This window comes from Ranitomeya imitator, chromosome 4, assembly GCF_032444005.1.
Source record: "Ranitomeya imitator isolate aRanImi1 chromosome 4, aRanImi1.pri, whole genome shotgun sequence".
NCBI lineage: Eukaryota > Metazoa > Chordata > Amphibia > Anura > Dendrobatidae > Ranitomeya > Ranitomeya imitator.
The window spans coordinates 34,459,137-34,603,315 of NC_091285.1; the positions used below are offsets into that span (position 1 = coordinate 34,459,137).

The 144,179-nt window shown below is 45.9% G+C and overlaps 2 protein-coding genes across 7 annotated transcripts; one reads left to right on the forward strand and one right to left on the reverse strand.

Annotated features, from left to right (window-relative positions):
• Nucleotides 1-204: 204 nt before the first annotated feature.
• Nucleotides 205-68,545, forward strand: FAXDC2 (fatty acid hydroxylase domain containing 2). The gene is made up of 9 exons (XM_069763512.1): nucleotides 205-316; nucleotides 26,649-26,693; nucleotides 26,787-26,878; nucleotides 28,658-28,761; nucleotides 62,332-62,453; nucleotides 64,708-64,913; nucleotides 65,291-65,396; nucleotides 66,539-66,705; nucleotides 67,778-68,545. The coding sequence occupies exons 2-9, from the start codon at nucleotides 26,649-26,651 to the stop codon at nucleotides 67,932-67,934; spliced, it is 999 nt and encodes a 332-aa protein (XP_069619613.1). The 5' UTR covers nucleotides 205-316; the 3' UTR covers nucleotides 67,935-68,545.
• Nucleotides 68,546-79,913: 11,368 nt separating this feature from the next.
• On the reverse strand, nucleotides 79,914-122,603 carry LARP1 (La ribonucleoprotein 1, translational regulator). Of its 6 annotated transcripts, none has more exons than XM_069763513.1 (19): nucleotides 122,210-122,603; nucleotides 96,452-96,513; nucleotides 94,935-95,000; nucleotides 91,688-91,847; nucleotides 91,316-91,444; nucleotides 89,580-89,732; nucleotides 89,265-89,427; nucleotides 88,601-88,745; nucleotides 87,710-87,884; nucleotides 87,307-87,479; nucleotides 86,378-86,767; nucleotides 84,559-84,682; nucleotides 84,094-84,299; nucleotides 83,245-83,351; nucleotides 82,990-83,147; nucleotides 82,192-82,336; nucleotides 81,998-82,107; nucleotides 81,781-81,908; nucleotides 79,914-80,722 (listed from the first exon to the last, which is right to left on the reverse strand). In XM_069763513.1, the coding sequence occupies exons 1-19, from the start codon at nucleotides 122,418-122,420 to the stop codon at nucleotides 80,525-80,527; spliced, it is 3,003 nt and encodes a 1,000-aa protein (XP_069619614.1). In that variant the 5' UTR covers nucleotides 122,421-122,603; the 3' UTR covers nucleotides 79,914-80,524. The 6 variants fall into 6 exon arrangements, with proteins under 6 accessions (XP_069619614.1, XP_069619618.1, XP_069619617.1 ...); XM_069763517.1 differs by lacking the exon at nucleotides 122,210-122,603 and adding an exon at nucleotides 108,892-108,963 and having other exon boundaries at nucleotides 80,337-80,722; XM_069763516.1 differs by having other exon boundaries at nucleotides 80,375-80,722; nucleotides 87,421-87,479; nucleotides 122,210-122,559.
• Between the last annotated feature and the right edge of the window lie 21,576 nt (nucleotides 122,604-144,179).

The following is a 144,179-nucleotide window of genomic DNA, read 5'->3' on the forward strand; positions in this document are numbered from 1 at the left end:
ATTTTCAAGAGGAGATTGGTGCGCGGAGACCCGATTTCTATCGTAGCACGGTCAGAACGATTGATGATCAATTACGACACCGGTGACTATCATGGACGAATGAGTCATGGCGCAATTAAACACTGTCCCTTTAAGAGGTGTTCTCCAGTTCTATGCTAAGTCAATGCACTTTGGCTCAGCATGGCGGGTAGGTGGGACTAGGACGAGGCTTGGGAGGCTGTCAAAAGAAATAACAATAAAGATCTGCAGAGAACACAGGCTGCTCAGTCCCAGAAAGCATTGAGCCATCGAGGAAGAGCGGCCAGAGAAAGCAGGGGTAAGGAAAAGAGAAGGGGAACGTGTTTATGGAACTTTAAAAAGGAAAAATCACAACTTGTGACTTAAAATGCAGGAAATGTATCTGGCAAAATACAAAGGGTTATTTTTCTTACTGCCGGAGTGATCTGTATCTTGCCACGATCGATGGATTGGTTGTAAGCAGGGGATCGGGATTGTCTGGGGCTTCATAGCAATTCATGTAGAGTCTAATATCTCTAGGGGATTGTATTGTAATGAAATGACGCGATGTTTTATTATATCGTTTAACCGCCTTGTGGTTGACGTCTTTGGTGCCTAAGGTTACGTTCCCACAAAGAGTTGTTTTTATTTTGCGCTGCGTATTTTCAAATAAAAAAATGCAAGTAATCTATTTTACGGTGCAGAACATGTCTAACATCATGGGAACCCAGCCTGAGCGTCCACATCAAAATTTCCTACTTTAAAAATAATAAATTCTAAGGATAAGTTCACTTAAATGGCTTACCTCTGCACAGGGGCCCACCGGGGGATTCATCTGCTCACCTGTGGGCCAGTCCGAACCTGTATATATATATATATATATATATATATATATATATACATGTAGAAAAGCCGCGGAGACACCATCACGTGTTTCTCAACGCAAGCAATAAATAGCCAGGTCTTTCACTGGGAAGGAACAACCACGGGAAGGGCAGCATCCAAAAAGGAAAACCACCTATGCCAAAATATGGTATCCATCCACAGACAGCTGTTTCGGGGTCATTCATCCTTATGTTTATAGTCCTTTTACTAGGCACTGCTCCTAATAGCCAGTTTCCTACTCCACACTGATGAGGTGCAAATACCCCAAAACAGCTGTCTGTGGATGGATACCATGTTTTGGCATAGGTGGTTTTCCTTTTGGATGCTGCCCTTCCCGTGGTTGTTCCTTCCCGGTGAAAGACCTGGCTATTTATTGCTTGCGTTGAGAAACACGTGATGGTGTCTCCGCGGTGTTGGATGTTTTGATCTCCCCGAAGTCATTCATCCTTATGTGTGTATATATATATATATATATATATATATATATACAGCTCTGGCAAAAATTAAGAGACCACTGCAAAATGTTCAGTTTGTCTGATTTTTCTTTTATAGGTATATTTTTGAGTAAAATGTAAATTGTTCTTTTATTCTACAACCCCTGGCAAAAATTATGGAATCACCGGCCTTGGAGGATGTTCATTCAGTTGTTTAATTTTGTAGAAAAAAAGCAGATCAACAGACATGGCACAAAACTAAAGTCATTTCAAATGGCAACTTTCTGGCTTTAAGAAACACTAAAAGAAATCAAGAACAAAATATGTGTAATAGTCAGTAATGGTTACTTTTTTTTTTTTTTTTCAAATATTTTTATTAACATTTTAAAACTTTTACATTGCAGTTTCAGTAGCTTATAGTATGTTTCACGTTTGAGGGAAGTAGGGAAAGGAAGAGGAGGGGTGGGGAATGGAAAGGGTACGGGGAGAGGTAAGGTAAGTTAGATAGGTATGTATGTAGTCGTTTTAACAAATTTAGACAGGTGTCGGTTGCTCAATGTCCATACCTAAAAGAAAAGGCAGATAAACATATATGCACATAACTAAACATAGGGGAAATATTATGGAATCACTCAATTCTGAGGAAAAAATGATGGAATCATGAAAAATCAACAAACAAAAAACCACTCCAACACATCACTAGTATTTTGTTGCGCCACCTCTGGCTTTTATAACAGCTTGCAGTCTCTGAGGCCTGGACTTAATGAGGGTCACACAGGACTCTTCATCAATCTGACTCCAACTTTCTCTGATTGCTGTTGCCAGATCAGATTTGCAGGTTGGATTCTTGTCATGGACCATTTTCTTCAACTTCCTCCAAAGATTTTCAATTGGATTGAGATCCAGACTATTTGCAGGCCATGACATTGACCTTATGTGTCTTTTTTCGAGGAATGTTTGCACAGTTTTTGCTCTATGGCAGGATGTATTATCATCTTGAAAAATGATTTCATCATCCCCAAACATCCTTTCAATTGATGGAATAAGAAAAGTGTCCAAAATATCAACATAAACTTGTGCATTTATTGAAGATGTAATGACAGCCATCTCCCCAGTGCCTTTACCTGACATGCAGCCCCATATCATCAATGACTGTGGAAATTTGCATGTTCTCTTCAGGCAGTCATCTTTATAAATCTAATTGGAATGGCACCAAACAAAAGTTCAAGCATCATCACCTTGCCCAATGCAGATTCATGATTCATCCTTTGGCGGTTTTTTACAGTTCGGTCACAGACGTTGACTCCAGTTTCCTCCCATTCGTTCCTCATTTGTTTTGTTGTGCATTTCCTGTTTTGGAGACATATTGCTTGAAGTTTCCGGTCTTGATGCTTTGATGTCTTCCTTGGTCTACCAGTATGTTTGCCTTTAACAACCTTCCCATGTTGTTTGTATTTGGTCCAGATATTAGACACAGCTGACTGTGAACAACCAACATCTTTTGCAACATTGCGTGATGATTTACCCTCTTTTAAGAGTTTGATAATCCTCTCCTTTGTTTCAATTGGCATCTCTCGTGTTGTAGCCATGATTCATGTCAGTCCACTTGGTGCACAGCTCTCCAAGGTGTGATCACTCCTTTTTAGATGCAGACTAACGAGCAGATCTAATTTGATGCAGGTGTTATGTTTGGGTATGAAAATTTGCAGGGTGATTCCATAATTGTTTCCTCAGAATTGAGTGATTCCATAATTTTTCCCCTATGCTTGGTTAAAAAAAGTAACCATTACTGACTACCAACATTTTTTGTTCTTGATTTCTTTCAGTGTTTCTTAAAGCCAGAAAGTTGCCATTTGAAATGACTTTAGTTTTGTGCCATGTCTGTGATCTGCTTTTTTTCTACAAAATTAAACAACTGAATGAACATCCTCTAAGGCCGGTTATTCCATAATTTTTGCCAGGGGTTGTATAAGCTACTGACAACATGTCTCCGAATTTCCAAGCACTAAATTTTGTATTTTTTTCCAGAAAATAAGAAATGGTCAAAATAACAAAAAAAAACATTGCTTGCAGACCTCAAATAATGCTAAGAAAACAAGTTCATAATCATTTAGAAACAACAATACTAATAATGTTCTAACTCAGGAAGAGTTCAGAAATCAATATTTTGTGGAATAACCATGATTTTTAATCACAGCTTTCATGTGTCTTGGAATGCTTTCCACCAGTCTTTCACACTGCTTTTGGGTGACTTTATGCCACTCCTGGTACAAAAATGTAAGCAGTTCTTCTTTGTTTGATGACTTGTGACCATCCATCATCCTCTTGATTACATTCCAGAGATTTTCAATGGGGTTCAGGTCTGGAGATTGGGTTGCCCGTGACAGGGTTTGATGTGGTGGTCCTTCATTCAAACCTTGATTGACCTAGCTGTGTAGCATTGTCCTGCTGGAAAAACCAGTCCTCAGAGTTGGGGAACATTGCCTGAGCAGAAGGAATCATCTGTTTTTGCAGGATAATCTTGTATGCGGCTTGATTCATACGTCCTTCGCTAAGATTAACCTGCCCAATTCCAACCTTGCTGAAGCATCCCCAGATCATCACCGATACTCCACCAAATTTCACAGTGGGTACAAGACAATTCCACGGCCCTTTAAAAACTTTGTCCCCATTGGGGCTCAAAATCTAAATTCCCTATCAGTATGTTTTCGGAAAGTGGGAGAAAACCGAAGAATCCAGAAGAGCCCCCCCCGACCCCAAACACGGGATAAGCAGAAAGCTGCCAATCAGTGGTGAGGACAGGACAGGGTTATACAAAGCTCATGAATGTATAGGACTACATGGAGGCAGGTTTACTAGTAATCTAGTGAAAATCTTGTTTTTATCAAAACTACAGCAAGTACTTCATCTAAGGATTCGTGTTGCTTTGGGACAGTCTGCAGTGTGCGTCTTATTTGCAGACTGTAGACTGCCTCAGATCTCAGTCTGCATCCTCTGATGAATGTTCCTGGAAACTGCAGAAAATTAGATTTTCATATTCTCAATTTTGATCTACCATTTACTCAATAGCATTCTTTTTTCTTGCCGGTCCGGCGTTTACAGTCTTGTGTCCATACTGTGCTCGAAGGAACTGATCAATGTAATCAATCATTGGCTTCTCTTTTCTTCCATCTGTCTCTTGAATCTTGCAAATAGAAAATATGTGCCCCCTCCACATTACATCTACAGGAGAATCGTCATCCTAAGAGCGTTAGGCTGCTATCACACTATCAGTATTTGGTCAGTATTTTACATCAGTATTTGTAAGCTAAAACCAGGAGCGGGTGATAAATGCAGAAGTGGTGCGTATGTTTTATTAACCCCTTCCCGACCCATGACGCCACGTAGGCGTCATGAAAGTCGGTGCCATTCCGACCCATGACGCCTATGTGGCGTCATGGCGGGAATGCTTCCCTGCGGGTCCGGTGACCGGGGTCATTCAAATGTCACCGTACCCGCAGGTGCAGGGGGACCTGTACTTCACCCCAGGGGGGGTGGCTTTGCCCCCCCGGGTCTACGATCACCGCTGCTGACCTTTTTTTAACCCCCTCCAGCTCTGATTGGAGCTAGCGTCCATGTGACGTTAGCACTCCAATCAGAGCTGGAGGGGCGGAGAAAAACAGCGTCTGCCTCGCTCCTCAGCTTCATCCCATCCGTGGAAGCTGAGGAGCGAGGTGCCCGACTGCTCACCTGCCCCCCCAGACTCCGCGATCGCCGCCGCAGCCGCCGCACACATCTTCAGAGCGCCGCCGCCGTATCCCCCACTGCCACCGCCGCCTCCCCCACTGCTACCGCCAGTACCACCGCTGCTGCTGAGGACAGGTACCTCCCCTCTCCTGTCCTCCACTCCCCCCAACCTCCGCTCCCTCCCCCCTGCCCCCCCCGATCATCCCCCAGCCCCCCTTTATCACCAGCTCCTGCTCTATTTTCTTTTCTCCTATCGCCCCCTGCATCTGTTAGCCCCTCCTCCCCTGGTGATCATCCTCCTCAGTGATCACCACTAATCACCCCCTGCCCCCCCCCTGATCACCCCCTACCCCCCCGATCACCCCCTGCCCCCCCCCCTGTCCACCTGATCACCCCCTGCCCCCCTTTATCACCTGCTGCTGCTCTACTTTCTTTTCTCCTATCGCCCCCTGCATCTGTTAGCCCCTCCTCCCCTGGTGATCACCCTCCTCAGTGATCACCACTAATCACCCCCTGCCCCCCCTGATCACCCCCTACCCCCCCGATCACCCCCTGCCCCCCCCCTGTCCACCTGATCACCCCCTGCCCCCCTTTATCACCTGCTGCTGCTGCTGTGTTTTCTCTCCTACTGCCCCCTGCGTCTGTCAGCCCCTCCTCCCCTGGTGATCACCCTCTTCAGTGATCTTCAGCTAATCACCCCCTGCCCCCCCTGATCACCCCCTACCCCCCCTGATCACCCCCTGCCCCCCCACTGTCCACCTGATCACCCCTCTGCCCCCCTTCATCACCCGCTGCTGCTGCTGTGTTTTCTTCTCTCCTACCGCGTTTGCGTCTGTCAGCCCCTCCCCTGGTGATCACCCTCTTCAGTGATCACCGCTAATCACCCCCTGCCCCCCCTGATCACCCCCTGCCCCCCCCGTCCACCTGATCACCCCTCTGCCCCCCTTTATCACCTGCTGCTGCTGCTGCGTTTTCTTCTCTGCTACCGCCCCTGTGTCTGTCAGCCCCTCCTGCCCTGGTGATCACCCTCTTCAGTGATCACCGCTAATCACCCCCTGGCCCCCCTGATCACCCACTGATCACCCCCTGCCCCCCTGATCACCCCCTGCCCCCCTGATCACCTGCTGCTGCCAGCTTCATCTCCATCTGACGCTGCATCTCCTCAGCCCCCTCCTGTCCCCCCGCGCCTGACAGCCCCCCGCGCCTGACAGCCCCCCGCGCCTGACAGCCCCCACGCGCCTGACAGCCCCCACACGCGTCTGACAGCTCCCCGCACCTGATAGCCTCCTCCTGCAGAAGAGTTGCACCAAACACTCGCACATACACACGCACACGCAACACTATAATAAAGTTTAGATTTTTTTTTACACACGCACACGCACCACACACACAATGTCCCGCTCATCCCAGTCATCCCAGTCACAAAGGCTGTACTCAGTTGAGGAGGCATATTCCTTTCTTGCCTCCGAAGCTGATAGTGAGGGAGAGGACCCCACTTTTCTGTATTCCTCCCACTCTTCCTCCCCTAGTGACACCGACTCGCCACCCCCAAGATGTCGCAGGCCGAGAAATCGTCCGGAGCCCAGGGGAGGGGAGCCGGAGCCCAGGGGAGGAGAGTCGGAGCCAAGTGTAAGTGACCCCCAACCTAGTGCTAGTGACGCCCAACCTAGCACTAGTGCCCCCGTCTGGACCCCCGTCCCTGAAAACTTTGCTCCACGGATTCCTGATTTCATTCCCCAATCAGGAATCCAATTTGAGACTGCCAACCTCCGGGAGATAGACTTTTTCAAAGTCTTTTTCTCGGAGTCAATCGTCAGTCTCATGGTGGAGCAAACAAATTTGTACGCCCTGCAATTTTTTGCCCAAAACCCAGTTTCATCATTTACTACTTGGAAGCCCGTTGACTCCGTAGAAATGATGAAATATTGGGGACTGGTCCTTCACATGGGAATTGTGAAGAAACCAGAACTTCGCCAATACTGGAGTACTGATATTTTATATCAAACTCCAGTATTTGGCATGGTTATGAATCGCAAACGTTTTGAGGCGATTCATAAATTTCTCCACTTTAGGGACAATACGGACATCCTTCCTCGCGATGACCCGAATTTTGATAGATTGTTCAAAATTCGGCCGGTCATCGAACACTTCAGCAACAAGTTTGCTGAAGTGTACATTCCCCAAAGGGAAATTTGTGTGGATGAATCCCTCATCCACTTCAAAGGGAGGCTTCAGTTCCGTCAGTACCTGCCAAGCAAAAGGGCGAGGTACGGGATAAAACTCTACAAGATCTGTGAGAGTACCTCAGGGTACACTCTCAGCTTTAGAGTTTATCAAGGAAAGGACAGCAGTATCCAGCCCCCAGATTGTCCACCTGCTCTGGGGGTGAGTGGGAAAATAGTGTGGGATTTGGTTCACCCACTGCTTGATAAAGGTTACCATCTGTACGTTGATAACTTTTATACAAGCATCCCACTCTTTCAGTCCCTCTCTGCCAGAGCTACCGTTGCTTGCGGTACTGTGCGCAGAAACAAGAGGGGTCTCCCTTTGTCACTAATTGAGCAGGTTCTCCCAAAGGGTGAGAGCCGGGCCCAATGTAGTGGCAACATGCTTGCGGTCAAGTTCAAAGACAAAAGGGACGTCTTTTTCTTGACAACAATCCATGGTCCCGGCACCACGGCCAGCACTGTTCGAGGTACCCCAGCACAGGTCCACAAACCGGACTGTGCCCTGGGGTACAACAAACACATGGGGGGAGTTGATCTTTCTGATCAAGTCCTCCAGCCCTATAGTGCCATGCGGAAAACGAAGGTGTGGTATAAAAAACTGGCTGTGCACATCGTACAAATGGCACTGTATAACGCATACGTGCTATCACGATGTGCAGGCCAGACCAACAACACCTTCCTTCAGTTCCAGGAGGCGGTGATAAAGGCCCTGATGTTTGGAGACGAGGAAGGAGCGGGCCCCAGCACTGCTGGAACTCAAGTCTCCCGTATGGTACCGGTGCAACATTTTCCCTGTGAGGGGAGAGCAAAAAAAAGGTGCCGGGTGTGCTATAAAAGGGGGATAAGAAGGGAAACTCGTTTCCAATGTGAAACGTGTCCCGACAAACCTGCACTGTGTTTGAATGAATGCTTCAGAATTCATCACACGTCCGTGGACTAGCCACATCCTGATATTCCACTACAGAACTCACCCACACCAGGCTGATATACACAACACCACACACACACACTAACCTGACGTACACTACACCACACCCCAACCTGACGTAGTGTGTCAGATTGGTGTGTGTGGTGTGGTATAGTGTACGTCAGGTTGGTGTGTGTGTGTGGTGTACAGTACACCACACACACCTACCTGACGTACACTACACCACACCCCAACCTGACATACACTACACCACACACACCAACCTGACGTAGTGTGTCAGATTGGTGTGTGTGGCGTAGTGTACATCAGGTTGGTGTGTGGTGTGGTATAGTGTACGTCAGGTTGGTGTGTGTGTGTGGTGTACAGTACACCACACACACCTACCTGACGTACACTACACCACACCCCAACCTGACATACACTACACCACACACACCAACCTGACGTAGTGTGTCAGATTGGTGTGTGTGGCGTAGTGTACATCAGGTTGGTGTGTAGTGTGGTATAGTGTACGTCAGGTTGGTGTGTGTGTGTGGTGTACAGTACACCACACACACCTACCTGACGTACACTACACCACACCCCAACCTGACATACACTACACCACACACACCAACCTGACGTAGTGTGTCAGATTGGTGTGTGTGGCGTAGTGTACATCAGGTTGGTGTGTGGTGTGGTATAGTGTACGTCAGGTTGGTGTGTGTGTGTGGTGTACAGTACACCACACACACCTACCTGACGTACACTACACCACACCCCAACCTGACATACACTACACCACACACACCAACTTGACGTAGTGTGTCAGATTGGTGTGTGTGGCGTAGTGTACATCAGGTTGGTGTGTGGTGTGGTATAGTGTACGTCAGGTTGGTGTGTGTGTGTGTGTGGTGTACACTACACCACACACACCTACCTGACGTACACTACACCACACCCCAACCTAACACTACACAACCCAACCTGACGTAGTGTCAGGGTGTGTATGGCGTAGTGTACGTCAGTTTGGTGTGGTGTGGTATAGTGTACGTCAGGTGTGTGTGTGTGTGTGTGTGGTGAATACTACACCACACACACACCAACCTGACATACACTACATACCTTCCATACACAACATAGTGTCCGCTAACGATTGGAGCTAATTTTTCATTCAAAAAGTGAAATGGCGCTCCTTCCCTTCCGAGCCTTGCCGTGCGCCTAAACAGTGGTTTACGCCTACATGTGAGGTATCGGTGTACTCAGGAGATATTGCCCAACAAATTTTAGCATCCATTTTATCCTGATGCCCATGTGAAAATGAAAAAAATTGAGGCTAAAATAAAATTTTTGTGAAAAAAAAGTACTTTTTCATTTTTATGGATCAATTTATGAAGCACCTGGGGGTTCAAAGTGCTCAATATGCATCTAGATAAGTTCCTTGGGTGGTCTAGTTTCCAAAATGGGGTCATATGTGGGGGAGCTTCAATGTTTAGGCACACGGCGGCTCTCCAAACGTGACATGGTGTCCGCTAAAGATTGGAGCTATTTTTTCATTCAAAAAGTCAAATGGCGCTCCTTCCCTTCTGAGCCTTGCCGTGCGCCTAAACAGTGGTTTACGCCTACATGTGAGGTATCGGTGTACTCAGGAGATATTGCCCAACAAATTTTAGCATCCATTTTACCCTGATGCCCATGTGAAAATGAAAAAAATTGAGGCTAAAATAAAATTTTTGTGAAAAAAAAGTACTTTTTCATTTTTATGGATCAATTTGTGAAGCACCTGGGGGTTCAAAGTGCTCAATATGCATCTAGATAAGTTCCTTGGGTAGTCTAGTTTCCAAAATGGGGTCATATGTGGGGGAGCTCCAATGTTTAGGCACACGGCGGCTCTCCAAACGTGACATGGTGTCCGCTAAAGATTGGAGCTATTTTTTCATTCAAAAAGTCAAATGGCGCTCCTTCCCTTCCGAGCCTTGCCGTGCGCCTAAACAGTGGTTTACGCCTACATGTGAGGTATCGGTGTACTCAGGAGATATTGCCCAACAAATGTTAGCATCCATTTTATCCTGATGCCCATGTGAAAATGAAAAAAATTGAGGCTAAAATAAAATTTTTGTGAAAAAAAAGTACTTTTTCATTTTTATGGATCAATTTGTGAAGCACCTGGGGGTTCAAAGTGCTCAATATGCATCTAGATAAGTTCCTTGGGTGGTCTAGTTTCCAAAATGGGGTCACTTGTGGGGGAGCTCCAATGTTTAGGCACACGGCGGCTCTCCAAACGTGACATGGTGTCCGCTAACGATTGGAGCTATTTTTTCATTCAAAAAGTCAAATGGCGCTCCTTCCCTTCCGAGCCTTGCCGTGCGCCTAAACAGTGGTTTACGCCTACATGTGAGGTATCGGTGTACTCAGGAGATATTGCCCAACAAATTTTAGCATCCATTTTACCCTGATGCCCATGTGAAAATGAAAAAAATTGAGGCTAAAATAAAATTTTTGTGAAAAAAAAGTACTTTTTCATTTTTATGGATCAATTTGTGAAGCACCTGGGGGTTCAAAGTGCTCAATATGCATCTAGATAAGTTCCTTGGGTGGTCTAGTTTCCAAAATGGGGTCACTTGTGGGGGAGCTCCAATGTTTAGGCACACGGCGGCTCTCCAAACGTGACATGGTGTCCGCTAACGATTGGAGCTATTTTTTCATTCAAAAAGTCAAATGGCGCTCCTTCCCTTCCGAGCCTTGCCGTGCGCCTAAACAGTGGTTTACGCCTACATGTGAGGTATCGGTGTACTCAGGAGATATTGCCCAACAAATTTTAGCATCCATTTTACCCTGATGCCCATGTGAAAATGAAAAAAATTGAGGCTAAAATAAAATTTTTGTGAAAAAAAAGTACTTTTTCATTTTTATGGATCAATTTGTGAAGCACCTGGGGGTTCAAAGTGCTCAATATGCATCTAGATAAGTTCCTTGGGTGGTCTAGTTTCCAAAATGGGGTCACTTGTGGGGGAGCTCCAATGTTTAGGCACACGGCGGCTCTCCAAACGTGACATGGTGTCCGCTAACGATGGAGATAATTTTTCATTCAAAAAGTCAAATGGCGCTCCTTCCCTTCCGAGCCTTAGCATGTGCCCAAACAGTGGTTTACCCCCACATATGAGGTATCGGTGTACTCAGGAGAAATTGCCCAACAAATTTTAGGATCCATTTTATCCTGTTGCCCATGTGAAAATGAAAAAATTGAGGCTAAAATAATTGTTTTGTGAAAAAAAAGTACTTTTTCATTTTTATGGATCAATTTGTGAAGCACCTGGGGGTTCAAAGTGCTCACTATGCATCTAGATAAGTTCCTTGGGGCGTCTAGTTTCCAAAATGGGGTCACTTGTGGGGGAGCTCAAATTTTTAGGCACACGGGGGCTCTCCAAATGTGACATGGTGTCCGCTAAAGAGTGCAGCCAATTTTTCATTCAAAAAGTCAAATGGCGCTCCTTCCCTTTCAAGCCCTGCCGTGCGCCCAAACAGTGGTTTACCCCCACATATGAGGTATCAGCGTACTCAGGACAAATTGGACAACAACTTTCGTGGTTCAGTTTCTCCTTTTACCATTGGGAAAATAAAAAAATTGTTGCTGAAAGATCATTTTTGTGACTAAAAAGTTAAATGTTCATTTTTTCCTTCCATGTTGCTTCTGCTGCTGTGAAGCACCTGAAGGGTTAATAAACTTCTTGCATGTGGTTTTGAGTACCTTGAGGGGTGCAGTTTTTAGAATGGTGTCACTTTTGGGTATTTTCAGCCATATAGACCCCTCAAACTGAGTTCAAATGTGAGGTGGTCCCTAAAAAAAATGGTTTTGTAAATTTCGTTGTAAAAATGAGAAATCGCTGGTCAAATTTTAACCCTTATAACTTCCTAGCAAAAAAAAAAATTGTTTCCAAAATTGTGCTGATGTAAAGTAGACATGTGGGAAATGTTATTTATTAACTATTTTGTGTCACATATCTCTCTGGTTTAACAGAATAAAAATTCAAAATTTGAAAATTGCGAAATTTTCTAAATTTTCACCAAATTTCCAATTTTTTCACACATAAACGCAAAAATTATCGACCTAAATTTACCACTAACATGAAGCCCAATATGTCACGAGAAAACAATCTCAGAATCGCTAGGATCCGTTGAAGCGTTCCCGAGTTATTACCTCATAAAGGGACACTGGTCAGAATTGCAAAAAATGGCAAGGTCTTTAAGGTCAAAATAGGCTGGGTCATGAAGGGGTTAATATTATACTTTTCCTCTAATTGTTCCACGCCTGGATTTGGCTTACAAATACTGATGTAGAATACTGACCAAATACTGATAGTGTGACGGCAGCCTTAGACAGGGTAATTATTAGTTGGTACCTTTTACTGAAGTTCTGCAAACAGTTCCAGAAGTTTTCATACAATTCACACCCAGGGTTTTGGTCAGGCCTGCATGGTGAGAATTCAGTTTATCTGCTGTGACGTAGTGTAGCCTTCCTGCTGCTAATTATACCTCTAGTGCACAATTCCTTGGGCCCTCAGGGGTCCAAGGTAAACAGTTGCTGGATCCTCTCCTCTGCCTGTGGACCTCCATGTTCCTACCTCTTCCTGCATCTTCTCTGCACATTGCAACCTCTCAGAAGCACCTCCTCCCCCCTGAGGGATCCTACATAGTTACTTCCTGGTTCAGGCAAAAGTAGTGCACAATATTCCAGTAAGGGATCTGGTAAAATGTGTGGATGCAGTTTTTCCCAGCAGAGAAACCAGCCCTCACCATAGCTGGCAATACATATATAAATATATCACACACACACAGGCATTTTGTGGCGCTACAAACACGGGCGCCACACATGCAGCGGCTCAGCCATGAAGCTCTCGACAGGAGCGCTGTGTCTTTGCTGATGTTAATATGAGAGGAGGTTTGGACTCTGCAGTTATGGAGTCAGCAGAGTGTTGGTGACTTTTCTGCTCTCTGCTCCTCAGCTCTTGGTGACCCCGCTCTGTAACTTTTCGTGGCTGGGTTGCTGCGGCTCCTTCCACTTCTCAATAATATCACTCACAGGTGATGGAGGAAGATTTTAGAGGGAAGAAATGTCATAAACAGATTTGTTACACAGGTGGCTCCTATTACAGGAAGGTGCTGATATCAGTGAGCTCTGCACCACCAACCGTTCTGTCACATGTTAGTAAAGGCAGACAATATGGTGAGGGGCCAGATGTTGTACACCGGTGTTGAAGAGCCAGATGTTATACGTCAGGGGCAAAGGGCGAGATGTTATGCACTGGTGGTGAGGGACTGGATCTTATGCACCAGGGAGAAAGGAGTCGGATGTTATACACCAAGGGGGGTGAGGGGTCCGATGTTATACACTGGGGGATGAGGGGTCGGATGTTATACACCGAGAGGCGAGGGGTCAGATGTTATACACCGAGAGGCGAGGGGTCGGATGTTATACACCAAGGGGGATGAGGGGTTGGATGTTATACACTGGGGGATGAGGGGTCGGATGTTATACACTGGGGGATGAGGGGTCAGATGTTATACACCGAGAGGCGAGGGGTCGGATGTTATACACCAAGGGGGGATGAGGGGTCGGATGTTATACACTGGGGGATGAGGGGTCGGATGTTATACACCGAGGGGCGAGGGGTCAGATGTTATACACCGAGAGGCGAGGGGTCGGATCTTATACACCAAGGGGGATGAGGGGTTGGATGTTATACACTGGGGGATGAGGGGTTGGATGTTATACACTGGGGGATGAGGGGTCGGATATTATACACTGGGGGATGAGGGGTCAGATGTTATACACTGGGGGATGAGGGGTCAGATGTTATACACCGAGAGGCGAGGGGTCGGATGTTATACACTGGGGGATGAGGGGTCGGATGTTATACTACACTAAGGGGGGATGAGGGGTCGGATGTTATACACTGGGGGGGGCAGATGTTGTACACCAGGGCCAAGGAGCCCAATGTTATACACCAAGGGGGGATGAGGGGCCGGATGTTATCCATTGTGGTGAGGGGCTAGATGTCATACATTTTGAAAATGGGACTAAATGAAAATTCGGAATTCAATAAAATGTGTGTCCCAATATTTCCTTACATATCGTGTATTTGCATTAGAACACCAAAATGTGCAAGACACGCAAATGAAAATGAATCATTTTTGTTTCATCATTATCATAATAATAAAACCCTATACGTATTCTGGATGGAATATATATTGTGAAAACCATAATTGTGGATAGCAAGGAGAAGACTACCTGGGCCCAAGCAGGAAGTGAAAAGGGAAAAATACCAAAACTACATGAACATCAAGGCCGATAGGATATAAGCAAGAGGGGTTGAAAATAAAATAATAAAGCTCAATGTATGTAATGGCAAAGAGTCAACTTAAAAGAAGATCCAGCTTCATGGAGTGTAATTCTTCTTTATTAGATTCACTAATAAGGAAAAAAATTATTTTGTGAAGCTAGATCTTCCTTTAAGCTACTTCTATTGTCTCCAGGCAAAGATGTCTGTCCGTGCTCCAGAACACACGGGACTCAGATGACGGTGAGCTGGTTTTTTCTCAATTTCATTTTGGCAAAAAATACAATAAAAAAATATATGTCAGCTAACAAAATGTTAGCCAAAGCAGACCAAATAATAACTGAAGCAAAAACACCAAAAAGAGACCCAGGTAGCCATCTACATCTGACGGGTGTTTGGCTTGACGCTTCATCAGGGTATACACTTATTAGCAGGACGTATCAAGCAGATGGCAGGGAGTATGACTGTGGCATGAAACTAGATTTGTTTGTAGACTGTAACCATGGAGACACATAGGTCTGTGTAAGAACTGTAAACTCAAAATACGGTAGTAGATTTTTTTTAAATCAAGTCTTTTAGCCAAATTTCAGGGGCTTAGGACAGATTGGGCTTTAATGCTGAAAATGTTAAAAATGCGGAGATCAGCTATTATAACTTTGGGCATCCACAGGTGGCTACATGTTTGTGGCTTATATGAAGGACGTTTATGGGGTCTATAGAGTGAGGGGTGGACCCTTTGCTATGATGTCTGTGTGCCCTAATTGGGACATCCCCTGTAGACCCCTATACACAAAGCTCGGGACTCTGGCTTTCTAGGTAACTTAGGCTTAGTTTACATCCGGACACTGGTTGTAGACTTTCCACTTTCGCTTTATTTACCCCTCAGGGCTTTATCACAGACATGTTCTGTTCCTGCTGTGAACATTGACCCTGTTTGTATTGAAGCATATTGATAAGATAAAAAATTCTCCGTGGATGACGTGTACAGTGAAAAGATTATTTATAACCTTCTATATTAATACGTATGGGCACTTTATAGTCTATCCCATATACTAGGCCACATGTGTGTGTGTTCACTATTGTAGCCAATCAAATGTCAGCTTTCGTTTCATCAGTGTAGGTTTAAACATGTAAACTGCCATCTGATTGGTTACTACAGACAGCCTCTCCTGTGTCATCTGACGCGTTGGTTGCTTCTGTGCTGGTTATACGTGTGAATATACTGTATACATGAGCACTGTACTTTCTTCAAAAGGCCCAACATTTAGAGATAGAAAATGAATTAAACATACTAAGTAATTTCACTAGCCAAGTCCACAGCTAAATATATCCACACCTGAATGTGTATGTTGTTCAGAGACCTAGTAAAGCCCATTAGTGCTGCTACATACTATGGTACCCCCTCCGATATAGTATGATGCCCCCGAAACACAGTATATTTCCCCCACTTTGTCCACATTCAGTATGATGTCCCCACAGTACATTATCCCACAGCCCCTCACACACACACAGCATAATGCCCTCACGACCCATCCCAAACTATATGATGTCTCCACGGCCCACCACACATACGGCCTATCCCAAACTATATGATGTCTCCACGGCCCACCACACATACGGCCCATCCAAAACTATATGATGTCTCCACGGCCCACCACACATAGAAAGCTAACCCAACAGCCCAGCCCAAACTACATGATCCCCCTACAGGCTTCTGAACACAGTATGAAGCCCCAAAGCTACCTACACACAGTATGATGCCCCCCCAACCATCACCCACAATGTACAATGCCACTACACCTCTTCACACAATATGCTGCCTCTACAACTCTCCTCACACAGTATTATGCCCCACAGCCCCCACACACAATATGATTCCACCCACACACAGTATGATTCCCACACAGCCACTGAAACACAGTACGATGCCCCCCCCCCACCATCACCCACAATGTATAATGCCACTACACTTCTCCACACACAATATGGTGCCTCTACAACTACCCACACACAGTATGGTGCCTCTACAACTGCCCACACACAGTATCATGCCCTACAGCCCCTACACACAATATGATGCCATCCACACACAGTATGATCCCCCCTCAGCCACTGAAACACAGTACGATGCCCCCCCCACCATCACCCACAATGTATAATGCCACTAGACACCTTCATACACAATATAGTGCCTCTACAACTATCCACACACAGTATCATGCCCGACAGCCCCCACACACAATATGATGCCATCCACACACAGCCACGAAACACAGTATGATGCCCCCACAGCCACTCACACTGTATAATGCCACTACACGTCTCCACACACAGTATAGTGCCTCTACAACCATCCACACACAGTATCATGCCCCACAGCCCCTACACACAATATGATGCCACCCACATACAGTATGATTCCCCCACAGCCACCAAAACACAGTATGATGCCCCCCACAGCCACTCACACTGTATAATACCACTGCACGTCTCCACATACAGTATGGTGCCTCTACAACCATTCCCACACTGTATTATGTCCCACAGCCCCCCCCCCCCACACACACACAGAATAATGCCCCCACTGCCCCCCACATACAGTAGGCCTTACACAGCCATCTACACACAGTATGATGCCCCAACAGACATTCACATGCAGTGTGATGCCCTTTACAGTACATTGCACCATAACCCACACAGACACCAACACACAGTGTGATGGCCCCTCACACAGTAGAATAACCCCCCACACAATATGACTTTTTCTGATATAGAACTTGGAAACCTTAAAAGGATTATATTAAGACAATCCTTTCATGTGTGCCCTACAATGACATATGGACATCATTGAAGACCCCCTTTGTTAGCCAAAATGAGGAGCCATTTTATACAACTAGCTTCTATTGTGGCATATCTGAGCCATCCATGTGTTAAATAGAAGCCCACTCATGTGATTGACTACCTTGTAAGCGGCAGCTATAGTGGAAATGCTTTTCGGGGCCCTGACAGCTGTTTTCTGTGATTGCGGGGAATAAAATCAGGGGCAATCAGCTGATCTACTCAACAAATGCATTTTAAATAGACTTGTCTTCTTTTTACAGTCTCTCTTTGTTAGAAGGTCCTCTGACAATAAGTTGATCCAAAGTTGTAGGGACCCCCAGAGATCAGGTGTATAGCCAGCTTGTACTGAATTGATATGTAGGAAATTAAAATATATTTATCATCAAATATCACAATAAAAAACTACATACACTAGTACTTTTGTCGCTCTCAGATATATCATACTTCGGTGCTTCTTGATTGTGCTATTAATACACTAGTAACTAGATCTATTAGACCTGATGAACCTGGTGTACTTAGTTTCAAAACACCTGTGAGAATTGTAGCACAATCCTGATAGTAGGAAGAGCTGGATTCATAAAATGCTCATTTCAATATCAGACTCGAGAACATTCAAAAATATAGTATACTGCCATTCAAAGTAAACCCACCAGCCTCATCAGGTCTGAGATCTAGTTAATAATGTATGCAGTTTGTATTGTGAAATCTGGTGAGAGAACCATTTTGTCAATACATTATGCCCCTTGAAATCAGTTTCGCTGTCTATGTAATTCATGGACTTTCTGGGTCTTTTGCTATTTTCAAAACGGTTATAGCAGTGAATGGAGATGCGCATGCGTTGCCACCTCTGTTGGGACCCGTGACTATTAGACATTTGTAGCGTATCCTGAACATATGCCATAAATGTCTCAAATGTATCTCACCACTGATTTCAATCTTTAAACTTTAAAAGGGTGAAATGTTGAACGAACGATCATGTGGCTGACAGAAATGTTCTACTCGGCACAGAGTTTCCTACAGAATTAGTAGGCCCCCATACATATTAGATGATCCACCAATCCCACCAACACTGGCATGTCCAAAGTAGGTACAGAGCCTTGAAAATGTATTCATGCCCATCTATTTTTTCACTTTTTTCATGTTACCCCCACAAACCTAAATGTATTTTATTGGGATTTCCTGTGATATACCAACACAAACGAGCAAGTATTTGTGGAGTGTAAAGGAAATGATACATGGTTTTCTGATTATTTTAATAATGTAAACCTGAAAATTGTGATGTGTATTTGTATTAAAACCCTTGTAGTTTGATACCCCTAAATAAAATCCAAAATCCTGAGTGACCATTTGCCTTCAGAAGTCATGTAATTAATAAATTGAGTCCACCTGCATATAATTTATTCGCAGTATAATAACTACAGCTGTTCTGTGAAGGCATCATAGGTTTGTATGAGAATATTTGGGAACAAACAGAATCATGAAAACCAAGGAGCACACCAGACAGGTCAGGGATAAAGTTGTGGAGAGTAGTAAAGCAGGGTTAGGTTATAAACAAAAACCAGCCCAACCTCTGAACATCTCACAGAACAATCCATCATGCAAAAATGGAAGGAGTATGGCACAACTGCAAACCTACTAAGACATGGCCGTCCAACAACAGACATCGCAAGCAAGGAGAGCACTAATTAGAGAAGCAGCCAAGAGGCCCATGGTCGCTCTGGAGGAGATGCAGAGATCCACAGCTCAGGTAGGAGAATCTGTCCACAGGATAACCATTAGTCGTATACTCTACAAATCTCGCCTATAGGGAAGAAGATATTTTTGAAAGTAATCTATAAGAAATCCCAATTGCTGTTTGCAAAAAGCCAAGTACTGGATCCAGCTAGCATGTGGAAGAGGGTGCTCTGGTCAGATGAGACCAAAGTTACAGTTTTTGGGCTAAATGCAAAGCGTTATGTGTGGAGGAAAATGAGCACTGCACAATACGCTAAAAACACCATCCTCACCGTCAAAAATGGTGGTGGCAGTATCATTTTGTGGGCATGCTCTTCAGCAGGGACATGGGCAGGTTAGAGTTGATGGGAAGATGGATGAAGCTAAATACAGGGCAATCCTTCAGGAAAACCTACTAGAAGCTGCAAAAGTCTTGAGACCAGGGCGTAGGTTCCCCTTCCAGCAGGACAACGACCCAAAACATATTTCCAAACTTACAATACAATTGTTTAGCTCTTGGCATATTCATGTGTGTGAATGGCCCTGTCATAGTCCAGACCTAAATCCTATTGAGAACCTGTGACAAGACTTGGAAATCGCTGATCACAGTCCCCTCCATCCAATCTCACTAAGCTAGAGAGAATGCGCAAAGAAGAAGGGGCAAAAATGTCACCTCTAGATGTGCAAAGATGGTAGAGACAGACCGCAAAAGACTTGCAGAAGTAGTTGCAGCGAAAGGTGGTCCTACATAGTATTGACTTAGGGGGGCTGAATACAAATGCACGTCACAATTTTCAGATTTATATTTCACTAGCTGAAGAGCCCGGCGTTGCCTGGACATAGTAAATATCTGTGGTTAGTTATAGCACCTCACGTCTCTTATTTTCCCATCATGCCTCTCATTTTCTCCCTTACAACTCTCATTTTCCCCCTCACTCCTCTTATTTTCCCCCTCACTCCTCTCATTCCCCCCTAACACTTGTCATTTCGACCTCACATCTGTCATTTTCTGATCACTCCACTATTTTCCCTCACTCCTCTCATTTTGCACTCACACCTTTTCATTTTCACCTCACACCCCTCATTTTCACCTTAGTATATACATATTTGTCATCTCCCTTATATATAGTATACACCTGTATGTCTTCTCTTGTATATAGTATATACCTGTATGTCATCTCCCCTTTAAATAGTATATACCTGCTGTATGTCATCTCCTCCTGTATATTGTATATACCCATGTCTCATCTCCTCCTGTATAAAGTATATACCTGTATGTCATCTCTTCTGTATATACTACAGGGATGTCAAACTGCATTCCTCAGGGGCTGCAAACAGGTCATGTTTTCAGGATTTCCTTGTACTGCACAGGTGATAATTTAATCACCTACACACATCATGATTACAGCACCTTGTGCAATGCTAAGGAAATCTTGAAAACACGCATGGTTTGTGGCCCTCGAGGAATACAGTTTGACACCCCTGATATACTATATACCTGTATGTCCTCTCCTCCTATATACAGTATATACCTGTATGTCATCTCCTGTATATAGTATATACCTGTATGTCATCTCCCCTGTATATATATATACTTGCTGTATGTTATCTCCTCCTCTATATACCTATGTGTCATCTCCTCTTTTATATAGTGTATTTACCTGTATGTCATCTCCTCCTGTATATAGTATATACGTGTGTCATCCCCTCCTGTATATAGTATGGACCTGTAAGTCATCTCCTCCTGTATATAGAATATACCTGTGTATCATCTGCTCCTGTATATAGTATATACCTGTGTGTCATCTCCTGTATATAGTATATACCTGTATGTCCTCTCCTCCTGTATATAGTATATACCTGTGTGTCATCTCCACTGTATATAGTATATACCTGTGTGTCATCAACCCTGTATATAGTATGTACCTGTATGTCATCTCCCCTGTATATAGTATATACCTGTATGTCATCTCCTCCTGTATATAGTATATACCAGGTTGTCATCTCCTCCTGTATATAGTATATACCTGTGTGTCATCTCCCCTGTATATAGTATATATGTGTGTGTCATCTCCTCCTGTATATAGTATATACCTGTGTGTCATCTCCTCCTGTGTATAGTATATACCTGTGTGTCATCTCCTCCTGTATATAGTATATACCTGCAAGTCATCTCCTCCTGTATATAGTATATACCTGTGTCATCTCTCCTGTATATAGTATATACCTGTGTGTCATCTCCTGTATATAGTATATATCTGTGTGTCATCTCCTCCTGTATTAGACCGCATTCACACGTTATTTGGTCAGTATTTGTACCTCAGTATTTGTAAGCTAAATTGGCAGCCTGATAAATCCCCAGCCAACAGGAAGTCCTCCCCCCTGGCAGTATATATTAGCTCACACATACACATAATAGACAGGTTATGTGACTGACAGCTGCCGTATTTCCTATATGGTACATTTGTTGCTCTTGTAGTTTGTCTGCTTATTAATCAGATTTTTATTTTTGAAGGATAATACCAGACTTGTGTGTGTTTTAGGGCGAGTTTCATGTGTCAAGTTGTGTGTGTTGAGTTGCATGTGGCGACATGCATGTAGCAACTTTTGTGAGATGAGTTTTGTGTGGCGACATGCGTGTAGCAACTTTTTGTGTGTCGAGTTGCATGTGACAGGTTAGTGTAGCAAGTTGTGTGCAGCAAGTTTTGTGCATGGCGAGTTTTGCGCGTGGCAAGTTTTATGTGTGGTGCGTTTTGAGTATGTGCAAGTTTTGTGTGAGGCAACTTTTGCATGTGTTGCAACTTTTGTGCGTGTGGCAATTTTTCCGCGTGTGCAAGTTTTGCGTGTGGCGAGTTTTCCATGAGGTGAGTTTTGCACGTGTGGCGAGTTTTGCGTGAGCCTAGTTTTGCATGTGGCGAGTTTTGCGCGTGGCGAGTTTTGAGCGGCGACTTTTGTGTTTCGACTTTTATGTGGCGAGGTTGGTGTATGTGTGGTGAAATGTGTGCTGAGGGTGGTTTATGTGTTCAAGCACGTGGTAGTGTGTGGCGCATTTTGTGTGTGTGTGTTCATATCCCCGTGTGTGGTGAGTATCCCATGTCGGGGTCCACCTTAGCAACTATATGGTATATACTCTTTGGCGCCATCGCTCTCACTCTTTAAGTCCCCCTTGTTCACATCTGGTAGCTGTCAATTTGCCTCCAACACTTTTCCTTTCACTTTTTCCCCCATTATGTAGATAGGGGCAAAATTGTTTGGTGAATTGGAAAGCGCGGGGTTAAAATTTCACCTCACAACATAGCCTATGACGCTCTCAGGGTCCAGACGTGTGACTGTGCAAAATTTTGTGGCTGTAGCTGCGACGGTGCAGATGCCAATCCCGGACATACACACACACACACACATACACACACACACATACACACATTCAGCTTTATATATTAGATAAATATTATTAAAATAATATTATTTTTATAACTATATATTATATTAATATATATTATTGGTACCATTTCCTTTATATTTCACAAATACTGAAAATAATAATATTGCAATAGAATCCATTTAAGTTTGTCCGTGTAACGAGGAAAAATATAGAAAAAGTCAAGGGGTATGAATACTTTCTCAAGGCACTGTATGACATAACAGCCTAGATTAGTGATAAATGTTGTTTGTGGGACTACCCTTTAAAGGGATGACATGCGCAATTGCATCGCCCCCGTGTAGGGCAAGGGGTACTCGGTACCGGGTCCTTCGGTTCTCAAGGGGGATGTCACGGTGGCTGACCCGGTCCGTGGCCCTCGGGAGGTCCGTTGTAAAAGTGGGAAAGGTCTTTAAAGGGATAATACTCGTGACGCCACCTGTGGTATTCGGTCAGGATGACCGACGCTGCTTTAAGGGGCTCGCTGGGGTGATGTTATGGCAGCTAGATGGTATAACTTCCCACAGGTGAAGTATATCCCCAGGGCTTCCCAGTGTGTAGATGGTGGATGGTGTAAGGCGCAGTGAAGAACGAGGGCACCAGGTTGCAGTCTCTTTACCTTTTTACTGAAGACTCCAGCATCCACAGTCCACAGCACCAGATCACAGGGCAGGCAGAGTCCGGCCGGTTTGGAGGCAAATCCAGAGTCCCCTTATCCAGGTGGAAATCAGTAGCCTTCCTCTAGCGCCTGAGTGTTGTAGTACCTTACTGCTGAGCTTCTCATAAGGTCCTCACAACTATTGTAGATGTTCTAGATGTTATCTCTCTCTCTCTCTGTCCCCCAGATGGATAGGACAAACCCGTATGAACGGTGGCCTGAGGCTTTTTACAGGGACTCTAGCACGCCCCGGCCTCTCGTGGGTGCCACCTTGCCTCCTGTGTATGGGGCGGATCAGTAACGTGCAATTAGCTGTCCTGCCAGTCTCTGGAGCAAGGCATAAAGGACTGTTGCTCCCTCGGTGTTCCGGCTACCAGGATCCTGCGCCTCAGAAGAAGGCAGCCTGTGCAGGGCAGAACTCCTTCTGGTTTCCACTCCTTTTGCTATGACTTCTTTCTCACTCTCTACAAGTGAGGGACCAACTACCTGAGCTGAAGCTCAGCCAGCAACTGCCTGAGCAAAGCTCAGATAGCTTCTGCCTCACTTCCTATCCAGGCCACCAGTTTTACCTAAATGTGAAGAGTGCCCTAATAAATAGGAGCATAGCTCCCCCTGGTGGACTGGAGTATGAAATGTGTTGTATGTTTGTGTTACCTGGTAAAGAGATCTCCTTTATTGCCTCCAAACGTAACATCACTCCCCCCTAGAGGAGAATGATATTACTGCAATGACCAGGATCCTGGGGCGCTGCACTGTCACTTCTTTGCTGGGGTCAGAGAATGGCACCTCCATTGTCTGGGTCGATGAGGAGCATGTGCTTGGTTGCCAACATTCATGGTATAGTCATGTTGTAATTCACTTAGATGTTAGGTGTAATTATCGTTATTAGTTGCACTAGATTAGAAAAGTGTAAATTATACACTTTCATCTCAAGGTCATATGACACTATTATCATAAGATGATAAGAAATCCACTGACATCCTATCTGTTCTTGTTTATTGGTGTTTTTTTTGCTTTTTTCTCCACAATTAGATAAGTGGCTTAGGTAAAAGTGTGATAAAACTAGGATTATTCCAGGATATGGCCATGATCATTCTGGGGCTGGGCACGTACCCTTTTTTTTAAGTACATAAGTATACTAAAAGCTTAGCTGGGTCAATTTTGTAAATTTTCAGCTTTAGATGGGTCAATTTCTCGTTAACGAGAGGTAGTCAACTTATATGAGATGATCGGCGCTTGTTTACACATGCTGATAAAAACTGTATGGGGAAAAACGATCATTAACCCTTTTGCACACTACGGGATGAAAACACCAAATAATATCCCTATTACGGTCATGAAGAAGACCAAACACAATACCGAAAACAAGAACCTTCACAAAGAGACCAAAAGATAAATAAAAAATGTATATAAACTTTATTAAGACTAGCATTAAAAACATGTAAGTACTGGGACAGAGACCACTGGTACAGCAAAACACAGTGGGTCCCATATAAGAACCACCCTCACAAAAATGCAGTATGTCAAACAAAATGACAAGTTAGATGTAGCCGTGAAATATATTATCAATGCCCATGGTATACATAAAAACATACAATTAAACTCAGTATCTAAAGAAAAGTAAATACAGGTACGACAAACGGCACCTAAAACATAGTGCCCAGAAATACAGAACATGAGCACACAATAACCTGAACGTGGATGGACAAAATACTGCATACGATGTTAAATAAATGTATAGTTACCAGGAGGAGGAACTGGGGACCCACCACACCCGACGCGCGTTTCGCACTGAAATGCTTCGTCCAAGGGGTGGTTGGGTACTGGCCAGATGGACTATTTAAGGAGGTCATGACCAATAAACAGAAAGAACCAATAAGTAAAAAGTAACAGCACCTGTGATAATGTGATGAAGGAACCGGACGTGACTGCGTATGTCAGTGAGACACAGTGAAACCGGAAGTGAAAATGTACGGCATTACGTGGTTTGCGCATGGCTATTGATGCCTAGCGGTGGTTGCCATAGTAACAGTTTAATAAACGCTAAAAGTGCTAGATGGAAGAAAACAGTGCAGCCGTCCGGATACGTAGTGAGGAAACACCTACGGAAAAAGAAAAAGTCGGAACATACTGAAAACCAAATGTAAAGAACGCGCTTGTGCATGAAAATCTGACACGCCCAAAAATAATGGGACGCCAACCAAACATATGAAAAAAAGGGAGGCATAGATGTAGCACTATAATAAGTCTAGAATGCCGGAAGGGGTAATAGGAGGGAAGTGCAGGTACCAATGCAAAGAAATTAATAACGAATATAAAAACAACGCCTACCATACCGGAGTGACGAACATCAAAAAGAGCGCGTGCGCATAAGAGCATAGCAACAAGGAAAGCTATTATAGTGGTAACAACAGGAAGCGTGCTGGCGCATGATGGCCTATTAGGTAAGTAACGCCTACCAAGCCAAAAAGATAGCGGATGGAGTGCATGCGCAAAAACGTGAAATGCCCAAACACTACGGGATGAATTAACGTCCTGAGAAGGGGTCCATATTTGTGGATAGGGCTCCAGATGGCATCTACCGTATCTCCAATAGCTGTGGCTGCAGATAAGCTACATTCGCTGCTGTTAACCATTTAGATGCTGCTGTTCACCATTTAATTGGACAACCTTGGCCTTGGTGCCCACGTGCATTGGCTCTCATCGGCCCTCCGCAATCATAAGCGACCAATAGGTTCTGAAGGCCCCCTTAACTTCCATCTTGGTACTCCTATAAAGTTCAGTCACAGGCTGAGGTCCACAGGAAACTATGATTTCCACTACAAGCTGCAAAACTGTGATTTTCCACTATACAGTTTAAGTAATCAAACCATCGCAGGATCAAATCCCCTAAGGGAACTGAGAAATTAGGGTAAAAAATAAAAAGTTTATCAATTTATCACTCAGCTTCATCAATAGAAAAACAAAAATATTGTAGGTAGTGGACAACCACTATATCATGGCCATTCTGTTCCAATAAAGAATGTTCTTGTCGGCAGCAGATCCCGTATTTCCATGGGGTAATATGCTGCCTACACACAATTATTTTTATGTCAGCATAAACGATCCAATCACTTGACAAATGAGCTTTTGGCTAGTTTATATGGTGATCGACAGTCAACAGTATGTTTGCACATCGGAGATTATTGACCTGTCTAAATGGGGTTTTAGTCCAAGTAAATCAGACTTTTAGGACAGATGCCCTTAAGTTGCTGTAAAGAAGACAAAACATAGTGGGTGCAGAAGCGTTAAAGAGTGGACCAAGAGTCAGGAGGCGGCGTAGAACGTAGAGGTAGTAGCTGCACCCGGGACGTGGTGGCCGAGAAGACACCGCTATCATAAATGGAACTTGGTTGATGGAGGACATGTTATGGATCCTACATTGGCCAAGGGGTTTTCAAGTTGAGTGATCCGTTAAACACAGTTCTGCACTTTTAATTTTGTGGGGTTTCGTTTCTTTACAGATGGGTAAAAATGAAACTTCTGCCCTCCCAGAACGTAGGGCCCAGGTAAGATGCATACTACATCTATAATATTGATAAAATGGTGCACATATAGTGTCCAATTACCCGCTAATGAATATTTTCTGTCTCGCTCCATAGGATGGTCAGGTTTGGGACTCGGTGAAGAAAACAGCCTTCGTGTTGGGTACTGGGCTTCTTACCTTTGCTGCTTTCAGGAACACAGTCACATGGTGAGGAGCAAAGCTATATTCTCTATATATAGTGGTTAGCACCGCCAGCTCGCAGCGCTGGGGTCCTGGGTTCAAATCCAACCAAGGACAACATCTGCAAGGAGCTTGTATGTTCTCCCCGTGTTTCCGTGGGTTTCCTCCAGGTTCTCCAGTTTCCTCCCGCACTCCAAAGACATATCGATAGGGAATTTACATTCTGAGCCCCAATGGGGACAGCGATGATAATGTCTCTGATGCTGATCTCCTCCTCCTTCAGACTAGGTGCCAGGAAACTTCTTCTCCCGACTCATAGTATCATTTGGCGTCAGCCCCATGTCATAATTCATAATACAGGAAGGACAAGCTGGCAAACGCCAAAGAGAAAGACTATTTTTTTTTTATTGCATACAGTACGTCCTTTGATAAAACATCAGATTGTACTGTGCATTATGAGTTAATGGCGAGCTGGGACAGCCATAGTGGAAATCTAGTGACCCAATCGTAGGACCCTACTGCGGTTCTTCAGCAACCACAGAATGATGACCGAACAGCAGTAAAAAAAAAAGCATAAACAGTAACTTAAAGAGTTCTAAAATATAACATAAGGATTTTTCTCTAGAATTACTATCATTAGTATTTTGGTTTTATACTCTTTTACCTACTAGATTGAGTTTAGGACTTTCCTTCTTATTTGCTCAATTCCATTGGCAATGTAACCGCTTTGAGGTTTTTCGAAAAAAAAGATGGTTATAACATTGTGTTTAATTGTAAGATACCGCATATAATGCAATAAATCTTTAGAAGATTGTTAAAACAACTAAAATTGTAAGAAAATGGAGATAATCGTCGAAAAGGGGTTGTTCGGCTAAAAGAAGCTATAAATGACCCATCCACAGGATAGGTGATGACTTGATGATGCTCGGAGTCCGACCTCTGGGACCTGCACCGATTGGCTGATTGGATCCCCATTAGAATGGCGCGTCAGTGTACATGCCCGACCTCCACTCCATTCATCCCCTGCGGGGCTGCTGACCGAGGCTCTCGGCTTTTACCGGAAACCCCATAGGGAAGGGCGTCCAACCTGCCACTCCATTTTGCAACTCGGATAAAAATTCCTCAATTTGCCGATCGGTGCAGGTCACAACGGTCAGCCCCACACTGATCAGCAAGATATCACCGATCCTGCGGGTGGGAAATAACTTGTTTTAACTTAAAGACCCCTTTAAGTGTTTTAAGGACAGAACATATTAGATAAATTCTGTCTTATTGTGGCTGTAGCTCCATGTTTCCTCATGGTTCATAGTTCTGGCCGGGAGTAATCACACAATTTCAGACCATGTCAAAAGTCTCACTATTCTCTTGTATTTATCCCCCAATAAGGTGGGTTTTCATCACACCCATAGGGTTCCTTTGGAGTCCTAGCCTTCACGGGTTAAATGGAGTCTGTCAACACAAAATGACTGCTCAAACCAAGCACAGGCATGTGCTCAGTGCACCTTTCACATGGTCAAGGTCAGTTACCAACTACTTGTTCTCCACCCTCTTATTTCTTGATTGACAGCTGTAGCTTTACAAGAGCAGATATATATGGGAAACAAGTAGGTGGGAAGGTGAACTGAACTGTTTGACCACACCAAGGGTGCACCGATCATTTGTGCTTGGTTTGAACAGTCATTTTGTACTGATAGACTCACGGGGGTTGGACATATTCTAGATTCCTACGTATGTATATTTTATAAGTGAGGAATTTTTTTAAATCAAATCATGAACTATCCTGTTTTTGCTGTGTTACCCTCCTAGGCACCTACAACGTTTTTGGGGTGCGTCTGGTGATTTCTGGCAATCTCTATGGGGCAAACTGCATGACTACTATGGGGGCAATGAACTGTCTTTATTCTGTTTGGGTGAGTGTAAAGCAATATCTGTCTTCTATATAATATTGTGTCTCATGTAATTAATTGTATGACGCATGTTTTAGTAAATTAAAATGGTTTCTACTGTCTAATTTTGTTTTACACATCTAGGAAACATCTATTTAATCCATTTTATTGCAGTGATGCAATTTCCAGGGCGTCATATCAGTACAGTGCTGTCGTCCAAAACATGTGCGCTGATGGAGGCGCATGTGACCAGACCCCATCCATTAGCGGCCTCCTTAGAACAGCACAGTGCAGCTCTGCGCATGCGCTGGTTCCTGTACTGTTATCTGTATGGTTGATATTTTCTATGATAGATGTATCCCATATAATAAATGTTATGTAACCGATAGAGATGTATATATAATTACTTCAGAAGTGGAAAAACTCATTCTCCCATGTGACTTCTTCTAATATCCCTCTGATGTCTGCTAGCATACATTCCAGGCATAGTTGGGCAGGGCTGTATTATTAATCCAGATTATCGGTGTTTTCCTAGAAGCAGCTCTTTAGCATGCTTAATGGAAATGAATAACTGATCGTTGGGAAGTCTTAACCTCACTAAAGGCATCACGTCCTCTACATGGTACACAGGCCCTAATGAGGTCACGACACTACACGCTAGGCCACAAGTCCAATTCAGGGGCGTTTTCTCTCACTCAATTCGTTGGGGGTCTTCGCTACTTGAAGCGCGGTCCCTGTCCACACACAGTACCGTACGTTTGCGCAGGAAAGCAAACACCTGCAGGAATGGCCCTTGTCTACAGCCGGATCGTTTCTCAGGCCTGCTTCTGACCTGGGCACGGTCTTCTACTGGCGTTGGACTGGTGCGGGGCATGGTCTTCTACTGGTATGGATCCCGGTCTTCTACTGGCGTGGATGATGGTTTTCCTCTCGGCTCAGCTCACTGATCTTCCTCTCAGCTCAGGTCACAGATCTTCCTTTTAGCTCAGGTCTTCTCTTAGATCTGACCACTCTTGTATACCCACTTCGCAGCCACGCATGGTACAGACTCTGATGCCAGACCGCTCCTTCTTGGCCCGACCAAGCCGTTTCATATTTAGTAAGACACAAATGTCACAGAACCCGGAGTCCCCTTTCAAGTCTTTCCTCCAGGAACACACTTTCCATCTTTCAGTTCCTGCTTGCACAGTCCAACCAGCAGATGGAGGCATTTACTTGAATGTGCTGTGGGACGTCGATTGGATGCATCTTTTCTTCACCATCCCCTTAAAGTGCCAATAATTATTTAGACAGGGATGTCAGACTGAAATACACAGAGGGCTAAAATAAATAGCTTGGATAAAGTTGTGGGCCAACCTTAATATTAATTAAAACAATGTCTACAGTTGAGGAAGCTTTTCCTTATCATCAAATAAAATGATAAACCTAAGGGGTAGTCCCACGAACAAAGTACAGAGACTATTGTCTGATCAGTTGCCTTGTTTTCTGAAGCTGTTGATCACAATGGCCAGTGTTGTGCTGGCAGCCATGTAATATGCTACAGTGCCATGTTCTGCAATAGACATGTATTGGATGTGGTGTAAGCGGTCACTACCTGTACACGTGGCAGCAATGACATCTGATCGTCAGCTGCAGCTACCAGTAAAGTACAAGCATGTGGGATACAGCATGTTCATGGTAAGTTCTCAGTGCCCCCAGGTTACTTACAAGGAGTCCAGCAGACGTTTGGGTGCATCCTGACAAGCTACTGATCTGATAAGTACCCCCTTGTGCTGTATATGATTTGCTTTGTTACCTGCTGTCCTCACAGTTGCTCCTTATTTTGGGGATCCAGTTCTCTGCCTCTATCCGGCTACATTTTCCTGGGGGTTGTATATTTATTCTAGGGACTCCCAGGGTCAGCCATCGTTGAGCGGGGGCACCATATCCGCTGTCAGTAGGGTGCCAACCTCCGCTGGCAGGCAGGCTATTTTTGACAGGAGACAGCCTAGTGGGGAACAATGTTCATCTTGGATCATCTAACAGCATCTGCCCACCTACACCCTGAGTTCCAGTTGCCCGCTTGTCTTGATTTTCCTTCCATTCATCCCCAAACATTGTGTGATTGCACGATCGTCTTCACTTAAACACAGGGATATCCAGGGCAGTTAGGGTCAGCCTCCGAGGAACAGGGGGGCTCCATTTTTGCAAATATAAAATTTAGGGTGCCAACCTCCAGTGGTAGGCAGGTGTTAAGATAAGGGTCCTTATCGTAGGGTGAACCTAGAGGGCACTTTTTAATTGTATGGTGTTTGTGTTGTTCTATCATTTTTTATTTGTAAGTAAACGTTATGTTTTATATCTATTTTGGGGTCTCTTATGTTAGCAAATCAGTGCAAAGTGGCACCTAGGCGAAGAACGTAAAGGAGACCAAACGTCTCCTCTATTGGGAAAATGAAGGGTCCTATGGTAGCAGGGTGCACATGGCAAAGGCCTATCGGTCCCGCACCATAACAGGCACCTCCTTGGCAGCAGCAGATATAAGTTTATTACGCTAAATAGAGACATTTTCTATCATAAGAAGCCGTCGTTGGCCAGTAGCCAAACTATATACACAACGCCAGCCCTTCACAACATGGCCGACTCTGTATAACCTGCTGTCCTGCATGCCCCAATACTGTCTGACAGCTGAGGTCCCTCGAGTCTTCTACAGAACGGATCTGGTGCCGGTGGCCGGTAGACACCTAGGAATAGGAGCTGCCGGTCTGTAGTTGGCCGTTGATATCCCTAGAGGCCTCATATTTATTTTTGCCAGAGCCAAACACAGAAATGTTACTTTGCACATAGATTGCTGGGGAATAAGGTTTGCTTTTTCTTTTTTTTTTTCAATATAAAATCCACTCAAAACTGTAGTATGGGGAAATGGCAAGTAATGCGCATCATGCACTAATAACAAGACTCCAGATATAAGGGCCTATTCACACTGAATTTTGCATTGCATTCATGTCCCCATTTGGGGCTTCTGTCTAAATCACAGAAAAAAGGAATTCATTGTTCCCTTGACAAAGTCATTGAATTGAGCAAAGGCAAGCGGAGAACAAAGTGCAAATCTTTGGGTTCCTTTTGCCTTCCCTTTTGGAGGTGTCTATCATTTCAGATGGCACAATTCGGTATTTCAGGGATTCAGATGGAGCCTTGTGTAAAGACATGAAAGCACCGCTGAGTGTAGTGTGAGTGGGTCCGTACATCCTACACCACCTCAGGGGACTGACGTTATGGAGGATTGCCCCATGGCTGCCGCAGTTATGGCCACCACAGGGGCTCCGTCATCCACCCCAGCTTTAGTATTCTGGGGCGCTGGTGTACTGACTATCTGAGAAGAACCCTAGAGATGCAAAAACATTGGGCAACCAAGAGGTGGAGGCCTCAAGTCAGGTGTAGGGTTCACAAGGACAAGGCTTTCCCGCTTTTATTAATGTGTGTGGTATCATGGTTGTGAGGACTTCATGTGTCCAGTAACAATGGTGGGTACCAATTTCTAAACTGATCAGGGCTTTCTTTGGCCATATTGGGTCTAATACACTAGAACCAGCAGTTCCTCTCCTGCTCCAAACTATCCCCTCAAATTAATAACTAATGGTGGTGCTGGTAATGCACACGGACCACGGGGCTTCATACTTGTCTCTGGTTGGCTAACAATTGCAGGAGGTTTATGGACTGGTTGGTGTTCGGCCCACAATATGCCCATAGTAGATACCAGCCCCGCCAGCTTTTTGTAACCTTTGTATGTGAGGACCCTGCACACGACTGGTCCCATCTCCATACTCTCCCATTAATGGCCGGTCATAATAGAGGAAACCAGGGATGTGGGTCATCCATTTCAGGTGTTCTCCATCTTCCGAAATCCCTTTAAAGAGAACCTGTCAGTTTACATAAACATGTACTTAATTTTTCCTGGTGTAAATGCCGCTTTTCTGAATCCGGCCTAATGGAGGCCGGCTCTGCAGGTAATTATTAGACATAATGGGGCTGCCAGGGTCACTCACATCTGCACTGTTTTATCAGCAGCAGATTATCACTGTCTGACAAGGTCTCAAGTGCAGGCCAGTCAGGCTAATCTGTGTAACCCCGCCCTCACTATTGATTTGCAGCTTGTACACAGCAATCTGCCAATCAGGAGTGAGGGCGGGGTTACACAGGGCTTAACATTCTGAGCACTGCTACTTTTACAACAGAGAAAGCAGGGATTCTAACAAAACTTCACCAAGCAATCCGGTAAGTGATACATCCCTGGAATCAGGCTCTCTGTCCCTACATCATGCTGCTCTCAGATTCCATAACAAAAAAAAAATCTGCTAACAGATTCCCTTTAACAACAATCATGTATCTATATTATTCTAATAGGTGCAAAATTTAGCACAAATTCCTCCTGAGCATCTGCTTCACTTCCTATAGCCGATCTTGGTGAATGGACCAGTGTGGTAATTTCTGAGTGAGGCCCTAGTTGTGTCGCGGGCCCCATGGCTACTTCTTGCACCCTGAGACTCCTCTTTGGCCATGTTCCTATTTTCCTGTGTCTCCTGTATTCTCCGTCTTCTTCAGCCTCTCAGGTAGTGTGTTATATAGGACCCCATTACAGGGACCGGCCCCCATAACATTAGTGATGTAACTTGGTCTCTGTGTATACAGCGCCCCCTATAGTCAGCCCCTGGTCCTGCAGCAGCTGCAGCCATGTGTATAGCAGATAAGACACTTCATTATGTGCCGGATCAGCAGCCAAGTCTGGAATATTGAGTGTCGGCGATCACTCTCATCATTGTCACTGTGTAGGGTGAAGTGCACACTAATAAAACACACAACACAATATATTATTTCTAAAAAAATTTTTTATTGGAATAGCAATAAGCAACATTGTAATGAAAATATTACCGGCCATTTAATAAATAAAAGGTCACAGTGACTCTCAGGTCAGGCCCGATGGAGACCACAGAACTTGCTGCGGACATTACGGACCTGATGAGAGCCACTGGACCCAGAGGAAGGCGAAGAAACCCCCCCTCAGGGGAGGAAAAAATTCCTTCCTGACCCCAATTCTGGCGATCGGATATCTCCCTGGATCTCGTCTGTCCTGCTGCATATTGCTGTACGTAATTATAAGCTCAGGAGAGCCGACCCTGGAAAGAAAGACATGCAACCTGCTCATAGGAGCTCACAATCTAGTACAGTGGGTGCTCTGCAAGCTAAAGACCCCCATACATGTGGCACCCCAGGAGTTCAGGTACCGCAGTAGTACAGCCTTCCTGGAGGAGGAGAGCTGCGACTGGACTCCCTCCATGCTGGAGCGCAGGAATTGGACACCGGGAGTCCGAGGCTGTGTGAGACTGTATGCCCCACAGCAGAAACCGGATGGCAAGAGATTGAAAGTAACTTGCCTATACCTACACCCTGAGGTACCGCAATATGGAGGCCGGAGTTACCGTGAATAGAGACCCCTATAAAACGGCTTGCGTTGCCTACCATGAAGGTATTGTCTCGGACAGAGAGTGAGAGAGGACCTTGAAAGAAGCCATAGGCAGCAAGGGACTATTATACAGCGCGTAGTGGAAGGCTCCCAATCTAACCTGGCAAAGGGAATTCAACTCGTTTCCAGGCTGCCTGGACTCCACCATCACTTGTTGCTGGTACCCTGGACTGTGGCAGTGAAGCATCAGTAAAGAGGTAAAGAGACTGCAACCTTGTGTCCTCTGATTATTTCTGGCACCACACCATCTCTGCCATATACATCGGGTTGCCCTGGGGACCCAGCTACACCTGTGGGAAGCCATACCATCCTTGCTGCATAGCCATCACTCCCCAGAGGACCCCTTTAAGCAGCATCGGTCACCTCTGACCGAATACCACAGGTGACGTCACAAACATTCTTATTCCTAATAACCCCTTTAAAGACCTTTCCTTTAATTTGGACTCCCAGGGCTACGGACCGGGTTGCTGGTACCGAGTAACCCCTAGGCCCTGGCAGGCGTTCCATACATTATCGATAAGATGGTGAACTCACTGATTTTGGAGGGAACATCCGCCCACCTCATGAGCATGGGGGACCTCCCAACTTTCTCCAGACAGATGATGTCACGGAAAGAAGGATCCAGCATGTTGAATTTCAACATTTTTAGATCAGAGATAAGTTGCCGTTGACTCTTATCGAGGTCTATTGGGTAATGCCAAGGTGTCCATTGCATTGCATGCAGCATCATTTTTATTTTTGGCAAATATAATAGAGGCTCCAAATGGCCTCCAAAGTAGTGACTTGTGTCTACGGACTTTAAGGGTCACTTGCTAATGATGAGTTCTCCTTTTGAATAGAGGCTGATCTCCAGCACCCAGCAGCGGCCACTACACTGTGAATGAAGCTGTGCAGTTCAGTGTTTACCTCCGACCACCGTTGGCGCTAAACAGCTGATTTGTAGGCATGCAGTGTGTCGGACCCCCACTGATCTTACATTGATGACCAATCACAATAATAGGTCAACAATATCTTGTGACCGGACAACCTCTTTAAGGCTGATGAGTGGTAAAGGACAGGATGACTAGTAGGTAATAAATCACCCTTCCAATGTCTGGCCAATTCCTATAAGAGACACTTCCTTTAGAACATATCACCTGCTCTATATACTAAAGGAACGCACAGGACTCCATCCTGGAATTCCTGACCGCAGCAAAACTGCTGACAACAGAGAACACTAGCACTTTGCAAAGTTTTGTTTCAAAATGCTATGGTTTGTGAACATTAATGGTAAGAATACCCAACAACAGACTCATGGAGTACCAACAGTACCATCCCTGTATGTAGTAACATATACTGTAGAGATGTAATAGAGGGTGAGATCCAGCTATGCTCTCCCTCTATTAGCTACAGTGACGAGCCAATACAAAGAGCAGATCGGGTTCTGGAAGACTCAGAAGATCCATGTATTACATTGTCACCCATCCCATCACAGGGGGACGTGTAATGCTGAATGAGTTCTGGAGAGGCCACTACTTCTCCCAGCAGAAGCAGCTGAATGCTGGTGGTTTTAGCTGCTGATTGCATGCAAGTCCACATGTAAGGAAGGGATTGTTCAGAAAGTTCAACCGATGTGAGGCCATGTTCACACATAATGGTCCAGATTTATAAGGACTAGTGTTTTGCATTTCAATCTTAAAGGTGGAGTTAGAGAAAGGTGTGCCAAATTCTTAGTTCGGCTGCCGTGCATCTGGAGCACCCACCAGGGCCTAGGGGTTACTTGGTAGCATGTCCGGTCATCATTACAGGGGTGGTCACGGTGGCAGAGACCCGGTCTATGGCCCTGGGAGTCCAAATTAAAGGAAAGGTCTTTAAAGGGGTTATTAGGAATAAGAATGTTCGTGATGCCACCTGTAGTATTCGGTCAGGGGTGACCAATGCTGCTTAAAGGGGACCTCTGGGGAGTGGTGGCACTGCAGCAAGAATGGCACGACTTCCCACAGGTGAAGCTGGATCCCCAGGGCTCCCGGTATATTTGGAAAAGATAGTGTGGTGCCAGAAATAATCAAAGGACACAAGGTTGCAGTCTCTTTACCTGTTTACTGGTGATTCACTGCCACAGTCCAGGGTACCAGCAACGGGTGATGGTTGAGTCCAGGCAGCCTGGAAGCGAGTTGAGTTCCCTTAGCCAGGTTAGATTGGGAGCCTTCCACTATGCGCTGTATAATAGTCCCTTGCTGCCTATGGCTTCTTTCAAGGTCCTCTCTCACTCTCTGTCCTGAGACAATACCTGCATGGTAGGCAACGCAAGCCATTTTATAGGGGTCTCTATTCACGGTGACTCCGCATTCTGTATATTGCTGTACCTCAGGATGTAGGTGTGGGCAAGATACTTTCAATGTCTTGCCATCCGATTTCTGCTGTGGGGCATACAGTCCCACACAGCCTCAGTCTCCAGGTGTCTGGCTCCTGTGCTTCAGCGTGGAGGGAGCCCAGTCGCAGCTCTCCTCCAGCTCCTTGCTTCTCCTGTGCTCCTTCATTCTTCACTGTCTCACACCAACTCTAGACTGAACTAACTAACTCCTCCTCCAAGCTAGAATCTTTATATCTAGGAAGGCTCCCCTGAAACCGGATCTAGAGCTCCCCCTTCTGGCCTGGAGTCAGAATATGTTGCATGTACGGGTTACCTGTCAAAGGGATCGTCCTCATTTCCAGGCATGGCATCACACTCACAAAGAGGAAGGCTGTACTACTGTGGTACCTGATCCCTCCCCCCCTTTAAATCCAGTACTCCTGGACTGGGAAAAGAAACATAAACAGGTTAGATTGCAAACATTTTTGAAATGCATTTCAACAGGTACATAAACTTTTTCTTCCCTTTATGGTAGGCTCTTTTCTTTAAACATTGCAAAACATTATTTACAAGATTACAACTGGTTTTATACCAGGGTGTCCTTGTTCATTTACAACAGTAATGATACGGGGGACCCGTTCTAAACCCCCAACGTAGGTATTGGGTGGGCTGCAAGGCATAACATCCAGACCTTCTTCGGCCACGCCAAACGTTTTTTCTTCTGGTCTTTGGAACAAACAGGTTTCTACTTACGCTGCCAGTGCGTGGTAAAACCAATAACATGCACCTTAGGAGGTGCCAACTATTTAGAAGGGAAGTTTTTTTTTTAAGTTAATTCACCGTCCATTACCCTATTGTCCATTTTAAATTTCAATAAGCAAAATCAAACATTTTTGAACAGGTAACAATTATTGGCATTTTACATTTTTAGTCCATGTATCGGGCTGAGATCTGACCTTTGGTACTACAGGTAGATCTACGCAGTACAGGGATTGATAGTGACCTAACCAGATTCACTATTCTTGCTACGCTACTGGTGATTCTACGTAGCACAGGTGTACCTGATTTTCGGTGAGTTCGTCTGCTCACTGTGGGCATGACAGATTCACCGATAGCAGGGGGTGTATTCTCTTGCTCCACTGCTTGTGTGACATCTGCTACTTGAGCCCGCTGGTGTAGAGTCTCTTCTGGTTCAAATTGATTTCGAGTCACATCTCTTTCTGGTATTTCCAACTGGGGAAATGTCAAAATGGGTACTACTATGGCTTGATTTACTTGCGTCCAGGACTGGGGAAAGTCTCCAAGAACGGTATGGATTTTCTCTTCCTTTTCCTCCATGGGTTGAGGGGTATCTCGGTCTTTCTCCTTGTCTCTCAGTTGGTCAGGGCATACATTAAAATGATCTCTAGATACCGCAGTCAAGATTTCTTCTCCACCTTTGTTTATGAGACACACCTTGCTATCAAAGTTTGACTGTAAAATGGAGTATGGTTCTGCTTTCCACTGATTATCAAGTTTGTGCATTCTTCTTTTCCTCTTTAGAACTTGTTCACTTGGTTACTAGGGAATTGCAGGGCGTGCTGGTTGTAGTTTCTCTCCTGTCTCTGTCTTGCCTGGGACAGATTTCTTTCCACACATGCTTGTACTTGGCGGTATTTCTGCTGCTGCTCCGTATCCCAATCTGCATCTGGTGATGTTGTTTCTGGTGTTAGAACACCCATATCAAGGTCAACAGGTAATTTGCTAGGTCTTCCTCTCATTAGGTAGGCTGGAGTGAAGTTGGTGGAATTCACCACGATGTGATTGTACAGATCTACCAAGTCCAGCAACGTCTCTGGCCACAAGTTTCTCTCTTCTGGGGGCAAGGTCTTCAACAGGTCAATTACCACCTGATTCATCTTCTCACACATACCATTTGTCTGTGGATGGTATGGTGTTGTCCTGATCTTATTGCATCCATACAGGTGACAGAACTCCAGGAACACTTCCGATTCAAAGGCTGAGCCTTGGTCGGTGAGTACTTTTTCAGAGTAACCATGTGGTCGACAAAAGTGTTGTTGGAAGGCCTTGGATGCTGTCTTTGCTGTTTGATCCTTGACAGGTACGACTACCAGGAATCTTGAGTAATGATCCACTATAGTCAAAGCATAGACATAGCCTGACCGGCTTGGGGTTAGCTTCCTATGGTCTAAGGCTACCAAGTCCAGTGGCTGTTTTGTGACTATGGGCTGTAGGGGTGTCCTTTGACTCTCACGGGCCTTTCTGCGCAGGTTGCATGGGCCAAACTCTCGGCACCACTTTTCAATGGCTCTTCTTATGTCAGTCCAGTAGAATCTCCCACAAAGTAGGACCTCCAACTTCTTCCATCCGAAGTGTCCTGCTCCATCGTGGTACACTTCCAAGACCATTGATGCATCTTGTCTCGGGACTACCACCTGCCAGACCAGCTTGTGAGTGCGTGGGTCAATATTCCTCTGACACAGCTTACCGTCGTAGATAAACAATTTGCCCTTCTCCTTCCACAACTGATGAGTCGCTTGTGGAGCATCTGGACCAGGGTGTGAATTGGCTTGTGTCAACAGCTCTTTTACCAGACGGACTGCTGGGTCACTATCCTGCATCTCTGCCAACCCATAGTGGGGCAATGGGTTCAGCGTAGCTTCTCGCATGTCATTGCACTTGTTCTTCACACAATGGGAGTACTCAGTAACCTTGGCATTTGCGTTCTTGTGCCCTGCAAAGTACTTGATGGTAAATTTGTAGTTGGACAACGGGGGCATCCATCGCTGTTCCAATGCACCTAGCTTTGACGTTTCCAGGTGAGTCAGCGGATTGTTGTCCGTGAAAATTGCTGAAGTCAGGTAATGTTTGAACTGCTCTGTTACTGCCCAGACTATGTCAAGGAACTCTAGCTTAAAGGAAGTAGTAGTTGTCGGGGTTCCTTTCAGTGGAACAAAGCTTCCTGCTGGCGTAGGCAATTTCTTTTTCTCTGCCGTTCTGTAACTGGGACAGCACTGCTCCCAATCCCACGTTGCTGGCATCTGTGTAGAGTACAAATGATTGGTCATAGTCAGGGTAGGCCAGTACCTAATCTTCTGTGAAAGCCAACTTCAACCAAGTGAAGTATCCTTCCAGCCTGTCATTCCACTCAAATGGAGGACTCTTGTTCTTGGCCTTCTTGGATTGGCCCACTAAGAGGTCTTGCAGGGGTGCGGCTATCTTAGTGAAATCCTTGATGAAACTTCGGTAGTATCCTAACAATCAGAAGAACTGCCGTACTTCATGAATGGTGCTGGGTTTTGGCCAGTCCCTGATCACTGTGACTTTCTCAGGGTCTGGTGCCACACCATCGGCGCTTACCACATGTTCCAGGTACTGTACTTTGGCTTTCTACAGGTGACACTTGGACGGCTTCACTTTCAGGACATAATTGGTCAGGGCTTCAAACACCACAGCCAGGTGCTTCAAGTGGTCTTAATAGGTCGTGGAGAAGACGATTACATCATCCAGGTACAACAAATGGTTTCAAAGTTCTTGTGCCCGAGGCAGCACTCCATCATCCTCTGGAATGTCCCTGTTGCATTGAAAAGTCAGAACGGCATGTAGTTGAATTCGGAAAGGCTCATTGGTGTCGTGAACCTGCCAATACCCACTAGTGAGATCTAAGATGGAGAAATAGCAGATTTTAAGGCAGCTAATGACTCCTCAATTCTGGGTAACGGGTAGGCATCCTTGTGTGTAATACTGTTAATCTGTCTGTAGTCAACACACATCCTCATTGTACCATATTTCTTGCTAACGAGGACTAATGGAGCTGCCCAGGGGCTACAACTGTCACTGATTACCCAAGCCTCCTTCAGCTCTCGTAACATACTCTTGGCACATTGGTAGTGAGCTGGAGGTACAGGCCAGTACCTCTCTTTGATGGGCGGATGATCTCCAGTGGGGATATGATATTGAAGACCTTTTACCTGCCCAAAGTCTAGTGGGTGTTTGCTGAATACCCGCTCATACTCATGGACCACCCGGTAAGCCCCACGTTTTTGGTGTGAAGGGTAGAGTCAGTGCCCACGTGTAACTCATGGCATCAATCCTCTAACTGCCCTGCAGAGCCATTGTCCTCCTTCTGGTTGGACGGGACCAAGGGTTCTGTGGCTTGTATTGCATTATCACTAACAATGAACAGTTTAGCAAGAGTGGCATATCTGGGTAATTGGACATCTTTCTCTCCACAATTAAGGATGTGTACTGGTACCCTCCCCTTGTGGACATAAAGCACCTCTCAGGCTGTCAGGATGGTGGGCCTACTATCTGAATACACAGGTTCTACCAGGGCCTGGTAGTCTTTACCTTTGAGGTCTATTGATGCCCGACACCAGATTAACATTTCACTCCTGGGGGGTATTGCAATAGGGATCGGATCACTCACTGTGACGCTGCCAACTTCTCCACCAGACATTTCCAGCTGTTGTCTCTGCATCAGGGCTCTGATTTCTTTTTGCAGGATTTGCTGCTCACTGGAACCAGCAGTTTCAGCCACCTGTTGTAACAAGACAATAACCTTGCCAAGACAATTTTCTATGACATTAGTACCTAAGGTCATCATGGGGTTACATTCTCGCTGGTCAATATCTACACTAACCAGACCTTGGGCTTTCAATTCTACCCGCCGCACCTTAATGGCCACCTCTTTGTACCCCACTTGTGGCAAAGGTTGACCATTGCTGGCTACTATTCTCAGGTCATTATCTGGACCACGAGCAATATCAGAGTCAGTCCAGTACCGTTTGTAAAGAATATATGGCATAGCCATCACCTGAGAGCCAGTGTCCAGTAAAGAATTCATCGGGATGTCGTCAATCACAATTGGGAGGAGCCAGCTTTGTGGGTCTGGTCGTCCTACTCCTGGGAGTTGGCCCTCTGCCTCAGGGGTCGCTCGTTTAAATAGCAGAACCTTGCAATGTGTCCCGTCTGGTTGCAGCGGCGACAAATGGGTAATTCGTCCTGATGATAGCGGCCGTTGTCTCTTCCTCTGATCGGTGGGATCCTCTTCTGTCGTCGCCAGGGGACGTCATCTGGACTGGAAGTCAGCTGGATCTTTCCTTTTGGGGACTCTTGCAGGGACTGCAAGGTTTTGGCTAGTGCAGCTATGCTTTTGGTGAGTTCCTGGACCTGGAGGTGCCATCCTGCAGAGGGGTCATCGTCCTGGGTCTGCGCATCTGCCTCAACGGGGGCCTGATGAAGGGATGCCCCTTCCTGGTGGTACGTAATTGCTGGACGCCTAGGGGGTGCTGCGCGGCTGGGATGTGGTGCATGTAGCACCCGGATGGCCCTGTCTTTGAAGTGTGCAAAGTCCAAGTCAGGGTTTTGCAGGGCCAGGATGCGCAGCTGTGTCCTGTGCGTGCCGGACAGGAGTCCCTCAATAAACTGCTCCTTTAATAATTTGTCCCCGTCCTGCACGCTGTTCGGGTCAACCTGCTTAACGGCCTGCAGTGCCTCTTGGAAATTAAGGGCATAGTTCCGTATGCTGTCCTGCGCCCTTTGCTTGCACCCAAAGAACCTCATCTTGATTTCTGCAGCAGTGTGGGTGTCAAAACTAGTTTTCAGTTTGGCTAATATCTGCTCCACAGTTCCTTTTTCAATATCCAACCAGGATTTTACCTCCCTTTGTGCTGCTCCAATTAATTGACCAGTTAGGATGCTGACCTTTTGATGTTCCGTCAGGGGGTACACTTCAAATAGGCTGCAGAGCCTCTCTTTAAAGTCACTCAGCGTGTGGGACTCCCCTGAATATTGTGTCAGCCAAGCCGCTCCCGGTATATAAGGCATGGATAATGGCATTATGGGGGCTGTACCTGCGTCGGGGTCAGGCTGGTTTACAGGGCCTGGTGGCATCATGGGGCCTGTGGCTGCAACCGCCACCGGATCTTCTCCTGGGTCGCACATATCCCTTCCCTGTGCTAACCTCAAACAGGCCTGACATCTCGTCACTGGAGTCTTCAGCGGTTCCTCCTGCGCTCGGTAAAGTGCTCCTCCCGTTTCCCTGTCCAGGGTCTCTGGCTTCTTCACTCGTGGACCTCTCAGCACAGAGCGCTGTTTCCTTTTCGAGCTCTTTTTAAGCTCCCCCCATGAAGGCACGGCTCCTTCGTCTCTTCACGCGGCGCGGCAATGGCGGCCTCCACACAATCTAACGCAGTTGATGGCACACAGTACCCGGCGATCCCGGGACACGAATCCTGTTCGTGACGCCAAGTTGGAGCGCCCGCCAGGGACTAGGGGTGACTTGGTACTGGATCCGGTCGTTATTAAAGGGGTGGTCATGGTGGCAGCGACCCGGTCCGTGGCCCTGGGAGTCCAAATTAAAGGAAAGGTCTTTAAAGAGGTTATTAGGAATAAGAATGTTCATGACGCCACCTGTGGTATTCGGTCAGGGTTGACCGACGCTGTTTAGAGGGGTCCTCTGGGGAGTGATGGCACTGCAGCAAGGATGGTACGGCTTCCCACAGGTGAAGCTGGATCCCCAGGGCTCCCGGTGTATTTGGCAAAGATAGTGTGGTGCCAGAAATAATCAGAGGACACAAGTTTCCTGTTTACTGGTGATTCACTGCCACAGTCCAGGGTACCAGCAACATGTGACGGTAGCTTCCAGGCAGCCTGGAAACGAGTTGAATTCCCTTTGCCAGGTCAGATTGGGAGCCTTCCACCAGTGGCGTAACTACTGCGGTCGCAGCGGTCGCCATTGCGACGGGGCCCGGCTGGTCAGGGGCCCTCCGCCCGGAAGGTCAGAGGCATCGGCCGACACCATGTTGCAGTGCAGGAGGAGATCCCTCCCGCACGGCAACAGTCCCAGGCGTATCTAGGGGGAGGGGGCAGCCGGGGTATGGGAGAGGAACTTGGAAGCAGCTCCAGTCAGCACTGTGAGACTGTGACAGCGTCTCCTGCTCTGAGCCCCGGGACTGAAGGGGAGAGCGGGGGAGGGGCGGGACATGACAGCGGTGTGCAAGCAGGAGACTGAGGAGCTGCAGGTTAATATCAGCCTCCCCTTTACCAGAGAGGAGTGTGAGATGTGTATGAGCTGGTGTGTTTGTGTGTGATATCCATAGTGTGTGTGTGTGTTATATATGTAGTGTGTGTGTGTGTGATATCTGTAGTGTGTGTGTGATATCTGTAGTGCGTGTGTTATATATGTAGTGTGTGTATGACATCTGTAGTGTGTGTGTGTGTGTGTGTGATATCTGTAGTGTGTGTGTGTGTGATATCTGTAGTGTGTGTGTGATATCTGTAGTGTGTGTGTGATATCTGTAGTGTGTGTGTGATATCTGTAGTGTGTGTGTGTGTGTGATATCTGTAGTGTGTGTGTGTCATCTGTAGTGTGTGTGTGTGTGTGTCATCTGTAGTGTGTGTGTGTGTGTGTGTGTGTGTGAGTGATATCTGTAGTGCGTGTTATATATGTAGTGTGTGTATGACATCTGTAGTGTGTGTGATATCTGTAGTGTGTGTGATATCTAGTGTGTGTGTGTGTGTGTGTGTGCGTGTGTGTGTGATATCTGTAGTGTGTGTGAGGCAGGGGTGTAACTACGACAGACTGGCAAGTCAGGGGCCTGATAGGTCAGAGGCACCCGACTGCCCCCGTCGCAGCCACCGCAGTGAACTATACCGGCGTTTATGATGCCGGTACAGTTCAAAGCAATGATGGAGGAGAGAGCATCAGCTGATGCTCCCTCTCCCATCATTCCCCTCTGCCTCTGACACTGCGGGTGCGTGATGACATCACTTCATCGCGCACCCGCTGTGTGTGGGGCCAAGGCAGTGCAGCATCTGCACAGGTGATGGTGGCCGCCATATTGGCAAAGCCTGTGGCGGCTGCTGGGACCGGGAACAGGTGGTTCCGGAGCTAGTGGGGGGCACGTGGACCAAGCCGCCCAGGAGGGGGATGCCGCAGCGGCTCAGCCATATGGAGGATCCAGGGATGAACATGGAGGTGTACGGGACCGGCGGAAGTGAGGTGTGTCTGCTGCCCGTGTGTCGCCGTCTTGGCCCCCAGCGTCCCTGGCCCCCTGTGACACCAGCCCCGTTTCGTCCCTGCTGTCCCGTGCCCCATGTCCTAGTAGGTCCCCAGGTTCAGGTCATGGTGCTCCTCTGGGCTCCCTGTACACACCTTGTTCCTCCTCCCCTTGTCTCCCAATGCTCCTCATTTCCAATGCCCTGAGTCCTCCTGCACCCACCATGCATTCCCTGCCCCTTGTCCCCATGTGACTCGTCTGCCCTGCTCTCAATTCTCCCCTGTCCCCTTTCTCACCGTGTGTTCTCCATCTACCCTGTCCTTGTAATCCCTGTGCCCCCTTCTTCCCTCCTCCCAAGTCACCCCCCCCCATCTTCCTCTGTCCCCTTGCGTCCCTATCTACTCTGCCCTTGGAGTCCCCTTGTGTCCTCTTGTGCCTGTCTCCATTGCACCCTAGTCCCCGTGTGTCCCATTGTGCCCTTCTCCCCTTCCTCTTAGTCCCTATGAGTCCCCTTGTGCTTCTATCCCTTGTCCCCGTGTGTAGCCTTGTGTCAGTGTCCCTTGCCCACTAGTCCCTGTGTGTCCCCTTATGCTTGTGTCCCTTGTCCCTGTGTGCCAGTCTTCCTTGCCCATTAGTCCCTGTGTGTCCCCTTCTCAGTCTCCCTGGCCAACTAGTCCCTGTGTGTCCCCTTATGCCAGTCTCCCTTGTCCCCTTGTGTCAGTCTCCCTTGCCCACTAGTCCCCTTGTAACCTTCTCCCCTGCCTCCTAGCCCCCACGTGTCCCCTTGTGCCTGTCTTCCTTGCTCCCTAGCCCCCCTATGTTACCATTGTGCCTGTCTCCCCTACTCCCCTTGTGTCCTTGTCCCCTGCCCCCTAGTCACCATTTGCTCATGTCTTTCTCACTGCCCCTGTATGGAGGGGCTGCATTACACTGTGAGGGGGGCTGCATTATATTCTATGGGGGTTACATTGTATTGTATGGCAGGGCTGCAGTATACTCTGTGGGGTGGCTGTATTATACTATATGTGGGCTGCATTATACTGAATTGAGGACTATGGGGAATATATTATACTATATGAAGAACTATGGTCCATCATACTATGGGAAGTGAATTGTACAACATGGATGACGATGGCGGTGCATTATACTATATGGAGCACTATGAGGAGTGTATTATACTATATGGAGGACTGAGCAGTGTATTTTAATATATGGAGGACTATGTGGAGTGTATAATACTAAATGGAGGACTGAGGAGTGTATTATACTATATGGAGGACTATGAGGGGTGTATTATACTATATGGAGGACTGAGCAGTGTATTATACTATATGGAGCACTACGAAGAGTGTATTATGCTATATGGAGGACTATGAGGAGTGTATTTTAATATACGGAGGAGTGTATTATACTATATGGAGGACTGAGGAGTGTACCATACTATATGGGGGACTATGGGGAGTGTATTATACTATAAGGAGTACTATGGGGGTGCATTATACTTCTCATATGGATCCCCATGACTTCTATGTTAGCCCCTGATGAGTATAATGGTTTATTTTCTTTTATACATTACATAACAATGGCAGTACGGGGGACAAATATATGCCAGGATGGGGCCCTGGATAGTTATGCAACTGAGGTCACACTATACAACTTTGCAATAAAGCTATAGTGTGCAATATTAATAGGGAAAATGTGAATTTGGGTGGAAAATATTTTGGCATGGTGGGGGGCCCCATTTGAAAGTTCGCACCGGGGCCCATAACTTTGTAGTTACGCCACTGCCTTCCACTATGCGCTGTATAATAGTCCCTTGCTGCCTATGGCTTCTTTCAAGGTCCTCTCTTACTCTCTGTCCTGAGACAATACCTGCATGGTAGGCAATGCGAGCCGTTTTATAGGGGTCTCTATTCACGGTGACCTCAGGGTGTAGGTGTGGGCAAATTACTTTCAATCTCTTGCCCTCCGGTATCTGCTGTGGGGCATACAGTCAAACACAGCCTCGGACTCCCGCTGTCCGGTTCCTGCGCTTCAGCGTGGAGGGAGCTCACTCGCAGCTCTCCTCCAGCTCCTCACTTCTCCTGTGCTCCTTTCTTCTTCACTGTCTAAAACCAACTTTAGACTGAACTAACTAACTCCTCCTCCAAGCCAGAATCTATATATCTAGAAACTGGGTCTAGAGCTCCCCTTTCTGGCCTGGAGTCAGAACATGTTGCATGTACAGGCTACCTGTCAAAGGGATCATCCTCATTTCCAGGCATGGTATCACACTCCCCGAGAGGAAAGCTGTACCACTGTGGTACCCGAACTCCTGGGGTGCCATACATCCTGCTCAAAATGTTGTGGCTGGAGCACATTTATCACGTAACTTATGATTCTTTTTGGCAGTGTTTGTTCATCTTCTCAGTATGAAGCTTGAAGTCTGTGTCGTGGATGGGTGCTGACCTCATGTCTTGTACTTTGGGTTTGCTGCCTTATGTCTGGCCTTGTGTCTGGTGTGATGGGCCGCCAGCCTCGGTTCTGGTCTGGTGTGGTGGGTCGCCCGCCTCGGATCTGGCCTCGTGTCTGGTGTGGTGGGTAGCCCGCCTCGGGTCTGGCCTTGTGTCTGGTGTGGTGGGCCGCCAGCCTCGGGTCTGGCCTCGTGTCTGGTGTGGTGGGCCGCCCACCTCGGGTCTGGCCTCGTGTCTGGTGTGGTGGGCCGCCCACCTCTTGTGTCTGGTCTGGTCTCTTGAGTGTGTGAGGCCTGAGAGTAGCTGCTGAGTCCAACAAATTTCACATCATACAGAGGTGTTGGCTCTGATTTTGTAGTGGGTAAATTGTAAAGTTCTGAACTTCACCACAAACAGCCCCAGCTACATAATCAGACCCCCAAGATTGTCTGAAGAAATACTTACCTGGGCCGGTCACCTTCAAACTGTCTGGGTCTAAAAACACAAAATAATTCAGCTTTAGAACTTTGAACATTCTATTCCAGGGATGTCAAACTCAAATACACAGAGGGACAAGATTAAAAGTTAGGAGAAAGTCGCGACAAACCTTGAAATTCATTAAAAAATGTTTAGAATTAAGCAAGTTTTCCTTATTATCAAATATAACGATGAACCTTTACATATGGAAACAAACTTAAAAAGGTTGTCCCACCGACAAAGTTCAAATTAATTAATACAACTTAGCATATTTAAATAATATAATATGTTATGGCAGGGCATTAAAAATTATATGGCCCAATGGCCAAATTTAAATAAGTAATAGCAAAGGATAAAATACCTTGAATAATTATATTATATACTGATTATAAAGTATGATGCTAAAAAAGTGGCCCAGAAATAATTGGCTGTTACACTAAATACCCCCATCACAGTAAATCTCCCCCAGGCCCGTTACACTAAATACCCCATCACAGTAAATCTCCCCCAGGCCCGTTACACTAAATACCCCCATCACAGTAAATCTCCCCCAGGTCCGTTACACTAAATACCCCCATCATAGTAAATCTCCTCCAGGTCCGTTACACTAAATACCCCCATCACAGTAAATCTCCTCCAGGCCGTTACACTAAATACCTCCATCAGAGTAAATCTCCCCCAGGCCCGTTACACTAAATACCCCCATCATAGTAAATCTCCCCAGGTCCGTTACACTAAATACCCCCATCATAGTAAATCTCCCCAGGCCCGTTACACTAAATACCCCCATCACAGTAAATCTCCCCCAGCCCCGTTACACTAAATACCCCCATCATAGTAAATCTCCCCAGGCCCGTTACACTAAATACCCCCATCATAGTAAATCTCCCCCAGCCCCGTTACACTAAATACCCCCATCACAGTAAATCTCCCCAGGCCCGTTACACTAAATACCCCCATCACAGTAAATCTCCTCCAGGTCCGTTACACTAAATACCCCCATCACAGTAAATCTCCCCCAGGCCTGTTACACTAAATACCCCCATCACAGTAAATCTCCTCCAGGTCCGTTACACTAAATACCCCCATCACAGTAAATCTCCCCCAGGTTCGTTACACTAAATACCCCCATCACAGTAAATCTCCCCAGGCCCGTTACACTAAATGCCCCATCACATTAAATCTCCTCCAGGTCCGTTACACTAAATACCCCATCACAGTAAATCTCCCCCAGGTTCGTTACACTAAATACCCCCATCACAGTAAATCTCCCCCAGGCCCGTTACACTAAATACCCCCATCACAGTAAATCTCCCCCAGGCCCGTTACACTAAATACCCCATCACAGTAAATCTCCCCCAGGCCCGTTACACTAAATACCCCCATCACAGTAAATCTCCTCCAGGCCCGTTACACTAAATACCCCATCACAGTAAATCTCCCCCAGGCCCGTTACACTAAATACCCCATCACAGTAAATCTCCCCCAGGCCCGTTACACTAAATACCCCCATCACAGTAAATCTCCCCCAGGCCTGTTACACTAAATACCCCCATCACAGTAAATCTCCCCAGGCCCGTTACACTAAATACCCCCATCACAGTAAATCTCCCCCAGCCCCGTTACACTAAATACCTCCATCACCGTAAATCTCCCCCAGGCCCGTTACACTAAATACCCCATCACAGTAAATCTCCCCCAGCCCCGTTACACTAAATACCCCATCACAGTAAATCTCCCCCAGGCTCATTATACTAAATACTCCCATCGCAGTAAATCTCCCCCAGGCTCGTTATACTAAATACCCCCCATCACAGTAAATCTCCCCCAGCCCCGTTACACTAAATACCCCCATCGCAGTAAATCTCCCCCAGCCCCGTTACACTAAATACCTCCATCACAGTAAATCTCCCCCAGGCCTGTTATACTAAATACCCCATCACCGTAAATCTCCCCCAGGCTCGTTATACTAAATACCCCATCACCGTAAATCTCCCCCAGGCTCGTTATACTAAATACCCCCATCACAGTAAATCTCCCCCAGGCCTGTTACACTAAATACCCCCCATCACAGTAAATCTCCCCCAGGCCCGTTACACTAAATACCCCATCACAGTAAATCTCCCCAGCGACCTACCTGGACTCGTCCCCTTCCAGCTGTCAGGTCCTAGTGATACAAGATGGCTCCGGTGCGGAGCTTCGTACATTCTACACCAATTGTGACGTCATGTGAGGTCTGTGATGTCATCATCGCTGTCACTGTTATTTCAAATTTACAACCGCAAGAAAAAGTTGATTTAATAGTTTAAAAAACCCCATGGTGGATAATTACAGCTTGTGATTCATGTACATGCTGTTATTAATATGTGGGGTGTTAGCTGTGTCCTGCGCCACCTTCCTCCTGCACTGGGCTTTATATGTACGGACAATGCACACGCGCGGCCTGTAGGTTATAGCCTCTGTTACATGACTGGAGGCCTCTGCAGATCCCTATAACGTTAGGGCAATAAGATTTACTTTAGTGACTATTTCTGGAATCACTCGCTTGGGCCTAATACTAATACATCATTACCTGTCGCAGATGAGATGGAACATGTACTATAAGAGAAGTTCTCTCATCGTGGTGCATTATGAAGATGCATTTCATTATTGGTACAAATTCATTGAAAGAGGGTAGTTAGTGAAAAAATAAGTTACCTATCCAAAGGAGCTCTGACCACTGGGACCAGCGCTCAACTGTTTGTTTTTTTTTATGCTTGTAGAATGGATCACCAGTGCGCCTGCTCGACCGCCAGTCCATTCATTCACTATGTGGTGGTTGAGTGCTGCGCTCGGCTTTTTTCATGGCAGCCCCATAGAAAATGAGTGGAGAAGCAGTTGATCATCCAATATTTGGCTTCATTTTTGTAACTGGGTTAAAAGTCCCCACCTCCTGAGATAAAAATTCCCCAGTCAGTGTAGACCACCCATCCTCTCGCTTCCTCAATCTCAATGTGGACAAATCTGAACTCATCATCTTTCCTCTCTCACAGATCTTCCTTACCTGATCTATCTATCACAATAAATGACATCATGCTTTCCCCCGTACGTAAGTCCGCTGCCTCGGAGTAACCCTCGACTCTGCCCAGTCCTTCAAACCGCACATCCAAGCTCTTTCCACCTCCTGTCGCCTCCAGCTCAAAAATATTTCCAGAATCCGTTCTTTCCACAACTCTCAATCTACTAAAATGCTTGTGTATGCCCTCATCATCTCCCGCCTTGACTACTGCAACATCCTTTTCTGTGGCCTCCCTGCTAACACTCTTGCACCTCTCCAGTCCATCCTTAACTCTTCTGCCCGACTAATTCATCTCTCTCCTCCATACTCCTCTGGTTCCCCCTCTGCAAATCTCTTCACTGGCTCCCATTCCCTCAGGGTATTCAGTTCAGATTGCTAATACTGACCTACAAAGCCATCCATAACCTGTGTCCTCCACATATCTCTGACCTAATCTCCCGATATCTTCCCTCACGTGATCTCCGATCCTCCCAAGACCTCCTACTCTCCTCCACACTTATTCGCTCCTCACCCAACCGCCTCCAAGACTTCTCCCGAATATCCCCCATCCTCTGGAATTCTTTGCCCCAACATGTCCGGCTATCAACCACATTCAGATCCTTCAGACAGAACCTGAAAACCCATCTCTTCAGGAAAGCCTACAGCCTGCACTGACCCCGCTGCCTCCTCACCACTACCGGAGCTACCGCCTCACCAACACCGGAGCTCCTGCAACCGTCAACCTACTGTCTCCTTCCCCATAATCCTGTAGAATGTGAGCCCGCAAGGGCAGGGTCCTGGCCCCTCTGTATCAGTCTGTCATTGTTAGTTTGCTTACTGTAAGTTATATCTGTAATTTGTATGTAACCCTTCCTCATGTACAGCACCATGGAATCAATGGTGCTATATTAATAATAATAATAATAATCATCATCAGTAATTTTTCACTTTTCCTGCTGTTGGAAGACTTGCATTCACAGGACAGTCCCTTTAATATGGCATCATACAAACTATAGACTATCAGATGATCATATGTAAGTTTCACATAGTTATCCACACCATGGGCAGTTATGGCAAATCAGTGCCAATACAGAGTGAAAATTGGAAAAATGACGTGTTGGGGGTTCAGATTGCCGAGTGGCTAATATGAGACCCCATAATAGATATAAATATAACTTTTAATGCAAACAATTAAAATGATAGAACAACACAAACACATACAATTAAAAAGTGCACTCTCGGTTCACCGTACAGTAAGGGCACTTATCTTAACACCTGCATTTCAGCGGCGGTTGGCACCCTAAATTTTATCTGTGTGAAAATGGTGCCCCCGTTCCTCGGCGGCTGACCCTAACTGCCCTGGATATCCCTGTGGATAAGTGAAGACAATCACACAATCACACAATGTTGGGGATGAATGGGAGGAAAATCAAGGCAGCTAAACTTGGGGTGTAGGTGGGCAAGTGCCAAAGGGGTGAGTAGGTGAGTGACCCATTGGGCATCATTCAGATACTGTTAGATGATCTAAGAAGAACGTTGTTCCCCACTGGGTTGTTGTCACGATTCCCCAGACCGCTGTCACCAATTGGTCAGGATTCCCACCGTGACCGTCACCCCTACGTCACGGATTGAGGTGACTTTAGGCCAACAGACGGCTATCACATGTGCAGGGGGGCTTATCTTAATTATCCCTCCACTCCACGATGTGATGAAAAAACACACACAAGGCTATTGACCTCTTAGTTTACAGCAGGGGCTTATTCTAGGTATCCCACTGCTTTTCTATATACCACGAACTGCAGGGATTTAGGTATATCCCGCTTACAGTTCCACTTAACACTTGCGCCCCCTTACTCTCAGGTCAGATTAGGTACTGCACCCTGGGTAATTAGTCGCCAGAAAGGCTGCTGTTGTGAATTCTGTGGCTGAATTCACTCCTGTGGTCACAAGTGGTACTGCAGCTTCTGAGCTTCCTCCCTCAGGTGTTCTGGTGAGCTCGTTAACTGCTTCATTACTTAACTCCGCCTGATGCTGCTATCCTTGCTCCTTGTCAATGTTTCAGTGTTGGATCTGAGCTTCTCCTGATTGTTCCTGTGACCTGCTGCTCTGTATAGCTAAGTGCTTTTTGCTTTTTTGTTGTTTTTTTTCTGTCCAGCTTGTCTTTTGTTTTGCTGGAAGCTCTGAGACGCAAAGGGTGTACCGCCGTGCCGTTAGTTCGGCACGGTGGGTTTTTTTTGCCCCCTTTGCGTGGTTTTGCTTTAGGGTTTTTTGTAGACTGCAAAGTTCGCTTTACTGTCCTCGCTCTGTCCTAGAATATCGGGCCCCACTTTGCTGAATCTATTTCATCCCTACGTTTTGTCTTTTCATCTTACTCACAGTCATTATATGTGGGGGGCTGCCTTTTCCTTTGGGGAATTTCTCTGGGGCAAGTCAGGCCTATTTTTCTATCTTCAGGCTAGCTAGTTTCTTAGGCTGTGCCGAGTTGCCTAGGTAGTTGTTAGGCGCAATCCACAGCCGCTTTTAGTTGTGTTTAGGATAGGATCAGGTGTGCAGTCTACAGAGTTTCCACGTCTCAGAGCTCGTTCTTGTATTTTTGGGTATTTGTCAGATCACTGTGTGCGCTCTGATCGCTAAGCACACTGTGTTTCTGGATTGCCTTCATAACACCTGTCATTAGCAAACATAACAGTACAAGGAGCCAAACTAATGATTCTCAATAGAGGGAAAGAAAAAGTTCTGACATCATTTTTTTTTTTTTTCTGCTCTGTGTTCACTTTTTTTTTTTCCCCTAGACATTTGGGTGATTCTGGACACAGGTGTGGACATGGATATTCAGGGTCTGTGCTCTTCAATGGATAATCTCGTTATAAATGTACAAAAAATTCAAGATACTATTGATCAGAAATCTATGTTAGAGCCAAGAATTCCTATTCCTGATTTGTTTTTTGGAGATAGAACTAAGTTTCTAAGTTTCAAAAATAATTGTAAGCTATTTCTGGCCTTGAAACCTCATTCTTCTGGTAATCCTATTCAACAGGTTTTGATTATTATTTCTTTTTTGCGCGGCGACCCTCAAGACTGGGCATTTTCTCTTGCGCCAGGAGACCCTGCATTGAGTAGTGTCGATGCGTTTTTCCTGGCGCTCGGATTGCTGTACGATGAGCCTAATTCAGTGGATCAGGCTGAGAAAAATTTGCTGGCTTTGTGCCAGGGTCAGGATGATATAGAAGTATATTGTCAGAAATTTAGGAAATGGTCAGTACTCACTCAGTGGAATGAATCTGCGCTAGCAGCTTTGTTCAGAAAGGGTCTCTCTGAGGCTATTAAGGATGTCATGGTGGGATTTCCTATGCCTGCTGGTTTGAATGAGTCTTTGTCTTTGGCCATTCAGATCGGTCGACGCTTGCGCGAGCGTAAATCTGTGCACCATTTGGTGGTACTGCCTGAGGTTAAACCTGAGCCTATGCAGTGCGATAGGACTATGACTAGAGTTGAACGGCAGGAATACAGACGTCTGAATGGTCTGTGTTTCTACTGTGGTGATTCCACTCATGCTATTTCTGATTGTCCTAAGCGCACTAAGCGGTCCGCTAGGTCTGCCGTCATTGGTACTGTACAGTCCAAATTCCTTCTGTCCATTACCTTGATATGCTCTTTGTCGTCGTTTTCTGTCATGGCGTTTGTGGATTCGGGCGCTGCCCTGAATCTGATGGATTTGGATTATGCTAAACGTTGTGGGTTTTTCTTGGAGCCTTTGCGGTGTCCTATTCCATTGAGAGGAATTGATGCTACACCTTTGGCCAAGAATAAACCTCAATACTGGGCCCAGCTGACCATGTGCATGGCTCCTGCACATCAGGAAGTTATTCGCTTTCTGGTGTTGCATAATCTGCATGATGTGGTCGTGTTGGGGTTGCCATGGCTACAAACCCATAATCCAGTATTGGATTGGAATTCCATGTCGGTATCCAGCTGGGGTTGTCAGGGGGTACATGGTGATGTTCCATTTTTGTCGATTTCATCATCCACCCCTTCTGAGGTCCCAGAGTTCTTGTCTGATTATCAGGATGTATTTGAAGAGCCCAAGTCCGATGCTCTACCTCCGCATAGGGATTGTGATTGTGCTATCAATTTGATTCCTGGTAGTAAATTCCCTAAAGGTCGATTATTTAATTTATCCGTGCCCGAACACGCCGCTATGCGCAGTTATGTGAAGGAGTCCCTGGAGAAGGGACATATTCGCCCATCGTCATCACCACTGGGAGCAGGGTTCTTCTTTGTAGCCAAGAAGGATGGTTCGCTGAGACCGTGTATTGATTACCGCCTTCTTAATAAGATCACTGTTAAATTTCAGTATCCCTTGCCATTGTTATCTGACTTGTTTGCTCGGATTAAGGGGGCTAGTTGGTTCACTAAGATAGATCTTCGTGGTGCGTATAATCTGGTGAGAATCAGGCAGGGAGATGAATGGAAAACTGCATTCAATACACCCGAGGGTCATTTTGAGTATCTAGTGATGCCGTTCGGACTTGCCAATGCTCCATCTGTGTTTCAGTCTTTTATGCATGACATCTTCCGTGAGTATCTGGATAAATTCCTGATTGTTTACTTGGATGACATTTTGATCTTCTCAGATGATTGGGAGTCTCATGTGAAGCAGGTCAGAATGGTTTTTCAGGTCCTGCGTGCTAACTCTTTGTTTGTGAAGGGATCAAAGTGTCTCTTCGGTGTGCAGAAAGTTTCATTTTTAGGGTTCATCTTTACCCCTTCTACTATCGAGATGGATCCAGTTAAGGTCCAAGCCATCCAGGATTGGATTCAGCCGACATCTCTGAAAAGTCTGCAAAAGTTCCTGGGCTTTGCTCATTTTTATCGTCGCTTCATCTGTAATTTTTCTAGCATTGCCAAACCATTGACCGATTTGACCAAGAAGGGTGCTGATTTGGTTAATTGGTCTTCTGCTGCTGTGGAAGCTTTTCAGGAGTTGAAGCGTCGTTTTTGTTCTGCCCCTGTGTTGTGTCAGCCAGATGTTTCTCTTCCGTTCCAGGTCGAGGTTGATGCTTCTGAGATTGGAGCAGGGGCGGTTTTGTCACAGAGAGGTTCTGATTGCTCAGTGATGAAACCATGTGCTTTCTTTTCCAGGAAGTTTTCGCCCGCTGAGCGTAATTATGATGTGGGCAATCGAGAGTTGCTGGCCATGAAGTGGGCATTCGAGGAGTGGCGTCATTGGCTTGAAGGAGCCAAGCATCGCGTGGTGGTATTGACTGATCATAAGAACTTGACTTATCTCGAGTCTGCCAAGCGCTTGAATCCTAGACAGGCCCGTTGGACGTTATTTTTTGCCCGCTTCAACTTTGTGATTTCGTACCTTCCGGGCTCTAAAAATGTGAAGGCGGATGCTCTGTCTAGGAGTTTTGTGCCCGACTCTCCGGGTTTATCTGAGCCAGCGGGTATCCTCAAGGAAGGAGTCATTGTGTCTGCCATCTCCCCTGATTTGCGGCGGGTGCTGCAAAAATTTCAGGCGAATAAACCTGATCGTTGTCCAGCAGAGAAACTGTTCGTCCCTGATAGGTGGACTAATAAACTTATCTCTGAACTTCATTGTTCGGTGTTGGCTGGTCATCCTGGAATCTTTGGTACCAGAGAGTTAGTGGCTAGATCCTTCTGGTGGCCATCTCTGTCACGGGATGTACGTACTTTTGTGCAGTCCTGTGGGATTTGTGCTAGGGCTAAGCCCTGCTGTTCTCGTGCCAGTGGGTTGCTTTTGCCCTTGCCGGTCCCAAAGAGGCCTTGGACACATATTTCGATGGATTTCATTTCTGACCTTCCCGTTTCTCAAAAGATGTCAGTCATTTGGGTGGTCTGTGATCGCTTTTCTAAAATGGTCCATCTGGTGCCCTTGGCTAAATTGCCTTCCTCCTCTGATTTGGTACCTTTGTTCTTTCAGCATGTGGTTCGGTTGCATGGCATTCCTGAGAATATTGTTTCTGACAGAGGTTCCCAGTTTGTTTCAAGGTTTTGGCGAGCCTTTTGTGGTAGGATGGGCATTGACCTATCGTTTTCCTCGGCTTTCCATCCTCAGACTAATGGCCAGACCGAACGAACCAATCAGACCTTGGAAACATATCTGAGATGTTTTGTTTCTGCAGACCAGGATGATTGGGTGTCCTTTTTGCCGTTGGCTGAGTTCGCCCTTAATAATCGGGCCAGCTCGGCTACCTTGGTTTCTCTATTTTTTTTGCAATTCTGGGTTCCATCCTCGTTTCTCTTCAGGACAGGTTGAGTCTTCGGACTGTCCTGGTGTGGATTCTGTGGTGGATAGGTTGCAGCAGATCTGGACTCAGGTAGTGGACAATTTGATCTTGTCCCAGGAGAAAGCTCAACTTTTCGCTAATCGCAGACGCCGTGTGGGTCCCCGACTTCGTGTTGGGGATCTGGTTTGGTTATCTTCTCGTCATATTCCTATGAAGGTTTCCTCTCCTAAATTTAAACCTCGTTTTATTGGTCCGTATAGGATTTCTGAGGTTCTCAATCCTGTGTCTTTTCGTTTGACCCTCCCAGACTCCTTTTCCATACATAATGTATTCCATAGGTCGTTGTTGCGGAGATACGTGGCACCTATGGTTCCATCTGTTGAGCCTCCTGCCCCGGTTTTGGTGGAGGGGGAATTGGAGTATATTGTGGAGAAGATTTTGGATTCTCGTGTTTCTAGACAGAAACTCCAGTATCTGGTTAAATGGAAGGGTTATGCTCAGGAAGATAATTCCTGGGTTTTTGCCTCTGATGTTCATGCTTCCGATCTTGTTCGTGCCTTTCATGCGGCTCATCCTGGTCGGCCTGGGGGCTCTGGTGAGGGTTCGGTGACCCCTCCTCAAGGGGGGGGTACTGTTGTGAATTCTGTGGCTGAATTCACTCCTGTGGTCACAAGTGGTACTGCAGCTTCTGAGCTTCCTCCCTCAGGTGTTCTGGTGAGCTCGTTAACTGCTTCATTACTTAACTCCGCCTGATGCTGCTATCCTTGCTCCTTGTCAATGTTTCAGTGTTGGATCTGAGCTTCTCCTGATTGTTCCTGTGACCTGCTGCTCTGTATAGCTAAGTGCTTTTTGCTTTTTTGTTGTTTTTTTTCTGTCCAGCTTGTCTTTTGTTTTGCTGGAAGCTCTGAGACGCAAAGGGTGTACCGCCGTGCCGTTAGTTCGGCACGGTGGGTTTTTTTTGCCCCCTTTGCGTGGTTTTGCTTTAGGGTTTTTTGTAGACTGCAAAGTTCGCTTTACTGTCCTCGCTCTGTCCTAGAATATTGGGCCCCACTTTGCTGAATCTATTTCATCCCTACGTTTTGTCTTTTCTTCTTACTCACAGTCATTATATGTGGGGGGCTGCCTTTTCCTTTGGGGAATTTCTCTGGGGCAAGTCAGGCCTATTTTTCTATCTTCAGGCTAGCTAGTTACTTAGGCTGTGCCGAGTTGCCTAGGTAGTTGTTAGGCGCAATCCACAGCCGCTTTTAGTTGTGTTTAGGATAGGATCAGGTGTGCAGTCTACAGAGTTTCCACGTCTCAGAGCTCGTTCTTGTATTTTTGGGTATTTGTCAGATCACTGTGTGCGCTCTGATCGCTAAGCACACTGTGTTTCTGGATTGCCTTCATAACACCTGTCATTAGCAAACATAACAGGCTGCCTGCTATGTACTGGCTATTGGGCACGCTGCAGCGACGCGATAACTACTCCCACTCAGGCAGGAACAATAATTATTAACGCCGCAGCCGCTACAACATAACCCAAAAGTCTGCACACTTCTCGCTGCCACCAGCTTCGATTAAACGGGTCCGAAGCTAACCCAACACAGTAGCGTAATTCTCTTCAAGAGACAGGGTACGTTTAGAGCATGGATGAACGAACTAATATGAAATATTATATCCCATAAAAATAATTAGGCAGTGCTTTATCAAAAATAGTTTATAAAGATATTACAAATGAGACAATTGCAAATATGTACAAGGGTAATTATGAAATAAACAGGGTTTAAATGAGAAAAGTAACACTCACATGTTCAACGCATTGCAGGCAACCAGGCTAGTGGAGTTTTTCCCATACGTCCCAGCTCATTTGGACGTGTGCAGGGCTCTTCCAGGAGAAGACAAGAAATCCAGCAGAAAGACTGAGCTGGGGATGTGTGCAGACAGTTATAACTTCAAGGCTGTGACATCACAGAAAGGCTGGCTTATCCAGACCCTCCTCTCTCTACCTTCTGAGTAAACTGTAAACTATTTTCTCTGATTTCTATAACTTCACTACAAAACATGTCAGAGTCCTAACAAACTCATAATTCATCTCGGATTAACGTGAGCATTCTAATGAGATCAAATGTGTCCTATCTGGGATACATATTTACAGAGAAATCCCTACTTCTTTACCAGATGGAGTTAGAAGCCCGAGTTTCAAGGGATGGGTACATACACCGAGTGAGAATAAGAATATATATTTTCGTATTTCTAGCTTAAATCGTTTGCCTAATATCTAACAAAAACTAAACAAAGAATCTTTCATGAATTTTTGGAGCCACTTTTCCAGTTCTAACTAGTGAAGGTGGGAGGGGTGAGGGACTTTCCTCTGAGCCTGGAATTTACGACCCCAGGGCAATAAAACCCCCTTCTAGCATACAGTCTGTAGCCCAGAGAGAAACAAGTAGAGTCAGCTAGTGAAGGGTGGGTTTAGCCCACCTCATGAGCTGAAGAGCAACTAAACTTATATGATATTTCATATATATTGGCCTTCCTAGCCGTGGAGGTTGGCACCCTACTGACAGCGGATATGGCCCCCCACTCAATGATGGCTGACCATGGGAGTGTCTAGACATTAGATTAACGTCAGCTGAACCCACCAAGTTCAGCATCACTGGCCAACCCACTAATGTGTAAAGAGGCCTTCTGACTCCACCCTGATGGATTTTAACATGATGAATGCTTTTTTTCTCCGGATAGATAAGCTGCCGACAAAGGTTTCTGGCAGCGCCTTACACGACTCTCTATCACCAAAAAGAAATAATATCTGAGATTGACCGTCATAAATCATTAACTTTATTCATAGACATAATTCATTGAAACATGATTAAAAGCCATATAAATATACAAAAAAATACACATTTATAAGCTGCAATGCAAATCAATCTGATATATTGAGGGGATAAGACAACCTTAAACCTAATACAGTAGAAACTAGAAGTTTCCATACATTATAAACAGACACATCTGCATGTTGTTCTCAATATCGGACATGAAATCAGAATAAATATTTCCAGTTTTAGGTCAATTAGGATTACCATAATTATTAATATTTGCCAAATGCCGGAATAATGAGAGAGAGAGAATGTTTCAAAGCATTGTTATTACCTACTAAAATGTCAAAAGTTTACATACATTTTATTAGTATTTGGAACCATTGCCCTTAAACTGAATGACTTGGGTCAAACGTTTGGGATCTCCTTCCACAAGCTTCTTACAATAGTTGGTCGGAATTTGGGCCCATTCATCCCGATAAAACTGGTGTAACCGATCCAGGTTTGTAGGTCGCCTTGCTTGCCTCTCACAACATGATACTGCCACCCCCATGTTTCACAGTAGGGATGGTGTTCTTAGGCTTCCAAGCTCCTACCCTTTTCCTCCAAACGTAACGATAATCGTTATGCCCAAAAAGTTCAATTTTAGTTTTATCGGACCACAGGACATGTTTCCAAAAATTAAGGTCATTGTTCCTGTGTGCATTTGCAAACATTAATCTGGCTTTTTTATGCTTCTTTTGGAGTAATGGCTTCTTCCTGGTAGAGTGGCCTTTCAGCCATACAGTACTCGTTCCACTGTGGATATTGACACAATCTTACCAGCTTCCGCCATCATCTTCATAAGGTCTTTTGCTTTTGTCCTTGGGTTGATATACAGGGTGGGCCATTTATATGGATACACCTAAATAAAATGGGAATGGTTGGTGATATCAACTTCTTGTTTGTGGCACATTAGTATATGGGAGGGGGAAAACTTTTCAAGATGGGTGGTCACCATGGCGGCCATTTTGAAGTCAGCCATTTTGGATGCTGCACATCTCTTATCTTCACAGCATAGACAAGTTGCCTTCAGATGACCCCAGCATCTGAAACAACGGATACTGGAAGCCTGCGCTAGCATGTCTTCTGCGGTGTTGCTATCAGTGTGTCAAGTGTGGGAGAAGAGGGTTCCATTGACAATCTAACACAATAGGCAGCACTTTGAACACATTTTATAAGTGGTCATAAACTTGTAAATAACTCATGAAAGAATAAGGTTACGTTTAACACCAAGCACACCATTGTTTTTCTTGTGAAATTCTCAATAAGCTTGATGTGTCACATGACCCTCTTCCCATTGGAAAAAATAAAGTTGGATCCAAAATGGTCGACTTCAAAATGACCACCATGGTCACCACCCATCTTGAAAAATTTCCCCCCTCCCATATACTAATGTGCCACAAACAGGAAGTTGATATCACCAACCATTCCCATTTTATTTAGGTGTATCCATATAAATGGCCCACCCTGTACACATGTCGGACCATAGCTCTGGGACACAGCACCCAGCTCCTTCCTAAGAGGTATGATGGCTGGACATTCTCATCTTGTTTGAACTTGCATATAATTGTTTGTACAGATGAACGAGGCACCTTCACCTATCTGGAAATTGTACCCAAGGATGAGCCAGACTTGTGCAAGTCCACAATTCTCTTCCTGATATCTTGGCCGATTTTTTGAGACTTTCCAATGATGCAGCACAAAGAAGCAGTTTGTTTCAGGTGTGCATTAAAATACATCTACAGGTGTGTCTCTAATTATCTCAGATGTTGCCAAAAAAAACGAAGCTTCCAAACACATGACATCATCATATGGGTAGTCCAGAATTGTTTAAAGGCATAGAAATCTTAGGGTATGTAAACTTTTGACCTTGCAGTATGTAATAAAAAATGCCTTAAAACATCCCCCCTCTCATTATTTCATGTCAGATATTGAGAAAAACATGCATATGTGTCTTTTTATATAGTGTGTGTGTAAACTTCTAGTTTCAGCTGTATATATAAGCACCATGAAAACTAACAGTGAAGAGAGAGGACATTCACCTAAATAAAGCAGCCAGTCATAAGAATATATATTGAATCACTCAAATGCCCCAATATCTGGATCCAACGTGCGTTTCGCACACGGCTTCATCAGGGGTGGTTGATGTCACAGAATATGTATGTACATCGAGACCAATCGGAGAAACGTATAATTGTGTTGCACAAAATCAAAGCACGTGTGTCTGAGCTGTTGATAAGTGCATGAAAAAAGAGGTATTATTAGGGTATTATTAACCCGCAAATCATTGGCTTAGGTTGGTAGTTTGTCTTGTGGTGCTTGTTGTTTCTTTTGCTCGTGGCCCATACCTTTTTGGTATGACACGTACATTTGGCTAAGCTGAGCGTGCAGTGTCATGCGAGTCATAGCTGTCGGCGGAAAGAACATGAAGCGTAAGACGAGCTTTGAGGCCACTAAACTGACAATTCGGCTTTCATAAAGGCGCTAAGTTATGATCATTGGCCTGAGTGCACATGCCTCAAGCAGCTGATGTCTGAGGATTATGTGTATTCGGGGGCCAGTTACATACTGTTATCGGCAGCATGTTGCACCGTGTAAACAGGGAATGTGCTGCCGACAACGTGGAGGCTGTATGGCGACAGAACCATCATATTAATTATTTTTCCCCCAGCATAATGGGCAGAAATTGACATTACATTTTTTTCATTTTTCCATTTTCCAGGGGCTATGGTAATTCCCGTTCTTTCCTTCTGGATGTACAACGCAGTCTTAATGGTTGTTGACCTGACTGGAAAACCAAACTTTATAGCTCGGTATAAAATCCAGCTTGGGAAGAATGACCCAGTAAGTATGAAGAACCAGTCAGTCCCAGTTGGCTCACAGCCCATTAACTACTGACGTACTAGTGATCATTTCATGGTTTCCTATTAATATGCTTCATCTGGGGAGACCGGAGATTTTAGACAAAGCTAAAGCAATTACCGGGTACCTCCACCTATGATTGTGCCATCAGAACAGCTTGTCCATGGCTGCGCTGACATATGCTACAGAGATCGGACATCAGAAAATGACCTGTGGTGTAAATCAGGTTTTTGTTACTTGCAGTTTTTCATTTTTAATGTCACTATCTGTTTACATTTTTTTTTAGTAATCTTGTAATTTTCACAGTGGCCACTGGGGCTATTTTAGACTAATTCTTCTTGTTTGTTCATGGAGTTTTCAGCAGGCTCCTTATCAGCAGAGGCAGGATTACTACTATTTTAGACCCAATACTTCCTGTTTGTTCATGACAAGTTTTCAGCAGGCTCCTTATCAGCAGAGGCAGGATTACTGCTATTGTAGACCAATTCTTCTTGTTGGTTCATGGAGTTTTCAGCAGGCTCCGTATCAGCAGAGGCAGGATTACTGCTATTTTAGACCAATATTTCCTGTTTGTTCATGAAGATTTTTCAGCAGGCTCCTTATCAGCAGAGTTAGGATTACTACTATATTAGACCAATATTTCCTGTTTGTTCATGACGAGTTTCCAGCAGGCTCCTTATCAGTAGAGTCAGGATTACTACTATATTAGACCAATATTTCCTGTTTGTTCATGAAGAGTTTTCAGAAGGCTTATCAGCAGAGGCAGGATTACTGGTATTTTAGACCCAATACTTCCTGTTTGTTCATGCAGTTTTCAGCAGGCTCTGTATCAGCAGAGGCAGGATTACTACTATTTTAAACTACTACTTCCTGTTTGTTCATGAAGATTTTTCAGCAGGCTCCTTATCAGCAGAGTCAGGATTACTACTATATTAGACCAATATTTCCTGTTTGTTCATGAAGAGTTTTCAAAAGGCTTCTTATCAGCAGAGGCAGGATTACTGGTATTTTAGACCCAATACTTCCTGTTTGTTCATGACGAGTTTTCAGCAGGCTCCTTATCAGCAGAGTCAGGATTACTACTATATTAGACCAATATTTCCTGTTTGTTCATGAAGAGTTTTCAAAAGGCTTCTTATCAGCAGAGGCAGGATTACTGGTATTTTAGACCCAATACTTCCTGTTTGTTCATGACGAGTTTTCAGCAGGCTCCTTATCAGCAGAGTCAGGATTACTACTATATTAGACCAATATTTCCTGTTTGTTCATGAAGAGTTTTCAAAAGGCTCCTTATCAGCAGAGGCAGGATTTCTGCTATTTTAGACCAATTCTTCTTGTTTGTTCATGGAGTTTTCAGCAGGCTCCGTATCAGCAGAGGCAGGATTACTGCTATTTTAAACTACTGCTTCCTGTTTGTTCATGAAGAGTTTTCAGCAGGCTCCTTATCAGCAGAAGCAGGCGCAATGCCAGCTAACACAACCCACTCAGTTGAAAACACAGGATTTCACAGTTTCCCCTGCTCACTTGAGAATGACATTTGCTCACGCTCATTCAATACAAAAGATGAGGTCAGAGTCTGTTCATTGTGACAAATGTACGTGTGCATTTCCTGAAATAACAGGACGTTAGAGTCTAAAACAACCCCAGTGACCAGTGTGAAAATTCCAAACTTTCTAATGTTTCTTTTTAATACAAATCAAGAATTTGGAAAAAAAAAATACATTTAACACAAGAAACCTGATTTAAACAATAGGTCGTTTTCCGGTGACACATTCTCTTTACATGGAATCCGTCAACAGGTTTTTGGATATGTAGTCTAAGAGCAGCATGATGTAGGGGCTGAGATCCTGATTCCTGCATGTGTCACTTGCTGGTCTGCATGTTGTCATTTTTATACAATGTGTATAACCCCGCCCACGCCCCTGATTGGCTGCTTTCTTTGTACACTGTATATTGACAGAAAGCTGCCAATCAGTGATGAGGGCGTGGTGGGACTAGGAGGCATGAGACTCCTAGTCCTCTTGTAATAATCTCCTGTTGATAAAACACAAATTTTATTGAAACAGCAACACAACAGCCTATGAAGTGACACATTGCAGGAATCAGGCTCTCACTCCCTACAACATGTTGCTCTCAGATTACATAGCAAAAAAATCTGCTGACAGATTCCCTATAAATGTATAAAGTCGGCGATATAATGCCTCTAATATGATCATTTTCTGTTTGATGTTTCCAGGTGGACCCAGCAAAGCTCAAGCATGCAATCAAGGTTGTCTTCCTTAACCAGATTTTACTCTCCTTACCCATGGTCCTCCTGATGTATCCATTTATGAAGTGGCGGGGCAACCCTTGTGGTACAGAGTTGCCCACCTTTCACTGGGTTTTAGTGGAGCTCTCCATTTTTGTGCTAGTTGAAGAAATCCTTTTCTATTACTCCCACAGGTACGACGGTGAGAACAATAAGGTGAATTTGGGGGTGGTTTTATAAAATAATGGTTGCACAATAACCCATTGACCTTTAATATCCAATATTTTAGGCCTTTACATTTTTAGTAATGCGCTGATTAATTTCTTAATAGTTCTGGATAGACTTATATTTAGAAGATAACACTCGGGCACTGCTAGTGGAAGCTTAGAAGTGAGGATGGACAATCCCTTTAAGGCCTTATGCATATGGTCCTATTATGGATCTGTAGTCTTTTTTGGGGGGTGGAAAATGTTCTGCTATCTGGGCATACAGTACATATCTTCAATGGGGTTTTCTGAAAGGCAAAAATATATTTTATGGAGCTACTTTTTTTGTTGTTGTTGTTCTACAGATTGTTCCATCACCCAAGCATTTACAAACGTGTTCACAAACAGCACCATGAGTGGACTGCCCCTGTAGGAGTGGTGGCTATGTATGCTCATCCATTGGAGCACATTGTAAGTGCAGTATTAATCATCGTCAAGTCAAAATTTGAACTTTAAAGAGGAACTGTCCCCAGATCAAAAGTGGCCAGTGTTATCACCTATTTTATTCTCGCTGCTCCCCTGATTATAACACTTTTATTTTTTTTTAAATCCGCCATAAGGTTCCAGAGATATGGGCCTTTTTATTTAGTACAAATGATCCTCTGGGGCGTGCCTCACAGGATCCTCTGGGGCGTGTCTTTAGGCTGCTCCGCCTAAACACCCCGTGTGCCACGCCCCCTTCTAAAGCCAATAAAAAGCATAAAGTAAAAACATCGATATCTCTGGAACCATATGGCGGATTTTAAAAATGTAAGAAACGGAATACTCAGGGGAGCGGTGAGAATAAAATATAATATGGTGGTCATTCATATCATAAGGATGATAAAGCAGATTAAAAAAAAAAACAGGCAGTGGAAACTTCTATTTCTCTAGATCTTTTTGTTTTCATGCAAGAAAAGCCACTAACAGAAAGGTCTTCCCTGTCCCTAATGAAAACACATGAACGCTCTATTATGTCTAGTAATTCCCCCTTTGAGCCTTTAGACAATAAAAATACCCCCATATTGTAGTAATGTCCTCTAAAGTGGTCTATATAAGAGAATGTTCAGGCCCAAAGCCTGAGGCTGCACTACTGAGAAATTCTGTCATTTAAAAAAAATATGATTTACAGGAGATGTCAGTGTCAATACTAAGTAGATCGTGCGCCCTCATATCTGTAGAAAGTGGCGTTCATAACTTGTCTTGAGCCTGCGGCTGGGATATGTTGTCTATAGGTTCTCATTGTAAAAAAAAATTACTATACGTATAAGTAATCACTGGGGGAAAAAAAGTACACCTATAGGCACCCACTGCAGAAAAATGACTCTGGCTCTGTCTGCAAAAAAAAAATACCGCACCTATAGGATCCTACTGCAAAAATTAAATAATTACACTTTAATGCCACCAGCAGCCCAGCGTGTGCCACATGGACCTACGTATGCCATACACTGGGGACATGGCGCCTATGGACTCTTCAGACTTCCCCTGTAGAGAAAATTGAGATGTGCCCGTAGCCTAATAGTCATCGCTTCTCTTGTGCTCTCCACATTAAATATCCTTTCTTAAAACTACAGTTTTCCAACATGTTACCACCCATGGCCGGACCAATGATGATGGGATCCCACGTCGCTACCATCATGCTATGGTTTTGCCTTGCTCTGATTTCCACCACCATATCACATTGCGGCTACCATCTGCCCTTCCTGCCTTCCCCGGAGTTCCACGACTTTCACCATCTCAAGTAAGTTCAAAATCAAAGCAATGAATCGTTTTATGGATTATTTCCTTCCTAAATGCAAAGAAAGTTAAGCAACTTTTTACTTAGTTATCCTTCCAATTCCACTATTTTGCTGCTACAGTGTCTAAGCCATTTATTGAGCGTTTGCAAACCAGAGCCAAATCCATCAGTGCTCCTGGTCTTGTCGGCTCTCTGCTCACCCGTCTCATTTCTCTCACTGTTAGAAATAGCAGGAGGAAGTGAAAGGGTGTTTTACACAGACCTATAGAGAGGGGAGAAAGCATGTATACAGTCCTGGAGGGCAGAGATAGTTACCTATAGAAAAGAAAGAAAGAGGAAGTGAGTGCAGGATAGAAGCTGTGCAGATATATGAACAGTGAAAGCAGCGGCACACTGGATATAGGCAGACCTCACACCCAGCCTATATTACTGGGAGAGATGCTCCAAGAAAAATATCTGAATTTGGGTCAGGTTGCACACTGCATTATCAGGGGTCTGAACATTTATGAAGGAGTCAACGTTGCGGAGGGCGGAATTAGGATAAGAATGGAGGTGGGATCTGAGGCAGTTAAAGTGCTCTATTCCCGCCCAGAGCACTTCCAGCCTAATTTGTTTACGGGAACACCGGAGATCACCAGCATTCAGCTGATTTTCAGCACTTCCATTAAGGGCGTAGTCAGACGGCCGTATAAATCGGACCAAGATCAGGCCGCAATGCTTGGACTGGTCGGCGGCTCTCCCATCCTGAGCGTTACAGCCGCACAGAAGTATATGAAGCTGCCATGATTGGCTCAGGAGAGCCGCCGGACAGTCCGATCTCAGTCCAATTTATACATCCGTCTGACTGCACCCTAAGGATGAAAGGAGCTGAGGTGCACATGATTGACCCCCATGGGGATTTTCAGAGCCTCAGTTCTCGGCCAACCAGAAATCAAAACATTATCCAATTGATAGGGGGATAACTTCCAAACTTGGTGCAAGGTACAACCCCTTTAATTTATAAATAGCAAATAGACTCTATGTGATGTTTAAGACGAATATTAATTGTGTCTATTTTCTTCTCTTTCCCCTTTAGATTTAACCAGTGCTTTGGAGTACTAGGAGTTTTCGACAGACTACACGGCACAGATCTGATATTCAAGCAAACTAAGGCCTACGACAGGCACATTTTACTACTGAATCTTACCCCTCTGACTCAAAGCATTCCTGATCTGCCCAAGAAATCAGAGTGACATCCTCATGGACCGTCTTTTACCAACTTTGGAAATGTATTATTGTTCTGTAGGCAAAAGTGTCCAAAATAAATACCGAAGTGTTCTAATTTAATCGGGAGTTTGGCTCGGGTCACACATTGGGATTGTGATCCGATTGGGGCCTCTTTCCTGCTGTAACCAGGGCGAGATCCAAAGAAAAACCCGACTGTGGACGTATGTCCATTCAAATAAGCGTTTGAGCTTTACCAGCAGGGTTAAAACTAGTGATCTCCATGCTGGGCCTCTCCATCTATTGTAAAACTACAACTCCCAGCTGCTTTCACATTTCGATAACCACCAGTAGGCGACCCCTGGTCTAGAAAGTCTATTTCGACCCAGACATCTAACATTATGCCTTCAAAGTTGGTGAATGTAGCCCAAAGATGGGCTGCGGACCCTGCCCCAACGACGGCTCTCCTGGTAGATGACTTCCGAAATCTTGCTTTTAATTGAATGTATTGTGTGCAATAATTTTTACTTTCTTTTAATTTAGCTACTAACCAATGTACAGACATGGAATGATTAGAATACGTGTTTTGCAGTATTGACTGGATGCCAGAATAGAGAAGTAAACTATCATTTGTAAAACATTTCAAGCGTCCGTTCTTGTTACTGCCATTGATGGAGATATCGACGGGCCTGAAAGTTGTTCATGAATGTTGTTCTTCTCTTCGTCGGATTCCTATTTCTGCTCCAGAGCCACTTAACATCTGCAAGTTTAGATAGGAATTATCAACCAGTGTCAGACATTTTGTCATCTATGGAGATTAGTGATGAGCGAGCATGCTCGAGTGCTAAGAGTGAGGTCGGCGTGGCCAAAGCCTTAATATACTGTCTATATAGCCAGTTGTCTTATTTCCATATCTGTCCATCTTCTGATTTTCACCCACCATGGCAAGATTGTCCCAGGATCCTCCAGCAGAACTCCTTCCCATTCAGAGGTGACTGTGAATTAACTCACTCGTCTAGGTATTAGGATTTTCTTTGTCATTGGGTTTCTACTAATGTCAAAGTGAAATGGGTAAAGAAAAACAATGGAAAAAAGCTCATCACTTAAACCAGACTTGCCGATGTATCCAGAACTAGAGTTGCGCAAAAAGATTAGCTTGACCTTACTCCCTCATACATTTTGGTACTTCGTTGCAGCCGCATCAGGGTAGAGTGAATTTTCTCGGCAGGCACCTGAATTTCGGCATCATTGCTACCTCTTGTGGTTACTAGCCCCCCTCAAGGTCATGACACATATCATGCTGCAACAGCATGAAGGCTTAATAATCACAAGAGACGTCCATAATGCCAATATTTGAGTGATTTCCAAGGACATTCGCACTGTCCTCATCAGGCTTCCAACAAGGACACCATTCCAGGGTCCTGCAAATCTATTTGCCCAACGATCTGTAATGTCTTAAGGATCCCAGAAAAATTAAAAAAAGGGTTAAACCTCCTGAACAAAACAGCAAATCTCCAAGGAGTCATGAAAGCAGTGCACATACAGCTGAAGCAGTTGGGTCTGTGAGCGCAATACACACTGCCAGCCAATCAGAGGCCAGCAGTTGACTTCGGTGCGCATTACAGTGATATCACACGCTTCCGTGGCTTGCATGTTGAAGTCAGCTGTTCAGAAGAGGACACCGTGCGGTGGGGGAGAAGATAGAATTTTTTTTTTTTTTTTAAATCAGCGAGTACATGGTGGCCATACTACTACATAGAGAACTATGGTCTGTGCATTATGCTGCATTGAGGACTATGAGGGTTGACCTCATACTGTACGGAGGACTATGGGGGCTGACCTCACGCTGTACGGAGGACTATGGGGGCTGACCTCATACTGTACGGAGGACTATGGGGGCTGACCTCATGCTGTACGGAGGACTATGGGGGCTGACCTCACGCTGTACGGAGGACTTCTGCATGGGCCCCTAACCAGGTAACCTTGATTACAACTGGGTGACACACCCTAATAGTGGAGGCAAACCTCAGCAGATGACCGCGCTGTTACTGAAGATAATCTCTATATAACGACCAATATGGATATTACCGCCATATGGTCAGTGGTAGATACCAGCCCTACAGAACATATAGAGATCACTGCACAGTTACAGATAATGACTTACCGCTGACGTTCTCTGATGGAATCGTTCAATTTTCCCATCTTTTCCATCTGGCCCAGACCAACATGACATCTACTTCCATCCAGGACTCGTCTGCAGAGAATACAACAAAGACACATTTCACTTCTCATATTCCAGTCCCATCACCATCTATTCCCAACCTGCACAAACTCCTCATTCTGCTGATACCCCAATACTGAGCCGCTGCTGCCGAATGTGTCCCTATTACTGCACCTGATACCCCAATACTGAGCCGCTGCTGCCGTATGTGTCCCTATTACTGCACCTGATACCCCAATACTGAGCCTCTGCTGCCGTATGTGTCCCTATTACTCCAGCTGATACCCCAATACTGAGCCGCTGCTGCCGTATGTGTCCCTATTACTGCACCTGATACCCCAATACTGAGCCGCTGCTGCCGTATGTGTCCCTATTACTGCCCCTGATACCCCAATACTGAGCCGCTGCTGCCGTATGTGTCCCTATTACTGCACCTGATACCCCAATACTGAGCCGCTGCTGCCGTATGTGTCCCTATTACTGCACCTGATACCCCAATACTGAGCCGCTGCTGCCGAATGTGTCCCTATTACTGCACCTGATACCCCAATACTGAGCCGCTGCTGCCGTATGTGTCCCTATTACTGCACCCGATACCCCGATACTGAGCCGCTGCTGCCGTATGTGTCCCTATTACTGCACCTAATACCCCAATACTGAGCCGCTGCTGCCGTATGTGTCCCTATTACTGCACCTGATACCCCAATACTGAGCCGCTGCTGCCGTATGTGTCCCTATTACTGCACCCGATACCCCAATACTGAGCCGCTGCTGCCGTATGTGTCCCTATTACTGCACCCGATACCCCGATACTGAGCCGCTGCTGCCGTATGTGTCCCTATTACACCTGATACCCCAATACTGAGCCGCTGCTGCCGTATGTGTCCCTATTACTGCACCTGATACCCCAATACTGAGCCGCTGCTGCCGTATGTGTCCCGATTACTGCCCGATACCCCAATACTGAGCCGCTGCTGCCGTATGTGTCCCTATTACTGCACCTGATACCCCAATACTGAGCTGCTGCTGCCATATGTGTCCCTATTACACCTGATACCCCAATACTGAGCCGCTGCTGCTGTATGTGTCCCTATTACTGCACCCGATACTGAGCCGCTGCTGCCGTATGTGTCCCTATTACTGCACCTGATACCCCAATACTGAGCCGCTGCTGCCGTATGTGTCCCTATTACTGCACCTGATACCCCAATACTGAGCCGCTGCTGCCGTATGTGTCCCGATTACTGCACCTGATACCGCAATACTGAGCTGCTGCTGCCGTATGTGTCCCTATTACTGCCCCTGATACCCCAATACTGAGCCGCTGCTGCCGTATGTGTCCCTATTACTGCTCCTGATACTCCAATACTGAGCTGCTGCTGCTGTATGTGTCCCTATTACTGCACCTGATACCCCAATACTGAGCTGCTGCTGCTGTATGTGTCCCTATTACTGCCCCTGATACCCCAATACTGAGCTGCTGCTGCCGTATGTGTCCCTATTACACCTGATACCCCAATACTGAGCCGCTGCTGCCGTATGTGTCCCTATTACTGCACCTGATACCCCAATATTGAGCCGCTGCTGCCGTATGTGTCCCTATTACTGCACCTGATACCCCAATACTGAGCTGCTGCTGCTGTATGTGTCCCTATTACTGCCCCTGATACCCCAATACTGAGCCGCTGCTGCCGTATGTGTCCCTATTACACCTGATACCCCAATACTGAGCCGCTGCTGCCGTATGTGTCCCTATTACTGCGCCTGATACCCCAATACTGAGCCGCTGCTGCCGTATGTGTCCCTATTACTACACCCGATAACCCAATACTGAGCCGCCGCTGCAGCCGTATGTGTCCATATTACTGCCACTAATACCCCAATACTGAGCCGCTGCTGCCGTATGTGTCCCTATTACTACACCCCATTACTACACCCGATAGCCCAATACTGAGCCGCTGCTGCCGTATGTGTCCCTATTACTGCACCTGATGCCCCAATACTGAGCTGCTGCTGCCGTATGTGTCCCTATTACTGCACCTGATACCCCAATACTGAGCCGCTGCTGCCGTATGTGTCCCTATTACTGCACCTGATACCCCAATACTGAGCCTCTGCTGCCGCATGTGTCCCTATTACTGCACCTGATACCCTAATACTGAGCCTCTGCTGCCGTATGTGTCCCTATTACTGCCCCTGAAACCCCAATACTGAGCCGCTGCTGCCGTATGTGTCCCTATTACTGCACCCGATACCCCAATACTGAGCCGCTGCTGCCGTATGTGTCCCTATTACTTCACCCGATAGCCCAATACTGAGCCGCTACTGCCGTGTGTGTCCCTGTTACTGCATCTGATACCCCAATACTGAGCCGCTGCTGCTGTATGTGTCCCTATTACTTCACCTGATACCCCAATACTGAGCCGCTGCTGCCGTATGTGTCCCTATTACTGCATCTGATACCCCAATACTGAGCCGCTGCTGCCGTATGTGACCCTATTACTGCACCTGCTGTGTGGTTCTCTGTACCCTCTAAATTCTAACGCAACTCTCTAGAAAAGTGCCCACATATTTTACCCTAAAAAGTAATATTGCCCTGTGTGCCCATTTGATAGTCACAGTAACCCGAGTTCCCCTATAACAATAAGTGCCCACTTTACATTTAATAATGTCCAGAGTCTGCCCCCTGTACAGCTCCCCTATACATAGTATGATGCTCTCTTATACAATATAATGCCCCCTCGCTGTATAGTACCACCCACACAGTATACAGGCCCCTTAGTAGCCCCCAAACCGTTCGATGGCTCCATCGCTGTATGATGGCCCCTTCACTGTAATCTCCACACTGTACGATGGCCCCCCCTAGATAGCCTCCATATAGTATAATGTGCCAGATAGTCCTAAATATACACTGTGCGCAGAATTATTTGGCAAGTTGTATTTTAGAGGATTATTTTTATTATTGATCAACAACTATGTTCTCAATCAACCCAAAAGACTCAAATATCAAATCTTAATATTTCTGGAAGTTGGAGTGTTTTTTTCTTCTTCAGATTTGGCTATCTTAGGAGGATATCCGTTTGTGCAGGTAACTATTACTGTGCAGAATTATTAGGCAACTTAATAAAAAACAAGTATATTCCCATCTCACTTGTTTATTTTCACCAGGTAAACTAATATAACTGCACATTTGACATGCAAAAACTAAACCCCCCCAAAAATTAGTGCCCAATATAGCCACCTTTCTATATGATGACACTCAGCCGCCTCCATCCATCGATCTGTCAGTTGCTTGATCTGTTTACGATCAACATTGCGTGCAGCAGCCACCACAGCCTCCAGACACTGTTCCGAGAGGTGGACTGTTTTCCCTCCCTGTAGATCTCACATTTTATGAGGGACCACAGGTTCTCTATGGGGTTCAGATCAGGTGAACATGGGGGCCATGTCATTATTTTTTCTTCTTTGAGACCTTTACTGGCCAGCCACGCTGTGGAGTAGTTGGAGGCATGTAATGGAGCAATGTCCTGCATGAAAATCATGTTTTTCCTGAACGATACCGACTTCTTCCTGTACCACTGCTTCAAGAAGTTGTCTTCCAGAAACTGGCAGTAGGTCTGGGAGTTGAGCTTCACTCCATCCTCAACCCAAAAAGGTCCCACAAGTTCATCTTTGATGATCCCAGCCTATACCAGTACCCCACCTCCACCTTGCCGGCGTCTGAGTCGGAGTGGAGCTCTCTGCCCTTTACTGATCCAGCCTCTGGCCCATCCATCTGGCCCATCAAGAGTCACTCTCATCTCATCAGTCCATAAACCTTTTCAGTCTTAAGATATTTCTTGGCCCAGTCTTGACGTTTTATCTTCTGATTCTTCTTGTTCAAAGTTGGTCGTTTATCAGCCTTCCTTACCTTGGCCATGTACCTGGGTATCGCACACCTTGTGCTTTTTGTTACTCCAGTAAGGTTGCAGCTCTGAAATATGGCAAAACTGGTGGCAAATGGCATCTTGGCAGCTTCACGCTTAATTTTCCTCAATTCACGGGCAGTTATTTTGCGCCTTTTTTGCCCAACACGCTTCTTGCGACCCTGTTGGCTATTTGCCATGAAACGCTTGATTGTTCGGTGATCACGCTTCAAGTTTGGCAATTTCAACACTGCTGCATCCCTCTGCAAGACATCTCACAATTTTGAACTTTTCAGAGCCCGTCAAATCTCTCTTCTGACCCATTATACTAATAAAGAGTACTGTTGCCTGTGCACTATACTAACATGGAGGACTATGGGCTGTGCATTATACTAACATGGAGGACTATGGGCTCCGCATTATACTAACATGGAGGACTATGGGCTGCGCATTATACTAACATGGAGGACTATGGGCTGTACATTATACAAATATAGAGAACTATGGGCTGTGCATTATACTAACATGGAGCACGGTGGCGCAGTGGTTAGCACAGCAGCCTTGCAGCGCTGGGGTCCTGGGTTCTAATCCCACCCAGGACAACATCTGCAAAGAGTTTGTATGTTCTCTCCGTGTTTGCGTGGGTTTCCTCCGGGCACTCCGGTTTCCTCCCACATTCCAAAGACATACTGATAGGAATTCTAGATTGTGAGCCCAATCGGGGACAGTGATGATAATGTGATGTAAAGTGCTGCGGAATATGTTAGCGCTATATAAAAATAAAGATTATTATTTATTATTAACATGGAGGACTATGGGCTGTGCATTATACTAACATGGAGGACTATGGGCTGTGCATTATACTAACATGGAGGACTGTAGGCTGTGCATTATACTAACATGGAGGACTGTAGGCTGTGCATTATACTAACATGGAGGACTATGGGCTGTGCATTATACCAACATGGAGGACTATGGGCTGTGCATTATACTAACATGGAGGACTATGGGCTGTACATTATACGAATAGAGAACTATGGGCTGTGCATTATACTAACATGGAGGACTATGGGCTGTGCATTATACGAATATAGAGAACTATGGGCTGTGCACTATACTAACATGGAGGACTATGGGCTGTGCATTATACTAACATGGAGGACTATGGGCTGTACATTATACTAACATGGAGGACTATGGGCTGTGCATTATACTAACATGGAGGACTATGGGCTGTGCATTATACTAACATGGAGGACTGTGGGCTGTGCACTATACTAACATGGAGGACTGTGGGCTGTGCACTATACTAACATGGAGGACTATGGGCTGTGCACTATACTAACATGGAGGACTATGGGCTGTGCATTATACTAACATGGAGGACTATGGGCTGTGCACTATACGAATATAGAGAAATATGGACTGTGCATTATACTAACATGGAGGACTGTGGGCTGTGCACTATACTAACATGGAGGACTATGGGCTGTGCAGTATACTAATATGGAGGACTATGGGCTGTGCAGTATACCAATATGGATGGGCTGTACATTATACTAATATGGAGGACTATGGGCTGTGCATTATACATGGAGGACTATGGGCTGTGCAGTACATGGAGTACTGTGTCCAGTTTTGGGCACCGGTGCTCAGGAAGGATATAATGGAACTAGAGAGAGTACAGAGGAGGGCAACAAAATTAATAAAGGGGATGGGAGAACTACAATACCCAGATAGATTAGCGAAATTAGGATTATTTAGTCTAGAAAAAAGACGACTGAGGGGCGATCTAATAACCATGTATAAGTATATAAGGGGACAATACAAATATCTCGCTGAGGATCTGTTTATACCAAGGAAGGTGACGGGCACAAGGGGGCATTCTTTGCGTCTGGAGGAGAGAAGGTTTTTCCACCAACATAGAAGAGGATTCTTTACTGTTAGGGCAGTGAGAATCTGGAATTGCTTGCCTGAGGAGGTGGTGATGGCGAACTCAGTCGAGGGGTTCAAGAGAGGCCTGGATGTCTTCCTGGAGCAGAACAATATTGTATCATACAATTATTAGGTTCTGTAGAAGGACGTAGATCTGGGGATTTATTATGATGGAATATAGGCTGAACTGGATGGACAAATGTCTTTTTTCGGCCTTACTAACTATGCTACTATGTATACTAATATGGATGGGCTGTGCATTATACCAATATGGAGGACTATGGGCTGTGCAGTATGTAAATATGGAGGACTATGGGCTGTGCAGTATACTAATATAGAGGACTATGGGCTGTACATTATACTAATATGGAGGACTATGGGAAGTCCAATATACTATATGGACTATGCGGTGCATTATATTATATGGAGAACTATGGAGGGGGTATTCTACTGTATGTAGGACTATGGGGAGCATTATACTATAGGAAGGACTATGGGGGTGCATTATACTATATGGAGGACTTTGTGGTACATTATACTATATGGAGAACTATGGAGGGGGTATTCTACTGTATGTAGGACTATGGGGAGCATTATACGATATGGAGGACTATGGGGGTGCATTAAACTATATGGAGAACTATGGCCTGTTCATTATATTTTATTGAGGGCTATGTCGAATGCATTATACTTCTGCTAAGGGGCCCCATGACTTCTATGTCCATTCTTGATGAGTATAATTGTATGTTTCCACGTTCGGGAAACGTCCAATCCGCAGCGTCCAGATGTTACAGCATAGTGGAGGGGATTTTATGAAATCCCGTCTCCACTATACGTGCAGGGACATAATCGGCAGCCCTACGTAACCGGTTATAGACCGCAGCATGTCTAAATAAATAACCCAGTCTATGACTACGATGCGGTGATTCTGCATGTGTTCAATGATCACATCCGGAATCACCGCGCGTACAATCCGCTACGTCCAAAGCGCAGGGATTCTAGAACGTGGAAACATACCCTAAAGATTTTTTTTTTTTACCGTACATTAATATGTAAAAATATGTAAGCTCCGCTCGGGGAAGTTGCATGGAGAGTCATGGATGACAATGTAAGCTATTCCGTGCCCACCGCCCTGGTTGTAACGTTATGGTCCATCACTGATGTATAAATGCCAAAAGCCAAAAAAAATAATTAACACTCATAATTTGGTCTTTTAAAGGTTTTTATTTTTATACATTTTTTTTTGTATTAAAAAGGAAAAAGAATTACCACAAATTACCATGACTAAAGCACAGCTATAAGCAAATCATAAACGCAATAAGAATGGATACTCTGAATAATATTAATGTTATAATACAAGCGCTCATTCAAGTATTTTACAATTTTTTTTTCTTTTTTTTGTGTGTGTTTTTTTTTGTTTGTTTTAAATTTGTCTGTCCTTTAATGATTTATTGGAGTATAACGGGGAGGGGAGGGCAAGATTATGTACTTGTAGCATTCCATGTTGAGGGGAAAGCAGCTTGCATGGAGTTAAGTCAAATCTTTGAAAAAAAAAAAAAAAGAAGGGGTTCTGGAATTTTGAGAGGTGGGCATATGATTGCGCAGGGGGCGGGGGGGTGGAGGAAAAGGTAATTTGGGAGATTATGACCCTGCCGCAACATGATTAGAGGGTTCTGGACAGTCAAGTGATTGATGCTTTAAGGATCTAAACAGTTGTGAAATCTAGAACACAGTAGTATGTGCTCCCTAAAAAAGAAAAGTCGGGGAGTAAAGCCCATTACCAAGGTCCAAAATGCCACAAGAATACCAATAATGCACCAATTGGTGCTTTGTGGAAGCAGCTCAAAAGTGGGAAAGTGGGCGATGATCATAAAAGACTTCCCTGTGCTGGCACTAGGTAGCTCGCTACCGGTAAGCTTCCACCGGGCACTAGAATCATCAAATAACTTGCAGAAGGTGCAACAAATTTGGAACTTGTGTTTTCTTTTAGGTTTTTTTGAACAGTAAATAACAATTTTAACAAAGAAATAAAAACAAAAAATTAACACCCCCCCTCCCACCACCCTAAAAAAAAAAAAAAATTAAAAATAAAACCTGGATATCTAGTCAGGTAGGTAAGGATGTAACCATGTAGTCATGACCGATAACTGTCTATATCTATACATAATAGAAGATATAGGTTTTCTTAGCACAAATACCCCCCTCCGCAGAAAAAAAAAGAAAGCTACGATTTTCCCGTTTCCGTAGCATAAATATGAAAAGGAAGAGGAGGTATTGAGAAGTTGTCTTAAAGCACCATCAAGATGTCTTCAAGGGGGTTATGAGCCCGTCACCCATACTTTACAAAAAAAAAAAAAAGACCACTCTTAGAAGAGTAGGGAAATATCGGAACCCCGACACCGGCAAAGTTTTTTTTTTTCCAGGTTTTTACAATGGGAACTTTTTTTTTTTAAGTCCCCAGCAAATACATATTTCCTTAAGGATCCAGCCCTAAATTTTATGCAATGAAACCCTGCTGCATAATTACCGACAGTGTGCAGCGAGAAACCCGTACTCGGTGGGGAGTACAAAAAAACAAAACAAAAATTAAGGTAAGGAAATGATGACCTCTCGGTGAATCGGCTACTCAATTGGAAGTGGGGAGAGGCGGTGTGCCGAAATCCATAAATGAGTTGCAATGAATACCAAGAAAACACCACGGCCGGGGGTCAACGATTCAACAAAAAAAAATTGCTTCCGGACCCCCCTCCATCCTGTTGAGATCTAAAGATTGATGCCTAGGGACCGTGAGTGATGTGCACCATGCGGATACAGTAATGAGGGGACCACGTCGTCGCGTGGCGCCACGTTCACCCTTTTCTTGAGGTTACCAGGACCTTCCACCCCGACCCATATTGCATGAAATGTCAGTTCACATTGTTTGGAACGGCAGTTTAGGCCGAGCCTAAAAAAAAAAAAAAAAAATATACAAAAAGGAGATCCTGCACCATATTTTGGGCTGCTCTTCTTCGTCAACCCCCTTTCGAGAGGCAGGCGTCAAATTTGAAGAACCAAGAAATCTAAACATTTTTTTTTTTTTATAGAAAGCCAAAGATGACGACGATTCGGCAGTGATATGGTAAAAAAAAAAAAAAAAAAAACAAAAAACTTTTTTTTTTTTTTGCTGAAGGATCATCGTGGACATGGAGGACCAGGACTTTTTCCCCAACATTTGGTAAAATTCTAGGACACAGCAGATGCACAACAGCCAACCCTCGTAGTGCGTATGCCTGTATACATGGGTATATAGGAGATGTATATACACATGTATGTACACACACCAATTACCATAATACAATACTTGCCGGGAAGGGGGGAGGGGAAGAAGGGATGACAGTCATTCTCTGCACCGAGTGACAAACAGTCCCATAAAATACCCACTAACAACCCTGTGGGTACGTCTACGGTGGACAGGCGGCAGTGATGAGAGGGGTGAAATAGTTGCCACGCGTCGTCAAACCACTCTGCAGTCTTTTGCTTCTTGCTTGGCTGCTGCCAATTCTTACGTAGAAAGGGGGGGTGGTGGGACCCACAAAAAAAAATTAAAAAAAAAAAAAAAAAGATGGCAGCTCACTGCAAGTTTCAAGGTTACAATAAGGCAACTTTTTTTTGTACTCCATTTAATCAAATCGCTTAGAATTATTTTTAAAGGGAAAAAGTGAAGGCAGGTGTTTTTTTTTGTTTCATAAAGTTTTTTTCTTTTAAGTTTTTTTTTTCCATTTTTCTTATGCAGCCATTTGCTAGTAAAGTTTTCTGTCTTTTTTTTTTCTCTTTCACAGTCTGAAGTAACAATAAAACAAAACAAAAAAAATAAAAATATATATATATATATCTTTGAAAAGAAAAAACAAAAAAACAAAAGAAAAAAGCAGGGCTGTCGTGAAAGCGATGAGCTGTGCGCAGATGAGTTTTCTTATTTTTTAACGATTTTTGCTGAAGGATGAAGTGAAGCCGAGAGATACAGCATCACCTGGAGGATGTAGGTGAGATCCTCCGCATCAATAGGAAGAGGAATCGCCTCCCGGGTTAAGCTTCAAAGCAACGTTATGTTTTTTTTTTTCGTGTCCTTTTCGAAGCCCGTAACAGCAAACTTCTGGTAGCCCATGTAGCAATCAAGAGCAGAGATGAGGCCTGCGCTCATTTTTGCCACCCAGGCAGTCACAAGGAGGGCAGCATTTCAATAATTTAGAAGAAAAAAAAGAAAAAAAAAAAATTCTTTCCCTCCCAACACAAGCCTCTTCTTCTTCCTCCAGGTTCCTGCTTTAAAAAAAAAAAAAAAAAAAAAAAAAAAAATTATATCCCTAAGCAAAACTAAAAAATTTTCTTCTTTTGGGATAAGCATCCGCCACCCTTGCAGGAAAGCCACGGGAACAGTCTTATCTCCAGAACGTGGAGTCTCTGATTACTGTAGGAAGTGGAGGCCCATACATTCCTACCCCACCGCCAGGAAATCTCCCACAGGTTCAACCCCACCCCTCAAAAAAACAAAAAAAAAAATCATTCTTTCCGAGCTTCTTTCCTAATTTCCTCCTCCTGATGTGCCGGAATCCATGGTGGCGGATGAGGGTTGGCTTTGGCCTTTGGCTTCCTCCCGGGTCGTGTTGTTGGATGACTGGTGACCTGATCCTTTGCTGGAAGACTGTGAGGGATACCTTCTCCTACCTTCACCCGCTGACAGCGATGGGCGCCTCCTGGAGCCCGCATCCTCCATTGGTGGCTGGAAATGAATTGGCGAAAAAAAACAAACAAAAAAAACACATTAAACAAGGATTCCGATAAAATTTAAGCCATTACAACCAATTTTCGTTTTTTTCCTGCCATTCTTCCAAGAGCAGTCAAAAAATTCTACTGTCAGAGAGTAAATGGGAAAAGGCAGCATGATGTAGAGACTGAGACCCTGATTCCGGTAATATATAACTTGCTGGTCTGCTTGCTGTCATTTTTTGATACAATCAAGAGTTTTCTCTGCTGCAGTGCTCAGAATTCTGAGCCCTGTATAACCCCGCCCACATCACTGATTGGCAGTGTACACAGCCAGCTACCAATCCATGGTGGGGGCGTGGTTACACAGAGCAGTTGACTAGGAGGCACAAGACACCTAGTCCTGTAGTGATAATCTCCTGCTGATAAAACACTGATGTTATTGAAACAGATATACAGCCTAGTAAGTGACACATCGCGGAATCAGGCTCTCTACCACTACATCAACTTGTTCTCAGATTACATAAAAACCTGATGACAGATTCCCTTTTATTTTTACAGGACGATTTTTTTTTTTTCACTTTACTACATATAATGTTCTGAAAAAGGAGAAAAAAAAATCCAAAAGTGTTGCGAAATGATGAAAATAAAAAGACTATTTCCTCCATTGTTTTGGGGTTTCGTATTTTCGGCATTCTTTGAGCGGTAGAAATGAACTGACGCGATTCTGCAGGTCAATTTGATTACGTGGATACCAAACTGCTGAGATTTTTCTTTTTTAACTACTTTAATGACTGTAAAAAAAGCAAAACAAACAAAACTCCCTCCAGTTTACCGAGACCAGTATATTTTTTATTCTTTTTCGGACCTGTATGAGGGACCCTTATTCTTTCTCAAGACGGGAGTCCAGCCACGCGCCATGGGGAATGGAGGGGTGGCCGTGCATGAGCAGCTCTCTCCAGTTCACTGGTAGCGCACATTACTGCAGCTGAGCCCCGTTGAATCCCCCACCCCCGTTGTGTGGGAATATACCCTTAAAAAAATCAATCTCGTCTTACAGCCAGGATGACTTACATCTACTCGGAAATCCTCAAGCCGGCGGAATTTGCTCAGGTATTCCTGCAACTTTGGATCGATATCCAGGTTTTTGGCTTTGGAATATTTCAAAAAGGCCCAAAATTTCTCAAGTCCGTACAATTGACCTTTGAAGGGAAAAAAATAAAAAAATAAAAACAGATTACCCCAGCGCCAAGATCAAGGCGGCAGCAGCAGAATGTGTCATATTACGCACCGGTCTCATAGTCCCTCCTGGTCTCTTCCTGGAAGTCCCGGAATATGTCCACTCGGAACTTCTTCTCCAGGCCATAGCTGTAATATCGGAAAAGGCACTCCAAGCCATACCTGAACGCAAAGACAAAAGGTTAATGTGGGAAAAGCCCCCCCAAAAAAAAAAAAGACAACTGCGCCCAAGAAGCCGCCTCTGACCTGTAGCCTTCCTTTCCATCCTCCACAGAAAGCTGCCGGAATTCTTCATACATCTTCTTGTTGAAGTGATCCCGAAGGAAGAAAGACCAGAAACGGAAGAGCGTGTTCATCTCCTGGGACTGGCCAATGCCTAGCCGTTTCCTCTCTGGGTGAGAAAGTAAAAAAAAAAAATTAAATAAAATAAAAATGATCTTATTGGCATGGCTGTGATCTGTTGGCGCAACACGTGACCCGGCCTGTATGAACGCCAGATCACGTGTGGCGCCACCATCGTGCTCTGGTTAGTGTAGAGAGTGTAAAATAACTATTAAAAAAAAAAAACCCTCATATTTTTAATAACCAGCCAAGGGGAAAGCAGATAGCTGTGAGCTGGTCTCATCATGCTGGGAAGGGGCCAATATCCACGGATCTTCCCAGCAAATTAAGACCAGCTCGCAGCTGTCTGCTGTCCCTTGGCTGGTTATTAAAAATACGTTGTTTTTTTTTTCATTTATTAACCTGTACAGTTAGCTAAACACGCAAAAGCATTGCTTCAAGATTATTATTTTTGTATTCTATGTTATTTTAAGTCATTTTTCCTATCCGCATTTGTTTGCGGGACAATCGTCCTACTCTTACCTCCCACATTTTGCTTCGTTTTGACACCCCTTAGTGCTTCCCATTGACTTATAAGTGGTTCGGGGTCAAGTTCTGGTACCTGAACCGAACTTTGGACTAAAGTTTGGCAGAACCTCAGCTGCCACGTGTCCGCTCAAGCCTAAGATAGAGATATCTAAATGATGATGGCGTCCTCCTCACCATTAAGGCAACGTCGGCGGTACTTGTGGTAAACGTGTTGTGTGAATCCGTTCTCTTTCAACAGCTCGTGAGAAGGATGCTGGAACTTTGGCAAAGACTGAGGTGTACATCCAAAGTTGCTCAAAGCTGGAGCAACCTCAGAGGGACTGGCGTTGGAGCTACGGGAGAGAAAAAAAATTAATGTATAGACCGATCTACTAGTCGGCTTGCTACCTCCATACAACTGCCGGGGTCTCCTGTAAGATCGTAGCTTACCTGACAGAGGCAGTTCGTGGTCGATGTTCCCTTGAATCCATTACCCACCCGACGTGGCATTCCATGGGTGGGTTGGAGCTGTGGCGCGTTTTTCTTTTCCGTGGCGTCTAAAAAACATTTCAGAAGTATTAATGGACAATCCTCTGCTCCTCATATTAGGGGGTCTGGTTTAATAGGATATTTAGGAATCCCTCGTTAATCATGAAGACCCCAGTAAAATTTCCTCTGCCTCATGCCGCTACACTTAAAGCTCAACTGCTGTGAAAAATTAAATGGCGCAAAGAGAAAAGTGAACGTGGCCCTTAAAGGGGCGATCCACGAACGTTTTATCATCTACACATACGTGATAAACGTGTGGTCTCTGGGGATCAATTGTTGGGACCCCCCCATTGCTAAAAGAAACAGGGTTCCTGTGTTCCCCATAAAGTTGAGCAATTGGATTTGCCTTGTCCTGGTCTGGCCGGTCTTTACATCTGTGTGCATGCATGACCATTAACTTCTATGGGAGCAATGGTTACAATGGAAATGAATGGAGTGGTAGGCATGCACATTACTGATTAATTCACATGGAGGACCCTAGCATGCATTCGTGACCAACGCTCCATTTGCTTCCATGGGCATAGTACTACACGTGTGATCAACACTCCCATAGAAGTGAATGGAGTGATGGTCATGCATGCACACTACCACTTGATTCACACAGGAAACGTGGGGTTAGGATCAGTGGGGTCCCAGCAATCCTACAATCACCACCTACGGATAGGTCATAAACGGGATCAGTCAGTCTGGGAATAACACCGCAATGAATCCAAGTTAATAAATGCGTTTAAAATCAAGCCAAATCCTCACCTTTGCATCGATTGTCCTGCCCTCCTTCACAACCGGGTAAAACCGAGGAGTAAGTGTGGGGTCTTTCAACCGGGGCGTCCGTGGGGTGCGTGGCGTCCGTGCATTGCGGTAATTTGGAGATTCAGGGACTGTGGTTGGTAGGGAACGGGCAATTGTAGAGGGTTCAGGTGCACCAAACAGCTTGTTAGCCAAGGCATCTGTGGGAACTGTAGGTTAATAACAAAAGCAAAAAATAAAATGTCGATGTTCCCCTTTAAACAATTCACTTTACCTTTTTTTTTTTTTTTTTTTTTTTTTTTAAATCCCTCTCACCCCACCTGCTGACCATTGCCAGCATTGCAGGGTAGATTTATACAAGTCTGCTGCCCTCCAGTGGAGAAAATAGAGAAATGCACTGCATGACGCATTATACCACCCCATACTTATAACATTTCTTACATTTTTAGCAATGGGTTAAATGAATACCTTGCTGGAATCTTGGAGGTCCAGGTGGAACTTCCTGATTTGGATCGACAGGGGGTTCTGGGGTTAACGTGTCAAACTGCTCCCGACTGATCATATTCACCTTTTTGAAGTTCTCCACCTCTTGCTGCAATGAGAAAAGATGTAGGTTCATACTGGGGGCACAGAGTGGGTTGTACTACACCAAGGAAATCAGCACACTGCACTTTTTAAGGTTCCCCTGCATGTTTAAAATGTGGCCATAAGCCCCCACACTTACCAGAGAGGTCAAAAATTGTCCTAACGGCCTCTGCTGGGCCATTATGCATTAATACAACTTTCAGTCTGCAGTGCCAGTCCATAGAAAGATTATTATTCTTTTTGGCATACTGTGCCTAGACAGTGGCACTTGTTGTGAAATCCTTAGTATATAAACTGCAAACAGGAAAAAAACACCTACACCGCTGGTTGGGAACATCATCCCCTTCCCCCCCCAACTAAGTAATTAAGATCACAGCGCTATAACTCAGTCAGTTACACAGGTTTTGCAATAAGCAGAAACCAAAGGGCAACAGCCGGGAAGCTAAAGGGCAACAGCCGGGAAGCTAAAGGGCAACAGCCGGGAAGCTAAAGGGCAACAGCCGGGAAGCTAAAGGGCAACAGCCGGGAAGCTAAAGGGCAACAGCCGGGAAGCTAAAGGGCAACAGCCGGGAAGCTAAAGGGCAACAGCCGGGAAGCTAAAGGGCAACAGCCGGGAAGCTAAAGGGCAACAGCCGGGAAGCTAAAGGGCAACAGCCGGGAAGCTAAAGGGCAACAGCCGGGAAGCTAAAGGGCAACAGCCGGGAAGCTAAAGGGCAACAGCCGGGAAGCTAAAGGGCAACAGCCGGGAAGCTAAAGGGCAACAGCCGGGAAGCTAAAGGGCAACAGCCGGGAAGCTAAATGGCAACAGCCGGGAAGCTAAAGGGCAACAGCCTGAACAGTACCTTCACGATGTCCGAGATCAAGTGCCGAGACCAACACCGGTAAGAGGATCCCCACTGAGGCTTATATCCTTTGTGAAAAGTGCTCCGGAAAGTCATCCTGAAGAGGACAACGTCCCGTGCACCAACCCCCCACCACCTATCTGATCATGACCAACACTCACTAGAATGTGCCCATTGACAAGTCACACAACACCTGGACCCACAAAGTGCTGAGTGCATGGACTGCCGACAAGAACACTGGACACAGCAATCACAGCTCTGCTACACCGTGCACTGGCCATAAACAGCTACTCGGCCGGGGCCCTTAAAGTAAAACTCCAACCCTGGAGCCAAAACCCAAAAATGGAATAGAAAATTGCTTCACTACTAATTCCAGTAGTTCGTTGACAGATTAATGTTTGTTTATTCTGCTACACCGCAATGTAAGTAGGTCTGGCAACAAGTTATTGGGTTGCTACTTAAAGGGGTATTCCCATCTCCAAGACCCTATCCCAATATACAGTAGGAATGTAGTATAGTTTTTCAGATTCGCTATGTCACTTACCCCATGTGCAGGGCATTGCAGTAGCTTACACTAGAAACTATTACTACTATATGAGTGGTCGTAACCATGGATATCTAAGCTACTTCAATGCCCTGCACATGGGGTATGCAACATAGTGAATCAGAAGAACTATACTACATTTCTAACTGAGGGCTGTGGAGTCGGAGTCCATTTTGGAAATTGAGGAGTTGGAGGCTTGGCTTACCGACTTCACAGCCCTGATGGGTAATACAGGAAGCTTTGTACTAAAGAACATCTTCAAGGAGACCCTACACAATTTGGTACTGGGTACATGGATGGCGGCCCCCTCACTCACCTTGATCTGTGAATACTCCGGCTCGAACTGCTCCGTCCACAGGTCCTGCTCGTAGTAGTAGAGACCGTCGTTGATCACCTTTGCCCATTCGGAGCTCATCTTCGCCCGGGACGTGTGGTTGCCGGTGCGGTCTCCCCCGGGATGTTTGCGCAGCGACGGTGGGGTCTGAGTTACTATTAGGATTTTGTTCACGTCCCGATCGTCGATCTCGTAATCAGAGTCCTCGTCCGACCAGTCGGTGAAGGTGTTCTTCCTGCCGTCCATCTGTTCCATCTCCTCGTCAAACATAAAGTCCAACTCTTCGGGCTCGTCTTGCTCTTTGGGTGGTTTCGGGGTGGTCACTGGGGCGGGAGACGTCTGCGGTGTCGGCTGCTTCACGTCCTCTGGCTTCTAGGTCAATGTGAAAGAAGCGTTAGTGCTGGGATGGAGGGTGATGGAAAGAACGCACAGCCCTTCATCTCGACGAGCACCGATGAATGAGTCAGGAGCGTCAGGCCCAAAGCCTGAGGCTGCACTAGTGAGACATTCTGATCGTCTGCAGCGGTCACACAGCTATACAAGTCTGCAGCTGCTGCAGTAAGCAGCGAACAGTAGGGACCTCCCATGGGATTACAAAACCAGAGTGTCCAAAAAAAAAACCCCTCCATCTGGCAAAAAGATTGACCCCATTAAAGTTAACAGGATTCCCACCGGGTGTCAGTCACCCGGCCGATCCAGCACCGCCATTTTCACTGTTGTGCTTCTATAACGAAGCGGGACAACACCGATATTAGTGCGGGTGTAAACAGATCCCTAAAAGTCATAAACCTTAATTTTAGGACATGCTGGGAGTTGTAGTACCACCAGCCTAAACTTCAATGTGATCATCTACAGTACCAGGGGAGGTTTTTTTTTTGTTTTGTTTTATTTTTCCCTCCAGAATTTCTAACCTTTGCTCTGGCAGGTGATGGCCGAGGCCTCTTCTTCACCTCTATCCAGCTCTCAGAGTCCAGGTCTGGTAAACTGGCAGAAAGCCCCTTTGGCATAGTCTTTAAGTTACTTACTTCCTCGGTTTTGGTAGCCATAGTGGGGCTGGAGGTGCGGGGAGAGCCAGGTGCAGATTCTGCAAATAGAAATGGGGTGATGTAGAGCTGTAGTTCATAGAGGTGCTCCTCCATTTAGTACAGGCTTCATTTATCGCACCAGTCTAACAAGGCCTCGTTGCCTATAGCAACCAATCACAGAGCAGCTTTCATCGTTTCAGAGGAGTTTCAGGAATTAACGCTAAATGCTGATTGGTTTCCATTGGCAACAAGACCAAATGAGGCCGAATGTGTACACAGAGGTGCTCACCCGTCTCCTTCTGGTATCCCTGCCGCGGTACAAACTCCGGGCAGTTGACGAGCTGGGAGAAGTCAGTCTGAGAAGCATCGGCCGAGGAAGGACCAGGCAGAGGCCAGGTATCGGGATCCTCTTTTCGCCTGATTTTCTCATCAATTATTTCAACAACTTTACTATCTTTTAGTGCCTAAAAAAGAAAGCAAGATATGCATGATAAAACCAGGGGAGGGGAGAGAGTAACAGCAGCAGAGGAAAGGGGGCCCGGCGTCAGAAGAGCGGATGGGGCAGAGGAGACAGAAGGGCAGCGGCGGCGCCAGAGGAGACAGAAGGGCAGCGGCGGCGCCAGAGGAGACAGAAGGGCAGCGGCGGCGCCAGAGGAGACAGAAGGGCAGCGGCGGCGCCAGAGGAGACAGAAGGGCAGCGGCGGCGCCAGAGGAGACAGAAGGGCAGCGGCGGCGCCAGAGGAGACAGAAGGGCAGCGGCGGCGCCAGAGGAGACAGAAGGGCAGCGGCGGCGCCAGAGGAGACAGAAGGGCAGCGGCGGCGCCAGAGGAGACAGAAGGGCAGCGGCGGCGCCAGAGGAGACAGAAGGGCAGCGGCGGCGCCAGAGGAGACAGAAGGGCAGCGGCGGCGCCAGAGGAGACAGAAGGGCAGCGGCGGCGCCAGAGGAGACAGAAGGGCAGCGGCGGCACCAGAGGAGACAGAAGGGCAGCGGCGGCGCCAGAGGAGACAGAAGGGCAGCGGCGGCGCCAGAGGAGACAGAAGGGCAGCGGCGGCGCCAGAGGAGACAGAAGGGAGGCGCCACAAGGGCACCGGTCACAGAGGAGACAGAAGGGAGGCGCCACAAGGGCACCGGTCACAGAGGAGACAGAAGGGCACCAGCAACACAAAGAACGACTGTTACCTTCACTATGAGCCCAATGTCCATGGTGAGAGCCTGCACCCTATGAAAGCTCGCTATTAGACCAATAGGCAAGAACCCTTCAGAATCCATCTTTCTGCGCAGGAAGAAATCTCGCTGTAGATTGTCCACACTAAAGTAATATTCTCTGAAAAACAAAAGGGCAGAAAGAATATATGAAATAACTTTCATAAGTCTTGATGCTTATTTTTCGTTAAGCAGAGCTGTATGAGGGCTTTTTTGCGCGACATGTTGCAGTTCTGACACTCTTCCGTTGGCATCACGATTCTTCAGGTCTGTACGATCACCGCTGAAGCCAACAGTTTTTTTCTCATTATTTTAGTGGCTTAAATAAATTCTGAATGTGACAGCAGCATGTAAATGAGCTCCGATCAATACTGTCAAAGGCAGATGCTGGCTGTATAACCGGGCTGGCACCTGTCTTGTATGGGACCGCTGTAGATCATCAAATAGCACCGGAGTGGTCACTGCTCCATTTTGTTGACTGATACACGGTCAGTCTATGGAGTAGGGTTACATAACCGCCCTCTCACCATCAAGTGCACCAAAGTCATAAAGATAATTAGCACCATGCCAAAAAATACCCTTATTAAAGAGACAGATATGGTCTCAACCAAGGAGAAATCTATCCAAAGACACCACTTACATCTGTCGCTTGATGTAATCCTTCAGCAGCTCCTGGTCGACACTGTACAGCTCTGAACTGCTCATGTTGTCATAGTAGTAGGTGATATTACTGGAATATTTCGGACCACGGGGCCCATCGGTACCTTCAAATTTCCTGTACCCATACTGGTACTCAAAATTAGCTGTGGGGGAATATAAAAAGTGGGTCCATGAAACAGGACTAGACATGAGAAAGCAGCCAACCCGAAACCTATAAGTTCTATGGACTTGTACATGTTTGTAGGGTTAGCATAGAGTCTTTTGGTGGCAAGTCAAACATGAAGGTAGGACTTACACCGAGTGCCACCACGTCCACCACGTCCTCTCCCTCTTCCCCGTCCTCGGCCCCTTCCTCTGAAGCCACCTCGGACTGTACCTTCACTTTTCACACTGGAAGCGTCTTCATAATCAGGCCAGTCCCTCTCCTGCTTGTTATCAGGATACCAAGCTATAAGGAAAAATAAAACATTGATCAGACTACAATCTTATTCAAGCAATATAAATTTTCAGACCTGGCAGAAGAATTCCTGAAAAATTTGCAAGTGTGGCCAAGATACACGAGTCACAACTTTAAGACGTATTCCACTTCAAGGCGTGAAAAATTCTTCAGAAAGGAATCTCTGAGAGAAGGCCGATCTACGCAGGCAGATTTGACCAGAACGTCTACTGATCGGTAGAGTGCGAATCACAAGACACTGTCCAGTGGCTATAGGAAAGGAGCACCCGATAACAGTCAAGGCCGAAAGTGTTGGCATCCTTGAAATAGGTCCAGAAAATTAAGTATTTCTCCCAGAAAATTATTGCAATTAGATGGACATGTAATCTCGAGATGGTTGATATTGTTCAGCAATGTTGGTTCTCAAGTCCTCAGACAGTTCTCTTCTCCTCTTTCTGTTCTCCAAGCTTAGTGTGGCACACAGAATACAAAGATTGAGTCAACTTCTCCCCTTTTTATCTGGTTTCAGGTGCGATTTTCATATTGCCCACACCTGTTACTTGCCACTGGCGAATTTGAACAAGCATCACGGCGCTCAATTTTTTAATCTAAATGGGCCCAACTTCGGCAGTACGTGCAGACAAATGATCGTTCGTTCCCAATCCAGTTTACAAAGGATGAGCTGTCAATGGTTTGATGTTTAAATTGTGCAATGGGCGAGAATGAACGCTGGTTTGGCCGATCGGCAAAAAAACAACCTATATTTCAAAAACGTGTCCCTTTTATTAATGTAATGTATTTGCTACTGCAGCTCAGCCTCATTCACTTAAATTGTGGCCGTGCCGCAATAGTAGAAGCCGCCCACAGAGTAGCGCTGTCTATGGAAAAAAAAAATACCCTCAGATCCTTTAAACAGGTTTGGACGTGTCGAAACTCCTTGGGCGACGCAGAATAGTCACACTCCCTTTGCTTTGGCTCCAATTAACCTTTTAGATAGAAATGCAATCAGTTATCTGCCTGCAGTATCCATTTACGCTTCCCTTTTTGTGTCTTATTTCACTTTTATCTTTTTTTAAAGTTTGGAAGCCCTATATCCTGATGAAGTTTGGGTTTTCAACAAATTAACTTAATACTCGTGCAATTTTAAAAGGATACGATTCATTGCCCATTTATTGTGATAAAAAAATAAGAAAAAAAGTAACTGCAGTTATGACTGTGCCCGCATCTTCCACCAAATGTGAAACTGACGCCAGACGATAAATCCATTTAGTTTACTAAACAGCATATCGCTGAGTTTAAGTGTCAACTTAACTACTCATTTGGTTCAATGAGAGATAATTTTGGATATTTTAATGACACCTCACTTTAACAGAGGACATCTGGGAGAGAAAAAGGCACATCCTTTAACTGTACATACATATCTTGAGGGGGAAAAAAGAAAAAAAAAATCAATATTTGCTGAAGCAATTAAAATATAAATGGTGAATGTGACAGTGGCTTATCCTGTCTGAAGTCACCACCCATAAAGCCGTAACCTGTTACTGTGTCAATAATGCCAGGTACACACTGTCAGACCAACGGGGCAGCAATGGTACCTTTTGGTTCGCTCCTGTTTAGGGCAGGACGCGGCTGCTCATTTTGACGATTGTTCCTCGAAGCAGTTTTCTCTCGCGGTCCCTCTGGTTTCATTTCGATCTGCAGGGGGACCCACTTGTGCTTATTTCCTGGTAAAGTATAAATTATATACGGTAATATACGTATAAAAACACGTCGCAATCTTACAAAGGTGAAATCAGCAAATCTTTTTGGAATCAATGTCTTAAACGTTATAGTCTCATTTCCCCGGCAGGGTCATAACTCCAAGATGGGAACCGACCCCCTCATTACAATATCAGTTTATAGAAGGGGTCGAGGGACTATTTCTCATGGATAGGGGTCTAAAATACATTAAGACAATATAAGGGCACCTTTCTTTTTGTGAGATGATCTTTGGCCATCGTCATCTCCATTCTTCTCCTCGCTGGATTCATCGGATTTCACTCTTTGGTTCTCCTTCCCGTCTGCACTCTCTTCTTTCATCTCCTTCTTTCCAAATGACTTCCGGGCCGGCTGCAGTTTCGGAGGAGGCTATAGGAAAGATAAAAAGAGAAGAAAAAAAATAAAATAAAATCTTAAATATCGTAGTACAAAGTAGTGTAGGCAAACTTCATAAGTTGGTGTTTTAGGTGGTACAACCCAACTTTATTTACTGGCCAAGCTGTTCTTTAATGGTTCTTGAGGAAAGGTCCAAATGAGAAGGTCAAGAAACCGCACCATGGAATCGCTATATTGTAAGAGGCCGAGACAAGGTATTCTATGATCTGTCCTAGGGATGGATCCCCACCACACCGCCAGTTAATACCTTGGGGCTCCCGTCCTGGATCCTGCATATATTGCAGTCAATGCAGGTAGTAAAATCAAAGGCAAAAGTTTTTCCTATAAACTCTTGAAGCAAAACACAAAAACTGCGCTTTATTCACTCTCATCAGGTCCAGAACGGAGTCTCCACCGCTGCTCCTGATCTCTGCTTGCAGCGCTGACTTCACGTCGAAAGCGCTGCAGCTAAACAGTGAGTTCAGCCGTCTTGCCTTGTTAACTGGAGGCTCACAGATTAAGCAGCAGGAATGACTATGTGCTGGACCCAGGGAGGGTGAGCAAAGCAGTTTTTTTTTTTCCCCCCAAGGAAAATTTTCTGAAAGGGGAACACCAGCTTTATCTGCAGATATGGGTAACATTTGTTTATTTAACCATTTATCAGGAACTGGTTATCAGACTTTGCCTCAGGTGACGCCAACATCCAATCATCTGACCAGTCACCCGTATTATATAGGACACAGTCACAATTGCCGATTGTCTCCGGCCGTGAAAACTCATGATGCAGAAAAATCAGCAAAGAGAAGGTCCCAAATTAGCCTAGTCTGTCATCCATCATTACATGGCTTACATAATAAATAAAAAAAAAAAAAAAAAGGACCACGAGGGACAGAAAATCCAGGCCTTAGATTGGGTTTCTCGTGTCCAACACTCAAGAGTCAAGAGATCGGACCGGACGGGGGTCTCCTGATCTGAACCCAACAACCTCATATATAAAGTTGTAGGGCTCAGGTCAGGAAACTCGCTAAGGTCTGGACTCTTGACGATGAAAGTTATGAGCAGGGGGTTGGACCAGATGACCCAAGAGGTCCCTTCCAACTCTAGGCTTCGAGAGTTGGACAAGTGAAAGTGTCCTCAAGCCAAGTGCCCGTTGCATTTTCACCTATAGTCGGGCATGTATGTTCATGCCGACAAAGGGTAAGTGTTACTAAGTCGTCGCTCGCCCATTACACAATACAGAGGAAATCTCGTCTTCTGATCAATCACACAACGTAGGGAACGGACAAGAATTCGTGTTAAGAACGCGGAACTCAAAACCTTCACTCCCACAGAAGAACGCCAGAAGCTGGCAGACAGATCTCCAGTGATCGAAGCCTTAACTACCCACTACGGGCACAGGACTAATAAAACATTAGCCACTGGGCATACGGACACAGATTAACTCCTTCCTAAACGTACAGGAATCTGCACTGCAGCCTTGGCCAGTAATCCACCAGCCCGGGAGGTGAGAAGAGGCATAATCTGCAGATTAACCAGAGGATAAAAAAAGGCTGTGTCATCAAAGCTTTAGGTGATGACCGCTTAAGTAAGAGATGACAATAGATTAAGTAACGCAATGCGGTGTCTAGCTGTAGCCGAAATTGTTGGCACCGTTACCGCGCGACGCTATGACATTTCTATTCCAAACCCAATCTTACAGTCATCCTGCACGCCCACTCAAAAATTACACGTTTTCTCTTCCCAAACAAGTGACCGCAGATCTCCCTTACCTGTGTCCTCAAAGAGCTAATGAAACCCGAAACCTCCACATGCTCCCAAGCCAAGTTACTCTACCCAGGATCCTAAAAATATATCTGGGATTGAAGCCTTCACCCAGATAGCGGCGCATGCTGCACCGGAGGCCTCCAGTCCCAGAATAGAGACGACCAGCGGCGGACCTAGTGGGAGGACTTGGAAGGAGGGAAGCCCCCTAGATGGAAATCCTGCTCGGGGGGACCGGTGTGTGCTATTCCTGGTGTCGTACGGCCACGTCCAAGCTCCTCGCTTGACATGTAACTGCAGGACAGAGCTGGGGGGAACGAAAGCGGCCATTCATGCCAACACACATTCCACATCAACGTTTTGGGGGGGATGATGGACGGCAAATAACGCTCCACTGTCACGCGATTCTGCTTTAGAAAAACCTTCCTACAAGTTTACGGAACGTGGGGCTCCGTGCAACTCACAATTAAAAGGCTATTTCGTGTTCTGTATCTCATCTTCGCTCACCATAGAAGTCGACACATTTTCAGTCCTGTAACGTCACACCTTGGTCGCCATGTCCCTATCCTGACAATGTATTATGTCAATATATAATTTCCTTAAAAAGGGAATCTGATAGCAGAATGATGTAGGGGCTGAACCCCTGAATCCAGCGATGTGTCACTTACTGGGCTGCTTGGTGTAGTTTTGATAAAATCCCCTTTTTGCAATGCGATGACTGCTGAGCTCTGTAGAACCCCGCCCTGAGCACTGATTGGCAGCTTACTGCGTGCATTGTCAGCAAACTGCCAATCGGGGATGGGGGCGTGGTTACACAGACTAGCTGGACTGCTGTGCACATGACACCAAGTCCTTTAGTGATAATCTCCTGCTGATAAAACACTGACTGCATTGAAACTACAAGAAACTGCTGAGTGATTGACATATCCTTGGAATCGTGGTCTCTGCACCTATATTATGCTACTTTCAGAATAAACAGCAAAAATCTGGTGACAAGATTCCCTTAATATGATGAGTTCTACTCACCACTTGAAATGAAGTGGTCTCTACTGGGTGAAGGAGTAATGACATCCCATTATTCGGTCACCTGCCGCAGGGAGCTACATCTCTTTTTATCAGAACCCACCGGGAAGGCCTGCACTTACTATTAGCTTTTTTCTTTCCCCAGCCAGACCACCCCTTTAATGCAATATAGGCCAAACAACTCAAAAAATTGCCACCAAACCATCTTGTACTCATCTGCAACCTGTCTCCAACCCAATAGTAGAACTACCAAGCAACAATATATGTTGTGAAGTGGCACATACGGCAGCTTCTTACCGGTGTGCTCTTATGGGCAATCTCTCCAGGTGTCGGCCAATTGGTGGCATCACCAAAGTCTCCAACCTGCAAAACAAAAATGAGAAAAATATAAATAATTTCAAGGTCTTTGCATACAGACTAGCACACATACATGGATTCTAGTATTAATCTGGATGTATTTCATGGTTCGTATACAAACAGCACTGCCGGTCCGACCACGGCTGTGGAGTCGGAGTCATGGAAATTGAGGAGTCGGAGGTTTGGCTTACCAACTCCACAGCCCTGGGTCCGACCTGAACTAACAGTGTCATATATGTCCGAGACCAAGTTCTGGGGTATTGCTGTCCGTATACAAACTGGGAAAACCGACCATCTGAATCTGGAATCTGTCAGAACAAAATGACTGTTCAAACCAAGCACTTGGTGCACCCTTGGTGTAGCCAAACACTTCCCACATACTTGTTTTCCCACATTCTCTGCAGTCTTCTTCATTGGCGGCTCTGGTGTAACTAAAGTCAGATATGGATTTAAAAAACAAGATGGCGCACTGGACTGTTTGGTCACACCTAGTGTGCACCGAGCACCTGTGCTTGGTTTGAACAGTCATTTTGTGCTGACAGACACAAACTTATAAGATTAAGGCTAGACGGTGACTTTGATCGGATTGTGTAATGACTGAACGTTACCCGTTACTACATGCGCTGTGATTCCAAGGTCATGAAAAATCTTAGCCATGCAAGTCACAACTTTTTTCGTGAAGGCAAATTGTACACGATAATGCAGCGGCTAGGGGCGGACACACACGCGGCACACATTACCAAAGGGGCCGCGTTGCCCCAGCCTTAAAGTCACAGCACCCCCCACAAGAAAAACAAGTCGAGGGAACAGAATTCGACACAGCAGTACTGAGGGGGTCAAAGTGCAGAAGTTACGAGGCAGCAGGTGGACAGCTAAGTGCTGGAGTAGCACAGTGTCGCACCATTTTTAGATGTTTGTGCACCACGACAACATAGTGACCTTTTATTACAAGAAAGGAACAGTAAAGTTTGATGACAAAACGTCGGCACGACTTCTTTACTGGACAAAAACTGCAGAATATTTAAAAAAAAAAAAAATTCCAGGCTATTAAAAATCGCCATAAAGGAAAAAATATTCAAAAATTTGGGAATAGGTTTGGTCGGACCTCAGTAGAGTCATTCTTAGTTTGACAAATGATACAACCCCTCTAAAGCGGCACATACAAAATGAAATAGCGGAGTCATCCTGTTCGGGGGTCGGAGTTGAGATTTGCAACAAATACAATCATTTTGTGCCAAAATGATCAGGCGTTTAACTGCGCGAAAGCTTCTGTCGGGGGAAAAGTTCACCAACTTTCTCTGCCTTTCTTCTTCCTTGATTGACAGCTCTGGCTTTACTACCGACGACTACTCCATGGTAGTGGTCGGTAAAAGCGGTCCAAGGTTTGTCTGCGCACAATCCGACGGGACTCACAATAAACAATCAGTGCTATGAAAAAAGAAAAAAAGCCCTGTTACCTTGCTGCCTCGCCTCGGCCGATTGGCACCCGCTTTCACCACCTTGGCAGGCACCGGAGGATCTGCAAAAAGGAACGACAAGTTATTAGGACAAGCGCTGCCTACGGTGATCAGTAATGACTGAGCAGTACACAATAGTCATTTCTGTAATTAAAAAAAAAAAAAAAAGCCATTGCAATATATTTTCTCCAAAAAAAGAGAGAAAAAAAAAAAAGAAAAAAAAAAATCGGGAACAGCATTGCTACATAACTTTATACTACATCTGTCAGCGCAAATAATTCTACTGGAGTCCCTGATGTCACTTTAAATGGGTAGCTCAGGGTTAAAAAAAAAAAAAAAAAAAGAAAACACACACAAAAAAAAAAAACATGTGTATGCCTTCTTCTAGAAATGGCGCCACTCTTGCCAAAAGGGTGTGTCTGGCATTGCAGGCCAGCTAAACTGAATTTAAACAAGTCTGGGACGTGCCGATACCAGCAACCTATGCATAGATTTAGGAAGAATCTTTTTTTTTCCCCCTAAGCCTGGAAAACATTTTTATTTTTTCAACCAAATGTAAAGCGATTAGAAATGTGTACAAACATCCAGAAAAAGCACGAGGAATGCGGGATAACAACATGGCGATCCAGAGTCTACCAAAACAAGACTTCAGCCCAAAACAAAGTGCAAAAAATAAATAAATAATAATATTATATCTATCTATATAATAATATATACACAAACGCACAAGCATAAAAATCTCATATACATGTTCTACATGTCTTCATTAAAAGAAAAAGCTTTTCCCCCCAAAAAAAGTATTATTTTACAAGTCATAATTTTATGATTCCTCTTAGAATCACGTTTTGAATTATCAAAGGCGCAACAAAAAACACCCAAAACAAAAAAGGGATATTTTTTTTTTTTAAATAGGGGAGAAAAAAAACCCAATAAAAGTCTATGGGAGAATAATAGCAGAAAACAAGGCACGCATTGCTTATATAGCACCAATAATTCCGCAGCAATTTACACACATTATCATCGCTGTCCCCATTGGGGCTCAATCTACATTCCTTCTCTGGAAACCCGTGAAAACACAGCAAACTTCTTGCAGATGATGTCCTAGGTGGGCTTGGAATCCAGGACCCCCAGTGCTTCAAAGCAACAGTGCCAACAACCGAGCCACCAATGTGACTCCATGATTGCTCCTCCTCTTGTCGTATGAAAAAATATATATACGGTATATATATACACACACACTATTTACTGTTACTGCCGGCCATATTCTCCTCATGCTCTTTGTCTAGATATGGACACGTAGACTAGATCCATACATTTAGGGCCCGGTCAGTGTATCATGGGCACAGGGATTCAGTGAGTGATAAGGTGTCCTATAGAAAACATATGGAACAAGGCCTTAGAGTGACGTGGCCCGCAGAGAGGGCGACAGTGGCCAGGGCGGGTCTGGAGCGCACACAGCTGCTGTGGCACTGTACTGCCGCGAGTGCTATAGGATTAACCCCATACACACACACACAATCCGCGAGCGTGCACACAGAACACAAGCGGTTAAGGATCAAGTGTTCCTTCTCATAAGACGAAGTAAAGATTGTCCATTTACATAAGGAAGAAATCCAGCCGAGGAGGGAGTTGAGCGAAGCAGGATCAGCGCCCATGTGATCTACACACTCGCTTCTTCTATGCCCTGCAGCTAAAACATGGAGGTGGAGAGCACCTTTGACAGAACAAGATCGCACGCAGTGAACGCTGATCAGCGTGTCGCTCGTCTCTAGGCCTATATAATACATGCTTACTTAATCCATTTTATATACAACATATTTAAGTGTTTTTGGAGCAGGCATGCTCCGAAAAATTCCTGAAAAACCGTTTAAAAAAAAAAAAAAAAAAACCACTAGAAAGCTCATGGGTTCAGTTTTTTTTTTGGTTTTTACTGCTTCAGGTTTCTAAAAACAAGCGGTTAAACACACACAAAAAAAAAACCTCTGAAGCCGCTCCAGAATTTTTATTAAGGGTATTTATTGTTCACACTTATTCCCAGCATTCAAAAAGAATTGCCCTTTTTTTAATATTTTTTTTCTCCTGAAATGTATTCTGCTAGTTTTTTTTTTTATTTTATTATTACCGTATTTTTTAGAGCTTTTCTTTTTAACTCCATTAGGCAATGAAAAAATTGCTAGTGTGTGCCACAAATTATGGAGAGAAAAAAAAAAAAAAAAGAAGAAAACAAGGCCAGGTATCTTTTTAGCTTTACAAGTGATTTGGGTTGTAAGTACTGAGCGTCAATCTATTGGAAAAACACAAGAATGGCCGTCACTTCTCTTCACATTTTGGAAATCCTGAAGAAATTAAAGAACTTATGAAAATAATTGAACTTTTTTATTTTTACCTGGTGGAAAAGGACGCACTGTGCACATACCCTAAAAAAAAAAAAAAGCGAACTTGAAGACTACGAAGACGCCACAAAGATGTCTAGACACATTTGAGTGTTGAGCTTTATTCATTGCTTAAGGATTAGAGAGATTGAGAAAATAATTTCAAAAAAATATTTAAATGTGTGAACAAAATAGGTCCAAAACTATTACAGAAAAACACGTAAAAAAGTTAGTCTTAACAGAAAAAAAAAAGCTTGAGGGGAAAAAACTACAAAAAAAAAAAAAAACATGGAAGGAGCATTTCCTGAGGTGCTTTCTGCTTCAAAAATTCATTTTTGATAGCATCAAAATAAAAACACCCCAATTCGGTCATCCCCTATCCTAGTTTTCAGGGATTTTGAGGACAGTCTCATCAGGCCCTGGAGGTGTCAGATTTTGTCAAATTGGTAAAAATTTTCTTCAGCGTGTTCACCCAAACGTGTCAGGAAAAGCTGAGGGACAACCAATATGGCCGCCAAAACAATAAACTACAACTCGTCATGTCCTGTCACGATAAGGACTTAATATTTTTCCTTGAGATGGATTATCTCCTTCACTCATTTGCTCCTACAGGGATAGGAATGACCACTTTAAGGGTTTCAAAAATGGCTGCCAGAACCTCTCCAAAAGGGCAACCATCGAGCCATAAATAATTCCCCCACCCCCTAATCCTGAGATCTCTAGTCCCTCTCACAAGTGGTGAGGAAGTTGTAATAACGCCATGTTGTTTACCCGCGGCGTACAGGCTTATCATGACTCCGTAATTTAGAGATAAAATATTAACAAGCCGTAATGTGTCCTTTCATCGGAGTTTACACCTGACCGGCCAGCAACAGGCATGAGTCACCGATATATCAAGGGAGACGTGGCTCACACACATTGGAAACAGCACAGACCGAAACGCGTTTCAAGGGGAATGCTATTTTAAGACGTAAAAGTGACAGCCGCCATGAGAACAGACACCTGCGTCAATATAAGATCCCTTCAGTCTTATGGACAGAATAAAAAGGGGGGAAAAAAATTGGATTAGGTGTAAGTTTTTTTTTATTACGTTAATGCGTTTTTGCGCCGACTTTGGCCAAGGTCTAAGCTATATTTAAGAACAGATTAATGGAATCTCATGGTAAAGATACCGCCCTGCCCCCAACACTCGCTTCTCCTGAGAAAGCAGGTTACACACACACACAGCAACTGAAACCTTGGAGAGATGCGACATCCCAGCGCCACAAGGCAGCCGGCCTCTCCGAGGACAGGGAGCACGCTACGTACATCTGAAAAATAGCAAGTGCCCACATTATCAGAAGCGGACATAAGACGGCAATTAAATGATCTCCACTTCACCACAGAAATATCTGGTGACCACTCATCTCCTGTTCCAAAAAGGAAGGCTATGTTCACAATTGTTTTTTTAAGGACAATTTTTAGGTGCGGATCGGCTCTCAAATACTTTGCGGGTCACGGGAGACCTTGACCATTTTTTTTTCCTTACCCCCTGAAGAGGTTTTGAAGTGATGGGTGGGAGAGGAAAAATCGAACTTCAGGGAAAGAAAAAGGCCTCCAAAAACTCTTGAAGGCTATGTTTACATGTTGCTTTTTTCTGAGGCAAATCTTAAGCTGCGTTTATAAGGGAATGTATGAAAATTGCCTAAAAGGAGAAGCACTTCCTGAAAACGTTTTCATTAAGCGTTCAAAAATGACAAGTTTTTCAAGTGAAAACAGCTTCAAGAAATGTTCCTTTTTCGGAGGTTTAATTTCCGGATGCATTTTATTTTTCCTGAAGTGTTCTTTGCTACCTTCGCATCTGACAAAGCCTAGATTCGGAGAATGTCGATTTTTTTCAGTGTTTTTCACCTATTTTAATACATCAGGAAAAAAATAAGCCAAGGAGCGGTTTTTGACTGCGACCACGTCAGTTATTGCAGCAATTTTTTATGTTGCAAATACTGAACCTGTGCATTTTGGCGAGATCGGGATTGTCCTCCAGCGAATGATAGCCGGCAATCAGCAACGGGCGAGCTGAACTTTCTTCCGTAAGGGAGATTCGTGAAATTAGTCATCTGACCATTATCTAAGGCAAACTGCCAGCTTTAGGCTTCGGCAATGTGTGGGTAAATATTCAGTATAACATTGCAACCTACAAGATAATACGACCATGCAAGTTGGCAAAAATCAAGCGGGTTTCAATTTCCTGTGAACTGCATCTCTTGGCAGCTTGGAAAATCAGTGATTTTTGGCCGAGTGTTGTGTAGCCATAAAGGCCTTGGCCACTTTCCCTGGTTTGTGAGGAAAGGCTAAATTAAGGCCCCTGTCACGCATCAGTTTTTTGCCATCTGTCACAATCCGTTGATTGACTTGTATTAGCGACGGATTGTCTCACGTTTCATCCGTCGTTCGCCGGATCCGTCAAATTGTTTGCCCGGCGTCCGGAGACAAAGTAACGTTTTTGTGTACGTAAAAAAAACGGACAACGGACCTTTCGCCATCCGTCGTTTGCTAGAATGGAAGCCTATGGCGCCGGATCCGTCAAATCATGGAGTGTCGCCGGATTCTGTTTTTTTTTTTTTTTTTTAACTGAGCATGGTCTGATCCATTTAGCCAGATCCGCTAGTCGTATCCGTCCAAAAAACGCATCAGTTTTTCACAATCTGTGATGGATCCGTCGAGCCAATGGATTGTGACTGACGGCAAAAAACTGATGTGTGAAAGGGGCCTTAACGAGAGAAAGTGGCCAACCCGTTAATGTAAGTGTCTAACTAGTTCCTCCACCAAGCGTTCGATGTTTTTATGAGAACACTAATCTCTGCATGCGGTGACTGAAGCTACTTTAGGACAATAGCGAAGACGACCACCAAGGTCCAAAGCCAACAAGTCTTTCCTTGACCATGAATGGCGCATAACTTCTCACTTCTTGAAAAAAAAATATATAGATCAATTATTTTTATTTTAGTGCAAAAAATGTTTATGTAATTTTATTATTCAATGCTGAAAAAGACAACTTTTTCTGTCCAGCTAACAAAAACAGATATCAACTGGATCATTTTTTTTTTTTCTTTTTAACATTGAAGTCTATGGAAAAGGGATCAGGTAAATAGCCAATTTTATTTCATTTGAGGCTAATCTAGTAAGGAAAGAACGGATCTTTTTTCAGATCTCAACTTCTGACAACCCCAGAGACCACATAAATGAACACAATTAGCAGTGCCTACACAAGGTGTCATTCCATGGACCAGCTCCCGAGGACCTAAAATGTCAGACTATCAAATAGAATTATGATAATTGCCTATATTGCTGGACCATCCATGTCTTCCGGACGTTTGCTATAATAAATTAAGAAAAAAAATATATATACAGTGGGGCAAAAAAGTATTTAGTCAGTCAGCAATAGTGCAAGTTCCACCACTTAAAAAGATGAGAGGCGTCTGTAATTTACATCATAGGTAGACCTCAACTATGGGAGACAAACTGAGAAAAAAAAATCCAGAAAATCACATTGTCTGTTTTTTAACATTTTATTTGCATATTATGGTGGAAAATAAGTATTTGGTCAGAAACAAAATTTCATCTCAATACTTTGTAATATATCCTTTGTTGGCAATGACAGAGGTCAAACGTTTTCTGTAAGTCTTCACAAGGTTGCCACACACTGTTGTTGGTATGTTGGCCCATTCCTCCATGCAGATCTCCTCTAGAGCAGTGATGTTTTTGGCTTTTCGCTTGGCAACACGGACTTTCAACTCCCTCCAAAGGTTTTCTATAGGGTTGAGATCTGGAGACTGGCTAGGCCACTCCAGGACCTTGAAATGCTTCTTACGAAGCCACTCCTTCGTTGCCCTGGCGGTGTGCTTTGGATCATTGTCATGTTGAAAGACCCAGCCACGTTTCATCTTCAATGCCCTTGCTGATGGAAGGAGGTTTGCACTCAAAATCTCACGTTACATGGCCCCATTCATTCTTTCATGTACCCGGATCAGTCGTCCTGGCCCCTTTGCAGAGAAACAGCCCCAAAGCATGATGTTTCCACCACCATGCTTTACAGTAGGTATGGTGTTTGATGGATGCAACTCAGTATTCTTTTTCCTCCAAACATGACAAGTTGTGTTTCTACCAAACAGTTCCAGTTTGGTTTCATCAGACCATAGGACATTCTCCCAAAACTCCTCTGGATCATCCAAATGCTCTCTAGCAAACTTCAGACGGGCCCGGACATGTACTGGCTTAAGCAGTGGGACACGTCTGGCACTGCAGGATCTGAGTCCATGGTGGCGTAGTGTGTTACTTATGGTAGGCCTTGTTACATTGGTCCCAGCTCTCTGCAGTTCATTCACTAGGTCCCCCCGCGTGGTTCTGGGATTTTTGCTCACCGTTCTTGTGATCATTCTGACCCCACGGGGTGGGATTTTGCGTGGAGCCCCAGATCGAGGGAGATTATCAGTGGTCTTGTATGTCTTCCATTTTCTAATTATTGCTCCCACTGTTGATTTCTTCACTCCAAGCTGGTTGGCTATTGCAGATTCAGTCTTCCCAGCCTGGTGCAGGGCTACAATTTTGTTTCTGGTGTCCTTTGACAGCTCTTTGGTCTTCACCATAGTGGAGTTTGGAGTCAGACTGTTTGAGGGTGTGCACAGGTGTCTTTTTATACTGATAACAAGTTTAAACAGGTGCAATTACTACAGGTAATGAGTGGAGGAAAGAGGAGACTCTTAAAGAAGAAGTTACAGGTCTGTGAGAGCCAGAAATCTTGATTGTTTGTTTCTGACCAAATACTTATTTTCCACCATAATATGCAAATAAAATGTTAAAAAAACAGACAATGTGATTTTCTGGATTTTTTTTTCTCAGTTTGTCTCCCATAGTTGAGGTCTACCTATGATGTAAATTACAGACGCCTCTCATCTTTTTAAGTGGTGGAACTGGCACTATTGCTGACTGACTAAATACTTTTTTGCCCCACTATATATATATCTATATATATAATTGCCTAAGGGTTTTTCCGTCTGTCTGTCTGTCTTTCTGTCTGTCTGTCTGTCCTGGAAATCCCGGCTCTCTGATTGGTCGAGAGGCCTGGCGGCCTCGACCAATCAGCAACGGGCACAGCGACGATGATGTCATAAAGGACGTAGACATCTCACATTTCTGATTCAGCGGCGGGCACAGTATCGACGTAGATGTCATAATGGTTGCCATGGCGACGATGTCATAAAGGTTGCCTCGACCAATCAGCGACGGGCACAGTGTGCCGCGAATTCTGGAATCATCATTGTCCATATACTACGGGGACATGCATATTCTAGAATACCCGATGCGTTAGAATCGGGCCACAATCTAGTGTATATATATATATATATATATATATATATATATATATATATATATATATATATATATATATATATTTCTCTAAGGGGTACGTCTGTCTGTCCTTTTGTCACAGATATTCATTGGTCGTGGCCTCTGTCTATCATGGAAATCCAAGTCGCTGATTGGTCGCCGCAAAACAGCCACGACCAATCAGCGACGGGCACAGTCCGGAAGAAAATGGCTGCTTCATACTCCCCGCAGTCAGTGTCCCCGGCGCTCTGCTCCCCGCAGTCAGTGTCCCAGGCGCTCTGCTCCCCGCAGTCAGTGTCCCCGGCGCCCGCTTTATACTCCCCTCCGGTCACCGCTCACACAGGGTTAATGCCGGCGGTAACGGACCGCGTTATGCCGCGGGTAACGCATTCAGTTACCGACGCTATTAACCCTGTGTGTCCCCAACCTTTTACTATTGATGCTGCCAATAGTAAAAGAAAGTAACGTTAAAAATAGTAAAAAAACAAAAAACCTGCTATACTCACCCTCCGTTGTCCGCTGAGCCGCTCGCGCCTGCCGCCATCTTCCTTTCCCAGCGATGCTTTGCGAAATTACCCAGAAGACCTAGTGGTGTCGCGAGACCGGTAAGTCATATGGGTAATTTCGCCAAGCATCCTGGGAACGCAAGATGGCGGCAGCCGCGCGCCCATCTGCACAGTGCTGTTGGATCCCAGGAAGCGGAGAGACGGGACGCTGAGGAGCAGCGACCAGAATGGTGAGTATGTTAGAACTACAAGGGGCCCTCGGATCGTTAGGTGAGTATGTTTATTTTTTTAACCTGTGACATACGTCGCTGGGCAATCTACTACGTGGACATGCATATTCTAGAATACCCGATGCGTTAGAATCGGGCCACCATCTAGTAATAATATATATATATACTAGATGGTGGCCCGATTCGAACGCATCGGGAATTCTAGAATATGCATGTCCACGCAGTATATTGCCCAGCCACGTAGTATATTGCCCAGCCACGTAGTATATTGCCCAGCCACGTAGTATATTGCCCAGCCACGTAGTATATTGCACAGCGACGTAGTATATTGCACAGCGACGCAGTATATTGCACAGCGACGTAGTATATTGCACAGCGACGTAGTATATTGCACAGCGACGTAGTATACAGCACAGAGCCACGTAGTATATTGCACAGCTACGTAGTATATTGCACAGCGACGTAGTATATTGCCCAGCCTTGTAGTATACAGCACAGAGCCACGTAGTATATTGCCCAGTCACGTAGTATAATACCGAGCCACGTATGTCACAGGTTAAAAAAAATAAAATAAACACTCACCTAACGATCCGAGGGCCCCTTGTAGTTGAACATACTCACCATTCTGGTCGCTGCTCCTCAGCGTCCCGTCTCTCCGCTTCCTGGGATCCAACGATGCTGTGCAGATGGGCTTCCGCCATCTTGCGTTCCCAGGATGCTTTGCAAAATTGCCCATATGACTTAGCGGTCTCGCGACACCGCTAGGTCTTCTGGGTAATTTCGCAAAGCATTGCTGGGAAAGGAAGATGGCGGCAGGCGCGAGCGGCTCAGCGGACAACGGAGGGTGAGTATAGCAGGTTTTTTGTTTTTTTTACTATTTTTAACATTACTTTCTTTTACTATTGATACCGCATAGGCAGCATCAATAGCAAAAGGTTGGGGACACAGAGGGTTAATAGCGGCGGTAACGGAATGCATTACCCGCGGCATAACGCGGTCCGTTACCGTCGGCATTAACCCTGTGGGAGTGGAGCGCCGGGGACACTGACTGCGGGGAGTATGGAGCGGCCATTTTCTTCCGGACTGTGCCCGTCGCTGTTTTGCGGTGACCAATCAGTGACTTGGATTTCCATGATAGACAGAGGCCACGACCAATGAATATCTGTGACAGAAGGACAGACAGACAGACGGAAGTACCCCTTAGACAATTATGTATATAGAGATTTTATATATATATATATATATATATATATATATATATATATATATATATATATATATATATATATATATATATATATTTTCTTTCCTTTGAACTACAAATCCTGAACATCTTCTTACCCCAGATATAAAGGATGTGAAACACACACAAAGCAATACGATTTACTTGTGCTGGAGGAGCCACATGATGACCTCTGGGAGCAAATCCCTATAGTTTGGGAGGGTACAGCCTGCTTGCAGAGTGCCAAGCCAATCGCTCCGAGACAGCTCACACTCCGCACTCACATCTGATAAGTTTGGGGCCTGCTCGGGAGATTGCAATAGAACTGTATCAACATAAACAAGCATGTCAATAGTATGCACGCGGTTCAAGCCATTTCATAGCAAGGGTCAATGGCCAGTTACAACTTTTAGGAGACTTAATGCAACAACATACATACATTAATGTGTATAGTCTGCTACATTACAGCTGAACGTTTGCTGTAACCAAACTTTTTACATAGTTTTGTCCCATTATTCCTGAGGGCTTCCATGCCCTGGCAACTTGACAAGTCAATTTGGAGTTCTGGACTGGTTGGTCCATGTGGCCCCAGTATAAATAAGTTGCCTACCACTTTCTGCAAATATTTTGCGAAAACCCTACTGGTGACTATGCTGGGTTGCCCTACACCATTATACAAAAGTTTAATTGAACCGACTGACAGCATGACACGACCGCCAATCGGCAAAGTTACAAACAGTCGTTTGATTGCCTGACCAATGCAAATGATGTGCACAGAGATCTATACTATCGCTTAGCGAGCACAGGAAGCCATAGTTCTCGGTAGCGCGAGTTCTACAGGAACATGCACTGCCAAGAATCGATGAATGTGAAACGTTTTTCCGGTGGGATCCAACCTTGGTGTCACCACTGATCTAGTCCTGGGTCCCCTAAACTTTAGATAGTTGTCTGCTCAGCCGACAGTAATATCACAAGACTTTTCCGTACAGAGGAGATCGGGTGGTCTCTTAAGAGAGCCGTTGGCAGCTTAGCTCGTAAAGAACAAAAGAATCGTTGGTCCAAAAATGGACATGGTGGGTTCATTCCGTCCCCCAACGCCTATAGGAAGTAAGAAAGCCCCCCATACACATACTGTCAGCTTAATTGGTCAATACCAGCAGGTTCGGCCAATATTCGTAGAAGGAGAATGGGGGTTTTTCTTCACAGCGGCACTGCCACTCACCCAACTGCACAGCGGACCCCAATTATGGAAAGGGGGAGCAAACGCTATGGTCCCCTGCTGTGAAGCGAAGACCACTGACGAGGGCACAAAGCTGCTGTCCCTTCATGCTCACGATAGCAGTTGGACTTCATGAAGGCCGTCCCTTTATAAAGGCTCGTTTAGACGAGCGTCCAATCGATCCGTCACCAGAGGACATGTCCGATAGCCAGCATGCCAGTGCAAATGGCTGATCTTCCACGAGGACCAATGGCCTTGCATGGTGAAAAAAAATAAAATCACAGCATGCACTACTTTTATCCGTTTTACAGACCAGAAAAATGCATGTAACGAAAGATAGTGATCCGAACAAGAACACGGACCCAGTCAGGTCCACAATTTGCGGTACCGCCTAAAGGTGTTAGAACCCAGGCCTACAATGGACATACCCCATTTAACACATGCAAGGTTGTCCTGGGTAATCCCATAAGATCAAACTGAAAAAAGGTATAAAGCCCACTGGACTTTCTGCAGTGAAAATTACAGGACTCCTGGGAACGAGCGCAATGGAAACTACGCATTTCTATTATATCTTCCATGATCTTCAGGTCCTTCAGATACAAGTAGCACGATGCCAGCCTTGAGTAACTCACTAAAGGGTTGCCAAGTCATGAGGCAGAAAAGCAAACATAAAAGTGTACAAATACAAAAGGCACAAAAACTGCGACATTCTCGAGAACACCCATAACAAAGCAATGGCACAATATGGTTCCAGAAGACCCATCAAAACCCACGTGTCCAGGAGAGAAAGTGCCATCAGAAACAAGAACGGAGGAGGACACAAAAGACCCCGGAGAGAAAGTGCCATCAGAAACAAGTACGGAGGACACAGAAGACCCCGGAGAGAAAGTGCCATCAGAAACAAGTACGGAGGACACAGAAGACCCCGGAGAGAAAGTGCCATCAGAAACAAGAACGGAGGACACAGAAGACCCCGGAGAGAAAGTGCCATCAGAAACAAGAACGGAGGACACAGAAGACCCCGGAGAGAAAGTGCCATCAGAAACAAGTACGGAGGAGGACACAGAAGACCCCGGAGAGAAAGTGCCATCAGAAACAAGTACGGAGGAGGACACAGAAGACCCCGGAGAGAAAGTGCCATCAGAAACAAGAACGGAGGAGGACACAGAAGACCCCGGAGAGAAAGTGCCATCAGAAACAAGAACGGAGGAGGACACAGAAGACCCCAGACTCTGAGGGGAACTAGTGAGGTCACTGCACCTAAACAGTATGGCTCTGACCACCCCTCCGGGATAAAGATTCTGGTATTAATTACGACATCTGTCCCGTAAAGATATTTTTTTAACCAACACTACTTCAGACACGCAAACCATACTTTAGAAATAAAGCGAAACCCATGCAGATCATCGTAACCGTATCTGACAGCGAAGGACACGCAGTTCGGAGTTATTTTTGGACACAACAAAAATTAATGTCTACAGTAGTCCCTCTCCTTCGGGAGATTAAAGCCCCACCTCTACGTACCCCACCCTACCATGACCGACAGCACAAGATCATCAATGGCTCATCACCGGGATCTCCAGCTCAGCTCAACCCTTGATAGAAGAGACTGTAACCAGAAGCTGGGAAGGGTTCGCTCCACCCCTCCATTACCCCCACCCATTGGTTAAGCTACAATGTACTCTGACTCCTTGGGAGAAAAAAAAATTTCACATATGCAGCCGAGCCGAATACAGAAATGAGGCAGTATCACCGTTTGCCAAATACTTGGCAGACCGTGCCACCTATTCGGAGCTCCGACTTCTCCGCTCTAATGTTGCATCAGTATTTCTGCACTCTGGAGCACGACTGGTTAATCCGGCCCCAGCAGCGCTCTATAATTCTGCCCTGTGGCTTTGGTTATCGCAGATTTCACAATGCCTTTCTAATGTTTAACCTCCCGACCTGGGAGTGTGGCACTAGCCCAACCGTGAGGTCACCAAAAGACCTGTGGGGAGAATAACTTTTTAAAAGGTCTGTTCATACCTAGCTTTTTTTTATGCATTTTTTTCGCTGCATGAAAAATGTAGGCTTGGCCAGAAAAAAAAAGTCCAGAATTGACATGCAACGTGTTTTTTTTTTTTTTTAAAGGACCACAGTTCTAAAAACGCAAGGAAAAAAAACTTGTACAGTGTGAATGAGATTTTAGAATCACATTGACTTTGCTGTTAATGTAAACCGCAGAATAAACGCACCCCAAAACTGCGATGTTTGAACGAGCCTTAGGGTACCGTCACACAGTGCAATTTTGATCGCTACGACGGCACGATTCGTGACGTTCAAGCGATATAGTTACGAGATCGCAGTGTCTGACACGCTCCTGCGATCAGGGACCCCGCTGAGAATCGTACATCGTAGCAGATCGTTTGAAACTTTCTTTCGTCGTCTAGTGTCCCGCTGTGGCGGCATGATTGCATGGTGTAACATATATCGTATACAATGTGCGCATAGTAACCAACGGCTTCTACATCGCACATACGTCATGAAATTATCGCTCCAGCGTCGTAGATTGCAAAGTGTGACAGCAGTCTACGACGCTGGAGCGATATTGTTACGACGCTGGAGCGTCACGGATCGTACCGTCGTAGCGATGAAAATTGCACTGTGTGACGGTACCCTTAAAGGGAACCTGTCAGCAGGATTGTGCACAGTAATCTACAGTGTCAGGTCGGTGTCCTTATTACTGATTACAATGATATCTAATCAGAGCACCACATGAAGACCCCCACAGGCCGCCCCGGGGCATGGGCATATCATTAACTCAAAACTGAAAATAAAGATTAAACAACAACAAGACGGATTTTATCAACCAAGGTATCATTGTAATCAGTATAACGACACTGACCTGACACGGTCTGTAGGTTACTGTGCACAATCCTGCTGACAGGTTCCCTGGAACAAATGAACCTGATGCCATACTATCATGGCTAGACAGCCACACTGTGGTAGCCACGGGATTTTTTTTTTTTGCATACTACTACCACTACAAATATGCTCCAAGGCCAAGAATCTTTCTACTGCGCGCAGGACCTCCTGCCCCCGAGGCCTCCCCAACCTAGTGTACCCTCGCCTCAACGAGCGGGGCCTCTTCGATCCAGGACCGCCTCGCCTCAACGAGCAGGGCCTCCTGACCCAGGACCGCCTCGCCTCAACGTGCGGGGCCTCCCCGACCCAGGACCGCCTCGCCTCAACGTGCGGAGCCTCCCCGACCCAGTGTAACCTCGCCTCAACGAGCGGAGACTCCCCGACCCAGTGTAACCTCGCCTCAACGAGCGGGGACTCCCCGACCCAGTGTAACCTCGCCTCAACGAGCGGGGACTCCCCGACCCAGTGTAACCTCGCCTCAACGAGCGGGGCCTCCCGACCCAGTGTAACCTCGCCTCAACGAGCGGGGACTCCCCGACCCAGTGTAACCTCGCCTCAACGAGCGGGGACTCCCCGACCCAGTGTAACCTCGCCTCAACGAGCGGGGACTCCCCGACCCAGTGTAACCTCGCCTCAACGTGCGGGGCCTCTCCGACCCAGTGTAACCTCGCCTCAACGTGCGGGGCCTCCCCGACCCAGTGTAACCTCGCCTCAACGGGCGGGGCCTCTCCGACCCAGTGTAACCTCGCCTCAACGTGCGGGGCCTCCCCGACCCAGTGTAACCTCGCCTCAACGAGCGGAGCCTCCCCGACCCAGTGTAACCTCGCCTCAACGAGCGGAGACTCCCCGACCCAGTGTAACCTCGCCTCAACGTGCGGGGCCTCCCCGACCCAGTGTAACCTCGCCTCAACGTGCGGGGCCTCCCCGACCCAGTGTAACCTCGCCTCAACGTGCGGGGACTCCCCGACCCAGTGTAACCTCGCCTCAAAATGCGGGGCCTCCCCGACCCAGTGTAACCTCGCCTCAACGTGCGGGGACTCCCCGACCCAGAGTAACCTCGCCTCAACAAGCGGGGCCTCCCCGACCCAATGTAACCTCGCCTCAACGTGCGGGGCCTCCCCGACCCAGTGTAACCTCGCCTCAACAAGCGGGGCCTCCCCGACCCAGGACCGCCTTGCCTCAATGTGCAGGGCCTGCCGACCCAGGACCAGATCGCTTCAGTGTGCGCCATCACACTATTCATAAATCCTATGTGAGGAGACCAATAGTAAATTCCTTGTTCACCATCTACCACTGGCATTTCTAAGCTTGCTGCCACTTGTTGGCAGTCTCTGCCAAATCATACACATGGGACTATGCTCAGATACAGGAAGAGTAAGGGAAAACCGCTCCTCTGTTTACCACAAGGCTGGAAGCCATTGGGCTTGGATGCAGAGTGAAGAGGCTTTGCCAAATCACCATCACACGAGACTCAACATTTTCAGCCATGTTCTTCAATGAGAAAACTTTTTTTTTTTTAGAGAAAAGGCTGAGAAATAAAACACACTACTATGATTCAGGCATTTTTCTCTGAGGAGGGCTGGCAGGATAAACAGGTCTCCCCCCTCCTCCACACCTAGCCGAGGACAAGCAAATGCGAGCAACCCCCACCCAAGCAAATGGCCGAACCTGTACAATGAGCGCACACATCCTGAAAGCCACCATACACCCTGCCAACATCTATCAGCACGTGAACTGGTTCATATGGCACCAACAGCAGCTATAGAGGCCGCTGGGTACACAAACAGGATTATTGTTACTACAACCCTCAGGATCCTCAACACGAGGTGTCATAGGGATCAATAAACAAAACAAGGGAGTCAGACACATTCGTTACCAAGGTGCCATACAAACCCGAAGGTTCAATCTTTTCCACTGTCCCAGGGGAGGCAGAACGACAAGGTCTAAATACTAGTGATGAGCGAACGTGCTGGGATGAGGTGTTATCTCAGCATGCTCAGATGCCAACAGAGTGTCTTTGGCGTGCTCGAATACCGTAATATATGTTCGAGTCCCCGCAGCTGTTCAACACCCGCAACACATGCAGGGATTGCCTAACAAATAGTTGTGCTGTTTTGGTAGGAAACACAGGGACTCGTGTATGAATCTATCCTTTAGGTTCAATACATCCAAAATTCCGTAGTAAAGACGGCTTGAAATATGCGCCAAATTCATTAAAGAGGTGCACTCATCATAATGAATTTGGGGCGACATACTCCCGTCATTAAGTCTGGAGTATAAAACTCTAGAAGCGACGCTTTATCAGCTGCAGCGGTGCCGTCAAGTCGACAACGCTGCGGCCAATCACTTATTGAAGAGACTTGTAACGTCTACATCGGCAGGGCCGCTAAGCTCGCCGATTGGCTGCAGCGCTGTGGACATGTTGTCACTGCTGCAGCCCATCAACAAACAAGCGGTATGGCCGCCTTCAAAGCAGCCTCCGACCTATAGAAATTTATGGGTCAGAAAAGCACCGTCACCTATAGGGAGTGTTCACACTGGGCAAATAACACTGTACAATTTCCAGCTAGCGGGTGGAAAATCCGCAGCCTATCAAGGTTTTTTCACAGGTGACATTTGCTTCGTTTTTTTCTTCCCCTCCACATATTTTTTCAAGTGACGCAGGGTTTTACAGTATCAGCAAAATGAACGTGTTTTTGATACTTACAGGTTTGTCTGTTTTTAACCGCACTTTAGTTTTTGGGTACGTTCGCACAGGACTTTTTTGCTGCGTATTTTTATGCTAATTTAGGTGCGTATTTGGTGCGGCTTTTTTTTCTCTTTTTCCAGGCTAATGTCCTTGGATTTTCAGCAGCAAAAACACAGCAAATCATGATACCTGCGTTTTTGCGGCTTTTTTTTTTTTTCAACACTCATTCAAGTCAATGGGTGAAAAAAACGCAGCAAAAACGCTGAAAGAAGTGACGTGCTCTATGTCAAAAAACGCAGCAAAGCACAAAATACTGATCAAACAAAAAAAAAAAAACAATGTGTGTGCATGAGACTTCTGAAATCTCATAGGCTTTGCTGGTACTGTAAAAAGCAGCTGAAAATCAGCATTAAAAAAACGCAGCAAAAAAGTCCTGTGTGAACTTACCCTTTTTGGGGCTTTTTTACCCAACCAATGGAATGCATAAAAAAAATAAATAAATTAAGTACACATTTTTCACGATCCGTGCCAGAAAAAAATTTGTATGTATGAGCACACTATATAAAATGATATATATATATATATATATAAAAAAAAAAAAGCAGATCACCCCCCAGCCCCCAAGTATGACGGCAAAACTAACATATGCCAACAGCATCTGACTGATCTGAGCCGCGGGTATAAAAGCAGCCGTATTTAGCTGGACTGGAAGAGATTAAGCGATTAACGAAATACACATAATCGTGGTTCCTTCTACGTGAAGCACCTGTCAGGATGGAATGCCAACACTTAGAAAATGCATACAAGCTGCTCTTATGTAAATCATGTTTTCTTGTTTTTATACTATTTTTTTTTTTTTGTTGTTGTGACATATTACTAACCCAACACCAGGTCAAAATTCCCAAAGCCCTGAGAATTTTGGTTTTTGTTTTTTTTTTCCAATCCGCCATATGGTTCCAGAGCTATGGGACTTTTTATTTAGGGATCATTTTTATGATATTTACTAAGGGGGCGTTGCTCATAAGCATCAATAATGCAGTGCAGGCTAAAGACACGCCCCCGAGGATCCTGTGAGCTACATTCTCTTGTTAAGACAAGAAAAAAAAGTTCTCTCTTGCCGAATGAAGAGGCCACAAAACCAAGCCCTCTTCGCCTGTAACCAGCTTTGTACTTTTGGTAGTGACTGTGTCCGTTACACAGGTCAAGCCTATTCAAGTGAATGAGACTGAACTGCGGTCACCAAAAGTAGACAGTGGCGCCTCGATGAAGTGGACATAGCAACCCTCATAGTCAAGCAGGGGTGTCGGACCCTTACAGATTTGATTCTGAGGTAAAGACACGTACTCAATGTTTTAGGCACAGACTGTAGACCCTCAAGGAGCTAAGTCCATCTTTGGAATCCGGTGGGTCCTACAGGAATATAAGACTGTAGTGTAGGAACGGTACATGTAGCCCTTAGGCTGCAGTCACACCACCAGATTTAATGGTCCTTGTACAGGCCACGGTTTCCTGACAATCAGCTGCTCTCCGACCCTAAACTATTAGCCTGGTAGGACGGTATCGCAGTCCGAGTCTACACATTTTTTTGGCCCAACGTTCCTGTGAGCTCTATGAGAACCGCTGACATCTGCTTATCTCCTAGTGGGACCGTTGTAAGGACCCCGCATACATATGGTCGGCTGATCCAGACGAAATTGTATTTAACGTGTAGAGTGGGCTTAAAGGGGACTTGTCACTAGGTCACAAGTGCTCAGATTTTTGGTATTATTTTATTCCCGCTGCTCCACTGAAGAGTGTTTTTTTTATTTTTTTCAAATCCGCTATACGGTCCCAGAGATACGGGCCTTTTTATGAAATGCTAAAGGCAGTAATAATCGAGAGGGCGGGGCTCGCAGGGTTCTCTGGGGGCGTGTCTAGACTTTGTTCTCAGTGATTACTCTGCAGGCACCGCCCCCTGGGAACCAGTATTAAAGATAAAGGGAAATATCTCTGGAACCGTATGGCGGATTTTTGAAAAATAAAAACCGGAATACTCGGGGGATCAGCAGGAGTAATACAAGAGCAAAAGCTGGACACTTGACCTGGTGACAGGTCATCTAACACCGAAATTAACAAAACAAGACATACACCACCTATCCATTTAATCTCCACCCGGGCGTCGCCTCATCAAAAAGGAATGGGGAACATATAAGTGAGGGTTTATCTCTTGTGTAGAGACAGCTTCAAGACTTCCAAGGAAATGCAAAAAAAAAAAAAGGTGTAAATGGAGGATAAAGTAAATACAATGGATTCTTTGTAACAAGCTCTTTGTAATACGGTATATAAGGGTATGAACACAGTTTATTTGAGGAGGAGGAAACGCTCTTTCTGAAGCTTTTTTTTTTTTAAAGCCTTTTGATGGGAGTGTATTTTCAAACCCTAAAGTGGGCGCGGGGACAAAAAAAAAAAAAATCTGAAAATTTAACCATAGTGGATTCACAGCAGAACTAAATGGAAGTATGGCTGACATTTTTTTTTTTGGGGGGGGGAGGAGGAAGGAGGGGGGATTGGTTAGAGAAGTGTGGGGATAAAACATTAGTGCAAGGGCTCTGACCCATGTGGAAATGCTAATGTTATCAGCGACTTAAAATGAAAGTGCTATATAGGTGCAAACACGCTCCGCTCACCTGCAGAGCTAACACAAAGGTGCCCCCGGGTGCGGCTGCCTGCACAGGCCCGCTATTTCCTTTGGCAAGTGAGGATTATTGCCTGAGGCTTAAGGGCCCAAAGCTGAGGGAGATAAGAGTCGCCCTTCCCAAATTACAATAAAGGTAAAGGCCCCATAGGGAGAAGGGGCGGCTCATCTACAGAGGCAGCAAATAAGAGGACTGCCCTAAATCCAACGCGCCAAATAGTGCTTTGCATAATGTTCCTACATGATACTCCAGAGCTGCGCTCACCAAGTACATCCATTACTTATCTACTGATCCTGTATTATACTCCACCATGGTCACAAGGAACGAGGCAAAGAGGAAGAGCAGCAACCGGATGGCAGCATACTATCAAGATGAGAGTGGAGAAGACTCTGGTGGACCTGTCTAGGCTTACACAAGATTGTGCTTCCTGCATCAAGTCGCCTGCACTCACTATTCTGCTGGTGGAGTCACTGTGTATATACATTAAGTTACTCACTCTACTGATTCTGCATTATATCCTGTATTATTCTCCAGAGCTGCACTCACTATTCTGCTGGAGTCACTGTACACACATTACTAATCCTTCCTGTATTACACCCCAGAGCTGCACTCACTTATTCTGCTGGTGCAGTCACTGTGTACATACATTACTGATCCTGAGTTATATCCTGTATTATACTCCAGAGCTGCACTCACTATTCTGCTGGTGCAGTCACTGTGTACATACATTACATTACTGATCCTGAGTTACATCCTGTATTATACCCCAGAGCTGCACTCACTATTCTGCTGGTGCAGTCACTGTGTACACACATTACATTACTGCTCCTGAGTTACATCCTGTATTATACTCCAGAGCTGCACTCACTATTCTGCTGGTGCAGTCACTGTGTACATACATTACATTACTGATCCTGAGTTACATCCTGTATTATACCCCAGAGCTGCACTCACTATTCTGCTGGTGCAGTCACTGTGTACACACATTACATTACTGATCCTGAGTTATATCCTGTATTATACCCCAGAGCTGCACTCACTATTCTGCTGGTGCAGTCACTGTGTACATACATTACTGATCCTGAGTTACATCCTGTATTATACCCCAGAGCTGCACTCACTATTCTGCTGGTGCAGTCACTGTGTACACACATTACACATTACTGATCCTGAGTTATATCCTGTATTATACTCCAGAGCTGCACTCACTATTCTGTTGGTGCAGTCACTGTGTACATACATTACATTACTGATCCTGAGTTACATCCTGTATTATACTCCAGAGCTGTACTCACTATTCTGCTGGTGCAGTCACTGTGTACATACATTACTGATCCTGAGTTACCTCCTGTATTATACCCCAGAGCTGCACTCACTATTCTGCTGGTGCAGTCACTGAGTACATACATTACATTACTGATCCTGAGTTACATCCTGTATTACACCCAGAGCTGCACTCACTATTCTGCTGGTGCAGTCACTGTGTACATACATTACATTACTGATCCTGAGTTACCTCCTGTATTATACCCCAGAGCTGCACTCACTATTCTGCTGGTGCAGTCACTGTGTACACACATTACATTACTGATCCTGAGTTACATCCTGTATTACACCCAGAGCTGCACTCACTATTCTGCTGGTGCAGTCACTGTGTACACACATTACATTACTGATCCTGAGTTACATCCTGTATTATACTCCAGAGCTGCACTCACTATTCTGCTGGTGCAGTCACTGTGTACATACATTACATTACTGATCCTGAGTTACATCCTGTATTACACCCAGAGCTGCACTCACTATTCTGCTGGTGCAGTCACTGTGTACACACATTACATTACTGATTCTGAGTTACATCCTGTATTATACTCCAGGGTTGCACTCACTATTCTGCTGTAGCAATCACTATGTACATACATTACATTACTGATCCGCAGTTACATCCTGTATTATACTCCAGAGCTGCACTCACTATTCTGCTGTAGCAATCACTGTGTACATACATTACTGATCCGCAGTTACATCCTGTATTATACTCCAGAGCTGCACTCACTATTGTGCCAATGAAGTCAGTGCATGCATTCAGTACTAGTCCTGACTAACTGCTTGTCTTACAGCTGCATTAATAATTCAGCAGGAAATCTCCTAGGTCTCCTTGCTGACCCGATGGCTGACTTGCATTCTGAGATGTTGCCTTCAAAGAGCCCGGACAGTAAATGTTCCATTGTAAAAATTATAAACTTCCGGTAATGTGGGAACTCCGCTCTAGCAAATGAATTTAATGTTTCCAGCAATGACCAGCAGAATTATGAATACAGCTCTGACTTATAAAATCTAGAAGGCGATGTTTTTTACATAGGCAGCCATAATACAGTTGCCGTATATTGTATAGTCAGGGGGTAAAAATGTAGCTGGAAAAATGTGCGTTTTTAAAGGGCAGTTTCCCCCCCCCACTTATTACGAGGTTTTGTATCAAATCAGAGCAGAAAGGAAACCGCGACAAATCTGCAAGGTGCGAACAGGCCCTTACAATTAACCTTAAAGGTTGCATTTTCGCCAGCGTTTAACTGAGGACTTTCCCCCAATGATATCGCAATAGTTCCGCGCCAAAAAATGTCAGATGTGCGATTTCTGTTGCAGTTTTCCAGCCACAACCTGCGTTTTCCACGCACAAAAAAAAAAAGAAGCTACTTGTGAACAAGGCACATTTGGAAGCAGCACCGTTTATTCGTTCAGAAAATGACCGTAAAAAAAAAAAGCAAACTTTATTAAAAAAATTTATCAGATGACATATTAAAGAGATATTCCTCCAGGAACGCTGCTTTTAGGGGAGACTCGCCATAACAAGGTGCCATACAAATGCACTATATGGCGGCATACGGCCTCTGAAGGACAGGGAGGCGTAAATGGTTATCCTTTTTTATGATTATTTTTAAAGGGGTTGTCCACAACTCGGACAACCCCTTCTCAATCCATGTTTCCGCCTTGTAAATCAACACCACCAACGCCCACCTCCGCTGCTGTTCCAGCAGTGTCGGCACTTGCTATCCTAGGGGATTGTGTGACAATGTCATGTGATCCCTGAGGCCAATCAGCACCAAATCACACACACATGAAGGAAGCGAGAGCTGCTGCTGGAGAGTGAAGCCAGCACTGATGTGCCTCAGGGATTGTGTGACATGTCATGTGATCCCTGCAGCCAATCAGCACCAAATCACATGTATAAAGGAAGTGAGAGCTGCTGCTGGTGAGCCTCAGGGCTTGTGTGACAATGTCATGTGATCCCTGCGGCCAATCAGCACCAAATCACACACATATGAAGTGAGAGCTGCTGCTGGAGAGTGAAGCCAGCGCTGATGAGCCTCAGGGATTGCGTGACAATGTCACAGTTGGTAAAAAGTCCGACCCCGAAGGTCAGTATAGGAGTTATTTTTCAAGGCGAAATGGATGACCCCCTAAATTTTTCCTGTAACAGAGCCCATTTTCCTAGAAATAGCAGCATTTTTCAGTGTTTGTGGGTGGCCATGTGTGCAAGAAAAATAAATAAATAAATATATATATATATAGCAGCCGTCCAGTAGTCACTTTCTATGTCACTTGTCAAAAACTCACGTTTTGTCATCACATTCTAACAATAGCAAAGTGACAACCAAAATGGCTACGCCTGCAGTTCCATTAGGAAGTGGTTTATAGCCCCTCCACAAACCAGATGTCGACAGACCCTCGACTAGGACTACCATTCTGTGCCCATCTGAACAAATGGGCACACTAGAGAAAAAAAAAAACACAAATGGAATTCAATTAAACAGCAGTCACTGTAGTCTATGGCCCTGTCGAGGGTTTAGGAACACTGAGAAAACAAAGTGTGAACACGGCCTAAGAGAGAGATGTGAAGGATATATATATAGACCAGAGGTGCAGCTGTGCCGTTCTGAGCATGCGCAGTGGGGGAAAAAAAAAAAAAGATCAATTAACTGATTGCATAACAGATACGTTTTCCATAAACTTACATAAAAAAAAAAAGAGTTGAAATACGTTTTTTTTTTAAACCAAAAAAGTTGGGCATATATACATACACTCTGCGAATCAAAAGAATCTGTCAGTAGGATCAACCCTCCTAAACAGTCTATAGGAGGCTGAATTAAGTGATGCCTTGATATCTGCGATCCGATGCCTTATTGCAGAGAAATCAATGTTTTTCTTAATATGTAAATGAGCTGCAAAGATCTATGGGCGGGACATAGATCTCCCGGAGATTCTGCCTCCAGAGACAGTGGCTGCTCTCCTGCAGAGTTGTGTGTGATTATACCCGACATCTCCAGCTTCCAATTGATTTGCAAGAGAGACGACAACCCTTGCGAATCATGTTCTCACGCCCACAGGGGCTCGATACCATGATGAGTGGGGGGACAAGTTTGGGGAAACCAACACCCCCATCGATTAGTCTGAAACTGATTTGCATATTGAAAACAGAACTTAAAAATAGTAGTTCGGCTTGGTATTTATTTATATACACAGCCTCTTGGTTTGGACAGCATGGGGGACCCCTTTAAAACAAGCTCTGGGGGCAGATTCCAAGAGATCTACGTCCGGCCTATAGATCCTAACAGCTCGTTTGCATATAAGAAAAACGTGGATTTCTTCAGGAATGAAACATCGGATCGCAGATATCAAGGTATCATGTTATTCAGCTGCCTATGACCTACATGCCCATATAGACGGCTTACTGACAGATGACTTTTAAAGGGGTTGTCTGATACTTTAACATTGATGGCCTGTCCTTAGGGAAGAGTCAGGCAGAAGTATAACTTGGACGGGGATTGCAGCGAAATGGACTGGCCGGCCGCTCTCCCGCCTCGAGCATAACAGCAAGTATTTCTATGCAGCCGTCACGCTCGAGTTGGTCAGTCAAAGCATTGTGACCCCCGTCTGGGTTACAAGGCTGCCTGATTCTTTGCTTAGGATAGGTCGTCAATGTCTGATCGGTGGGGGTGCGACACCCGCTACATCTGCTGATCAGGGGTTGATTCTACCGACAGATCACCTTTAAAGGGGTTGTCCGAGACTTTATTGATGGCCTGTCCTTAGGGAAGAGTCAAGCAGCAGCATAAGGCTACGCTCACATTTGCGTTGTGCGGGGCTGCGTCGGCGACGCACCGCACAACGCAAACAAAAACGCAACAAAACGCGCGCTAAAACGCAGCATTTTGCGACGCATGCGTCCTTTTTTTGCCGAAATTTGGACGCAAAAAAAAATGAAACTTGCTGCGTTTTCTGCGCACAAACAAAACGCATGCGTCGCAAGACGCAGCACAACGCATGTCCACGCGCCCCCCATGTTAAATATAGGGGCGCATGACGCATGCGTCACCGCTGCTGAGCCCGACGCAACCACGAAAAACGCTAATGTGAACGTAGCCTAACAAGGATGGGGATGGCAACGAAATGGTCAGCCTGGCCGCTCGCCCGCCTCGAGCATAACAGCAAGTATTTCCATGCAGCCGTCACGCTCGAGTCGGGAGAGCCACCGGGCAGTCGAAGCTTTGTGACCCCCCCATCTGGGTTATACGGCTGGGGGACCCCACTGATCTAGCCCATCAGTGTTAAAGTCCCAGACAACCCCTTTAATGAGTGCAGACGCTACAATGGTGGATCCTAATGGATGGCAATAATCACTTTTGTATGTCCTGCAGGTGTATGGTGTAGGAGGCGCCATAATGAGCACATGCCCCTCGTGGGGCCGGAGACTTATGCCCACTAATTGCCACTTATAGCCTGGGCTATTTATAGAGTGCCAGCGAAGCACAGTCAGCCAGCCATGAGCCCCAAATAGCAGAGCGGCGGCCCACGGGGCCAATCCCGCCCTGCCCGGGGCCAATCCCGCCCTGCCCGGGGCCAATCCCGCCCTGCCCGGGGCCAATCCCGCCCTGCCCGGGGCCAATCCCGCCCTGCCCGGGGCCAATCCCGCCCTGCCCGGGGCCAATCCCGCCCTGCCCGGGGCCAATCCCGCCCTGCCCGGGGCCAATCCCGCCCTGCCCGGGGCCAATCCCGCCCTGCCCGGGGCCAATCCCGCCCTGCCCGGGGCCAGCCCGAGCCTGCGGGGAATCTGCAGCCGTGCGCACGGACAGGCGCTCAGGCCTAGGGAGAGACCCACGTTGCCTGTCTGCAGTGGAATGCTGGGTAGCGGCGGTGGGCGGGGCCTGTGGAACGTTGGACCGTGAACGTTCTAAAATGGAACGTTGGACTCTGAGCGCTGTGAATGGAGGAGGTGAAGGATCGCCCGACACGGGACGATCGGCTGCACGATCCCCTGCACATCGCCACGGGACCGAGCCGGCGATCCTCCACCCAGGCCAGACTGCAGTGTCATCACAGGGTGTAATGGACACCCCACCTCCTCCCCCACCCGAGTCACCGCCCCCCACATCTCCCGTGTCACAAGCCGACAAGTAAAGGGGGGGGGAGCAGGTGACCTTATGAGCGCCTCAATAATCAATGCGAAAAGTGAGCAGCCCCCCGAAAACACTGACAAGCACATGGCGGGCCCCCCGGCACACACAGCGGCACCCACCTGCGGAGAGCTGGCCATTCACCGGGCCCCCGGGGCCACCGCCGCCGCCTTTGATCCAGGGGTTCACCTTGGGCGGAGGAGCCTCCACAAACTCCCTGCGCCCCGGTCCATCCTCGCCGTCCTGCTCCGGTTTGCCCCCCTCCACCTCGGTGTCCGGCTGCTGCTGCAGGGGCGGCGGTGGCATGAGCGGAGCTTCCACCTGAGTCGCCATGTCCCGTGCCCCCTACCACCACCACCCGGGCGGGGATCGGAGCTCGGACCAGCCGGGGAGACCGCTCTGCACCGGGCACGTGTGGAGGAGGAGACGGCCGCACACCGGGCGCCTGATCACCGGGCGGAATCCCGAGGTTACCGCTGCAATATGGAAGCCAAGGCAGACCACGCGATGGGCTGTGCGGGGCCGCGCTCTGAGACACGCCGACGTGCGCGCCCCCGACGGTCCTGGGGGGGCGGGGATCTGGGCTGAGGGTCAGCTGGAGCCCCAGTCATGCTGCACACGCTCCTTCCTCTGCAGAATGCTGGCACTTGTAGTTCTACTAATAGAAATCCTGAAGCTGTGGCCATTAGTCTCTGCTATTGTGAAACTACAACTCCCAGCGTGACTTGTCAGCAAAAAGTAGTGAATATTCAGGCGTGAACTATTCACATGCGTCAAATATGGATCTGGGGCGCGATTTTCTCGTATGTGGACAAAAAAAAAACCTCCACCTTCTCCTTCTGGTAGTGTGTGTCATCTGATTTTATTTAACGGACCCATGGCCGAGTGCGATCCGACCCTCGCATCAAAGTCGGGCACGTCTCTGATATTTTCCGTGGCCCACTTGGTCCGAGGAAACAAATCGATATGAATGTCCCCATAAACTATCACAGGTACGAGTGCGATCCGTGAAGAACGCAGATAGCGCTCGTACGCGAAAATCGGGCGTCTGAATGAGACCTAAAGCATAGGGGTCCTGTGTCCATCAATGTGATTGGCTCTTGAAGTGTTCTAAATCCTATAATGACCCCCCCTCACCCATTATGCAGTAATGTCCCCTAACCTAAGCCCACCCCAGTATATATGTCCCTCATCCTGGGCCCATCCTGGTATATATGTCTCTCATCCTGGGCCCATCCTGGTATATATGTCTCGCATCCTGGGCCCATCCTGGTATATATGTCTTTCATCCTGAGCCCATCCTGGTATACATGTCTTTCATCCTGAGCCCATCCTGGTATATATGTCTTTCATCCTGGGCCCATCCTGGTATATATGTCTTTCATCCTGAGCCCATCCTGGTATATATGTCTCTCATCCTGGGCCCATCCTGGTATATATGTCTTTCATCCTGGGCCCATCCTGGTATATATGTCTTTCATCCTGAGCCCATCCTGGTATATATGTCTTTCATCCTGGGCCCATCCTGGTATATATGTCTTTCATCCTGAGCCCATCCTGGTATATATGTCTTTCATCCTGAGCCCATCCTGGTATATATGTCTTTCATCCTGGGCCCATCCTGGTATATATGTCTTTCATCCTGAGCCCATCCTGGTATATATGTCTTTCATCCTGGGCCCATCCTGGTATATATGTCTTTCATCCTGAGCCCATCCTGGTATATATGTCTTTCATCCTGAGCCCATCCTGGTATATATGTCTTTCATCCTGGGCCCATCCTGGTATATATGTCTTTCATCCTGAGCCCATCCTGGTATATATGTCTTTCATCCTGGGCCCATCCTGGTATATATGTCTTTCATCCTGAGCCCATCCTGGTATATATGTCTTTCATCCTGAGCCCATCCTGGTATATATGTCTTTCATCCTGAGCCCATCCTGGTATATATGTCTTTCATCCTGGGCCCATCCTGGTATATATGTCTTTCATCCTGGGCCCATCCTGGTATATATGTCTTTCATCCTGGGCCCATCCTGGTATATATGTCTTTCATCCTGAGCCCATTCTGGTATATATGTCTTTCATCCTGGGCCCATCCTGGTATATATGTCTTTCATCCTGAGCCCATCCTGGTATATATGTCTTTCATCCTGAGCCCATCCTGGTATATATGTCTTTCATCCTGGGCCCATCCTGGTGTATATGTCTCGCATCCTGAGCCCATCCTGGTATATATATCCCCCATCCTGGTATGCATGTCCCTCATCCTGGGCCCATCCTGGTATATACAGTGGGGCAAAAAAGTATTTAGTCAGTCAGCAATAGTGCAAGTTCCACCACTTAAAAAGATGAGAGGCGTCTGTAATTTACATCATAGGTAGACCTCAACTATGGGAGACAAACTGAGAAAAAAAAAATCCAGAAAATCACATTGTCTGTTTTTTTAAACATTTTATTTGCATATTATGGTGGAAAATAAGTATTTGGTCAGAAACAAAATTTCATCTCAATACTTTGTAATATATCCTTTGTTGGCAATGACAGAGGTCAAACGTTTTCTGTAAGTTTTCACAAGGTTGCCACACACTGTTGTTGGTATGTTGGCCCATTCCTCCATGCAGATCTCCTCTAGAGCAGTGATGTTTTTGGCTTTTCTCTTGGCAACACGGACTTTCCATTCCCTCCAAAGGTTTTCTATAGGGTTGAGATCTGGAGACTGGCTAGGCCACTCCAGGACCTTGAAATGCTTCTTACGAAGCCACTCCTTCGTTGCCCTGGCGGTGTGCTTTGGATCATTGTCATGTTGAAAGACCCAGCCACGTTTCATCTTCAATGCCCTTGCTGATGGAAGGAGGTTTGCACTCAAAATCTCACGATACATGGCCCCATTCATTCTTTCATGTACCCGGATCAGTCGTCCTGGCCCCTTTGCAGAGAAACAGCCCCAAAGCATGATGTTTCCACCACCATGCTTTACAGTAGGTATGGTGTTTGATGGATGCAACTCAGTATTCTTTTTCCTCCAAACACGACAAGTTGTGTTTCTACCAAACAGTTCCAGTTTGGTTTCATCAGACCATAGGACATTCTCCCAAAACTCCTCTGGATCATCCAAATGCTCTCTAGCAAACTTCAGACGGGCCCGGACATGTACTGGCTTAAGCAGTGGGACACGTCTGGCACTGCAGGATCTGAGTCCATGGTGGCGTAGTGTGTTACTTATGGTAGGCCTTGTTACATTGGTCCCAGCTCTCTGCAGTTCATTCACTAGGTCCCCCCGCGTGGTTCTGGGATTTTTGCTCACCGTTGTTGTGATCATTCTGACCCCACGGGGTGGGATTTTGCGTGGAGCCCCAGATCGAGGGAGATTATCAGTGGTCTTGTATGTCTTCCATTTTCTAATTATTGCTCCCACTGTTGATTTCTTCACTCCAAGCTGGTTGGCTATTGCAGATTCAGTCTTCCCAGCCTGGTGCAGGGCTACAATTTTGTTTCTGGTGTCCTTTGACAGCTCTTTGGTCTTCACCATAGTGGAGTTTGGAGTCAGACTGTTTGAGGGTGTGCACAGGTGTCTTTTTATACTGATAACAAGTTTAAACAGGTGCCATTACTACAGGTAATGAGTGGAGGAAAGAGGAGACTCTTAAAGAAGAAGTTACAGGTCTGTGAGAGCCAGAAATCTTGATTGTTTGTTTCTGACCAAATACTTATTTTCCACCATAATATGCAAAAAAAATGATAAAAAAACAGACAATGTGATTTTCTGGATTTTTTTTTTCTCAGTTTGTCTCCCAAAGTTGAGGTCTACCTATGATGTAAATTACAGACGCCTCTCATCTTTTTAAGTGGTGGAACTTGCACTATTGATGACTGACTAAATACTTTTTTGCCCCACTGTATGTCTCACATCCTGGGCCAATCCTGGTATATATGTCTCTCATCCTGGGCCCATCCTGGTATATATGTCTTTCATCCTGGGCCCATCCTGGTGTATATGTCTCGCATCCTGGGCCCATCCTGGTATATATGTCTTTCATCCTGAGCCCATCCTGGTATATATGTCTTTCATCCTGAGCCCATCCTGGTATATATGTCTTTCATCCTGGGCCCATCCTGGTGTATATGTCTCGCATCCTGAGCCCATCCTGGTATATATGTCTCTCATCCTGAGCCCATGCTGGTATATATGTCTCACATCCTGAGCCCATCCTGGTATATATGTCTTTCATCCTGAGCCCATGCTGGTATATATGTCTTTCATCCTGAGCCCATCCTGGTATATATGTCTCACATCCTGAGCCCATCCTTGTATATTTGTCTCTCATCCTGGGCCCATCCTGGTGTATATGTCTCTCATCCTGGGCCAATCCTGGTATATATGTCTCACATCCTGGGCCCATCCTTGTATATATGTCTCTCATCCTGGGCCCATCCTGGTATATATGTCTCTCATCCTGGGCCCATCCTGGTATATATGTCTCACATTCTGGGCCCATCCTGGTATATATGTCTTTCATCCTGAGCCCATCCTGGTATATATGTCTCACATCCTGAGCCCATCCTGGTATATATGTCTTTCATCCTGGACCCATCCTGGTATATATGTCTCACATCCTGGGCCCATCCTGGTATATATATCTCACATCCTGGGCCCATCCTGGTATATATGTCTCTCATCCTGGGCCCATCCTGGTATATAGGTCTTTCATCCTGGGCCCATCCTGGTATATATGTCTCTCATCCTGGGCCCATCCTGGTATATATGTCTCTCATCCTGGGCCCATCCTGGCATATATGTCTCACATCCTGGGCCCATCCTGGTATATATGTCTCTCATCCTGGGCCCATCCTGGTATATATGTCTTTCATCCTAGGCCCATCCTGGTATATATGTCTCGCATCCTGAGCCCATCCTGGTATATATATCTTTCATCCTGGGCCCATCCTGGTATATATGTCTCTCATCCTGGGCCCATCCTGGTATATATGTCTCGCATCCTGGGCCAATCCTGGTATATATGTCTCGCATCCTGGGCCCATCCTGGTATATATGTCTCGTATCCTGGGCCCATCCTGGTATGTATGTCTCTTATCCTGGGCCCATCCTGGTATATATGTCCTGCATCCTGGGCCCATCCTCGTATATATGTCCCTCATCCTGGGCCCATCTTGGTGTATATGTCTCTCATCCTGGGCCAATCCTGGTATATATGTCTCGCATCCTGGGCCCATCCTCGTATATATGTCCCTCATCCTGGGCCCATCCTGGTATATATGTCTCTCATCTTGGGCCCATTCTGGAATATATATGTCCCTCATCCTGGGCCCATCCTGCTGTATGTGTCTCTCATCCTGGGCCAATCCGGGTATATATGTCTCGCATCCTGGGCCCATTCTGGAATATATATGTCCCTCATCCTGGGCCCATCCTGGTGTATATGTCTCACATCCTGGGCCCATCCTGGTATATATGTCTCGCATCCTGGGCCCATCCTGGTATATATGTCTCGCATCCTGGGCCCATCCTGGTATATATGTCTCGCATCCTGGGCCCACATATTTCTAGTGCAGCAATGCAATTCAATTTTCATATTTCATATTTGCATACTATGGCGCTACAGTGTGCTGCCTTATTTGTTTGATTGTATATGACGTGGTGACTCTAGGTAAGCACCTGTTCACCCTTAGTTTATGTTTGAATTTGACTGTCAGTTTTTTACAATCCTGGTATATATGGCTCGCATCCTGGGCCCATCCTGGTATATACGGTATGTCTCTCATTCTGGTCCCATCCTGGTGTATATGTCTTGTATCCTGGGCCCATCTTGGTATATACGGTATGTCTCTCATTCTGGTCCCATCCTGGTGTATATGTCTTGTATCCTGGGCCCATCTTGGTATATACGGTATGTCTCTCATTCTGGTCCCATCCTGGTGTATATGTCTCTCATCCTGGGCCCATCCTGGTATATACGGTATGTCTCTCATTCTGGTCCCATCCTGGTGTATATGTCTTGTATCCTGGGCCCATCTTGGTATATATATCCCGCATCCTGGGCCCATCCTGGCATATATGTCTCTCATCCTGGGCCCATCCTGGTATATATGTCTCTCATCCTGGGCCCATCCTGGCATATATGTCTCACATCCTGGGCCAATCCTTGTGTATAGGTCTCGCATCCTGGGCCCATCCTGGTATATATGTCTCTCATCCTGGGCCCATCCTGGTAAATATGTCCCTCATCCTGGGCCCATCCTGGTATATACATCTCGCATCCTGGGCCCATCCTGGTATATAGGTCTCTCATCCTGGGCCCATCCTGGTGTATATATCTCGTATCCTGGGCCCATCTTAGTATATATGTCTTGCATCCTGGGCCAATCCAGGTATATATGTCTCTCATCCTGGGCCCATCCTGGTATATATGTCTCTCATCCTGGGCCCATCCTGGTATATATGTCTCTCATCCTGGGCCCATCCTGGTATATATGTCTCGCATCCTGGACCCATCCTGGTATATATGTCTCACATACTGGGCCCAATCTGGGATATATGTCTCTCATCCTGGGCCCAACCTGGAATATATGTCTCATCCTGGGCCCATCCTGGTATATATGTCTCACATACTGGGCCAATCCTGGTATATATGTCTCTCATCCTGGGCCCATCCTGGTATATATATCTCGCATCCTAGGCCCATCCTGGTATATATGTCTCGCATCCTGGGCCCATCCTTGTATGTATGTCTCTCATCCTGGGCCCATCCTGGTATATATGTCCCTCATCCTGGGCCCATCCTGGTATATATGTCTCTCATCCTGGGCCCATCCTGGAATATATATGTCCCTCATCCTGGGCCCATCCTGGTGTATATGTCTCTCATCCTGGGCCCATCCTGGCATATATGTCTCGCATCCTGGGCCCATCCTGGTATATATGTCTCGCATCCTGGGCCCATCCTGGTATATATGTCTCGTATCCTGGGCCCATCCTGGTATATATGTCTCTCATCCTGGGCCCATCCTGGTATATATGTCTCGCATCCTGGGCCCATCCTGGTATATATGTCCCTCATCCTGGGCCCATCTTGGTGTATATAGCTCTCATCCTGGGCCAATCCTGGTATATATGTCTCGCATCCTGGGCCCATCCTGGTATATATGTCTCTCATCCTGGGCCCATCCTGGTATATATGTCTCACATCCTGAGCCCATCCTGGTATATATGTCTCACATTCTGGGCCCATCCTGGTATATATGTCTTTCATCCTGAGCCCATCCTGGTATATATGTCTCACATCCTGAGCCCATCCTGGTATATATGTCTTTAATCCTGGGCCCATCCTGGTATATATGTCTCACATCCTGGGCCCATCCTGGTATATATGTCTCACATCCTGAGCCCATCCTGGTATATATGTCTCACATTCTGGGCCCATCCTGGTATATATGTCTCTCATCCTGGGCCCATCCTGGTATATATGTCTCACATTCTGGGCCCATCCTGGTATATATGTCTTTCATCCTGAGCCCATCCTGGTATATATGTCTCACATCCTGAGCCCATCCTGGTATATATGTCTTTCATCCTGGACCCATCCTGGTATATATGTCTCACATCCTGGGCCCATCCTGGTATATATATCTCACATCCTGGGCCCATCCTGGTATATATGTCTCTCATCCTGGGCCCATCCTGGTATATATGTCTTTCATCCTGGGCCCATCCTGGTATATATGTCTCTCATCCTGGGCCCATCCTGGTATATATGTCTCTCATCCTGGGCCCATCCTGGCATATATGTCTCACATCCTGGGCCCATCCTGGTATATATGTCTCTCATCCTGGGCCCATCCTGGTATATATGTCTTTCATCCTAGGCCCATCCTGGTATATATGTCTCGCATCCTGAGCCCATCCTGGTATATATATCTTTCATCCTGGGCCCATCCTGGTATATATGTCTCTCATCCTGGGCCCATCCTGGTATATATGTCTCGCATCCTGGGCCCATCCTGGTATATATGTCTCGCATCCTGGGCCCATCCTGGTATATATGTCTCGTATCCTGGGCCCATCCTGGTATGTATGTCTCTTATCCTGGGCCCATCCTGGTATATATGTCCTGCATCCTGGGCCCATCCTCGTATATATGTCCCTCATCCTGGGCCCATCTTGGTGTATATGTCTCTCATCCTGGGCCAATCCTGGTATATATGTCTCGCATCCTGGGCCCATCCTGGTATATATGTCCCTCATCCTGGGCCCATCCTGGTATATATGTCTCTCATCTTGGGCCCATTCTGGAATATATATGTCCCTCATCCTGGGCCCATCCTGCTGTATGTGTCTCTCATCCTGGGCCAATCCGGGTATATATGTCTCGCATCCTGGGCCCATTCTGGAATATATATGTCCCTCATCCTGGGCCCATCCTGGTGTATATGTCTCACATCCTGGGCCCATCCTGGTATATATGTCTCGCATCCTGGGCCCATCCTGGTATATATGTCTCGCATCCTGGGCCCATCCTGGTATATATGTCTCGCATCCTGGGCCCATCCTGGTATATATGTCTCGCATCCTGGGCCCACATATTTCTAGTGCAGCAATGCAATTCAATTTTCATATTTCATATTTGCATACTATGGCGCTACAGTGTGCTGCCTTATTTGTTTGATTGTATATGACGTGGTGACTCTAGGTAAGCACCTGTTCACCCTTAGTTTATGTTTGAATTTGACTGTCAGTTTTTTACAATCCTGGTATATATGGCTCGCATCCTGGGCCCATCCTGGTATATACGGTATGTCTCTCATTCTGGTCCCATCCTGGTGTATATGTCTTGTATCCTGGGCCCATCTTGGTATATACGGTATGTCTCTCATTCTGGTCCCATCCTGGTGTATATGTCTTGTATCCTGGGCCCATCTTGGTATATACGGTATGTCTCTCATTCTGGTCCCATCCTGGTGTATATGTCTCTCATCCTGGGCCCATCCTGGTATATACGGTATGTCTCTCATTCTGGTCCCATCCTGGTGTATATGTCTTGTATCCTGGGCCCATCTTGGTATATATATCCCGCATCCTGGGCCCATCCTGGCATATATGTCTCTCATCCTGGGCCCATCCTGGTATATATGTCTCTCATCCTGGGCCCATCCTGGCATATATGTCTCACATCCTGGGCCAATCCTTGTGTATAGGTCTCGCATCCTGGGCCCATCCTGGTATATATGTCTCTCATCCTGGGCCCATCCTGGTAAATATGTCCCTCATCCTGGGCCCATCCTGGTATATACATCTCGCATCCTGGGCCCATCCTGGTATATAGGTCTCTCATCCTGGGCCCATCCTGGTGTATATATCTCGTATCCTGGGCCCATCTTAGTATATATGTCTTGCATCCTGGGCCAATCCAGGTATATATGTCTCTCATCCTGGGCCCATCCTGGTATATATGTCTCTCATCCTGGGCCCATCCTGGTATATATGTCTCTCATCCTGGGCCCATCCTGGTATATATGTCTCGCATCCTGGACCCATCCTGGTATATATGTCTCACATACTGGGCCCAATCTGGGATATATGTCTCTCATCCTGGGCCCAACCTGGAATATATGTCTCATCCTGGGCCCATCCTGGTATATATGTCTCACATACTGGGCCAATCCTGGTATATATGTCTCTCATCCTGGGCCCATCCTGGTATATATATCTCGCATCCTAGGCCCATCCTGGTATATATGTCTCGCATCCTGGGCCCATCCTGGTATATATGTCTCGCATCCTGGGCCCATCCTGGTATATATGTCTCTCATCCTGGGCCCATCCTGGTATATATGTCTCGCATCCTGGGCCCATCCTGGTATATATGTCTCGCATCCTGGGCCCATCCTGGTATATATGTCTCACATCCTGGGCCCAACCTTGTATATATGTATCTCATCCTGGACCCATCCTGGTATATATGTCTCACATCCTGGGCCCATCCTGGTATATATGTCTCGCATCCTGGGCCCATCCTGGTATATATGTCTCTCATCCTGGGCCCATCCTGGTATATATGTCTCGCATCCTGGACCCATCCTAGTATATATGTCTCTCATCCTGGGCCCAACCTGGGATATATGTCTCTCATCCTGGGCCCATCCTGGTATATATGTCTCGCATCCTGGGCCCATCCTGGTATATATGTCTCGCATCCTGGGCCCATCCTGGTATATATGTCTCACATCCTGGGCCCATCCTGGTATATATGTATCTCATCCTGGGCCCATCCTGGTATATATGCATGTAGAAAAGACGCAGAGACACCATCACGTGTTTCTCAGTGCAAGCAATAAATAGCCAGGTCTTTCACTGGGAAGGAACAATCATGGGAAGGGCAGCATCCAAAAAGGAAAACCACCTATGCCAAAACATGGTATCCATCCACAGACAGCTGTTTCGGGGTATTTGCCCCTCATCAGTGTGGAGTAGGAAACTGGCTATTAGGAGCAGTGGATGCTGCCCTTCCCGTGGTTGTTCCTTCCCGGTGAAAGACCTGGCTATTTATTGTTTGCGTTGAGAAATACGTGATGGTGTCTCCGCAGCTTTTCTACATGCATTTGCATATTTCCCATAAGGGATGGGGGCAGTGTTCTGGATCACTGCGTTGAGAAACACGTGATGGTGTCTCCGCGGTGTTGGATGTTATGATCTCCCTGAGGTCATTCATCCTTATGTTTATCATCCTGGTATATATGTCTCGCATCCTGGGCCCATCCTGGTATATATGTCTCTCATCCTGGGCCCATCCTGGTATATATGTCTTTCATCCTGAGCCCATCCTGGTATATATGTCTCTCATCCTGGGCTCATCCTGGTATATATGTCTCTCATCCTGGGCCCATCCTGGTATATATGTCTCACATCCTGGGCCCATCCTGGTATATATGTCTCACATCCTGGGCCCATCCTGGTGTATATGTCTCTCATCCTGGCCCATCCTGGTATATATGTCTCTCATCCTGGCCCTTCCTGGTATATATGTCTCTCATCCTGGACCCATCCTTGTATATATGTCTCTCATCCTGGACCCATCCTTGTATATATGTCTCTCATCCTGGACCCATCCTGGTATATATGTCCCTCATCCTGGGCCCATCCTGGTGTATATGTCTCGTATCCTGGGCCCATCCTGGTATATATGTCTCACATCCTGGGCCCATCCTGGTATATATGTCTCTCATCCTGGGCCCATCCTGAAATATATGTCTCTCATCCTGGGCCCATCCTGGTATATATGTCTCGCATCCTGGACCCATCCTTGTATATATGTCTCGCATCCTGGGCCCAACCTGGTATATATGTCTCATATCCTGGGCCCATCCTGGTATATATGTCCCTCATCCTGGGCCCATCCTGGTGTATATGTCTCGTATCCTGGGCCCATCCTGGTATATATGTCTCTCATCCTGGACCCATCCTTGTATATATGTCTCTCATCCTGGACCCATCCTGGTATATATGTCCCTCATCCTGGGCCCATCCTGGTGTATATGTCTCGTATCCTGGGCCCATCCTGGTATATATGTCTCACATCCTGGGCCCATCCTGGTATATATGTCTCTCATCCTGGGCCCATCCTGGTATATATGTCTCTCATCCTGGGCCCATCCTGGTATATATGTCTCGCATCCTGGACCCATCCTTGTATATATGTCTCGCATCCTGGGCCCAACCTGGTATATATGTCTCATATCCTGGGCCCATCCTGGTATATATGTCTCGCATCCTGGACCCATCCTTGTATATATGTCTCGCATCCTGGACCCATCCTGGTATATATGTCTCTCATCCTGGGCCCATCCTGGTATATATGTCTTTCATCCTGAGCCCATCCTGGTATATATGTCTCTCATCCTGGGCCCATCCTGGTATATATGTCTCACATCCTGGGCCCATCCTGGTATATATGTCTCACATCCTGGGCCCATCCTGGTATATATGTCTCTCATCCTGGCCCATCCTGGTATATATGTCTCACATCCTGAGCCCATCCTGGTATATATGTCTTTAATCCTGGGCCCATCCTGGTATATATGTCTCACATCCTGGGCCCATCCTGGTATATATGTCTCACATCCTGAGCCCATCCTGGTATATATGTCTCACATTCTGGGCCCATCCTGGTATATATGTCTCTCATCCTGGGCCCATCCTGGTATATATGTCTCACATTCTGGGCCCATCCTGGTATATATGTCTTTCATCCTGAGCCCATCCTGGTATATATGTCTCACATCCTGAGCCCATCCTGGTATATATGTCTTTCATCCTGGACCCATCCTGGTATATATGTCTCACATCCTGGGCCCATCCTGGTATATATATCTCACATCCTGGGCCCATCCTGGTATATATGTCTCTCATCCTGGGCCCATCCTGGTATATATGTCTTTCATCCTGGGCCCATCCTGGTATATATGTCTCTCATCCTGGGCCCATCCTGGTATATATGTCTCTCATCCTGGGCCCATCCTGGCATATATGTCTCACATCCTGGGCCCATCCTGGTATATATGTCTCTCATCCTGGGCCCATCCTGGTATATATGTCTTTCATCCTAGGCCCATCCTGGTATATATGTCTCGCATCCTGAGCCCATCCTGGTATATATATCTTTCATCCTGGGCCCATCCTGGTATATATGTCTCTCATCCTGGGCCCATCCTGGTATATATGTCTCGCATCCTGGGCCCATCCTGGTATATATGTCTCGCATCCTGGGCCCATCCTGGTATATATGTCTCGTATCCTGGGCCCATCCTGGTATGTATGTCTCTTATCCTGGGCCCATCCTGGTATATATGTCCTGCATCCTGGGCCCATCCTCGTATATATGTCCCTCATCCTGGGCCCATCTTGGTGTATATGTCTCTCATCCTGGGCCAATCCTGGTATATATGTCTCGCATCCTGGGCCCATCCTGGTATATATGTCCCTCATCCTGGGCCCATCCTGGTATATATGTCTCTCATCTTGGGCCCATTCTGGAATATATATGTCCCTCATCCTGGGCCCATCCTGCTGTATGTGTCTCTCATCCTGGGCCAATCCGGGTATATATGTCTCGCATCCTGGGCCCATTCTGGAATATATATGTCCCTCATCCTGGGCCCATCCTGGTGTATATGTCTCACATCCTGGGCCCATCCTGGTATATATGTCTCGCATCCTGGGCCCATCCTGGTATATATGTCTCGCATCCTGGGCCCATCCTGGTATATATGTCTCGCATCCTGGGCCCATCCTGGTATATATGTCTCGCATCCTGGGCCCACATATTTCTAGTGCAGCAATGCAATTCAATTTTCATATTTCATATTTGCATACTATGGCGCTACAGTGTGCTGCCTTATTTGTTTGATTGTATATGACGTGGTGACTCTAGGTAAGCACCTGTTCACCCTTAGTTTATGTTTGAATTTGACTGTCAGTTTTTTACAATCCTGGTATATATGGCTCGCATCCTGGGCCCATCCTGGTATATACGGTATGTCTCTCATTCTGGTCCCATCCTGGTGTATATGTCTTGTATCCTGGGCCCATCTTGGTATATACGGTATGTCTCTCATTCTGGTCCCATCCTGGTGTATATGTCTTGTATCCTGGGCCCATCTTGGTATATACGGTATGTCTCTCATTCTGGTCCCATCCTGGTGTATATGTCTCTCATCCTGGGCCCATCCTGGTATATACGGTATGTCTCTCATTCTGGTCCCATCCTGGTGTATATGTCTTGTATCCTGGGCCCATCTTGGTATATATATCCCGCATCCTGGGCCCATCCTGGCATATATGTCTCTCATCCTGGGCCCATCCTGGTATATATGTCTCTCATCCTGGGCCCATCCTGGCATATATGTCTCACATCCTGGGCCAATCCTTGTGTATAGGTCTCGCATCCTGGGCCCATCCTGGTATATATGTCTCTCATCCTGGGCCCATCCTGGTAAATATGTCCCTCATCCTGGGCCCATCCTGGTATATACATCTCGCATCCTGGGCCCATCCTGGTATATAGGTCTCTCATCCTGGGCCCATCCTGGTGTATATATCTCGTATCCTGGGCCCATCTTAGTATATATGTCTTGCATCCTGGGCCAATCCAGGTATATATGTCTCTCATCCTGGGCCCATCCTGGTATATATGTCTCTCATCCTGGGCCCATCCTGGTATATATGTCTCTCATCCTGGGCCCATCCTGGTATATATGTCTCGCATCCTGGACCCATCCTGGTATATATGTCTCACATACTGGGCCCAATCTGGGATATATGTCTCTCATCCTGGGCCCAACCTGGAATATATGTCTCATCCTGGGCCCATCCTGGTATATATGTCTCACATACTGGGCCAATCCTGGTATATATGTCTCTCATCCTGGGCCCATCCTGGTATATATATCTCGCATCCTAGGCCCATCCTGGTATATATGTCTCGCATCCTGGGCCCATCCTGGTATATATGTCTCGCATCCTGGGCCCATCCTGGTATATATGTCTCTCATCCTGGGCCCATCCTGGTATATATGTCTCGCATCCTGGGCCCATCCTGGTATATATGTCTCGCATCCTGGGCCCATCCTGGTATATATGTCTCACATCCTGGGCCCAACCTTGTATATATGTATCTCATCCTGGACCCATCCTGGTATATATGTCTCACATCCTGGGCCCATCCTGGTATATATGTCTCGCATCCTGGGCCCATCCTGGTATATATGTCTCTCATCCTGGGCCCATCCTGGTATATATGTCTCGCATCCTGGACCCATCCTAGTATATATGTCTCTCATCCTGGGCCCAACCTGGGATATATGTCTCTCATCCTGGGCCCATCCTGGTATATATGTCTCGCATCCTGGGCCCATCCTGGTATATATGTCTCGCATCCTGGGCCCATCCTGGTATATATGTCTCACATCCTGGGCCCATCCTGGTATATATGTATCTCATCCTGGGCCCATCCTGGTATATATGCATGTAGAAAAGACGCAGAGACACCATCACGTGTTTCTCAGTGCAAGCAATAAATAGCCAGGTCTTTCACTGGGAAGGAACAATCATGGGAAGGGCAGCATCCAAAAAGGAAAACCACCTATGCCAAAACATGGTATCCATCCACAGACAGCTGTTTCGGGGTATTTGCCCCTCATCAGTGTGGAGTAGGAAACTGGCTATTAGGAGCAGTGGATGCTGCCCTTCCCGTGGTTGTTCCTTCCCGGTGAAAGACCTGGCTATTTATTGTTTGCGTTGAGAAATACGTGATGGTGTCTCCGCAGCTTTTCTACATGCATTTGCATATTTCCCATAAGGGATGGGGGCAGTGTTCTGGATCACTGCGTTGAGAAACACGTGATGGTGTCTCCGCGGTGTTGGATGTTATGATCTCCCTGAGGTCATTCATCCTTATGTTTATCATCCTGGTATATATGTCTCGCATCCTGGGCCCATCCTGGTATATATGTCTCTCATCCTGGGCCCATCCTGGTATATATGTCTTTCATCCTGAGCCCATCCTGGTATATATGTCTCTCATCCTGGGCTCATCCTGGTATATATGTCTCTCATCCTGGGCCCATCCTGGTATATATGTCTCACATCCTGGGCCCATCCTGGTATATATGTCTCACATCCTGGGCCCATCCTGGTGTATATGTCTCTCATCCTGGCCCATCCTGGTATATATGTCTCTCATCCTGGCCCTTCCTGGTATATATGTCTCTCATCCTGGACCCATCCTTGTATATATGTCTCTCATCCTGGACCCATCCTTGTATATATGTCTCTCATCCTGGACCCATCCTGGTATATATGTCCCTCATCCTGGGCCCATCCTGGTGTATATGTCTCGTATCCTGGGCCCATCCTGGTATATATGTCTCACATCCTGGGCCCATCCTGGTATATATGTCTCTCATCCTGGGCCCATCCTGAAATATATGTCTCTCATCCTGGGCCCATCCTGGTATATATGTCTCGCATCCTGGACCCATCCTTGTATATATGTCTCGCATCCTGGGCCCAACCTGGTATATATGTCTCATATCCTGGGCCCATCCTGGTATATATGTCCCTCATCCTGGGCCCATCCTGGTGTATATGTCTCGTATCCTGGGCCCATCCTGGTATATATGTCTCTCATCCTGGACCCATCCTTGTATATATGTCTCTCATCCTGGACCCATCCTGGTATATATGTCCCTCATCCTGGGCCCATCCTGGTGTATATGTCTCGTATCCTGGGCCCATCCTGGTATATATGTCTCACATCCTGGGCCCATCCTGGTATATATGTCTCTCATCCTGGGCCCATCCTGGTATATATGTCTCTCATCCTGGGCCCATCCTGGTATATATGTCTCGCATCCTGGACCCATCCTTGTATATATGTCTCGCATCCTGGGCCCAACCTGGTATATATGTCTCATATCCTGGGCCCATCCTGGTATATATGTCTCGCATCCTGGACCCATCCTTGTATATATGTCTCGCATCCTGGACCCATCCTGGTATATATGTCTCTCATCCTGGGCCCATCCTGGTATATATGTCTTTCATCCTGAGCCCATCCTGGTATATATGTCTCTCATCCTGGGCCCATCCTGGTATATATGTCTCACATCCTGGGCCCATCCTGGTATATATGTCTCACATCCTGGGCCCATCCTGGTATATATGTCTCTCATCCTGGCCCATCCTGGTATATATGTCTCTCATCCTGGACCCATCCTTGTATATATGTCTCTCATCCTGGACCCATCCTGGTATATATGTCCCTCATCCTGGGCCCATCCTGGTATATATGTCTCGTATCCTGGACCCATCCTGGTATATATGTCTCACATTCTGGGCCCATCCTGGTATATATGTCTCGTATCCTGGGCCCATCCTGGTATATATGTCTCTCATCCTGGGCCCATCCTGGTATATATGTCTCTCATCCTGGGCCCATCCTGGTATATATGTCTCTCATCCTGGGCCCATCCTGGTATATATGTCTCGTATCCTGGGCCCATCCTGGTATATATATCTCTCATCCTGGGCCCATCCTGGTATATATGTCTCGCATCCTGGGCCCAACCTGGGATATATGTCTCGCATCCTGGGCCCATCCTGGTATATATGTCTCTCATCCTGGGCCCATCCTGGTATATATGTCTCGCATCCTGGACCCATCCTAGTATATATGTCTCTCATCCTGGGCCCAACCTGGGATATATGTCTCTCATCCTGGGCCCATCCTGGTATATATGTCTCGCATCCTGGGCCCATCCTGGTATATATGTCTCGCATCCTGGGCCCATCCTGGTATATATGTCTCACATCCTGGGCCCATCCTGGTATATATGTATCTCATCCTGGGCCCATCCTGGTATATATGCATGTAGAAAAGACGCAGAGACACCATCACGTGTTTCTCAGTGCAAGCAATAAATAGCCAGGTCTTTCACTGGGAAGGAACAATCATGGGAAGGGCAGCATCCAAAAAGGAAAACCACCTATGCCAAAACATGGTATCCATCCACAGACAGCTGTTTCGGGGTATTTGCCCCTCATCAGTGTGGAGTAGGAAACTGGCTATTAGGAGCAGTGGATGCTGCCCTTCCCGTGGTTGTTCCTTCCCGGTGAAAGACCTGGCTATTTATTGTTTGCGTTGAGAAATACGTGATGGTGTCTCCGCAGCTTTTCTACATGCATTTGCATATTTCCCATAAGGGATGGGGGCAGTGTTCTGGATCACTGCGTTGAGAAACACGTGATGGTGTCTCCGCGGTGTTGGATGTTATGATCTCCCTGAGGTCATTCATCCTTATGTTTATCATCCTGGTATATATGTCTCGCATCCTGGGCCCATCCTGGTATATATGTCTCTCATCCTGGGCCCATCCTGGTATATATGTCTCTCATCCTGGGCCCATCCTGGTGTATATGTCTTTCATCCTGAGCCCATCCTGGTATATATGTCTCTCATCCTGGGCTCATCCTGGTATATATGTCTCTCATCCTGGGCCCATCCTGGTATATATGTCTCACATCCTGGGCCCATCCTGGTATATATGTCTCACATCCTGGGCCCATCCTGGTGTATATGTCTCTCATCCTGGCCCATCCTGGTATATATGTCTCTCATCCTGGCCCTTCCTGGTATATATGTCTCTCATCCTGGACCCATCCTTGTATATATGTCTCTCATCCTGGACCCATCCTTGTATATATGTCTCTCATCCTGGACCCATCCTGGTATATATGTCCCTCATCCTGGGCCCATCCTGGTGTATATGTCTCGTATCCTGGGCCCATCCTGGTATATATGTCTCACATCCTGGGCCCATCCTGGTATATATGTCTCTCATCCTGGGCCCATCCTGAAATATATGTCTCTCATCCTGGGCCCATCCTGGTATATATGTCTCGCATCCTGGACCCATCCTTGTATATATGTCTCGCATCCTGGGCCCAACCTGGTATATATGTCTCATATCCTGGGCCCATCCTGGTATATATGTCCCTCATCCTGGGCCCATCCTGGTGTATATGTCTCGTATCCTGGGCCCATCCTGGTATATATGTCTCTCATCCTGGACCCATCCTTGTATATATGTCTCTCATCCTGGACCCATCCTGGTATATATGTCCCTCATCCTGGGCCCATCCTGGTGTATATGTCTCGTATCCTGGGCCCATCCTGGTATATATGTCTCACATCCTGGGCCCATCCTGGTATATATGTCTCTCATCCTGGGCCCATCCTGGTATATATGTCTCTCATCCTGGGCCCATCCTGGTATATATGTCTCGCATCCTGGACCCATCCTTGTATATATGTCTCGCATCCTGGGCCCAACCTGGTATATATGTCTCATATCCTGGGCCCATCCTGGTATATATGTCTCGCATCCTGGACCCATCCTTGTATATATGTCTCGCATCCTGGACCCATCCTGGTATATATGTCTCTCATCCTGGGCCCATCCTGGTATATATGTCTTTCATCCTGAGCCCATCCTGGTATATATGTCTCTCATCCTGGGCCCATCCTGGTATATATGTCTCACATCCTGGGCCCATCCTGGTATATATGTCTCACATCCTGGGCCCATCCTGGTATATATGTCTCTCATCCTGGCCCATCCTGGTATATATGTCTCTCATCCTGGACCCATCCTTGTATATATGTCTCTCATCCTGGACCCATCCTGGACCCATCCTGGTATATATGTCCCTCATCCTGGGCCCATCCTGGTATATATGTCTCGTATCCTGGACCCATCCTGGTATATATGTCTCACATTCTGGGCCCATCCTGGTATATATGTCTCGTATCCTGGGCCCATCCTGGTATATATGTCTCTCATCCTGGGCCCATCCTGGTATATATGTCTCTCATCCTGGGCCCATCCTGGTATATATGTCTCTCATCCTGGGCCCATCCTGGTATATATGTCTCGTATCCTGGGCCCATCCTGGTATATATATCTCTCATCCTGGGCCCATCCTGGTATATATGTCTCGCATCCTGGGCCCAACCTGGGATATATGTCTCGTATCCTGAGCCCATCCTGGTATATATGTCTCTCATCCTGGGCCCATCCTGGTATATATGTCTCTCATCCTGGGCCCATCCTGGTGTATATGTCTCTCATCCTGGGCCCATCCTGGTATATATATCTCTCATCCTGGGCCCATCCTGGTATATATGTCTCGTATCCTGGGCCCATCCTGGTATATATGTCTCTCATCCTGGGCCCATCCTGGTATATATGTCTCGCATCCTGGGCCCAACCTGGGATATATGTCTCGTATCCTGGACCCATCCTGGTATATATGTCTCTCATCCTGGGCCCATCCTGGTATATATGTCTCTCATCCTGGGCCCATCCTGGTATATATGTCTCTCATCCTGGGCCCATCCTAGTATATATGTCTCGCATCCTGGGCCCAACCTGGTATATATGTCTCTCATCCAGGGCCCATCCTGGTATATATGTCTCACATCCTGGGCCCATCCTGGTATATATGTCTCACATCCTGGGCCCATCCTGGTATATATGTCTCTCATCCTGGGCCCATCCTGGTATATATGTCTCGCATCCTGAGCCCATCCTGGTATATATGTCTCATATCCTGGGCCCATCCTGGTATATATGTCTTGTATCCTTGGCCCATCCTGTTATATATGTCTCTCATCCTGGGCCCATCCTGGTATATATGTCTCTCATCCTGGGCCCATCCTGGTATATATGTCTCGCATCCTGGGCCCATCCTGGTATATATGTCTCATATCCTGGGCCCATCCTGGTATATATGTCTTTTATCCTTGGCCCATCCTGGTATATAAGTCTCACATCCTGGGCCAATCCTGGTATATATGTCTCTCATCCTGGGCCCATCCTGGTATATAAGTCTCGCATCCTGGGCCCATCCTGGTATATATGTCTCACATCCTGGGCCCAAGCACTGGGCAGTGGCTTGCACGCCGACATCAGCTCTGATTGTCCGCAGCTTGTATTGCGGTGCAGGGACCTGGCTGGTCTCTGCACCGCAATGCATTTCAGCTGAATGTGCATACTCGGACGCACATCCAGCTGAAATATGCTCTGGCGTCGGCGAGCCCTCTTCCCACATGGGCCCGATCATGGTCACAACCTCTGCAGCCATGATTACGCGGTCTGTGACCACTCTGAGATCGTCACACAGCAGAACAGGCAGCTAGTAACTAGCTGCCATTAAGTCCTAATTGGCATAGGGAAAATTAAAGGGGTTGTTTACAACTCTCACAGCTCTGCTGTACAGCCACAATATGGCTGCCCTGTCTGCCTGTGAGACGGAAGCTGAGACATTGAGAGACTCCTGGAGATGTGTCATGTTAGGCTCCTTTCACACTAGCGTCGGAATCTCCCCGTCGCAATGCGTCGGGGAGAGATTCCGACGCTAGCGTTTGCTGCATTGCACAATGGAGGCAGCGGATGCATTTTTCCGGCGCATCCGCTGCCCCATTGTAAGGTGCGGGGAGGTGGGGGCGGAGTTCCGGCCGCGCATGCGCGGTCGGAAAAAGCGGTCCGTCGGGAGAAAAAAACGTTACATGTAGGGTTTTTTTCTCCCGACGGTCCGCCAAAGCACGACGCATTCGTCGCAAGACGGATGCGAAGTGTGCAAATCCGTCGCAAATGCGTCGTCAATAGAAGTGTATGGGGAAAAAACGCATCCTGCAAGCACTTTTGCAGGATGCGTTTTTTCTGCAAAACGACGCATTGTGACAGATTTAAAAAAACGCTAGTGTGAAAGTAGCCTTACATGCAGACAACCGTTTTCTCTCCGGCAGAGAAAGTCTGACTGATCAAAGTGTGATCTGATTTTCTCAGAGGTGGAAGAAAAAAAGGTTCCTCACCCTCCGATTTTTTTTCAATGACCCATAGACATGAATGGGCGAGTTCCTTTACATGCTGCAATTTATTTTACGCTTAGTCCGAGGAGGAAAAAAAAACGGACATATGCACAGCCCCATAGAATAACATGGATTTTAAGACTTCAGATCACAGCTATCAAGGTTTCATTTTTTTCGGCTTCCTATGACCTGCATGCCCATATAGACGTCTCAGGAGGGGTGATCCTACTGACAAATCCCCTTTAAAAAAATACTAGAATCAGAGAAGATTGTTGTAGGGTGCAGACACACATTGTGGCTGAGGGATCATTCATACAAAGCGTGTTTTCAATCCAAATGCGATCCGAAAACACATCAGATCGCACTCGGACCAATGATATTCTATTGAGTAGCGCACGTCTGATTTTTTTTTTCCTCAAAGTCTCTCCGATGAAAAAAATTCCATGTCCGAGTTTGATCCATATTCGTATCGCACTCGTCCATACAAGTCAATGAATGAGAAACATTGGACTGCACTCGGGTGACATCTGAGTGCAGTTCACTTTTGGCGCACTGACACAATGGAGAAGATGGAGACATTTATTTCTCTGTCTTCTTATTATCCGAGAGGATCAGATCACACTCTGATTAGAGTTTCAGTTCCAT

Excerpts from the sequence above, each read along its gene's own strand:
- FAXDC2 (XM_069763512.1), top strand. The coding sequence starts at position 26,649 with ATGGGTAAAAATGAAACTTCTGCCCTCCCAGAACGTAGGGCCCAG. Across the intron at positions 62,454-64,707 it reads AGCTTGGGAAGAATGACCCA|GTGGACCCAGCAAAGCTCAA; the intron begins GTAAGTATGAAG and ends TGATGTTTCCAG. Across the intron at positions 64,914-65,290 it reads CTTTTCTATTACTCCCACAG|ATTGTTCCATCACCCAAGCA; the intron begins GTACGACGGTGA and ends GTTGTTCTACAG.
- LARP1 (XM_069763513.1), bottom strand. The coding sequence starts at position 122,420 with ATGGCGACTCAGGTGGAAGCTCCGCTCATGCCACCGCCGCCCCTGCAG. Across the intron at positions 91,848-94,934 it reads TTGCCCATAAGAGCACACCG|CCTCCTCCGAAACTGCAGCC; the intron begins GTAAGAAGCTGC and ends TCTTTCCTATAG. Across the intron at positions 81,909-81,997 it reads CAGGAGGGACTATGAGACCG|GTCAATTGTACGGACTTGAG; the intron begins GTGCGTAATATG and ends TTCCCTTCAAAG.